At 30.9% G+C, this 144,179-nt stretch overlaps 3 protein-coding genes and 2 long non-coding RNA genes across 11 annotated transcripts in view; 3 read left to right on the top strand and 2 right to left on the bottom strand.

Annotated features, from left to right (window-relative positions):
• LOC106693633 (uncharacterized) overlaps window positions 1-953 on the top strand; it is a 1,273-nt gene extending 320 nt beyond the window's left edge. Inside the window, exons 1-4 of one of the 3 annotated variants that reach the window (XR_001345179.2) lie at window positions 1-237; window positions 318-424; window positions 503-632; window positions 704-953. The exon at window positions 1-237 is cut by the window's left edge and continues 311 nt beyond it. This is a non-coding gene — a long non-coding RNA (uncharacterized LOC106693633). The remainder of the gene's footprint in view (window positions 238-317; window positions 425-502; window positions 633-703) is intronic. The other 2 variants (XR_008403593.1, XR_008403594.1) reach the window with 2 other exon arrangements.
• Window positions 954-13,368: 12,415 nt separating this feature from the next.
• On the bottom strand, window positions 13,369-15,658 carry LOC128667473 (uncharacterized). Its single transcript, XR_008403446.1, has 3 exons — window positions 14,284-15,658; window positions 14,059-14,138; window positions 13,369-13,992 (listed from the first exon to the last, which is right to left on the bottom strand). It is a non-coding gene; the product is annotated as an uncharacterized LOC128667473 (long non-coding RNA).
• Window positions 15,659-33,954: 18,296 nt separating this feature from the next.
• Window positions 33,955-72,662, bottom strand: LOC103572704 (uncharacterized). 5 transcript variants are annotated; one of them, XM_053741723.1, is made up of 9 exons: window positions 72,587-72,662; window positions 72,287-72,457; window positions 36,045-36,522; window positions 35,625-35,941; window positions 35,243-35,543; window positions 34,820-35,167; window positions 34,632-34,747; window positions 34,257-34,557; window positions 33,955-34,184 (listed from the first exon to the last, which is right to left on the bottom strand). In XM_053741723.1, exons 3-9 carry the CDS (start codon window positions 36,435-36,437, stop codon window positions 34,119-34,121), a joined length of 1,842 nt encoding a protein of 613 aa, XP_053597698.1. In that variant the 5' UTR covers window positions 36,438-36,522; window positions 72,287-72,457; window positions 72,587-72,662; the 3' UTR covers window positions 33,955-34,118. The 5 variants fall into 5 exon arrangements, with proteins under 5 accessions (XP_053597698.1, XP_053597706.1, XP_008549657.1 ...); XM_053741731.1 differs by lacking the exons at window positions 72,287-72,457; window positions 72,587-72,662 and adding an exon at window positions 58,200-58,396; XM_008551435.2 differs by lacking the exons at window positions 72,287-72,457; window positions 72,587-72,662 and adding an exon at window positions 36,635-36,935.
• Window positions 37,356-43,696, top strand: LOC103572705 (cyclin-G-associated kinase). The gene is made up of 6 exons (XM_008551439.3): window positions 37,356-37,582; window positions 39,666-39,727; window positions 39,809-40,394; window positions 40,481-41,277; window positions 41,351-43,222; window positions 43,313-43,696. Exons 1-6 carry the CDS (start codon window positions 37,459-37,461, stop codon window positions 43,418-43,420), a joined length of 3,549 nt encoding a protein of 1,182 aa, XP_008549661.1. The 5' UTR covers window positions 37,356-37,458; the 3' UTR covers window positions 43,421-43,696.
• Window positions 45,207-140,016, top strand: LOC103572706 (uncharacterized). The gene is made up of 8 exons (XM_053741710.1): window positions 45,207-45,526; window positions 45,915-46,440; window positions 46,513-47,534; window positions 47,623-48,490; window positions 117,487-117,836; window positions 138,377-138,749; window positions 138,816-138,883; window positions 138,969-140,016. The coding sequence occupies exons 2-8, from the start codon at window positions 45,985-45,987 to the stop codon at window positions 139,906-139,908; spliced, it is 4,077 nt and encodes a 1,358-aa protein (XP_053597685.1). The 5' UTR covers window positions 45,207-45,526; window positions 45,915-45,984; the 3' UTR covers window positions 139,909-140,016.
• The last annotated feature ends 4,163 nt before the right edge of the window (window positions 140,017-144,179 follow it).

The raw sequence follows: 144,179 nt of genomic DNA, 5'->3' as shown, positions 1-144,179 counted from the left end.
TGTTATTAAAAGTAATAATTGTGATTTAAAAATTTCTGATCTGTAGCGTGCAGTGTTAAACGTGAAATATTAATTAAAAGTTGAATAAAATTAAGTGATTTCAATTAAAGAGTATATACAATCACAGACTTTAGGTTAAATGTGCATAAGTCTGAGGAAAAGTTCAATTGGAGCACTTGCTAGTACTCTAGCTAAGTATACTATTTACGGATACTACTGGTTATAAGATGTTATAAGGTAATGAATTTATTTATTAAAAATGTTAATAAAATGAATGAATAAAAAGTAAATTTTAATAAATATTATAAATTATACAGGTAGCTAGGACGAATTCTAGGACAAATTCACTAAGATGAAATTGAAGTTTTTGGTGGACTCTGGCTGAGGATACTATTTTTACAAAGACTGCTGGTTATAAAGTATTGTAAGTTAATAATTCCACTTACTAAAAATTAGATGAAATCAATTGAAAAAAAAAAAAATCAACAATTATTTATAACAGTACTAGTTATGGTGATTATTATCTGGGCAAATCTGCTCGAGGCTGATTGGATGTTAAATTGGAGCATTACGTTGGATCCCGGCTGAGGACTTTCTCTTCATTGCGAGTACTGGCCATTAATTTATGGATGGTAATAATTTCATTGATTTAAAAATTCGCTAAAGTTAATGAACAATTAATATTAATAAATTTATTATTTAGTACAGGCTACTTAAAAAATTTCCCAATGAAATTTTCACGGATTTAATGAAGAATTTAATTGGAATACTCCAAAAGACTCTGGCTCAGGATTTTGTTCGATTTTCTCTGTTGGTAATCGTACATTTCTCCATTATGATTTCATTTTCCAATATATTAATTAAACAAATTCTGTGAATTCGTATTAAAAAAAAAACAAATATAAATCAATTCGTACCTTTAGTAACAATGAAGACTTTGTCCCTTGTTAATAAAAAAAAAGTACATCAAAAATAAATATACTTATTACTTACTAATGTTAAAAAATTTTATTATTCTATATATGTATATATTTTAATTTATATAATTAACGAAGCAATTATTCTAGAGAGATTATGAATTTTTTTTTAAATTTTTGTGTTTATATTTAACTGTATTTAACTGGAAATGAAGTCAATGTATAGATAATATAAGAATACAACAATATATATATATATATATATATATATATATATATATATATGCATTTCATTTAATTTTTTTATTATATATGTATAGCAATTATCTTGACAGTCATTTTTTATTTAAGAAGTAACAATTACGATCGAGAATTTCAGTTGTTTTTAGTGTTCACTTCATTTATTCATTCGTCACCGGTTACCATCGCATCATCACTTGCCACTATGATCTCTCCAAACAAATGTAAGTTTTGTATTATATAATTATTATTCTTACTCGTTTCTATGATTGATTAATTATTTTTCTTTTAATTACTGGGACTTTTAATGAAGAATATGCAATGGTTCGTTCTCGTCTCCTGGAACATGGGACGGATTATAAGTTTAATCGTTTACGAGACGATGACCTTGGCATATGGGAGTAAGTAGTATAGTATTAAAATTATATTTCAATTAATCTAAAGCTAATTAATTATAAAATAATTTTTTTTTTATTACAGAATTATTTCTCAAGATCCAATTCTCGTAAACGGAAAAAAAGATGCTACGATGTGCCGGGACCGGTTCTTCGACATCATTGATGATTTTTTGGTATGTTTAAGTATTTTTAATTTAAGGTTGTGCTATTTTAATTAAGTAACGATGTTTAGTTTTGGTTACTGTGTGAAACATAGGCATAAACATAATTTTTATAAATATATATATATATATATTATTAATTATTCTAATTTTTATGTTTCAGGTTTATTTTAACATGTCAGACAGGCAACGAATGTCGGTGAACTTGCCTGCACATTACATGCTTTTTCAATATTATCTCACTCAATGTGATGCAGTTTTTTAGAAAAATTGGGCTGAGTAAAAATTAAAAGTGATCTCCAAAATGAAAATGAATAAAATTTTTTTGGATTCTTAACAAATTAATCATATTTGTCGTAATCTATTACATAATTTTTCCCAATATTATATGCTAAAATTCATTTCTATGTAAAAAAAAAAAAAAAAAAAAAAATTGATTAATAAAAATAAAAAAAAAAAAAAACAATGCGATCGAGTTTTTAAAGTTTTTTGAAAAAGTAGGGTATCAAGATGTTCTCAACGTTGGAGTAGCACCGTTTCTAATTGTACTTTTGAGGATGGCTTTTATTTCACAAATAATCAAAGTTATAAAAACGGAAGCTGTTTATATTTCGTCACATAACACATTACACATAACCATTAAGTTTATATTATGTTAATAAAATTATATTTAATACAAAAATTAAAATTTTTAAATATTCAGTATTTTGTCGAATAACCATCATTCGCAATAACTTCCTCCAAACGTCTAGGCATGGATCTCACTGTCTTTAATAAGTCAGGAATTTTGTAGCTTACGTTATCCCAGACCCCACGAACAAATTCATTCAGCATCGCCTTAGTCCTGATTGGTTCCACAGGTTGCCAATTCCTTGTCATCATAGCTATAAGAAGTGTAAACAAAAAAAATTTATATATCTTACAAGTTCAAAAAGAAACAAAAAATTAGAATTATGTCAATAGATTATTTATTTTAAATGTGAAGATAAAGTTTTACCCCACACATTCTCGATTGGGTTAAGATCTGGTGACTTAGAAGGATGTGGTATGAGGATGAAGTCAGGATTGGCCATAAACCAATCCTGAGCAAGGCGTGAGGTATGGATCGGACTATTATCTTGCAGGAAATATATGAAAGGATGGTCTTCCTCCGGATAAATATCACGGACGGCTGGTTCCATACACTCACTCAGTAATTCAACATATTCTTCACCATTGAAATTTCCCGACAAAGGTTGCAAAGCTATTAATCCTCGTCCAGACAAGCAACCCCAATGGTTGGACGTAACTCGACCAGACCAATAATCCGGGAGCACATAAGCTGGATTGAACCTCTCGTTTCGTGGTCGCCAAACGCGCAATCTGTTATCTGCACTCGTTGAAAAAGACTGAAAATGTCAAAAATTATTTTTTTTAGTTTAACTTTGAAAGAAATTTGACAAAAATATATTAGTAAAAAAGCTCTTGCTCGTTTGTGAGGAATGATATACCAAAAACAAGTATTATAATATCATTATATACCTTTTCATCTGTGAAAATGACATCTTCCCATTGTTCAGGCATCCAATTTCGATAATTTCTAGCATACTGCACGCGATTAATGCGATGGGCGTCTGTGAGCTCTGGCTTTTTAGCAGGACGAGCTGACATATTACCATACTTTTTAAAGCGACGATCGACTGATATTGGCGAAAGATTGGAGCCGCATAAATGAATGATTTGCTCGCATGATGAAAACGGGTTGTGTAATGACGTTTCCAGCAATAATAAATCTTCATCAACTGTAGTAAGTCGAGGACGATGATTCAATTTACGGTGGTCTAGCAATCCAGCTTCACCATGTTCTCGAAATTTCTTTTTCCATAAATAAACTGTTTTAATATTGCAATTGCATAATTCGGCAACAACATTTGCATGAACATTAGCCTGAAGTAAGCCGACGATTCGTCCCCTTGTGATCACTGATTTATTCGCAAAAATATCACCCATTACAGTCACTCAATGAACTGATTTAAAAGATGTAAAAATCAAAAACTTTTTTCAAAATACATTAATGAAACAAATAATAAAATTCTTGACAATGAGTAAGTGACAAGTCTCGGATAAACACAAGAGTATCACGATAGAAATCTCAATAATAAATAATTTCAACAAGAACAATAGACGATAGTGCATGGAAATAACAAATGAATAAGAAAGAGTTAAAAATACAATAATTATGCAGAATAGAGATGGTAATTTATCTCAAGCTTTTATTAAGGAAGTTAAAAATACACGAACAAGAATATTTATTTTTATGTACTTTTTTTCTTATTCACAAGAAACTACGTCCTCATTGTTACTATAGTTACAAACCGATTAATATTTTTTTTTTTAAATATGAATTCACAGAATTTGTTTTATTAATATATTAGAAAGTGGCATCATAATGAAGAAATGTTCGATGACCAACAGAGAAAATCAAATGAAATCCTGCTCTCTTAAAATGAATCTGTAAAAAGTTCTGCAAATCAGTGAATACTTGATTAAATCAGTAATATACTTGGGACTATTCATGCAGTGAATATTCACTGATTGGACTGCTTTTCACTGATTTATTTTAAGAGAGTGAGCCAGAGTCTTTTGGAGTATTCCAATTAAATTCTTCATTAAATCCGTGAAAATTTCATTGGGAAATTTTTTAAGTAGCCTGTACTAAATAATAAATTTATTAATATTAATTGTTCATTAACTTTAGCGAATTTTTAAATCAATGAAATTATTACCATCCATAAATTAATGGCCAGTACTCGCAATGAAGAGAAAGTCCTCAGCCGGGATCCAACGTAATGCTCCAATTTAACATCCAATCAGCCTCGAGCAGATTTGCCCAGATAATAATCACCATAACTAGTACTGTTATAAATAATTGTTGATTTTTTTTTTTTTTCAATTGATTTCATCTAATTTTTAGTAAGTGGAATTATTAACTTACAATACTTTATAACCAGCAGTCTTTGTAAAAATAGTATCCTCAGCCAGAGTCCACCAAAAACTTCAATTTCATCTTAGTGAATTTGTCCTAGAATTCGTCCTAGCTACCTGTATAATTTATAATATTTATTAAAATTTACTTTTTATTCATTCATTTTATTTACATTTTTAATAAATAAATTCATTACCTTATAACATCTTATAACCAGTAGTATCCGTAAATAGTATACTTAGCTAGAGTACTAGCAAGTGCTCCAATTGAACTTTTCCTCAGACTTATGCACATTTAACCTAAAGTCTGTGATTGTATATACTCTTCAATTGAAATCACTTAATTTTATTCAACTTTTAATTAATATTTCACGTTTAACACTGCACGCTACAGATCAGAAATTTTTAAATCACAATTATTACTTTTAATAACATTTTATTTATTTTAATTCATTAATTAAAGCTACACACTTTAATAAACAGTTCTTCACCAATCACAACATTGTTTTTTATATAAACAATTAAAAATTAATATTTATTTACTAATCCTTATGTTTGTTTACATATGTCATTGAACTATTAACCACTTTAAATACATTTCCTTTCACTTGGCCTAAGTTCACACTCTTCTATGCTCCCACTGTCGCCAACGGATATTTTTCGCCTTAACTATGGCAACATACAGAGTGGTTGCAACTCAAATTTCTGGCTCCTTGAAGTTGGCCCCTTTCAAATTTTTTTTTACACTTTTTTAGAATTTGATTATCATAAATCGTTTGTCCGTCGTTTGTCTTTGAATGTTCGTCATTAATAATTGTTTGTCCTAATTTTGTTTATTTATAAAAAATTAAATAAAAATTGATTGTTTAGTTAGCCCCCCCTATGCAAATTATAATTTTATTCTATCATATTTGGTTTATAATTATCTATAAACGTTTGTTCGATCATTAATTGCGTTTGTCCTATTATGAAAAACAATTTTTAACTATTATTTAGTCATTTTCATTTCTAAATTTTTCAATTAACAAAGGTATATACTGCGCATGCGCACGTTATATTTTCATCAAGTCGAATTTTCTCATCTGCTGATCGTCGCTCTCATAGAAATTTGTTTGCTTGCTTACCAACTTTTCGGAGTACGTGATTAGTCTTGGGCCTAATCGGTCACCACTGAGAGCGCTCAATTTAGTTCATAATCCAATGGCGAACTAGTTCGTTCTTTTAGTTCATTAGTTCTTTTGTTTAAATAATTTAATAAAAACAATAAATAGAAAAAAAAATATATTTATGATTAATGCTGGTTCTGTTTATTTATGGAACATAAAATTTTTTATTTAAATAAGAATGAAAAAATAAAAGAATTTATATTAATAATTAGTCAACAGCTAGTCTCGTTTCTAGTATAATGCGTAATTATATTACAATACTTAAAAAATGCTAATTATTACAATTAAAGTTGACATTTTTTTATAGCACATCAAATCTTTTACTTAAGTAAAAATGAAAAAATTCAATAATTTATATTAATCATTAGTCAACAGCTAGTCTCGTTGAGTAATGATCTAATATATAAAAATAGTCTCTCGCAATATCAAGGCGCGCACAGAAAAAGTAAATAACTCGGTTGGTCACATAGCGCCAGTGTCTAGTTAAACCGACGCTAAAAAAAATATAAAAAGAACTAAGAGCGAGATCATCGACGAACTAGTTCGCATAGTTCACCTAAAGGAGCGCTCTTCCGACCTAGGTCGTTCGCGAACTACCCAAGACTATACGTGATTGACAGAATAATCCATGGTTATTGTTGACAATACTTTCAACAATATTTTATGAAAAATTTAAATAACATTGTGCGAAACATTTTCACTTATTTCTTGGAAGGTAAATAGAAATTTGATAAAATTATTATAATTACTGGCACTACAATAAAAAATGTAATATTTATTTTTGTTTCTAGGCAATGGAGTATATTTTATCAAACTCCATTTTAGTAAAAATATTTTGTGATTTAATTCAGTATGGATCATACGTGATAAGAATGGAGTGTATTTGTTGTTACTTTCTGACAATGTATTTCCCAAATTTTTTACTCAAGATTCCGTGGTCATTTTTAATTCACTGTAAGTTAAAAAAAATTTTACTATTTGTTTCCAATTAAATAACGAATTTTCATCTTCAACGCTTTTATCAAGCACGTCTGTATATAACCTGTCGAGTACTTTCATTACACATTATGGATGATACTAATGAGACATAAGGAAAATTTATATTTTTTGATAAATCAATTATTAGAATAAGTATTTGTATTGAATTGTAGTGGTTTAAAAAAAAACTCATAAATAAGACTGTTCAAAACCGTAACCCACTTATTTTTAATTGATTTTATAAAATAATGGGCCGACAGATAAAATCACCGAAATGAGATGTTGGCCATTATTAATGTGACTAATGTCACATACTAAGCTGTAAATTTAAGAGTAAGATTAAAAGACTTGTCGATTTATTAAGTTCAATTTTTATTACAATTAGAATTTTCGTTTTAATTAAAGTAGAGTAGAGCTATTATTATTATATAATAAATTAAAAATTGTCTTGGACAGATTGGAGTAATAATTTAATTGTATACTTAGAATAAAGACATTTTTAGCATAACTATACAGTACTCCTTATGCATAACTAAAAACTAAAATAAATAATTAAAACATTATGATTGTGAAAATTTAAGAGACATCTATTTGTTTACTTATTTTTTTTTTTTTAGTGAATACTTTTAGTGCTAAAACCATGCAAAAAGCAGATAAAATAAGAGCTCTGTTAAAAAGCTAGTATACAGCTTGAAATATTTATCAAGCTGAATAGATGAGCAGGCGTATGACACCGGTATAGATACGATCGATTCGCGCCGCCACGTTTCGCATATATATATATATATGTGTTTGAACGTGTACTTGGCGCGAGACACGACCTTATATCCGGATCTTCCAAAGCTTTAATGAACTTATTTGAACATTAGTCAAGTAAATGTGCAGTTGTATCTTTTTTATTCATGAGTGCATAAAATTTTTTTTTTTATTCAATGATGATCCATTACTTTTTAATCAGTATTGACTCACATAACAATAAATTCAATCAATTTTTTTTTATTTCATACATTCATTTTATATACTCATTAAATTTATGTTTATAAATATTTTTTTGTATTACAGGTTATTAAATTTTCGACATAAGACATTTACATTTAATATAATGAATACTACGAGTGTATTTCTGTGCCGATTTAACTTAAGAATGAAAATATCCAATTTGATTATTTATAAAAATAATTATTTCGTTTTATTTATTTGTATGGTAAGTTTTATTACTGTTAAAATTTTATTGATATAAAATAAAAGATTGTAAATTAATCATAAGTCGATAAATTCATTTTCTATCGGAATTCTGTGCTTAACCAATTATTTATTGATGTCAATTTAAAATGTTAAAGTATAAATAATTTATAAATGATGTAAATCGTATAAAATATTAAATTGAAAAGTTTTTTAGTTTTTTTATTTACGATTTTGCTAGTATTTTTTAATAGACATACGTGTATATTTATACATATATACGTTTTTGTGTTAGATTGTATCAGTATTTCCAAACAAATGACGAACGACAATCATTACATTGTTATACGCTATTAAAAATTAATAATTTTATAATTTATATCTAAACAAATAATTCTTTTTCCAACTTAAATGCGTTATTTCTTCTAATAAATACATTATTTATTTATATTTTAAATAGTTGATTTAAAAACTATTGCTTGTTATAAATATGCTGTATAATCATTAATAAGTAAGTCATCTCAACCACACAAAAACTATCAAAAATTACTTATTTAATTATTAATACTTTTTTTCTTTTTTTTTTTTTAGAATATACTCAGCAGCAAATTTTAATAATGCCAGCGGTATCAGCAGTACCTGTCACTTTAGCAGTTCGTGTATTGAAAAAATACATAACACACTTTACTACAGACAAATTACCACAGCATTCCTCATCTGTATGGAAAAGCATTGCCAATGACATCGAAATCCAAGGATTGTGGACTGTTGATGCTGTACGAATTAATGTACGACAAGATCGAAGAAAAATTTCAACTCTCGCTCGAGAAGAATGCGGAATTTTCATCCATAATAAAGAAGGAATTTCTCATAAGCTGAATGATTCAACTCATGATCATGATGACGTTGACACCACGTATGATTTAGATGATAATGAAAAGGATGAAGATGGTGATATCAAGGATTTTGATTCTAACGAGTGTGACGATGATGATGAGCGTGAAAATTTCGATGTATTAATCACAAGAGAGCAATGGAATGAAATGAAACGTGATGAACCACTTATTTGTAATGGACGGAGATATCCTGGATTTAAACCTGGTGTATGGACCAATATTGTTTCATTTGCTTTTTGGGAGCAGTATCGCCTCAAATGTGCGTTTGTTTTTAAACGGGGTAAAATCCATGAAAGTGGCAGTAATTATGCAGTCATGACTGGACGTTGTAGAGATCGCACTTGTCGAAATCCTCTTTTCGGAATAATTAAAAATCCTCCTGGAGATGAAGGTCCTGTCTTCATAACCATGAAGTGTCGAGATACAAGATTTTCAAAGCACGCTGATGTCAAACGTCCTCTTAATGGTAAGAAACGGAATGGTGTTCAAGAAAGATTACTGCGCACAGGTGTATTGGCTTGACGAAAAGAAGAAGCCGAAAAAATTTTGAAACCAGGAGATACCGGATCACCGTTTTTATATGATTCGAGTACTCTACATCAAGCCAAAAAAGAAGCTTCGGACAAAGAACTTGGGATAAAACCTGATGATCGAAGAGATGTTATATTAACTATACGCAAGATGAACGAAGATCCATGCTTTGCGAATTCTATTTTAGCAATTGGTGATACCCCATTCTACTCATTTTATGCAACTCCAACTCAGTTCCACACTTATGCAGAATATCTGCGCATTTACCGGAAATATTCATCAATATGCATAGATGCGACTGGTGGTTTAGTGAAAAAATTGACTGACTCTCGAGATAAAAAAACTGGTTATATATTTTTGTATCAAGTCGTGATTAACTTTAAAGGCACTTCCATCTCAGTTTATCAGATGTTATCAGAAACCCATGATGCCAAGTTTATTTCTTTTTGGCTTTCAAGGTGGGTCCAGAAAGTTAATCCACCACGCGAAGCAGTCTCTGATGGATCTAAAGCACTTCTAAATGCAATGTCAGATTCATTCAATGGTAAATCTCTGAAGGAATATATTAATTTCTGTTTTGAAAATCTGATAGGTAATACAAATTTAGAACCGCGCACTTTCATACGCTTGGACACAGCACACTTTATTCATTCTGTCAGCAGATGGGAATGTTTTCAATCAGTGCTTCATAAAATTGTAAAATCTTTTTATCTCTATTGTACAGCACTTATGATTGATTGTAAACGATTATCTCAACTGGAAGGAATTTTTATCTTGACATTAATCGTATCTGGTACTGAGTTTGAAGATTCAATTATTTCTGTGTCTGATGACTGTATAATTACTCCAGTAGAAGCTAGAAATCAATTAGAAAAGTTCATTTCAATTTGTAATCCTGACTTGACAGTTATTGATTCTATTGAAATTGACACAGAAAAAACTATGATTTTCGATCAATCATCGTGTGGTGTCGATAAGAATGGATGGTCTTTAGCTCTCTTAGTATGGATTGATAATCTCTGTAAAAAAGCTAATACTATAATCTTCACTGGAAGCAAGCTTAACAGTTTTTATATGCCTAAACTATATGTTAGACTTGTTGAAATAATCAAAGAGTTTCCACTTTGGACAAATGTGTGCACACCTGATACGATGCCACGAGCAACGTCTAGTTATATAGAGGCTGATTTCAAAGATTTAAAAATGAATTTGAAAAAAAAAGTAAAATTACCTACAACAGAAATCAAATTTCTGAAATTACATATTGTTGATCTTTTAGGTGGTGTAAATATATTTCGTTCAAAATTGACAAAGTTCGTGGTCGATAATTGTTCTGAAGAAGAATTAAACAAACCAAAAGATGAAAATTTGTTTGAAAATTGGAAGGGGTTGGGAAAGGATGGAAGTTCAAACGATTACGACTGGATAGATGATTACGTGAACTCATCAATGGATAAAGATGATCAAAGTGATTCTGTAAGCCCGTTGAAAGACAAAGATGGCTTAAATTATTCTGTAAATCTCTCAGAGAGTCATATTGATCACAATTATAGTGCAAACTATTTGGAGGAAAAAAATGATGCAAACAAAATTATTAATATTAGTTCCACTATAACAAAAAATTATAACAGTCTAACTGCAATATCATCAAGGAATCGTCACGATGAAGATATTATCGCTGCCGCTCATACTGGAGATGATAATAATACTTTAATTACATTATTATCAAAGGATCTTCATGATCAAGATAGTATTATTACCTCCGATGCTGCTAAAGACGTTAATAATAATTTGAATATGTTATTATCAAAGAATCATCATGAACAAGACATTAGTATTGCTACCACTGATGCTGGGGATCCTAATGATGGTTTAAATATATTATTATCAAAAAGTTATCACCATCGAAATGATGTTATTAAATTGAGAAATCCTAATAATTTATCAAAAGTGATTGAGAATGACAATAAAAAAAATACTCCGGAATTATTAACTATGAAACAACATAGCGGGTCTTTATCAGCAGCTGTTGAAGCTATGGTTCAACAAAAATCCATTAATAAAGAAGTTGGTCTATATTTTCAAAATTTCCCTGAAATTAAACTACGAAATAATTTAGTGGACGTGAAAAAAACTAAAATTTTCTTACTAGGTAATGGTAACAAGAGTGGTCCAGTTGTATTTAATGGAAAAAAATGGACAGCACTTAATACTTGTCCTTTTGACACAATAATTCAATTGATATTTGTTGGCGCGTTAGATAGTACACGTTTTCATAAATATATCACAAATTTAGATATTCCTGTATTTAAATTTTTGAATGACTTTATGAAAAAAGGACCAACAAAAGAAATTTATCAACAACGCATGTCTATTTTACATCCTATTTATAATGTTTCTATTGTAGATAAAAAACAATTAGAAGAAAAAGACATGATGAAAATTAATGTTTCTCCCACTATTAATTGTTATGATAATATCAGCAAGTTGTGGCAAACTTTACTTAAAAATGCGCCAAGCGTCATCGAAACTTCATTTTGTTCAAATTCTTCGTGTCAAGTACACACTCAAGCTTTGCCAGTTCTTACTGTCAATCATAAAACGATTGATCGTTGTGGATTTATTGCTCTCGAAAAAGCTTTAAGTTTCTACAATAAAATCTTTAATGTTCAGTGTCGGTTTTGTAACAAAGCAAAAGCAACCCGTGTTACTGTTCCTAAAGAGTATTTATTTTTAGAATTAGATATACGTGGCAATATCAATGCATCAAGTGGCAAAAGATGTAAATTAAGTCAATTTCCTATTCATTTAAACTTAAAAATAACAGATAATAGGTCTGAAACTACTCTAAGTTACCGGTATACTTATTGCTTTTAACAATATTTAATTTTATGTCTACAATTATGACTAACTTTTGAAATACTGATTGATTTTTAGATTATCTGGAGTAGCAGCGTATCGAACTGGTCATTATTTTGCTTACTGTCGACGATTGTCGGGCAGTTGGCAAATTTACAATAATTCTTCAGCTAAACCAGAATCTGCAGCTCTCAGTACTGAAGTTGAACCCCACGGAGTTTATTATATTTTAGAATAATACAGCAATAATGAAAATACTATTAAATTTACGTCTTGTGAAATTATTATGTTAATTTTATTTTAATGTTACATTTCTTATAAATAATTATATATGAAGAAATCAAAAATATAATATTGAATACAGAATAATAAATGTTATTTCATATCATTTTATATCAATAATAAATAAATAAATTATTTATAGTATAAGCAAACTTCGAATGAAAATTCATTTCACGGACATGTAGCTATAACATGTACATAAAGCTGGAAATAATGTAAATTTTTTATTTCAATTAAAATATTTATAAAGACTATTTACTGAGATATGTACAATGCTACGATAAATATTCTATTAATGTTTTACTCTTTTTAATTAATAATTATTCATTTTTATACTATTGACGAACGCTCAAGAATTATTTATTGCATTGACTACAAATATGATGCCAATTCAATATTTATTTACATGATCCTGAAGTTTGGAGACAATTAACAATTTTCGATTTTTTTTTTTTTTTTCCAACAATTATATTTGAAGAAAAACCAAATTAAACATATGCACATGTAGAAAATTTTAAAAACTATAGAATTTTAAAAAAATCCAAAAATTATTAGACGCTGGCTAATTTCAGTGTCATTAATTTGTTGATAAAAAATTAAGAAAAAAAATGCCATCAATCATGAGATAATTTTAATAACTATATATATATATAGATTAAGATTAAGTTATAAAAATAAAATTGTCCACATGTGTAAATTATATACTGAAATAATTTTTTTTATTTTTACTATTGTTAATAATTAAAGATTAAAACAATCAATTTTGTATTTTAGATAATTTGCAGAATCCTGAATAGAATTATGTGTGAAAATCATTCATGTACATTAAAAATAATAAATTTAATCATCTCAATAAATAATAACAATGTTCCAAAAATCAAATGTATGTAAAATAAATATTCATATTCCCTATATTGAAGATATTTATATAGCAATACGTTTTTTCAATCAGACACAAAATAATAATTCAATAAAGTGAAAAATAATTTTTTTTTGAAGATAAATATTTATTTATCAATGATAGTGCTAATAACAATATTTATAATTCCTGTTCCTATTTAATCATACACTCGATAATCAACGAAGTAGAGGTTTTTGAAGGTAGAATGGAATCTAGTAAATAAGAATTTATAGAAGTTTACAACAACATATAATTAATGAAAATTTTTAATTTTCATTCATAACCTGTAATTTTTACTATTATAATATTATTCAAGATTTCACTCAAGAAAGATGCAACGTCATCAAAACAAGCACTTAGTTTAACATATTTATTATGATTAATTATTAATTAAATTTTATATAGCAACCTCTAAGTAACTCATTTCTTTTTTAATCACTTATTTTTACAGATTTGTATTTCGTGACACCGAAAATAGCTGACATCTGACGATTAAAAATTTTTATGTAGAAACAATCTGAATATTGTAAAAAATAATTACATCAAAAAATGCACACGAAATTAAAAAAAAAAATTTACTTACTTTTTCAAATTTTTATTTCATAAATTTAATTTTTAATTATTTTAATTTATATAAAAAAGTTTCCGAAGGCTTGCTCTCTTCTGTATTGTTTAAAAATAAAAAATTCACAATTAAAATATATATCAACAATAGCTAAAAAATGCGAAATTATCAAGTCAACAGAAATAAATTCATTTTTAAATTTCACAAAAATTATTTTTATTTTTACAGTCATGAACATGATACCTCATTAATAGATGAATAGACATTAATACATCTTTTTATATATGGACCCTATATCTATTTTAAATAAAGTAGATTTGTATATATATATATATATATATTTTTTTTTTTTTTTTTAAATTAAACGATTCTTGATTCTAGTGAAACTATTTCTTAACTAACCGCAGTAGCTATGAAATTATGACAATAGAGTTCTCTCGACTACGTATATTATTTTAACATATTAACCATATAATTAGACAAATGTCACTTGAATTTAAAAAAAAAAATATTAATTTCAATTTTATTTTCATTGCTGATAACATTAATATGTGTGCTAACAAAACTTATTACAAGAATGAAAGAAATAATCTTAACTTGATTAATCGTAATAGATTTGATTGAGAACAACGAAATTTTTTATTTACTTGTAATTCACAGTGAAGAGAAAAAGTATAATAGACACAACATTTCTTCTTAAATAAATCTTTTTTTTTTATTTTAATACTTTTAGCACCACCCTTTAAACCTTGCTTTTGTTTTGCGCTGTAATGGGTACATTACCAGATTTGATTATTTCATCAGAAATAAGTTTAGAAAATTGTTTTTCAACTAATGATTCAAATCCCATATCAGATCAAAAATTTTACTCCATCCCTAAAACATTTTCCGATCCATGAAGAATTGTTAATTTTTCATTTAAGCAAAACACTATAAACAGTTTTTCAATCATATTTTATTTCCAGTCGACTCCATTTTATAATAATAATAACAATTAATTGTCACTCGAAAATATTTCAAGTAAATAATACTTAAATGAGAAAAACATGCCACACAGTTTCAAGATGAGAAAATTTTCTTATGAAAATGCAATAATCTAAAAAAAAAAAATTTTCAATTCATTAAAAAAAAAAAAAAAAAGCATAACTTTGTCGGCCAAATCTATGGCAATAAACTATTAGATTCTTTTTCGATATGTTGATCATCAATGACAACATGAACTTTTTGTTGGGAAAAAATCGAAATAAGAAAGTACCAATTATTCTTACAAATATTTTGAATTACTCATTAAAAAACTGATTACCATATTTCTATGTTAATAGTTATTGTTAACAAATGGCGAATGCTAATTTCATTTGAAAATAAATAAAACAATAAGTAGTAGGTTATTTTTGACTTTCTAATACATAAGTGGGGTTATATTTTTGTAAATTTTATATAAGTATATTTAAATTATATTTATGAATATGGAACGTTGTTATTATTGAAATGATGTTTCAAGATTATACGGCATCACTTGAAAAACTACTTTATACTGTAATTATAGACAATAATTGATAAAAAATATATGAATATGACTTATTAGATATAATGAAAAAAAACCATAAAATTATAAACATTAAGGCGTACTTAGATGAAATTGTTTCATTTCTACAACGACAATTCATGCATCTGTGACTTTCATGAGATCTATAAATTATAATTACGGAGAAACTGCGAAATCCGAAAAAATACTTGGAGAAAAATTTTAATTGATGTATCATTTATAAAAAAAGTCTGTAACCCGATTGACACCGCAGGCTGTCCCTGGAATTTCTTGCTTTATCAGATTTGTAGAGTAATATTAATCTTATCGATTTTAATAAGTTCAATAAGCAATTGAAAGGATAATGAGACTAATATTTAGTTATAATTGCGGTATCGGTTCTAGCGATGTTTCCATAATATACTTAATCTTCATAACATAGTTCGGTGTAAAACGAAATTAATATTATCACGCTTACCATATGAGACTGTATTAAATCGAGTTGGTGCTGGACCAGGATGTAATTAATTAAATAGGGTAATAATTACGCGTGAACAATACTTCAAAAGACCTTAAATCCTTCTGAGCCTGAGACGGATTAACTTTTTTTGTCATTGCTTATTTTTTTTTTAAATTACCCGCCTTCATCATTAAATGCGCGCATGCGCAAGACAAGTGTTCCACACATATGAATATATAACTAATTAAAAACTACAAATTAACATAAAAACAGACAATTTAACAATAGGACAAACACAATTAATGATCGGACAAACGTTTATAGATAATTATAGACCAAATATGATAGAATAAAATTATAATTTGCATAGGGGGGGGGGGCTAACTAAACAATCAGTTATTATTTAATTTTTTATAAATAAACAAAATTAGGACAAATAATTATTAATGACGAACATTCAAGGACAAACGACGAACAAACGATTTATTACAATCAAAATCCAAAAAAGTGTCAAAAAAAAATTAGAAGGGGCTGACTTTGCTCAGCTCAAATTTCTTTTCCAGGCATTAAGGCCATTCTCCAAGGGTACCCCCCACTTTTTTCCAAAAAATGTGGTGCCGCCTGGTGGCCGGCAGCCGTACTAAAAAAGTACTAGAGCTGAAAAACTTTATAATTAAATTAAAATTATTTAGAATAAGCAGATGCAAAAAATATAAATTTTATAATGAATAAAAAAATTAAGATTACTTTTTTAAATCATTAGTTAGTTTAAGAAAAATTTAAAACCTGAAATTGGAAAATAATATTTTCATTGACCTTGAACTGTCAATATCATATTTATCTTATATGAGTAATTAAAAAATAATTTTAATATTTATCCAAAAAAGGCCGACGTACAAGTAATTTTAAAGACACGTAGAATATTAAGAAAATTACTTACAGTAATTATAAGTACCTAGTTGAACGTAGTTTCTTTAATAAATTTCAGCATAATATTTGCCATTTAGTAACTTTTTATTTTGACAGATGTAAACATCAGGTCTGTACTATTTTGTGGGCGCGTGCAGGGCGCTCAAATATAGTAGCGGGAAAAATTAAATTTTTTAAAAATTCATTTCTTTCAGAAATAGTAATAATAAAATTTTATTTTGCACGCTTCGAACGCGAAGCGGAGAGGTTGTGCTTTACAACGGACTTGTCAAGATCACGCGATTTTTTATTTATTGGTATCGATTAATTGAATTTTGTATCATTAAAAAAGTATTAAGAGAAGATATGTACCGTAGTTGTTTAATAATTGATTATTAATTTGATGAATCATAATCGATTTTAATATTAAATTTCGTTCGAAAGGAAGTATCTTATTGTGCCCGCAAAAATGAAATTTCCTTTTTAACGGTGGCTGAAATTTTCTTTAGTTGCTTTGAAAATCATTAAAAAAAATGATTTAGCGGATGTGGGACCTCGAAAACTTACACTCAGTAAATAAATAATAGGAGTTACTATCTAGCTATGGTAAAAATTTCTACCATCAGTCAGATAGTAGTAAATATTATCTACATGATTGTATATAAATCATGTAGATTGTAATATTCACCATATACTTATGATAATTGTTACAATCCTGTATGTTAACTAGAGTTAATTATTATATTATTTAAATAGTTATATTTATAATCCACATGGTAACAGTTACCATCAGAAATTATAATTGTTACCATCCTAATAGTAACTGTTACGAAATTTATTGCAGAAGTAAATATTATCACCCTGATAGTAAATATTACCATCCTGATAGTAACTGTTACTACAATTGGTAGGAAATAAAATTATCTACAAAAAAGATTCTATGACACTTTATGGTAAGTCCGATAGTTTCGCCAAAAAAGTAAAAAGATTTCGAAAATTACTCTTACTTGACTTCGAGAAAGTAATTTAAGCTTGAAGACAAATTCATAGTAAATTTTTAGGTCTTATTACTTTTCCGGCAAAACTAGCTGACTTCTCACAAAAAGTCATAGCCCTTTTTTAATCAGTAAATTTATTCCTGACAATGTATGACGCATAAAATTTTTCAAAACCCCGCATTGTTTTCTAGTTATTTTTATTTCAGAGTCAAGCCCTTAGAATTGATCAGAAAATTATTTTTTCAAGAGTTATAACTTATGAGCAGACCGATAGGTCGAACAGATTTATATACATTTTTTATAGAAATTCGACGTGCTATAAAAAAAGGCCCGTATTATTTTTTGATAAATCGACCAGTTCATAAGTATTATCAAGTTAAAGTTTAAAGTACGAAGAATTGAAATATTTTTGACTATTTTGGCGAAACTATGAGACTTGTCACGAAATACCGTATGACTTTTTTTTAGGCTATTTCATCTTCTATAAACTATCTTGTGAAAATTTTTCAAAATTCCGATGTTTTTCAGTTATTTTCTTATCTATGATTACTAAATCATTGTAAAAAAATCATGTACTTATTCAAGAGACAATCACAAATGTAAATTATTTACTTTCACCAAATAATATTTGTTGAATAACGGAAATATCTTTATACAAGTTCAGTCAAATAAGTCTCAACGAAAGTGAATAAGATCAATATTTGATCGTTTCTTGAATATAAGTACATACATTTTTTTCAATGATTTCATAATCATAGATTAAAGAGTTTAAGTAAAAAAAAAATCTACAATTTTGATTTTTACATTGTATATATAAATGTTGATGTGATAATGTTATACACATACATAATTATAAATAATTATATGTACCTCATATGTAATCATACGTTATTATATATATATATATATATATATATATATATATATATATAAGTTGGGCGAATTCATTCTCTCCAGGGTTACTAATTCTGATAGAAATGAATTTTAAAAAAATTTAATTTTTCCCGGTACTATATTTGAGTGCCCTGCACGCGCCCACAAAATAGTACAGACCTGATGTTTACATCTGTCAAAATAAAAAGTTACTAAATGGCAAATATAATGCTGAAATTTATTAGAGAAACTACGCTCAACTGGGTATTTATAATTACTGTAAATAATTTTTTGAATATTCTACGTGTCTTTAAAATTACTTGTACGTTGGCCTTTTTTGGATAAATATTATAATTATTTTTTAATTACTCATATAAAATAAATATGATATTGACAGTTCAAGGTCAATGAAAATATTATTTTCCAATTTCAGGTTTTAAATTTTTCTTAAACTAACTAATGATTTAAAAAAATAATCTTAATTTTTTTATTCATTATAAAATTTATATTTTTGCATCTGCTTATTCTAAATAATTTTAATTTAATTATAAAGTTTTTCAGCTGTAGTACTTTTTTAGTGCGGCTGCCGGCCACCAGGCGGCGCCATATTTTTTGGAAAAAAGTGGGGGGCACCCTTGGAGAATGGCCTTAATGATGGCGATTGTATATTACTGATTTTTATCGTTTTAAAAATATTCAAATAAATTATAAACCAAAATAATTTATTACATCATATAGAATAGACATTTACCAATTGAAAAATAATCAAATTAGTTCATTTTTCTTAAATTTAATATAAAAAAAAAAAGTTTTTCTATGACACTCAAAAGACCCAATACCGGAACGCTGAAATAGCCTTGTCCCAATACGGGAATTCGGTTGTCCTAATACCGAAACAGTAAATAAAATAAGTTATTTTTTGCATTTATTCATAGTGAAAATTTTAATGATTATTAAATAATATTAATGTAAAACGAGTATGAATGTAGCAGACAACAGAGTACTTTAAAATTATAAATAAATAAGATAAATAATTAAAGAAATAATATTTACACAAAAGCACTATTAATTTCAAAATTTTTTGAATTTGCATTTTTTTAAATTTTATATTATTAATTATTTACTCGATTTATTAATAATTTTAAATTTGTCTGATGTCTGCTATATCACACCCATAATGTAAAATGTATTTAAAATTTTAAAATGATTGAATATTCAATGAAAATAAATATTTTGAACTAAAGAATAGAAACAAAATAAATCATTTGAGGTTATACTAAAAAAATAATTAAAAAAAAAATAAATAAAAACAAAAATTAATTTTTTATGATTTAAATTAGAGTTTATCTATACTTAATCTATTTTTTATAACAATCATATATACTGCATTAAATATAAGGGCTCCAGTAATAATTAATATTGTACTTGATTTAGCCAGTCTATAAAACTCACCGTTAATGTCTATCGATAACATTAATATGATTGGCTGTTCCGGTACTGGGCACGGGTTCATTTTGGTGTACCAATAGACGAACAGTCAAATTAATATAATAATACTATTTTTTTTCATATTTTTAATATGTTTTCTTCAATTTTATGTGATTCAAGATGCATAAGGTAAATGTCCCAATACCGGAACGGGACCCAATACCGGAATGATTTGATAATCATTATATTATATTTCAACTCGTACGCGATGAAACTGAATAAAACTTTCTTTATTTGAAACCTTAATCTTTCAGTTAAAAAATAAGATATAAAATAGATTTTAGAAAATATTTAAAATATGAAAAAAAAAATGTTAATTAGAGCAATAGTCTCAGATTCATGACTTTTTCATATCTCTTAATGGTTTTGCTAAGAAATTAGTCAATGGTCTTAAGCTTATAGAAAATGGATAGAATTACTTTTCAATAATTTTTTTTTTGTATATGCATCTTGAATCACATAAAATTGAAGAAAACATATTAAAAATATGAAAAAAAATAGTATTATTATATTAATTTGACTGTTCGTCTATTGGTACACCAAAATGAACCCGTGCCCAGTACCGGAACAGCCAATCATATTAATGTTATCGATAGACATTAACGGTGAGTTTTATAGACTGGCTAAATCAAGTACAATATTAATTATTACTGGAGCCCTTATATTTAATGCAGTATATATGATTGTTATAAAAAATAGATTAAGTATAGATAAACTCTAATTTAAATCATAAAAAATTAATTTTTGTTTTTATTTATTTTTTTTTTAATTATTTTTTTAGTATAACCTCAAATGATTTATTTTGTTTCTATTCTTTAGTTCAAAATATTTATTTTCATTGAATATTCAATCATTTTAAAATTTTAAATACATTTTACATTATGGGTGTGATATAGCAGACATCAGACAAATTTAAAATTATTAATAAATCGAGTAAATAATTAATAATATAAAATTTAAAAAAATGCAAATTCAAAAAATTTTGAAATTAATAGTGCTTTTGTGTAAATATTATTTCTTTAATTATTTATCTTATTTATTTATAATTTTAAAGTACTCTGTTGTCTGTGTTACGTCCTGGTTGATGTTTTGGCGCTGGCGTGGTTGAGCGGTCGATTTGAATTGGACGTAATGAGAACTTACATATAATTATAAATAATTATTTAGTAGGGGTTGAACAGCCACCATTCGGTGGTTGAAATAAACTGGTTATTATTTTATATCTCAATCCGATTTATTCAATTGTAAAAGAATAATTTCAATAATGTGGAAATATACAATTGAATCAATTTATAAATTGTTAAAGTTCGTCTAACAATAACTTCGAAAGGGTGAGAAAGAAGTTGAGTATTTAATATTGAGCCTGACTGCTCTCTATGATTCTATATTTCAGACTCACTTCTCTAGATCGAGAAAAACTAGAGTAAGTCTCTTATCAGTACGAGGCGCTTGGGCATCAGGCCCGCGCATCGTTCGATATAGAGGGGTGGATCGTGATAAGCAATATTCTCGAATGATCCATTCTCCGTTCTCACGCTTTCTCCGTTTTTATTATTAACAAATGAGTCACTTATCTATGAACAAAAGTTATCTTAGAACAAAATAGATGTTTGTGCAGCTGCACGTCTCGAGGATTTACTCGAGGCGTCAGCGTTTATTTATACATAACAAATATTAAGAGAAAAATAACTTTATCAATATGTTTCAAATATTCTAAATAATATCATATTATTTTATATTATTATGTTATGCTATATTATTACATTATATTATATCCTATAATATAGAGTAACTTATTAATTATGCAACTTGCTAAATTATCAATATACATCTTAATTAATTAGTTAGGTCTCAGATCGGTCTCTTAATAATTAGTATTTAAAAATAGTCAGAGACATCTGACGAGCAGGCTGGGACGTAACACCTCCCCACCCGGTAGACAAGCGCCCCGCTTGTTCTGGGCCTTAGCTCTTGTTGTAAATGTAGTTTATTTTCTTTATTGTTTTATTTGTAACTCTATTTTACCCATCTTCGAGTTTAAGAAATCTAAGTACCGACCTGTGACCTATGACTCGACGCCTGCCTTTTTAGTGGCGACATTTAAAAAAATCCATTCTCTTTCTAATCCGTCTGTTTGTAAACCATGGTAAACATTTTTATGGTTTTATTTTAATGACGATGTTCTTCTTTTTCCTAATCTTATTTGTTTGACGATTGAGATAAATTATGCGTCACGTATGCCGCATCTGTGGCCAAAAAAAATTATGTAAAAATTTATATTTTTTTTTGTAAAAAAAAAAAAAATATTTTATATATTCATAAAATTATTTACCGTGTTTTTTTTTCTTTATTTAATTTAATTTTTTTTTCAAATTATTTAAAAGTAGACTATATGCGTATATAAAAAAAAGATTTTACGAATAGGACAAATTCATAAAATTTTCTTGTAAAATTATTAATATGTTCTTTTTCAAAAAAAAAACTTTTGATATAATGTTTGTAAGAAGTTTATGCTAAGGAGAAAAGAAATTCCAAAACCTCAAACTATTATTTGAATGTGATTTCTTTTCGGTCTTCTTGATGTAATTATTACTATGACTTTAATTTTCTTTTAACTGTTTTAAATATATTACTTTATCGTAGCTTATAAAAATTCCTTTATTTCTTTCTTCTTCTTTCTATTATTTAGTTAGTTTTTTTTTTTTTTTTTTTTTTTTTTTTTTTTTTGAGTTTTTAGTATTGTTTTCTGAATTTGTTTATTAATGTTAATAAGTATTATTATATTATTACAATGATGTATCTATATTATATCTAAATATTTGTATATATTTATTTCTTAGTATTACTTACGACTTTTCTGCCTTCATGTGCTAATTCTGTGTATTTGCATATAATTTTTTTGTTTTCCTGCATTTTGCATATTTTCTTGTTTATTTTTTTTTTTTTTTTTGCTTAAAATTCTATATACATTTGCATTAAAATTATCTATTAAATAATATATAAAGAAAAACTTAATCTACGAATTCTTAATTTTATATTAAAATTCTATTTGAGTCTATATATTGTTAAAAAAAAATTATTTTTTTTTGTCTTTTTTTTTATTTTTTTTTTTATTTTTAATTTTTTTGATGAAAGTTTATAGACTGGAAGCTTATTTTTTTTCTTAGCATTATTACTCAATTTCAATTCATAGCAGATAATATTGGTACTATCATTCTTATTAAAATTTCTGTATAGAAAGTAAATTCATTCATTAATTATAAAAGTTATTAACATGATTTTTTTTTTTTTTTTATATATATATATTGTGTGAGAAGGCAAAAAAAAAGAAAAGAGTAGAACAGGAAAGAAAGAAATATGAGAGGTACAGATTTCAATGTATCTACAAAAAGACGCATGTGTCTGGGAGGAAAAAAAAACTATTTATTTATAAGCAATTTTGGCTCTATCACAATGAATGATTTTTCTCTTTCCCGGTTTACATTCGATTTCTATATCATTTTTATCAGGAAATATTTCTGTAACTTTATACGGACCTAAATAATTATCATCAAATTTACCATCTCTCTGATTCTTTACTAAGAATATATTTTGGCCTATTTTGAAATTTACTGGATTAATTTTTTTATCATACCGTACTTTGGATCTTTGCTTTGAATTTTCTAAATTTTGTCTTGCTTCTTTCCGTGATTCTAATAATCTAGTTGCAAGTTCTTTAACAAAATCTGCGTATGTAGGAATCTCGTCTAGATAGGAAAATTCTGATGGTAATCGTGCTTCTTTACCAAAAACTAATTTATACGGCGTGAATTTCGTACCTTCATGTACACTTGTGTTGTAAGCAAAAGTGGCATGAGGCAACCATTTATCCCAATCATCGTGACTTGTAAAATGTTTAATATAATCAGTTAAAACTTGATGGCTTCTCTCGAGAGAACCATTTGATTGCGGATGAAAAGCTGTTGTCTTAATTTGTTTCATTTTAAAAATTTTGGCTACGCAACCCATTACTTTACCTATAAAAGCTTGACCTTGGTCTGTTAAAATTACTTTCGGGCAACCGTGTTTTAATATAAAATTCTCGACTAATGCTATCGCGATATCTTTGGCTGTCATGGACACTAAAGGTATTGCAAAACAGTATTTTGAAAGATCATCTTGCATCGTTAAAATATATGAATATCCGTTAGCTGAAGTTTTATTTGGTACTACTATATCTAATGCTAATTCATCCCATACTTCTGCGGATGTGTCTGTAATGACCATCGGCTGTTTTGTTTTTATTCTAACTAATTTCTTTTTCTGGCAACTAATACATTTCCTAACGAAATCTTCAACATGCTTTTTGATATTGTCCCAAAAATATTTTTGTCTAATTCTATTATAAGTTTTAGTTACTCCTTTATGTCCTGCTATTGAAGTTTCGTGATTTTCGGCTATTATTTTTTCTCTTTCCTCTACTGGAGGTATTATTACTTCATCTTTGCAAATAATTATTTTTAAATCGCTACCTTTGAAAATTTTAGCAATAATATTTTTAATTTTCGTCCAAATTGTTTTTGATAAATTGCTTCTACCCTGAGAAATACTAACTGATTTTATTTTTGATTTTTCCATATATAACTTTAAATTTTTGAAAGCTTTACAATAATCTTTTTCAGTTGGTGTATCTCGACTATCACTTTGAGTTACCAACGCGAGTACTTTCTTTTTAGATGTTCCCATTTTGATTACTTGACCTGTTTTATAATTAGTTAAAGGGCTCAATTTTAAATATCCTGACACTAAAAACTGTTTCCCAATTTCGCTTGGTACGGTACCATCGGCGTTAATGAAACATAAATAACAATTTTTCTGCATTTCTAAGTTATCTCTTGTTTCGTGTACGTTCTCGTTACTGTAGTCGTTTGAAGTATTTGAAATTATAGATATATTACCATCAGAGTCTATTTCCTCGTTAGATAAATTGTCGTTTGCTATTATGATCGCATTGTCGTTTGATTTGTTTTGATTTCTGTCCGAATTTAATTGTGTCGAATTTTGTCGTATGTCTATTTCATTATCAGATGAGTTTATCTGTTCGATTTGGTCAAAATTTTGGTCATTAAATGAATTTATTTGTTCTATCTGTTCGAAATTTTCGTCGTCAGCTGAATTTATCTGTTGATCGAAGTTCAGGTCGTTGAATGAATTTATTCGTTCAGGCGATTTTGAATTTCGATCAGCAGGTGAATTTAGTGTAGGGTTTTGTGATTCTCTACGTGATGCAGTTTGTTGTGAATTTTCTGGGCTTGTATTTTCGTTTATTATTGACAATCTATCATTAGTTCGTTTATTATTTAAATTTTGTTGACGTTTAATTGATTTTAGGGTAACCATTATGTCTGGTAATTTGGGTTGTGAATTTTTATTATTCGGCTTTTTTGTTTTATTTTTAAAATTTTTCGCAAGCTGTTGTATTTTATTCGGAATCTGTTTTTGTGTATGTGTATGTTCGTCGTAGTCTGTACAGCATGAACATGTTTTGAGTTTACGTTTTCTAGTCGATCTACGTAGTTCTGGTGTAATTTTATTAGTATGTGTTTGTTCTGCATCAGTACCGTGAGGTCTGTTCTTGTCTGCGTCTGTTAAATTTGGGTTTATTTTTGTAGTGTTTGTTTTTGTCTTTTCTGTATTTTTATTGGCTATATTTTTCTGTGTTATTGTGTTAGTTTTTATGGTTTTTGTTTCGTTGGGTGATTCTACTGTCATGGGTTCAATTACAAAAGAATTTTCTCCTATGTCGTTAGTTGACATGTTTATGTTGTTTTCTGGTTCATTATGAATTACCGCAGAGACGTCCATAATTTTTGGATAATCGCCTCCTTCGTCAGAAGACCAAGGAATTGCACCTCCCATGTCTTTTTTATTTACGGATTTGGGTGTGATAGGAGTTCTTGGAGTGATAGGGATTGTTTCGATAGGTGATTCAGTACTAATGTCGTTTGAATTTTCTGAATATATTTTTGAATAAGTCATTTCTGTCTCGTCAGTGTTTGATTCGTCATCAGAAGTTTCTGGAATAATTATTTTTTCAATTTTCTTACTTTGTTTATTTATTTTTCTACGTGAACGTATTGTAGGAGAGGGTGTAAACTCTGCCATTTTAGTTGTCCTTTTGATTTGAGAAGGATTAAATTTATTTTTATTAATTTTTACATTTTTCTTATCTGTCTGTATTTTTGGATTTGGGTGTGTAGATGTAGCTTGTGTTTGTACGTTGGGTGGTAATGACAATGGAGTTTTCGTGGTTTTACCACTTTCAACTTGCGGATTTGGGGATTGAGGTTTTGGTGTTAAATTACGTGAATTTTTATGTTTTGGAGAGTTTATAGAATTATTAGAAATATAAGACAAACCGAAATCTGTCATATCAGATTCGTCACTTAAATACGAAGGGTTGTCTTTAATGAGTTTTTTTCTCAGAGTTACAGCATCATACATGTCTCCTGATGACGACGATCCGTCAGAATAATCAGGAAGAGTTATTGATTTATCTGGTTCTGGATTTGACAAGACTTTGCATTTAGAATTTTTATTTAATTTTGCATTCTCTTTAGAATTACGTATGCGATTTGAATTTTCGTTAGAATTTAATTTATTTTTATTATTTTCATTTTGATTTTTAGAATTGAAGTTTTTATTTATTGAATTTGAATTTAGTTCTTGAGGATTATTTGTTTCCAAGTTTGTGAATATTTTATCATTTTTATTTTTACTTAAATCATTTTCGCTTAGTGATTCAGTGCTCGAAAATTTTTTATATGGATTATATCGTCTGACGTCAGATCTTTTCATTTTAAAATTTTTATTTTTACCGATATATCCGTTTTTATTATTTTTAACTAATCGCCGGTCGCTAGGGTAGCTAATCCTATTGCCGTCGCTAGTAGATTTGACGACTGGGTCCATAGTATTGTTACTGACTGGCCCAACCGCTTGAGTTTTTGGCTCAAGAATTTGACGTTTTTCGACCGAATCTTCTAGACCGACCGCTTGAGTATTTTGCTCAAGATTTTGAATTTTTAAATTTATTTTTCTAACTCCGTCGACTGAGTTAGTCGCAATTTTATTTTTATCGCGAATTATTTTCTTACTTGGAGTAATTTCCTCTGAACTTGAATTATTATTTTTGTTAAAATTTGTAGGTAATTTATTTTTATCGTTATTCGAGCTAATTGACTCTGAATTAGTTTTGTATTTAGGTTTCTTTTTAAAGACTTTACCATCGTCTGAAGGATCTGAAGTCCTCAACCTAGCGATTCCGGGTTTTCCAGGTCGCCATTTAATTTTAATTGGATAAACTTCGCGGTTTTCAATTATTGGGTTACGCGATAAAGCGTCCGCGTTTGTGTTTATTTTTCCCGCCTTATATAACACGGTATATTCGAACTCTTTAAGCCGTTCTCTCCATCTCATTACACGCGATGTTGGGTCATTCATATTATTTACCCACACCAGCGGTCTGTGATCGGTGACAAGAGTAAACTCTCTGCCATAGAGATGCGGTCTAAATATTTTCATACCAAATAAGGCTGCGACCATTTCTTTTTCGGTGGTCGAATAATTTTTTTCGTGTTTATTGAGCACACGAGAAGCTGCTGCAACAATTGTGTCTTCGCCAACTTTGCCTTGTGAGAGAATTGCTCCAACTGCATAGCCCGAAGCATCGGTCGTTAAAATAAATGGTTTCGAAAAATCTGGATACTGCAATATCGGAGCTGTACATAGTTTATCGCGCAAGGTTTCAAAAGCTATCTGATGTTCAGGCGCCCATGAAAATCTTGCGTTTTTGCTTGTAAGATCGGATAGGCACTTAGAGATTTTTGCGAAATCCTTGATAAATCGCCGATAGTAACCAGCAAGTCCAAGAAATTCTCTCACTTGTGTTGTGTTTTCAGGTGTTTTGAAACATTTGATCGCTTTAATTTTATCGGGATCAGGCTTGACACCGTCGGCAGATATAAGATGGCCTAAATAAATTACTTCTTTTTTTAGGAATTCACATTTATCGGCTTGTAGAGTTAAATTCGCACTTCGCAAACGTTCGGCTAATTTTTCGAATTTAGTGTTATGTTCTTCTAGAGAACGTGCGTAAATGACTATATCGTCTAAGTAAACAAAGAGATCTGCTCCTTGTAACCCGCGTAAAACTAAATCCATTAACCTTTGGAACGTTGCTGGAGCATTTTTAAGTCCAAATGGCATTCTATTAAATTGATAATGACCATGAGGAGTTGTAAATGCTGTTTTGTGCTTATCTTTAGGATCTACTTTTAATTGATGAAAACCCGATTTTAAATCAAATACTGAAAAATAAATCGCACCACCTAATTGATCAAGAATATCATTTATCAACGGTAGTGGATATGCATCTTTAACAGTCTTATCATTTAATTTACGATAATCTATAACTAAACGCCATCTTTTATTGCCTTTAGAATCAGCCTTTTTGGGTACGATCCATAAAGGGGAATTATATGGTGAGGTCGAAGGTTCAATAATATCCATTAACATTAGTTCTGTTATCTGTTTTTCTATTTCGTCTTTCTGTGCTGGAGGGTGTCTGTATTGTCGAGTATTTACGGGAACGTCATCGATAGTGAGTATAGTATGAGCCGCAGTGTCTGTAGCGCGCAGTGGTTCTCCTGGAATGTGGAATAGGTCAGCGTATTTCTCTACTAGAGAAACTATTGCTTTACGCTCTTCCTCATTCAGATGTTTTAAACGCAAGAGTTTTAACACTTTCTTGACACGATTTTCCCCGGCCGTGGTACTTTTATCGTAATTGTCTGTGTCGTCATGCGTCAAAGTAGTATCCTCGTCTTCGCTTGTCCCGAATGGGTACAGAGGAATTACGGGTACTTTTACTTTTACATCTTTGTCAAGAGTATTTATTGCGTACAAATAAGCGATTCCGTTATTATTACTCACTAAAGCTTCGCCCGCGTAAATACCGTTTTCAAATTCGATACGAGGTGTATAACCCTCTTTAAGTTTACTATCTACTCGAACAAACATTGCCGTTTTCGTTCGAGCTTTTAAAACGAAATATTCTCCTTCTGTTAATGATATTCGTAGATTATTTAAATGTTGAAATGTTACCGTATTGTCTACTAAATTTATTATTCCGCCGTGTTCTCGTAAAAATTCCATGCCAAGTATGCCCGTATAATCTAAAGGAAATTCGTCCGGTATTATATGAAAATAAGTGTCCTTATTAAAAATTTGTATTTTTATTCTACCCAAAGTGATAGCCTCGGAGACACCGTTTAATTTGTAACAATATGATTCGTCGATTAATTTTTTATATTTTACTTCCCCATATTTTATTAAATTTAAATTACATCCGGTGTCTACTAAAATTTTCCCATAGCTAGATATTATATCTTTGGATCTGAACATAATTGACGTAGGTTTATTATCAATTGACATGGCACCCACGGAATAAGTTTTTGTCGGTATTCTTAGTTTTTGTTTAAATTTTGGCGCTGAATTGCTACGTTTCCCATCGGAGCGCCGACTCGAGGGAACGCTTGGTCGTTTCCCGTACCTGTACTCGGTTTTGCATTTAAACCGTCGCGTTTTCCTTCATTATAAATTTTCTTACGACAATTGTTTACTGAATGACCGTTCATTTTACAGTAATCACATTGAAGAATATTTTTGTTCATACTTTGATTAGATTCAATATTCTTTCTTTGAATTAAAATTCTACATTCCTCAATATTATGATTGTTTCTTTTGCAAAAATTACAAAACTTATTTGGGTTGTTTCGATTTTGATTGTTAGCCTGTTCCGATTTTTCACGACTGTTTCTGTTATAATTTTTATTAAATTGCTGATAAGGATTCAAATTTCGAATTTGGTGATTATTTTGGTTAATTGTGTTGTGTGGGTTTGGGTCTTGGATTGCGAAACAATTTTTATTTGAATTATTATCGAATGGCTTGAAAAGTTTATTTATATTTTTCATTTGCTGTAATTTTTGTTCCGCTTTAATTGCTGCGGTAGCGGCTGTAGCAAGATCCGCAAATTCGTCATTGTGTAAAAATAAAGCAAGTCTTGGTTCTAAACCCGAAATAAATGCTTGTACCGCAGTTTCTTTAGCCAAAACTATTTTTTCATCTTTACTATTACCGCCTGTATCCGCGATTTCTGAGCAAGTGTCCTGTAAATGTTTATTCACTCTATGGTAAAAGTCCATTACGCGTTCACTCGATTTTTGCTCCAAGTCATTAAATTCTTTTAACCAAACTGAAACTTGTTTGCTTAATCTAAAATTTAAATTTAAAAATGCAATAAATTCGTCTATTGTTTTTACGTTTGACCCGCTTACTCTAATTAAAGGTTCGCCTTTACATTTGGATTTTAATATTCTAACGAGCGCGTCCTCGTTTATTTCTCTTAGGTATTCTTTCGCGTCTTTGCATGCCTGTATGAATGATTCTACTGGATAACTTATACCGTCAAAGTCTGGTATAGTTTTGAAAAATTCTTTGTAATCGAATTTGTTATTTGCACTTAAATTATTCGTTAAATTAAGATTGGGAGGTAATTGGTGTGAAGTACCCACGGGTGGATTTCTTTCAAAATGTGTTTTTAATTGTTGAGCAATAGCTGCTTGACAATTTTCTTCAAATTTATTTTTCATTTCAAGTTTTTCTGCTAGTAATTGTTCGATTTGAGCTTTTAACGCTAGTACTTCATTTTGGGTTTCCGTAAGGGAAACTTCCATTTGTTCAAGACTCATTATTGTTTATATAGATATTTCGAAAGACAGAAAAAAAAACTTTTAACAATATAATTGACTTACTACTTAGTTGTTTACAGGTTTGAATTTCAGATGAATCGGTAATTGTAGTCGATATAGAGATCTTCGTTGCCGTCGGAAGGTTGATGGAAACACGTTGAGCAGAATGTGTGATGACTGTAGATTTCTCAGCTGTAGTTGATATTGAACTGCGTCCGTCGGGTGTCGTGAATGATATTGGTAGTTTTATTTTATTTTAAATTTTAATTCTTCATTAACTTCACTCACTTGAATTTTATTATGAATTTTATTTTTAATTCACAAAATTTTATTTATTTTTTTTTCTTGATGTATATGATTTTTATAAATTTATATACTTTTTTTTGTTTATTATTTTATTTGAGAGCAGAAAAAAAAAAAAATTTAATTTCAGATCTTGAATAATAAAAATTCAATTTTCAATTTAAATGTTCGACGAGAAAAAAAAAATTTTGTTATTTTATCTTAATTATTTTTGAATTTTTTTTTTTTTTTTTAATTTCAATTACTTAAATTTTTATTATTATTTATTTCACTCACTTCAATTCTCACTTAACTTTTCACTTCTGTTTCACAATTTTACTTCTTTTTTTTTTTTTTTATTTAGGAAAAAAAAATTTCCGATGTCGACAAAAAAAAATTTGTAATATATTTTTTTTTGTGTTGCTCAATTTCACTTTGAGAACTTGATGTTAATTTTTGTAAAAAAAAATTTTCGGATTTTTGAGATTTTACCAGTGTATTCGGGGGCTGTTCGAATCCGTCGCTGCCACCAATTTTAATTATATAATAAGTTGTTACGTCCTGGTTGATGTTTTGGCGCTGGCGTGGTTGAGCGGTCGATTTGAATTGGACGTAATGAGAACTTACATATAATTATAAATAATTATTTAGTAGGGGTTGAACAGCCACCATTCGGTGGTTGAAATAAACTGGTTATTATTTTATATCTCAATCCGATTTATTCAATTGTAAAAGAATAATTTCAATAATGTGGAAATATACAATTGAATCAATTTATAAATTGTTAAAGTTCGTCTAACAATAACTTCGAAAGGGTGAGAAAGAAGTTGAGTATTTAATATTGAGCCTGACTGCTCTCTATGATTCTATATTTCAGACTCACTTCTCTAGATCGAGAAAAACTAGAGTAAGTCTCTTATCAATACGAGGCGCTTGGGCATCAGGCCCGCACATCGTTCGATATAGAGGGGTGGATCGTGATAAGCAATATTCTCGAATGATCCATTCTCCGTTCTCACGCTTTCTCCGTTTTTATTATTAACAAATGAGTCACTTATCTATGAACAAAAGTTATCTTAGAACAAAATAGATGTTTGTGCAGCTGCACGTCTCGAGGATTTACTCGAGGCGTCAGCGTTTATTTATACATAACAAATATTAAGAGAAAAATAACTTTATCAATATGTTTCAAATATTCTAAATAATATCATATTATTTTATATTATTATGTTATGCTATATTATTACATTATATTATATCCTATAATATAGAGTAACTTATTAATTATGCAACTTGCTAAATTATCAATATACATCTTAATTAATTAGTTAGGTCTCAGATCGGTCTCTTAATAATTAGTATTTAAAAATAGTCAGAGACATCTGACGAGCAGGCTGGGACGTAACATCTGCTACATTCATACTCGTTTTACATTAATATTATTTAATAATCATTAATATTTTCACTATGAATAAATGCAAAAAATAACTTATTTTATTTACTGTTTCGGTATTAGGACAACCGAATTCCCGTATTGGGACAAGGCTATTTCAGCGTTCCGGTATTGGGTCTTTTGGGTGTCATAGAAAAAATTTTTTTTTTTATATTAAATTTAAGATAAATGAACTAATTTGATTATTTTTCAATTGGTAAATGTCTATTCTATATGATGTAATAAATTATTTTGGTTTATAATTTATTTGAATATTTTTAAAACGATAAAAATCAGTCATATACCCTTCATCGTTCCGGTATTGGGACATTTACCTTATACAAAAAAATGATTATTGAAAAGTAATTCTATGCATTTTCTATAAGCTTAAGACCATTGACTGATTTCTTAGCAAAACCATTAAGAGACATGAAAAAGTCATGAATCCGAGACTAATGCTCTAATTAACATTTTTTTTTTCATATTTTAAATATTTTCTAAAATCTATTTTATAGATTATTTTTTAACTGAAAGATTAAGGTTTCAAATAAAGAAAGTTTTATTTAGTTTCATCGCGTACGAGTTGAAATATAATATAATGATTATTAAATCGTTCCGGTATTGGGTCTTGTTCCGGTATTGGGACATTTACCTTATAATAATAAAAATTCATGAATTTTCACATAAAATTTCATTGAATTTTTAACTTCATTATTTTCCGAGCATAATAGCTTTTTAGTACCTCAAAATGTCGAGATCTGTTCAAAACTCGGTTTTCGAAAGCCGGACCGAAACCAATAATTCCTTTTTTTTTTTTTTAAATTGTCAATTTTCTCAACGGAAAGTTAAAAAATACTCATGCTACATTTTAAAAGACTAAAAATATATTGCTTAACTTTTTGTTGGTGTTATATAGGTTTATGGCTTTAAAATATTACTTTTTAAATTTTAAAATAAATATATACATTTTTTTTTATAACTAAAAAATTACTCTTTTAAATTACAGAAAAATAAACACGAGTAATCTTTCCATTTAAAAAAAAGTCGTTTTTTCAAGAGTTATGTAGTTGTTTATTTAAACAATGTGGGATGTCGGCTAACTTCAAGGTCATAATAATTTCTTTTTAAATTGAAAGAAAAATTTTGATCGGATATTCAAGTTATTAATATTTAATATTTATTAAAGTTATAATTTTTAAACCCATTACATTAATAATAAAATAAAAATTTTACATTAATGATTTATTAAAGTATAATTTTTTGTATGTTTATAAAATAAATTATAATATAAGTAAGTATATCAAATGTGAATTAATTTTTATATTTTTACAAGACTGATGTCTTCGCTGTCTTCATCATCTGAACTATCTATAGCATAGCATAGCTGAAAAAATAATTAATAAAATTTAGGATTAATAAAATAATATTTAAAAATATTTATCTAGTTCTCACAAACCTCATCTAAATTTGGTCTTTTGAGTAAATCTTCTAAGCCAGCAACTCGTTCCAGATAATTTGGCTGATTACAAGCATCAAGTATAAAATCAAAACCACGTTTTCGATATTCATTAATTAATGGTATAGAACAAGCAGTACAAGATGGAAATCTGTGAGTAATCGTTAACCGCATCTCATAATTCCAAAGAGAACCACGAATAGTATGTGGAACTATACCTAATAAACCTTCACAAGACTCTCGTTCACTTGAACGATATTGACTTCGACTATCATCCATAAAAGCATTGGCACCAATACTGCTAGATTAAATAATATTTAAATATAGCAAAAAAGAAAAAAGTTGCCAGTAATTTTAATAATTATTAAATTTAACCCTTTGGAATGTTGAGTGACGGCGATCATTAGTTCAACAGCAAGACCAGCAGCAATTGATGATAGTCCTGGTCTACTTACTGTACATTGTTGGTCAAGGGTTCGATCGACTTGAGACTATAATCGTCATATTTATTAAATAAATTACATATCTTTGAACTACTTTATATAGTATGCAATAGAGCTTACATTTCCCGGCTGAGTTACATCATTGCAAAAATAACAACCAAGATCTTCGCCAGATGGACAATGCTGAGTTAAATCAGGAGAACCAGCTACTGTTATTTTTCGTATACCATGACGTTGTACAGTATAAGAATCAAAACCAAGTGCTGCGTTTATTGCCATTTTATCAAATACCGCACATAATAATGTTGGTAACCAACGCGCTTCACGTGAATCAAGCAATAAAAATATCACATCATGATTCTGGACTAATTTTTCTAACGTTTTTACCGCTGTCTGAGTGGATACCATAAGACTTTGTCCTACTACATGACCAGGCATTGGAATATGCATAATTACAGCTTCAACATTCTGATAATAAATATATAATTTTAAATATTTTTATTTGTCGTAAAAATATTTCATAATTAAAACATAAATGATTACAAATGTAGGAGATATTCGAAGAAGCGCATCTCTTGCTGCTTCAGCTTTCAATCGTTTATTGACAGCATCTTCATGAGTATAAAGACTTTGTCTAACGGTATTACTGTGAGATACTGTAGAGCTATCAACAAAAGTAATATTTCTGATTCCCCAACCGATTAATACTCTTGCAACTGAGCAACCTAATGTTCCAGCCCCTAGTAATAAACAACGGAGTTTAGAAATTTTTTCTAAGTTTAAATCAGGAACAAGTCGCCACTTCATAAGTTTGAGATTTAAATCAACTGCACGAGCAGCCATTCTATAATTAAATCGAAGGATTCCTAAATAATTTATAATATATATTTTGTCATAATAAAAATAAATTTGTTAAGTTATCTACCGATTTGGATCCAGTGATTCTGATAGATCAGCAATATTTGGTCCCATTTTACCGTTTACATTTGCTTCCCAACCTACTAGTCGTCCTTCAATCATTTCTTTCTTTTTAAAATCTTTATTGAAACTTTCTGTTGCTTTTATCGTAAAAATAACAGATGATTCTAAATTTTTGCCTCTAATTGATAAAATATTTATTGTTTCACTAAAAGCAAAGTCCGGGCAAGAATAAAATAATAAACATAAAAGATTTCTTAGTGGCCATCCCGGTTCTAAAGTATCACATGGATCATAAAAAGCAAAATACAATTTTTGATGAGCCTAAAAAAAATTTTCCATTATATTCCATTATATTTTCCAAAATGTTCCATTATAAAAATAAATAATTAAAACGACATTAATTTGTCATGTTTACGATACTTACGCAATTAGTTTCATTTGTTTTCTCTGTTTGTGAGTTGACGTAAGTGATTCCTTCAGATAAATTAATAATCTCCAAGTTATTATTACTTGATAATAATACAGAAAAAAAACATTTTAATTTTGAGTCTAGACTATTGAAGCTAATTCGCAGTTTATCAAAATCATTATTTGAAAATATTTCAATAGCTTTTTGATGTGGAGCTTCATAAAAAATTTCAGGTAAATTAAATAAAGTCGGATAAGCTGCCCAATAATGAAATCTGTGTTTTTTTAAATCAGCGTATGATAATAATAAAAATAAAGTAAGTCGCCATGGTTCTTTTATAGCTGTTCCATCAATTATTACATCTTTAAGATGTTTACCAAGTGAATCAATAAATTTATCAGGTTGCATTTGTCTAAATGCTTCAAAAGTATTAGTATTAATGAGTATTCCAGAACAAGCAACAGTTCCATTATGTGATGTTGTTTCAACGTTTCTATAAATTAATTAAATAAAATAATGATTATTTAATATAAATTTGAAAAAGAAATCAAAATAAATTTTAAATTATTTGTATAAAAATAACATAAAACATAAATCCACCTAACTCATTAAATGATGTACAATCAAGAATCATTGGACTTATTTTGTTTTCATATATTTTGTCAAAACTATAACCACTCCAGATAGATATCTCCGTTTTATCTTCTAATTTATATTTATCTAATTTCAATTCTGATAATTTTGCCCAAAAACTTGGATCAATAGCTGACCGTAATTTTGTAAATTTAACCATTTCTGATGTCATTGTATATTATTTTTATTACTTGTTATAAAAACTTGAAATATTTAATCATTCTATTTCAAATTGAATCACTTTAATATGATTTAAATACAATAATGCGACTAATTTTAAAATAATAAATATTGAAAATAATAAATATCTTCTCGATAATAAATAAACTTTCTCAATTATAACAATATACGACTATCAGCACATGTGTGCATACGTTGATATATAAATATTTTAATAATAATTTTTGAAAAAATTGAAAATATTTGCATACTTGTAAATAGTTGGTATGCACTTATTTTTAAATATTACAAGTTATTACTCGAATGTCAAATATTAAATTAAAAAAAAAATTGGCTAAATCATAATAAAGATAAATGAATAAGGCGAAGATTTATAATTCACTTTAAATCCGTTAGAGGATGTTACGGTACCATTTTTAACACATACATTAAATCATGTGTATCCTTACATATGTATATAGATAAGCAAGAGAAAAGAACAGTAAAGTAACACAAATGTTGAATGCCAATATTCTATACGTCAGAATTACAATATGGACGAACAGCATCGGCTTGATGATTTTCAATCGTAACATAATTATAAAAAACCTCTACTAACAAAATTAAACAAATAAATATGTCGGATTATTTACGATCAGCATTTGGATATTTAAATGGTGGGTCTGGTACTAATGAATATGTGGGACAAGTGCTGGAATTAAGTAATGTGAAATTACGAGTAAATAGATTAATTGCTGAGGGTAAGTATTTACAATCTACTTTTTAAATAATATTGATAGGGTAAGTGTGGGTATTACTGCGGATTTTTTTTGTTTTAATTATAAATAAACGATGACTGAGTTTTGTTGATTTAACAAAATTATTGCTAATAATTGAAACCTGAAACAAATTAACTGTACAGTAGTTTTACATGTACAATAAATTTTGGATTTGTTATTAATTAATTAAAATTGACAGGTTATAGAGGTTGAATATTATGGCATTTTTGTGAGTTCTTGTGTGAAAAGACGTGGAACGTAAAGGTCCTTTTTTCTGAAATAAATGACTCAATTTATATTATTATTGCCTACAGAAGTAAGATAACCTTTTTTTTTAATACCAAAAATTCAAGAAATATTGAATTTTGATTAATTAATATTATTTATTTACGGAAGCAGTAATTGGTACCAACAAACTGGGCATGTATGCATTACTGCGGTTTTCTCAATAACCCGCAGTCCGCAGTAATAGAAACGCCTCTAGTTACATGCGTTTGTACCCATTATTGCGGTAGTAAATTTTTTTATTTTAAACTATAAAAATAGTGCGTGTAACAAATCGTCTGTAAGTTGTGTTTTGATAAAAATTAATAATGCCTAAAGTTAATAATAAACAGAAGGTTAATAAAAAAATAAATCTAAAGTAATAAAAAAAAAAACAAGAGATATTTATAATAAAGCTGACGAAAAATTAGCTTTAGTTGAAGTTCACGGGGACCTGAAAGTTGCTGAAGTTTCTAGAAAATATAATATACCGAAATCAACGATAAGAGCAAGAAAAATTCACAAGATAGTGACAAACCACCTGGACCATTAACTGTACTTAGTTATGAAGAAGAAAATGAACTAGTTTAATGGATTTTTTACTATTGGAAACAAGATTTCCCAGTAGCAAAAATAAATTGGTTGAAAACTTAAAAATACAATGTGACAATGATAATAGGAAAACTCCATTCCCTGATAATAAACTAGGAAGGTTTTGGCTTGAAAGTTTGTTTAAACGTCATCCAAATTTTCCAAAAAGAATTTCTGAAAATTTATTTGTTACCCGGGCTAAGGTAACAGAGTATCCGATACGAGGATGGTTCACTAGTATTATTAACTACTTCACTGGGTTTTTTTACTGATAAAGACTACAAAAATCGATTCTACACGAATTTTTAATGGTGATTAAATTGGAGTTTCCACATGAGCCCAAAGCCGTCATCAGTAGATTGTACTGTGCGGTGTTTACTTGTCATATTTATTTTTATAAATTAATATAAATTTATTATTATATTAATAAATAATATTAAGTTATTAATAAATTTTATTAAGCTAATAATTATCTTTCAAACTTGTTTTTTTTCATTCTTTGTCTGATCCCGAAGTTTTTCGTAATTGATTTAGCCGCAGTAATAGGCATGTAGTAATAGGGGCAAGCCACTTTAGGTCCCGCAGTAATACATGCTTATAAACTTGTCATTAAAATGCTTATTATTTAAAGAAAATATTAGTTTATCTCATTGTTGATTTTGTTTTAAGTTAATAATAAGTACTACTTAGGTATAAAAAAAAATATTGATAACTTGGAATAAACCTCATTAAATTGTTTTTGAAGTAAGACCTACAAAAAAACCGCAGTAATACTTACACTTACCCTACTATATTAAAAAAAAAAAAAAAAAAAAAATTATTATACAAATTATCCTGGTCACTTAGTCATTTATAAATCAATAAGTTGTATTAATTATTAATGTCTCAATCATTATATTTATTATTTTTTTTTTCTAAATAGTCACTTGTAAATCAAACATTTTGATATATATATTTTTTTTTGTTTAAATTATTATTAGATTTTTTATTTGTTATCAATTTTTAAAAAGTAAATTGAGCAATTATGATTGGTGAATTTTTTCCTTTGTTCGTGCATAATGTAATGCTCTAAAAATTATTAAATGAAAGTTTTAGTCTATAGTTATAAATTTCTATTTCAACTATTTTTTTTTTTATTACTTTTGTATCATAAAATATATGCAAATAATAAATAATAATAAAAACAAATATATTTTTATTATCTAAACAGGTGGCTGGGCGTTAGTGTTTGCAGTAGAAGATATTGCTACAGGCAAAGAGTATGCATTAAAGGTAAATTAAAATGTTAAATGAATTAAAAAAAATTAAACACTATTTAATAATTCTAATTTCTTAAATTATTCAAATTCATAGAGACTGATAGCAGTAGATGAAGAAGCAAATAAAAGTATTATAAAAGAAATAGAAACATTAAAAAAATTATCTGGACATACTAATGTAATTCAATACTTATGTGCACAACGAGTTGAGCGGGAAGATAGACGTGGGTGCGAATATTTAATAGTAATGGAATTGTGCCCTGGTGGTAATCTTGCTGATGTACTCCGTGGTACATCAGCAAATTCTATGACTCTACCTCAGATATGCCGTGTGGCTTATCAAATAACTAGAGCAGTTCATCATATGCACACTCAACAGCCTCAACCAATAATACATTTCGACATAAAGTTAGAAAATTTTTTGTTTGGGAGTGATGGACTTATTAAATTATGTGATTTTGGTAGTTCTTCAACTCAGAAAATATTGCCAGACCCATCATGGAATGCTCAAAAACGTTCTATGCTAGAAGATCAAATGGCAAGATTTACAACACCTATGTATCGTTCTCCAGAAATGATGGATACCTGGAATAATGAACCTATTGGTCCACCAGTTGATTGTTGGGCATTAGGCTGTATTCTATATTCTTTAGTAACTCTTCGCCATCCTTTCCCTGAAGGTACTTTATTAATAATAAAATTTTATTGTATTATTTAAATATTCTTTTCAGTAAATAATATTTATTCTTTTTTTAAATCTTTTCAGGTAATAAATTAGCAATTATCAATGCAAAATACTTGGTACCAACGCCAAATCCTCGATATTCTTGTATGTATGATTTAATAAAAGGATGTCTTGAGCCATCTCCTATGAAACGCATGACAACGTCAATTTTATTAGAACGATTAGCAGCAATTGCTGAGTCAAATAATTTTGATCCTCGAGAACCAGCAGACATAGAAATAAAAGCCCCACCACCACCTCGACCAGCTCCGCCACCACCAGTAGCTCCAGTTCCTCCAAGACCATCTCCACCGATTGTATCAGCACCTCAACCAATATCTGCACCATCTAGACCTGTTCCAGTATATCATCCGCCTTCAAAAGTTCAAGGAGCGTACAGTGCAGGCCTTTTTAGTTCATTAAAAGGTGGTGCAGGCAGTATATTTCGTAACCTTAAAGATACATCTAGTAAAGTAATGCAAACGGTGCAACAAAGTATGGCTAGAACTGAATTGGATGCTAGTTACTTAACTTCACGTATACTAATTATGCCGTATCCAGCGGATGGTATAGAATCAGCGTATCGAGCTAATCATATTGAAGATGTGCGAGCATATTTACAATCTAGACATCCTTCACCAGCTAAAATTCAACTGTACAATCTTTCTCGTGGACGGCCAAATGCTTCTCGGCTTCCTGGTAAACACATCGACTGCACATTTGCTTACTCTTCACCGGACTCTAATGCTCCACTTTTATCTGCTCTCTATCAAATTTGTCAGGATATTTATAGATACTTAGATGCTGATTTTAATCATATAGTGGTCTTGTATTGTGTTGTAAGTTTATGTTTTATTTGTTATAAATTAATAATTGAATTACAATTAAACTTTTGTTAATAATTTATTTTAGGATGGCTGTAGAGCGAGTGCAACAGTCGCTTGTGCTTTACTTCTTTACGCTGGTGTTTTATCTAGACCTGAGGAAACAATAACGTTTTTTACTACTCGAAGATGTCAACCACCTCAGTTACAACCATCTGAAATGCGGTCAATAAATTATATGAGTATTTTACATTCTGGAGTTTATCCACATACAAGACCTTTAGCATTACGATCTCTAATATTACAACCCGTCCCGTTATTTACTCGAGCTAAAGATGGATGTCGACCTTATGTAGAAATTTATAGCAATGGTGCTTTTGTATTTTCCACAAAAAAACTAGAATATGAAGAAATGAAGTTATTTGACATGATGGAAGGAAAAGTTTGCTTAATTATTGGTGATGCTACTGTTCGTGGTGACGTTACTATTGTTGTATTTCATGCTAGACAACAGCTTGGAAGAGTTATTGGAATTAAAATAGCTTCATTACATTTCCACACTGGTTTTATTTCACTTAATGAAAGTATAATAAATTTCGATAAAAAAGATTTAGATGATACTCCTGAAGTTGGAGGACAATTTAGAGTCATGTTAAATATTATGGTTGGCGAAGAAAATTTAAAACCTTCGAGAATACCGGCACCATGGGAAGTTGAAGTATCACGTGATGAAGATCTTAGACCTGATCCATTATTTAGTTCAACTTTAGAGATGGAAGAGACATTAGAAAATTTTAGGACTACATATAAAAGTAAAACACCACCAAGACGACCATCTCCACTAATAATGAAACGTGAGCTATCAGATGAAAATACTTCGGAACAAGAAATACCGTTACATCAAGTAGAAGATGATGATGATGATAATGAGGAAAAAGAAGGAAAAGAAAAACAAGAACAAGAAGAAAGTAAAATTGTTGAACCTCAATGTGACGATAATTTAATAGAAGCAGTTCTTTTAGATTTTGGAGGGTCATCATTGGGTGAACTTGACCAAAATCTTCCTTCTTTAGGGCTTAATCCAAAATTAAATATATTTACAAGTGGTTCATCACAAATCCAAAATGATATATTTGGTAATTTTACTGCATTCGATAATTCAGCGACAAATGAAAATACACAAGGAATTAATAAATCAGCGTCAAGTAATGTCTTTAAGAATAGCGGTGGTAGTAATTCATCAAATGAGAATTATTCGGCTGAAAAAGGTGGTAGTGATTTTTCGTTTGATCCTTTTGGTGGTAATAGTTCAAATGATCTCTTAGGTAATTGGGGAAATACTGTAAAAACTTCTGGCCTAAAAACTCCAAATGAAGATAATTTTCCACGTAATTCAAGTGTACCAAATTTTGGAGCGCAAAATAAAGATCCATTTGCTAATTTGGCTGGTTCTTTAGGTGCAGGTCTTAATGCTAGTTGGAATGGTACACCACGTGATTCAAATACTCCACAATCGACAAGTCCAGCAACAGTTGGTACACCAGTTCATTCTAGTCCACATATGCAAAATAAAGCTAGTATGTTTAGTGACAATAGTAATTTAGATTCATCAGTTTATAATAATAAACCAGCTACTAAATCTGGTGATGCATTTGAAGATCTTCTTGGTAGTCAAGGATATAATTTCTTTAGTTCACGAAAGGCTGATAAAGACAGTCCAAAGACTATCAATGAAATGCGTAAAGTTGAAGCAGCTAAAACAATGGATCCAGATAGATTAAAAGTATCTGAGTGGTCTGAGGGTAAAAAAGGAAATATTAGAGGTCTTTTGTGTTCATTACATACTGTTTTGTGGCCAGAAGCTGATAGGTGGCAACGATATGAAATGCATCAACTCGTTTCAGCTGCAGATGTAAAGAAAGCTTATCGAAAAGCTTGTTTAGCAGTTCATCCAGACAAGGTAATTATTGTTAAAAGATATTATTTTTTATTGTTTCTGTCATTTTATTATAAATTAAATTTCAATTTATTTCTTGATTTACTATTCCAGCAAGCGGGAACTGCCAATGAAAATATTGCAAAGCTCATATTTATGGAATTAAATAATGCTTGGAGTGCATTTGAAAATGATGCATCTCAGCAAAACTTGTTTAGTTAATTATAATAATTAAATGTTGATAATAGTTTAACAAAAAAAAAAAAAAAAACTAAAATATTTTTGATCAATATATTTTTTTTGTTATTTGTCTGATGAGTAAAAGACTCATTTGCCGACTTTGCGCACTTGTTGTAATGTTATTTTTAATTAATAAGATAAAAATTTATTACATTCCAATAACAATATTATTATTAGTTGTAATTGTGGTATCTATCTAAATTATATCGTAGATATTTTAAGTGGTACCCGTCTACATAAAAATTTATGTAATTTAGTTTGACGCAAAAAAAAAAAAAAAAAAAAAAAAAAATTATCTCATTGTCTTAAAAAAATAAATAATAATATTAATTATAATTACTTTATGTCAATATATGTATATAATGAAATGTAAATTGAATAGATTCCCGAATATATGAAAATATTTTCTGGATTATAAGAATTTGAATTTTTTATTTAATTCTATCCATTTAATTGATAATTATTTTAGGTTGTTTTATACATTAAATTTTTAACTTCCCGCTAAGAAAATTGAAAATTTTCAAAGATTCGGGGTTATTGGTTTCGGTCCGATTTTCGAAAACCGAGTTTTCATCAGATGTCAACATTTTGAGGTCCTAAGAAACAAGTCTGACCATTTTCAGGATGATGTCTGACTGTCTGTATGTATATATATGTGTGTGTGTGTGTAAATATGTATGTGTGTAAACTTGTTGTTGTAAATTTTTTTTTTTTTAGTTTTTTTAAAATTTCTTAGAAATGATTCCATCAGAACTCAACAAAATGTGTCGATTGTCGTCTTACCATCAAAATCGATTAATTCGTTCGAGAGATATCACGGGAGAAAGAAATGCTACAAAACGGTTTTTTCTAAATATCTTCGAAACGGTTGACTCGATCAATTTCAAATTTTAAACAGCCTTAGACCTCAATAAAACACGTCGATTGCCACATTGAACATTACAATTGATTTATTAGATCAAAAGATATCGGAAAGTTAAAAAAGCAACATTTTATGTAATTTTTCCCAAGTAAATCACAATATAATGTACTAAAATATATTTAAATATATTTAAAGATATTTCATGTATTAATGCTCTGATATGTATCAGAATTCATTTAAATCCTTACTTCGATAGCTTACATTGATTTTTTCCTAAATACACTTTTTTTTTTTTTTTATTGAACATAATTGTGAATAAATGTTTAAAAAACGCTCATTTCTTAATTATCTTCGGTTTTAAAATTTCAAACTTCAAACTTAAACTCTTTTGAGCTTGAAAAACTTATAAGAAAAAGAAGCAATGGTTTTTTCGAGTTCGAAAACAGCGGGAAGTTTTGGGGCCGGCCCGCAGGGCTAACCGTTGCCCAGATTTTTTTTATAGTAATGCCCAATTATAAAAATAAAAAGTAGAAAAAATAACGATAATATTTTTAAAAAAATTAAAAGAAATTCGATTTTATTGATTAAAAAAAATATTCTGAAGTACTGTTGAGGTCATGTCAAGGACGAAAAATACAAGTGTTGTACTCTCAGCCCCTCCCGCAAAACTAATTTGATTGTGTTTTTTTTTCTTAGTAAAAAAAAAAAAGTATATGACGGTTAATTTAAAAAATTTTGAATATATATTAAAAGACAGTTTTTATTTTCAACAATTATTACGTAATTGGTTTTCATTACAAAAAAGAACTTAACTTTCTGGTAATTGTGAAAAAAAGTGATTGTTATTTGTTGATATAAACCGCCACTGGCCACTAGATCAAAAGTATTTCTATGACGTTGGAAGACTCAACCACGCACGCGTAGGTTCTATCTAAGGGTTGAACCGCTCAGATATCTGTGTCGCGGGATACAGCAGGCAAGGGTTAAAATTCAAAGGGAGGGGCTGCCCAAAAATGGCTGACACGCACGACACAGAGGGTCCGAAGGAGGACGAGTAACACTTAGAATCTTTTTACCTTCCATCGTACTGACCAATTGACATTGTTTAACTTTAATTGAACGATGTTTAGCTAATCGATAGTTATTATGTTTAAATTAAAGAGTTATCTGCATGGAATTCTTAGACCACCTTCGGTCACTGTAGTTTTAATCACCTGTGTTAAAAGGTAATTTTTACTTTTTGTATTTTATCATTACTATTGTAGTAAAATTGGAGTATCAAATATAGATTTTTCAATTACTTTATTTATTTTTTATCCAACTTGTTTTTAAATATTGTTTTTTGTTTCAATGTATACGAGGTCGAGATTTTTTTTTATCTTGACAATGTGATAGTCATGAAAACACCCGAGAGAATTTGAAAGCAGAAGTGAACTCTAATTATAAATTTATGTACACATACCTAGTTTTGAAATTTTGTTTACTTACAAGTGTATTTACTAAATAGCTTATTAATTACTTAAATGATAATGTTAAGAATAAGTTTATAAAAATGTATATACATTTTTTTTCTATGTATAAAGTTTATTTTAATTTTTGTTGTTTGTTCTTTAGATTAAAAGTCAATCAAGATAATGTAGCACCAAAAAAGTAAATCAATTGACAAGTTAAGGAGACTGAGAAAATGCGTGGTGTCTCATTGAGGCTGCTATTACTTTTATTATGGTTAATAAGTCTCCGTTTACCAAATTGTTTAGGAAATACTAACAAAACAGAAAGAGCTACTAAAAGTCGACTAAGATCATCGCAGCCTCCTTGGCGCTTAGTGACATGTCTATCCCATTCTCAGCCTCCAACGAGAACGGATGTCCAACAAGCATGGGAACAAGCAAGACTAGAGTCTATTTACAGCGAGTTGGAGATGTCTTATATAGAAGGACGTATGACATCAATAACAGACCCACAGTCATATCCGTTAGCTCTTATTAATAAATTTTGTACAGTTATTGAAAATAGTAAAGTGATATTAAGTTTTGTGATTGGTGGTGGTTCAGCAGCAAGATTTTTGATAACAGCTGCTGCTTCACTTAATATTCCATCACTCTGGTTACCAATGACGCACCGAGATTTTCTAAGACAAGTGAATAATTTAATTTGTTATTAAGTTTTACTTGACGTTATTTGTAATTATTAATAATAATGATATTTATAGGGTAAACGTGGACGTTTTGAAACGCGTCTTGGTTCTGGTTCTGAACAAATAGGTGCAGCAGCTATTGCTTTAATGGATAAAGCACACTGGCATGCATTTACACTTTTTATTGATACATCATTACTACCAATTCATCACTTTGTACCTAAAAATCATGACAAATTACTGCCACGAAAAATAATTTATCTGCCGACTAGTGAAAAGAGTCTTAAATTAAGACTGAGAAAAGTATCTGATGAAGGTGGAAGTGGTAGTGTTATTGTCTTGGCTTGTGATTTAAATGGAGCTAAAAAAATTCTTATTATTGCAAATAAATATCAAATGCTCAATGGTAGATTTTTATGGTTGTGGCTAGATCTAAAAGCAGAATTACGACCAAATGAACCAAGTTTAATTAGTTCTCATATTATGTACAGTTCTGCTTTAACATCAGTAAAAATAGAAAATAATAATCCATCAATTACTACAAGAATGACAAGACACACTGGTGGTTTTTTTTTTAATGATAAAACTCATTTACCTTCACTGTCTAATTTAGCAAATGACATTCATAATCTTCAAGAATACCGATGGCAGCATGAAAAGCCAATAAAAAAACGTGAAGATAAAACATTTGTCTTTGATGATGATGAAGAGGCGCGTATAAGTGATAAAAATCTTAATTCAAAGACTTTTATGCCCGTCGGTATGCTTGCTCTTAGGCCATCGAGTATGAGAATAGCCGGTGGTGATGCTATACTATCACGAATGTTAAGAGAAACATCTCAAGCACTAGATAATACTTTTTTGGAACATAAATCGTCGTTAAATCGCTTGAGGGATACACAGATAAAAGATTACTTTTTTCCCACATGTTTTTTTACAACTGATAATTCATCAATTCCAGAAATAAAAGAAAATGTTTTTAAAAGCTTGACGAAGAAATTGAGAGAATCAATGCGTCAGATATCTCACGATAAAGCTGAATTTCAATTATTAAATTTACAGGCCGTGCAATTTCCGGGTAATAAAACTCAATTGAGGTAAATTGCCTTTTATTATATTATTATTCTTAATAGTTTAAATTATTTAGTGAGAATGTTTTTTTAAAATTATATGTTAATATTGTAGGTGGACTAAAGTTGGTTCCGTGAGAGGTGGTAAAGACGTTAGACTAGATACAATAACTTGGCCAGGTGGTGGAATAGTACCAGCTTACATGGAACAAAGTGGTGAAAAAATAGGAATGCCATGGTATCAAATTGTAACTGCAGTAGCACCACCATTTATTATGGTTACAAATCTGCAACAACAATTATGTTTGAGAGGGCTACCATGTCGAAAAGGAGAGACAATAAAATGTTGTTATGGTTTTACAATAGACTTATTGTCATTGATTGCCAGAGAACTGAATTTTCGTTTTGATTTGTATGTTGCACCTGATGGTCTGTTTGGAAGAAAAAATGGTCTTAATGGAACTTGGAATGGTGTGATTGGAGAATTATTACATGGTCGAGCTCAACTAGCTTTTGCACCAATAAGTGTGTCAGCAAGACGAGCAGAAGTTATTGACTTTACTATACCTTATTATTTCAGTGGCGTTAGCTTTTTGGCTGCTCCAAAAACAAATTCCCATATTTCACTATTGGCATTTCTTTTGCCTTTCAGTACTAATCTATGGATTGCAATATTTACGTCACTCAATATAACTGCAGTTGTAGTAGCACTTTTTGAATGGCATAGTCCATTTGGATTGAATCCTTGGGGCCGACAGCGTAATAAAAATTTTTCAATGGCCTCAGCACTTTGGGTAATGTGGGGATTACTTTGTGGACATCTTGTAGCTTTTAAAGCACCCAAGTCATGGCCTAATAAAGTTCTTATAAATGTATGGGGTGGATTTTCTGTAATATTCGTAGCCTCTTATACTGCTAACATTGCTGCTCTTATCGCCGGCCTTTTTTTCCATTCATCAGTCAGTAACTATCATGATCGTAGTGTAAGTATTGTTTTATTACGTACATTTTTATATTTTAATTTTGTTTTATATAAAGATGGTACAATTCTGATTAGTTGTAAACTCTTATGAAGTTAAATTATTGTTTTATAAGATCGAAATTAATAATCAATGGTAGCGTGCTATGATGATACTCCTAGTAATATATAATATAATGTGGATGTATATATCTATATATACATTAGGGTGGCCCAAAAAAACCGACTATTTTTTTTTATTCAATCTTGCATGAAAATTTGTTGGCTTACGATGTTTTCAGAAGTCTCTCCAAAAATCAGCTCGATAAAAAATTTTCAAGAGGTCGCTCACGAATTTTAAAAATATCAAAAACGATCGAAATTTGAATTTTTTATTTCAAAATTTTTTTTTTCTGGTGGCAGCATTAGTTTATAGAAAAAAAAATAGTCGGTATTTTTGGGTCACCCTAATATATATATTAGAGTGTTTCAAAAAATCGACTTTTTTTTTTTCTCGAAGAACATTGAAAAATCAACTGAGTATCTCTAGACAAAGACCCTGTTAAAATATGAGACCTTAATATTAATACTTAAAGGTGGCGATTCACGATTTTCTATTTTCCATTTAAATAACATGGGAAAAAAAATTTTAAGTTTGGCTTATTGAACAGATAAGTTCAGGACATATTTTTGTCGAAAATTAAATGCTCTACAAAAAAAGTCTTTTATCATTTTTTGATAAATCCATCCGATCAAAAGTTATCCGAGCTTGAAGTCAAGTTAGAGTGAATTTCAAGATCATTTTATTTTTCCGGCGAAACTATCGAACTTATCATAAAATGTCATAGAATCTTTTTGTAGACAATTTTATTTACTACAAATTAGTATCGATTAATTTATTTCGAATTCTGCATTGTTTTCTAGTTATTTCCATTTTAATGTCAAGCTCATAAAAAAATAGTGTTTTGACCGATTTTAAGAACTTGGCATTAAAATGGAAATAACTAGAAAACAATGCAGAATTCGAAAAAAATCAATCAATACTAATTTGTAGGAAATAAAATTGTCTATAAAAAAGATTCGATGACATTTTATGATAAGTTCGATAGTTTCGCCGGAAAAATAAAATGATCTTGAAATTTACTCTAACTTGACTTCGAGCTCGGATAACTTTTGATCGGATGGATTTATCAAAAAATGATAAAAGACTTTTTTTGTAGAGCATTTAATTCTCAACAAAAATATGTCCTGAACTTATCTGTTCAATAATAATTAATGTAACAGGACTGTTAGGTCTACCTCCGTTTGACGGGAGGCCGATACCACGCCCTTTTGGGTATACTCGCGCTGCGTAATCGCCTATCCACTACCGTAATATTATAAAAGCGAAATATGAGCATAAGCTCACATTAGCTTACCCATTAGGCATGCAATGCAAGTGGGTGCCTCACCAACAGCCACCACGAGATCGTCCTCACTTGGACCCAAACACTCCTCCCATCTCAGGAAATAGAGAGACTCTGGTCGAAGTGGAATGGGTGGAATGGGAAGCTTGGAATGGGTCCCCCATGGTACCAATTCCATGGATTGGTTGACATGCTGCAGATTATTACCGAGTGATTATCACTATATGCTAGTGATAGTATTGTGTACGGGCTATTACCCTTGGAATTTTAAGACGTTCAAAAGGGGGTCGGCTTCGCCCACGCAGAGGTACCTATTAGCTTCCTGCAACCACGGAGTTTCCGCATGTTACAGGTGCAAGACATGCGGGCACCGCTAACGGTTGGAGTACTGGTCCCACAACCCGCGGAGAGGGTGGTACTTGCTAGTTTTGACGTCCCCTAGAGGGCGCCAAAACCACTTCTGGGAACTTATCTGTTTAATAAGCCATCGCCGAAGTATTAAATTCCAAACTTAAAATTTTTTTTTTCCCATGTTATTTGAATGGAAAATAGAAAATCGTGAATCGCCACCTTTAAATATTAATATTAAGGTCTCATATTTAAACAGGGTCTTTGTCTAGAGATACTCTGTCGATTTTTCAATGTTCTTCGAGAAAAAAAAAGTCGTTTTTTTCAAACACTCTAATATATATATATATATATATATATATATATATATATATATATATATATATTAGGGTGATTCATTTCCGCAAAAGTTTTTTTTTTTAGTGCTCATGCAAAATCTCAATCTACATCGATAAAAAACAATTCTCACCAAAGATGAGCTCTTAATTCCAATGCTAAGTACTTACTATTTCGATTTGATTTTTTCCCATTTAAAATACACGTAAATTAAATTACTTTTTTTTTTTAACTTTCTAATACTCAGCTGCGTTTCATGATATCAACGCGGTTTTGGTCGCAAATTGTAGGGTATTTGGTGTTCTTCAAAAGTGCCCATAGTTACTTAGCTGTTATTTCAGCGGTTTCACTTGTGTCCGTTGCGGAACTCTTTTTTCCTATGAAATTGACCTTTATTGGCTTGCAGAACGTAAACCAATGAAAGTACACTAAAAATGCTATTGGAAATTTTATAGGAAATTTTTTTCCTTTCAAAAAAAATCCTATGAGTCAAGTCGCTAAACTCCATAGTTTCCGAGTTATAATCTTTTTAATAATTTAAAAAATATAATATAAAAAAAAAAAAAAAAACAATTACAATTGATATTTTATTTTTCAAATTATTAGAATAATTATAACTCGGAAGCTATGGACTTTAGCGACTTGACTCATAGGATTTTTTTTGAAAGGAAAAAAATTTCCTATAAAATTTCCTATAGCATTTTTAGTGTACTTTCATTGGTTTACGTTCTGCAAGCCAATAAAGGTCAATTTCATAGGAAAAAAGAGTTCCGCAACGGACACAAGTGAAACCGCTGAAATAACAGCTAAGTAACTATGGGCACTTTTGAAGAACACCAAATACCCTACAATTTGCGACCAAAACCGCGTTGATATCATGAAACGCGGCTGAGTATTAGAAAGTTAAAAAAAAAAGTAATTTAATTTACGTGTATTTTAAATGGGAAAAAATCAAATTGAAATAGTAAGTACTTAGCATTGGAATTAAGAGCTCATCTTTGGTGAGAATTGTTTTTTATCGATGTAGATTGAGATTTTGCATGAGCACTAAAAAAAAAAACTTTTGCGGAAATGAATCACCCTAATATATATATATATATATATATATTTACGTAATAAAACCGACTTTTGAGGACACGATTGCGTCTACAATTCTTATCCGATCTTAATGAAACTTTCTACACTTATTTTATGTGTAATTACCACGGTTAAGTTCGAAGATGGGCTGAATCGGTCTATTAGGTTAGAAGTTATGGCTGTTTGAAATTTTATCGATTTTTCGAAAAAATCAGTTTTTAATCACTTTTAAAGTCCGTATAACTTTAAAACTAAAACTCATAGATAATTTCTGTACAAAGTATTTTAAAGCTTGACTAATAAGCTTTAATTTGTGACCTTAAACTTTATATTTAGACAATTTCTTCCAATAATTTTATAGCCTTGAAAATTTTAATGGAATCAAAAAATGTTGAAAATATGGTTTTCATTCCACATAACTTATGCTTGTCCCATTAAAATCCAGTTTCGTCAGTTGTATTTTATTGTGCACAAAATAACCTGTAGATTTCACTGCTATTTTATATTTTAAAAGTATTTCTTTTATTATTTATGATGTATCAAATGTACCTCCAATCCTGATGATTATCACTGGTCTTGTCATTACGATAGCACCCACACTTCTTATCGGATCTTAATAAAATTTTTCACACTTAGTCTATAGGCGATTACCTTGATCAAGTTCAAAGATGGGCTGAATCGTTAAAATAGTTTTGAAATTATGGCTGTTTGAAATTTTCATGATTTTTCGTAAAAATCAGTTTTTAATCACTACTAAAGCTTATATAACTTCAAAACTAATATTCATAGACAATTTCCGTAAAAAGTATCTGAAAGCTCATCTAATAATCTTTAATTTATAACCTTAAGCTTTATGTTTTGACTAGTTCTTCCAATAATTTGATAGCCTTGAAAATTTTAATGGAATCAAAAAATGTTGAAAATATGGTTTTCATACCACATAACTTATGCATTCCCCATTATAAAACAATTTTGTTACGTGTTTTTTTTGTGAACAAAATATCCTGTAAATTTTACAGCTATTTCATATTTTAAAAGTATTTCTCTTATTATTTATGATGTTCCAATCGTACCTGTACGTTCTGTAATTATAACTGGTCTTGCCATTGTAACAGCGATTACAATTATGATCTTATACTAATTAAATTTTCAATACTTTATTTATGTGAAGGTTAGTTTGGTACATTACCTATATAATGTTATGTCAAATCAACTATCTGAAGTTCTCTATCGAAAATAATCGTTGTTCTTCTTTACCCTCACTTTTAGAAAATGAGTTTAATTTATGTCATCACTATACACTAACATATATCACAAGATATGTATGTATAAAACTAACTTTTATATCGATTAATTGAAAAATCTACCTTCCATTTCGGCTATCGAATGGCCTTTTTTTCTCTTTTTTTTTTTTTTTTTAAATTCGAACATAACATATAAAATGTGTATTTATGAAGATATTTTAAAAAAACTTTTTTTAAATCTGATGAATTGAGCGTTTTAAGAATTGCAAATTTTGAAAATAACATTTTTTTAAGTATATAGAAACTGTAACAAGTATTAATAATTGATATGTTAAGAGTTACGAATTTGTCTATATTTAAGAAAAAACGTTATTTTTAACATTTATTATCCTTAATATGACCAATTGATAAGATCTAAAAAAGTTTTTTTTAAATGACTTCATAAATACACGTTTTATAAAAAAAATAAACATAACGTTTTTTATTAAGAATTCCATTTTTTTTTAAATTAGTTCTATAGTTTTTTCCTCTAATCTGCATATTTCATGAGATATTTAGAAAAAAACCGCGATTCTATCGAAAAATGAACTTTGATCGTCCTTCGGCACGTGTTCTTTTTGCTTAAAACGAAAAAACTAAATTCCTCACGTATTTTTTCAATCAAAAGAAGCTTTTTATGGGGTGCCTGAGAAAATTTAATGTTTAACGACCACCCTAATATATATATATAACCTCAAAAATTAAAAGATATATTTATATTTATATTTAAAATTTCTTTAGACTGCAAATGATAAATCAGTTATATAAATTATTTTATTTAATCAAAATTATTTATTAATCATTTATTTATCAATGATAAAATTTTCAAACGTGCGTCAGAACGATACGGTTTAGGTCTTAGAGCTATATACCGTATTGTTGTCAGAACGATACAGTAGACTCGGGAAAAAATCATCAGACCTGATCATGCATGATCATGTGTTAATCTCATGCATGATCATGCATGAACATTTGCCAGCCATCAGCATGCGTGATCATACTTGGTCAGGCATGATTCTACTTTCTCATCCCGTGAAAAATGAATCAAACATGGCCATGCATGGCCTATATGGCTCATATATGGCCATACATGGAGCATATATGACCATAGATGGAGCATGTGTGGCCATATACAGTCATACTAAACCATGTATGGCCATAAATGGACTTGTATGGTTCATATATGGCCATGCATGACTGTATTAAAAAAGTTGGTATGACCATGTATGGCTATATATGCTTCATATATGAGCCATATATGGCCATGCATGGCCATGTATGATTCATTTCTCACGGCCGCCTCGAATGCTCATCCTGTGAAAAATGAATCATACATGGCCATGCATGGTCGTGTATGGCTCATGTATGGTCATACGTGGGCATATAAACTTTTTTAATACAGTCATGCATGGTCATATAGTCATACAAAGCCATCTATGGCCATACATGGCCTCGTATGGTTCATATATGGCCATGCATGACTGTATTAAAAAAGTTGGCATGTTCATGTATAGCCATATATGGCCATGCATGGCTATGAATGATTAATTTTTTATGGGTAAATATATAAGAATTCGAGCTGACTATTACAATTACTTATAAACAGGATGTTGTAGTGTTAAAAAAATAGGAAAATTTTTTGATATCACTAACAGCATATTGATGATTATATTTTGCTTTTTCGAAACTGATTATATTCTTTGAACCTTACGTAGCACAACTAAACTTTGTTGTAATTGTCGGTCGCATAGCCTAGTCATCAAAGCGTCGGTCTCTCGTACGGAAGGTCCCGGGTTCGAATCCTACTAAAGCGGGTGTGGTCATTAATAAGTCTAGCGTTTTTTCTCTGAATTAAAAATTTCTATTTTGATTAGGAACCAATTATTCGTATATCTAATAATCTCTGCGCCGCCAAAATAATTGAAAAAAAAAAAAAAAAAAATTTTTTTTAATCAAGTTAAAATTTCTATACATAGTCATATCAAGCTATGTATGGCCATGTATAGTCATATATGGCCATGTCTGGCCAATTTTCATACATTGCCATGCATAGAGCATTCATACATGGCCATGTATGATTCATTTTTCACGGAATGTATGATCACGCATGCTCATGGCTGGCGAATATATGGGCATGGTCATGCTTGAGCAAGCATAATCATGTTTGATCAAGCATGATCAGGCCTGCTCGAACACAATCCCTAGCATTATTTAAAAAATAAATAAAAATAACGATAATTCAACTTGGAATTAACTTATTTTGCTAGTATTGTCGTATAGTTAATTTTTACTGGCTAAAAAGTAATATTGAAATTTTACCCGTGATGGGTCTCGAATCCACGACCGTCGTGTTATAAAGCACGTCCACTGCCCATTAGGCTGACCTGTCGTTCAGTTTACGAAGATTTTTAACACCTTTTAAAAACTCAGGGTTGTAAAAAATAAAATATTATCGAAATTTAATTTAGATTTGGTCGTTAGATTTTTTTTAATAATGCATGAAAAGAACTCTGGTTATAAATTACAAGCAAATTGAACACTTCAATTAATCTTAATTATTAATTGAAAAAAGAAAAATGCAATTGTATTGATTATCATTATCAATTTCGCAAAAATTCTTCAATTAATTTAAAAAAAAATTAAATTAAATCTGTTTTAATTATTTTTTGGAAAAAAATATTAATTTTAATTATTAACTGAATCAATAATTATAAATTAAATTTATTTTAATTATCGATAAAAAAAAACATGATTCATATATGATCATGCCTGATTCATGCTCGATCAAATACGGTCTTGAATATTGATTTTTTCCCGGGGATCGTTGCAGTAACAATCTACTAGACAACTATTGCATATTGTTACTGTAACTATACAGTATACTTCTCAGAACAATATTTTTTTCTCCGTGTAGCTTAGAATCTCTAGCTTCAGTGCATTTTTATCGAAATTTTTTGAGAGCTCCGGTTATTGCGTAAACATGAGAAATACCGCGAGACCAAATATTCCTATGTTTTTTTTTTCCGAAGAATCCACGGACCGTGGAAAAATTTTTATTAACTAAACTAATGTATAGGTCGTTTAGCAAAATTATTCAGCTTCAGTTTTTTTTTTAACCTCGTAGGACAATTTGTCGCCGAGATGTCATTCTTCAGACAAAAAATGATCCATTTGGCATTGATGATCGATATTTCAGGTACCAATGATCGCATAGTAAATTTGAATTTAATAGATAATTCTGAAATAAGTTCCCTACCAGGGACATTATACACGGTGGGCGCGATCTAGTGGTGAGCACCGAACTACTCCCGCTGCTGCCTAGCACTATAACTTTTTAAATCAAAAATCATTAGGCTTAAATATATATTTATCAACCTCGAACAAGCATATATATTTATTCTCAATGAATATATTTTTTTGTGCATAAGTAATATTTATTAGAGTTAGTATAATGATATGTTGCTTTAATATTTGGGTTTGTTGGCACTACAAAATAATTTAGTTGTCTATCAAATAAATATTTTCTTAACTTTACCAAATGATTTTATTATCGTAGCAAAAGAAATATTAGCGTCAACCAAATAGAGTCTATTAAATCATTTGTTAAAAATGACAAAATAGATTATGTTGACGTAATAAAATTTAGTTGTCCCAATTGAATATTAGTTTAACAGAATTTAACAAAACCAATTTAATTGTCCGAAGAGAAATTTTTTCTCAGTATAACCAACGCAAAAATGAAAAAAACACTGAGAAAAAATTTCTCTTTGATCTATCTAACCGTTTCTTGGGGGTGATTGATCAAAGTTTTGCAATACAATTAAAGGAACAAGATTTGTTCCTTTAATTGTGTAATTATAATCAAAATGAAAAAATAATTATTTTTTTTACTTTTCATTCATTTTTGCGTTGGTTACTTAGTATCCCAATCGGCATCAATGTCAAAAAGATGACATAATGTTATTCAAAAAATGTTACCTTTAAGAGCTCAGAGAAATGTTATCATTTTGATAACTTTAGTTGAGGTCACTTAAAAGAAATCTGAAAGTTAGCAAAATGATAACTATTTATGGATGTCTCTAGAACATCGAAAAAATAACTCTCTTACGAGACTATTATAACCTCAACTTTCGTCAGCTAATGTCATTGTAACCTATAAGTACCAATGATTATAAACATTATTTATTGATTCTGCTCTTAAGTATATAACGTTCTCCTCTATTTTACGCGTTCCACGGCGGAGTGTGGTTGGCGCTCAATAGCCGTTATGGCTCTCCGTTGGTGAAAACTAACTGAAAAATAAAATAATAACCAAAAATCCCACCTGGGGATATCCCGAATCTCCCTGGACACACAGCTCTGCTCAGGCTGGGTTAGATATCCTAGTTGGGCGCCAGTTCGTGTGCCCCACGAACAAAATTAACTCAAAATAAATACAACGGAGAAAAATGAAAATGAAAATGAAATAAATGACAGGGTAACAGTTTCAGATTTTAGGAAAAGGAAAGCAAGAAAAAGATAGCAGTATTGTAAATAAATAAAATTTAAATAACTACCGGGTTGATGACCAGTTGTTTCAAATATATTTTAAATTATAAAGTAAGTAATGATATCACATAACCAAATAAACATTATCAAAAATAAAATAATAATAGTTCACTTACAAAAATAACACGGTATGCGTATACAAATTAAGAAAATGATAATACTGAATAAACAATAAATATATTATCCACAAAATCGTTTATCGCATGTAAATAATACTATCACTCGTCCGTGATATTCAAAAACTACTACTATAATCTTAAGATAATCTTCAAATATTTTAAGTAAATATTTCGTACAATTAGACCACTGGTGAATGCTATACACTATTCACAAAATAATAATCGCAAAATAATAATATAATAATAATACGTAGAATTAGTAATAATTACGTAAAATAATATCTAGAAACTCTTGTATTGCTCACGCGTGATAATAAAAATAATAACGCAGAAAATAATAATTATAGCAGCAATAATTTACGTTAATACGAAGTGACAATGAAAAATAACCAAATATTTATTACAATCAATATTTGGTGATGATAAAATAATACTGAATACTTTTACTGATTGTATTCGCATTTACTGAGTATAATAGTCACGCATTCCATCATATGCTTATGACAAATTATTAATACTCAGAATTCACTATCTCTCTTACTTTTATGCTATAGACAAATGATCACCAACTTGGGAACCAAATTACATGCCAATGTATTAGCCAAAAAAGTACTTACAGTTCACGTATTATTCAACTCCCTTGGTTGCACGCTAATACGGTAAATGTATTTTCCTTTATGCGGTTTACCAAAATACTCAAATAGTGCCAATGGGTTTATATTATCTACTCAAAATACCAAATGGCGACAAATTTATAATTATCTTAATGTAACAGAGCACACACGCTACTCTTACAGAGACTTTCCCACGTCTGACCATGGCAGCAGGTGAATCTCATGCCGGCACCTAGGCCGACGCCATTTTGTCGTATATCTCACTTTGACCCATGGAGATCTACCACTGTCGCATGTTATTTCTTTACAGTACCACCAACGTACTATATAACTTTGGCCGTGTAATTTATCAAGTTCCCGACGCTAAACGACCAGTTGCCTCGTTCATAATTACTTATTAATATGATTTAAAGATAAATCAATCAATGATTTATTCCCCAAAGTAGTAGATTTATTTATTATAAATAAATTTACTGATGCCAACTATTGCGTTGACGCGCATGCGCCAACCAATCAAAATAATCATAAGCACATAATTGAAATGCGCAACTATTTCTCCCAGCGCTATAAAAATCCAAATATATGCTCACATTAATCAGTGAAATCTCCTGATTCAAATACAATTTATACCTAACAAATCAATAAGGTATTATTAATGCCATAATTAAAACAAAATCTTATAAATAAACAAAATAATCATATTAACAATCGGATGAGACGGGTGAGCAGCGTGTGCTGCTCTCTGTTGCTCACTGACCTGATGCGAGACTGCCGCGATATTTAAATATCGTGACAAGTAATTACATATAATTAGTTATTATAAATACAATAGCAAAATGTCGAAAAGAAAAAAATTGTTTAAATATATGTAAAGGTCAAAAAAATGAACGAATACGTTGTTTTTTTAAATAAATTACATAATTTTGAAAATTTATCTAGTGGTGAAAGTGAAACAGTAGAAAATAATTCATGGTTTGTGAGTAATAATTTATCTTGTAATGAATCGGATGATGTTGATAATGAAAGAAATATTAATACAGACAATAATATTGATAGCGAAAAACTTAATGAAAATGAAATAAGTAATTACAGTTCTGCCAGTGAAACTAGTAGCAATTCTGACTCACGTACATTAGCGATCTGTAATCAATTAAAAAAAAATGCTTTGGTAGCTATCAATGAAACAAGTTTATCATTGAAACTAACTCAGTGGGTGACTGATTTTAATATATCACGTGAAGCCGCGAATAAACTCCTAAAAATATTAAAAACATCGAATCAAAAAGAAATCACTAATCTACCTCTTGATTCTCGGACCTCACTTGGTACACCGGAAACACCGATAGCAACTCGTGAAGTTGCTCCTCGTCAATATTTTCATTACGAGTTCAAAAATGCCTTGACTGATCAATTGAGAATTATTGATTATTATACTCTACCGGACTTGATTGTCATTAATATTAATATCGATAGGCTGCCGATTGCTAAAAGTTCGACGAGTCAACTTTATCCCATTGTTGCGCAAATTCATCCCAGAGTCATTATGATCTCCGTAAACTGATTTCTTTACGATCTCTAACAAATGTTATCTTTCTGACGTCTAACCGATGAGCTCTTAAAGATATCCTCAGATGGCGCGTAAGAGGCTCTCCTGATATCTTTCTGTTATCTTCGGGATAACTATTTCGGATGTCAGATCAGAAAAATGTTATCTTTAAGAGCTCTGTATGTCATCTTTCTGCCGGACGGGTAAATGTGAGAGAAAGAAAGAAAAAACAAAAAATTTCCCAAAAATGTCAAAAAAAGTAAACGAAAACAAAAAAATTGAAACTTGTTTTTTGTGGTTGCAATTTTTTTTTTTGACGTTTTTTGGAAATTTTTTTCTCTTTCCCTCACATTTATTGAGTAACCAACGCAAAAATGAAAGAAAAGTAAAATAAAAAAAAATAATTATTTCATTTTGATTATGATTACACAATTAAAGGAACAAAACTTGTTCCTTTAATTGTTTAGCAAAACTTTGATCGATCACCCCCAAGAAAGGGTTAGATAGATCAATTTGAAAATTTACAGGGTTATTGGGGGTACCTTAAGCTAAAAAAGTCCCTGGCAATGTCACGATTGGAGATCGTGATGGGCGTAGGTCCGAGATTCGTATAAAATGTAGTGAATGAAAGGGTACTTACATTGATCAAGGACAGATCCAATGACTTGGGATCACGTGACCAAATGCTCAGTTTATTCTATTCTATATTTGAATCGCGCCTACACAATATTGTTGAAGATAATATTGATAATAATCCAAAAACGATTTCCAATTGATGATGTGACTTATTAAATTTCACAATCAAACGGCGTGAAATCGATTGAGAATCACTCTCCACCGCTAGTGATTCTCTTTGGCATTTCCCTGCCATTTACAGTCGGATGCGCATGATCGGGCATTTTTACTATGCTTATGATACCAGCAATAGCCGAATCTTGAACTTTCCGAGGACGATGGTGTCGGGATGCTCTGGATCGTGTATGTGGAAGTTGCTCCTGAGTAAGCATTTCGCTAACCTCGGCAGTCAACAGTGCAAGTTGGTTACGCAAAGCAGCGATTTCCTCTGCGGTGGATGCGTATATTTTGAAATATAAAATATAAAAATAATATTTTAAATAATAACAATATCACCTGCACTGAAAATAATTTTATTTTAATTTTTTTACGAATCCAGCGATGACTCGCCACTCAGGAATATTCGGCTAGCTAGCTGGCTTCATCCTTGAAACTATTTTCGATGACATAGCTACCGGAATATTTCACATGACACTGCAAGAAGTAAACAATTTTATTTACAGCGCGCAAAACTTTTATCACAATTCGATTCGCACTGAAGATCCCTCGAACACTGATGCGGTATAACGTCCATAAGATGCCCAGCAATGCACTTAAAACAAATTCACACAACAATAACTGTAAATAAAAATTACAGGCTCGCCGATTAATCGACAACGCGACAAGATATTTGCGGCAAAAATTATGCGAGAACTCACGAAATTTTATAAACTGTGTAACGCACGTCTTCGACGCTTCCGTTAAAAAGAGATCACGTCAAGGTCACCACTTTGGCGACGATACTTTAGGTTTAGATTGCAATAATTACTGCCTAAGTCGCCGACTACCAAAGAGTAAAACGCTGTGAGTGATAATGAGAAGAGGAGAGATGAAAAAATGTATTTGTGGGGTGAGGGGCGTTTCGTCTAAGTATACGATAGCTGAGACTCCTTAGTTAGGTGTGTCTATTGTATACCCCACCTAAGATGCCGTGTTGGAAGTTACATGTTGGAAATGTTATATATTGAAGCAGGCATAGGGATGAGGTATTGCGAGAGGCGCATGTTGTGAATGCCATCTCAAGGAGTGAAGCCGAACCACCATATTTATATATATATATATACACTACTGGAAAAAATTAAAGGATCAAAAAAAATTCCAAATTTTTGGGTGATTTTCAACAGGCCGTAACTTCGAGAAAAATGGTCGTACAAGGAAGAAAAAAAAGGAAATTGTAGCTCCAAGTGTCTACTTTTTGGATTAGAACTTTAAAAATTTGTAGCGTCAGCGCTTTTTGAGTAATCTTAGAAAAACCAGCGACAAACAAATTTTCAAATTTTTTTTTACTTTTTTTTATTGGTCTACGGGCGTGGGAAAATGTTTTTTCGCTTAACCACTCTAAGGATCGGATACCTTCATTATTCAGCTTTAATTTCGTTTCTTATAGACCTTGATACGTCCACTTGTCGCCGAGATATCGGTCTTCATATGGAAAAGGATCCTTTTGTCTTTGATTATCGATATCTCAGCAACCAATGATTGTACAGAAAGTTAATGGTGTGTTTCAAAAACTTAAATCAATTCCTTTGAATGATTAGCCATTTTTTTTTTTTTCGAAAAAAAATTTTTTCCCTTCGTCACATGAACTTGAAAATGCAACAAAAAAAGGGCTTTTGCTGGTTTTTTGGAAAATCAAGCGCTAGATCGAAAATATTGTGAAAATCAATAATGTTGAGTGTGCATTTGACAGCTCAATATGCCCACAAAAACCCTACAAAGAGCCAAATTAATCCAACCAGCCGTTTTTTTGTTTCACTCGATCGAATTTTCGAAAAAAATGAAGGATCACGTTTTTTGCTCTGAAAACCTTATAATCTTTAACAAAATGAGAAAAAAAAAATTTTTCAAGTGTTACGTTTTGGGAAATTACCTAAAATTAATTAAAAATCAAAATAATTTTTAATTATTTAATTTTATCCGGGTTTGGCCTCGTTAGAGTGTCTATAGAGCCCTGGTGGGCCGTGGTCGTCGATTATTTTATTAATTATTAATTTTATTTGATTTTCGCGATTTTAAAATATGTTCGCGATCTGGTCTCCATATTATTTATGAGGATGCAGGATTTGAGGAATTCTGGACAGCCGGTGGCAGTGTCCAGGACTGGATAAATTATTGGGCAGCCGGTATCAGCGCCCAATATTTAATTGATGATTTTTGGATTATTGGGCTGCCGGTAGCAGCGCCCAAAATAACCATGGAGTCGTAGGATATTGGGCTGCCTAATGGCAGCCCAAAATAAGGTTGGATTAATTTAAAATTAATTGTAATTTATTAAGGCTAGAGAGCAGAGGTTCGAGCTCCATGAGCTCTCTCGAAGGACTGACTATTTCTTCATTATAAAAATATAATAAAGCCAACAGAGTTGACAAAATGTTGACGCTGCATCTCAGGTTCCCTGTGAGAGAATCGTCGTAGCCCGGGTCTCATGCATCGTCATCTGTTTTGCCTACCCGCGAGCCACGGCGACTCTCTTATCATAACCGATTTCCGTTTCATTGTATAAAATTATTTAATTAAAAATAATTAATTTAATTTAATCAATAAAATATTACGGGAACGTAACACCTCCCGACTTAAGCAAGTTGCAGCGTTTTAAATGAATAACGCTACGACTGAAAATGAAATTCATGACTCGATATAATCCAAATAGCAGGTGTTATTGACTCTATATAAGCTAAAATTGAATGTATGAATGAATCTATATAAACTAAAAATAAATGTTTCAATGACTCTATATAAACCCAAAAATTAAAATTTATTTTGAATATACTAAAGAAGTTCTTAGCAGTAAAATTTTAACCTAAACCTGAGACACAACATTTATAATGTTACTTAAACTTAGTAATATGAAATTAAACGTTAGTATCTAGTAATTTAATTACCTCCCGACTCGGTCGTTTGGTATTATTGGAATGATTAATTCTAAATATAATTTGTACAGATATACTTCCGCTTTGCGGTAATTTATAAATTACCTAAGAAGTAACTGCTCAAGTCGAAATTCGTAATAAAAAATGAGGTAGCTACCTCCCGACTTAAGTCAGTTACTATTTTTAATTTAAAATATAGTATAAATTTTAACTAATTTAAAGAAAAAATTTTCATTTAACTGATTTAATTCGGCGGTCAATATAATAACTGTGATTGATTGGATCGGCTGACTATTATCCTAATCTTCATTCCTTGAGATCGAAGCCCTGATTCCTCGTTGACTCGGCGACGACCTTGAAGGTGTTGATTAACGTAGTTGAACTCGACATTCCAACTGTTTCTGCTAAACAGTGGAAGTCTTCAAAATTAATAAAAATAAATAACTCGACGTGTATAAATTTGATATTTATACACGTGAGTAAACCGATTGTAGGTGACTTGACATCATACGTAGAGCTGGAAGCACCATTGCTGATTATTTTGGAAAATTCATTTTTCACACCACGATGTTCTTCCGTCAGGCTCTGATGGTGATATTCAAAATCTGCCCAATCAACCCAATTACACCACGAGATTAAATCATTTTTATGAAGGCGTACACAAAGTTCGATTAATAATTTAATAAAAATAAAATTCATATAATACATTAACATTAAATAATCTTTCGATTTCTTTATATTTAATAAGATCAAAAATAAATCGTTAATGTCCAATCCCTTTCGATCCAAATTAGCGCCTATTTTCAAGTATATAATATTCTTATTGTCAGATTTAATCTCCGATAATTTATATTTATCCGGAGGTTCTTTCAATTTTATCTTAAATACATCTTTCTTAAATGCAGTCAAGTTGAAACAAAATCGTAAACAATTTTTCATCATTATTGAAAGGTCAAACATACCTTTAATATAAAACATAATGTAAAATATATTTCTTATAAAGTCTGAGCCTGATAACGTAGAACCACTAGATTTATTCATTCCTTTATTACAATAATACTTATAAAGATTTTGTTGCCTTTTATTTTGTGGATTATTTCCTTTTGAAACAATCCACGCTGGCGAATAAATTTTTGAGCCCAATGATTGACCGTAATTATTTTTTTCTTTATTCTCCACTGAGCAGTAAGGTAGTTCTTTTTTCAGATTCACGAACTCAACGCGGTCATTTTTATCCATATGCTCGATCTCGAAGACTCCACTGGCTCGGATCGGCATAATTTCATTTTCCGTGGTTGCGAGAACAATAAGCTCGCCAACCCGGCTATTTGAATTTTCGGCTCTCAATAAACCTTGAGCAGTCCGAACAATACAAGCTCCTGACGTAGCCAATACAGGCAGCTCCCTTTCGACATACGCGTGATTCGAATCATTACTATTTAAACAATTAAAATCAATCATTGGCTTCAAATCACATGAAATTCTATTTTAATTATTTTTAAATGGAACGTTTTCAGGCACAAATGTATTTGAGTTTAATTCTGTCTTATGGACAGTATTGACTCTACTAGATCCATTTGATCTATTGAAAATTCCGGAATGAGTTTTTGAATTTGAATTCTTCCGAAATTCACTTATCGCAGCCTCGTTTAAAAGACGGGCGTTTAGTTTTGTAGATTCCGATTCTACTACCGGTAAAGTTCTACATTGGCTCGATTCTTGTTCCCGAAACGCAAGTAATCGAGCGCGTAAACGATTTTGTTTCTCCATTACTGTTTGGAGTTCCGTCTCCGATATCGGAACATTTAATTGATAGTTCATTGCGAATATTTACTACATATTCCAATGTAAATTATTATATGCATACTTATTTATGCACATTTCTGAGATATTTTATAACAAGGTGTTGTCGTGAGTCATTACCGGAAACATTTCGCTATTTAATAATTTTCTATTAAAAATCGGTGGTCGGCAAATATTTCAATTATGCTAAAAAAAATTACTTGAGATCAGCTTTGAGATCTGATCGTGATATAACGTCTACGTCTTGGTTTCACAAAATACCGGGGCATACTCTTCGTTAAATCAGCGACGAGAATCTCAACTGATCCCAAAAGAAACTAAAGTGATTACTAAAGAAACAATAATTAAAATATTTACCCAAAATATCCACGCAGTATTTTCCGCATAATAATAAAATAATTTTTATCATGTAATATATTCAAATATACTCGCGAAAACACCTTTACAGTTCCGTAGCAACAATTTTAACTATATTTTTAAATATAAAAATAATTAATTCATAGAGATTAATTTAAATAAAATAATACAATTCTCAAAGCATAATCGTTAGTTAAAATTATAATGTTCTTTGTAATTCGTCCAGCGGTCATTTAGTAATTAATAAGTTCAATATAATGAACAACTGTTTCTACACACTACTCGCGAGAAATTCTTGAAAGTCCGTAGCAACATTTTTAGTTTACAAATCCGTAGTTTTGAATTATTTTCAATTATAATATTTATTATAGTGATTTGTCTAGCGGTCAAATAGCTATCTTCCAACGGCAATCAGTCACCAACGTGTAAATTAAAACGTATTGTTAATAAGAATAATCTTACTTTTGGTGAGTTTGTACATTGGTCCATTGGTCTAGCTTGTCCAAATGAAAATTTAACAGCATCACGGCAGGTTAGACCTTTAAACAGTTAGTCGATGATTGTGATGTTACACTAAGGCAACAAACTCTTAATGTTGCTGATAGTCGAGCAGTTAAATATTATATATCTTCCCTGTGAGAGAATCGTCGTAGCCCGGGTCTCATGCATCGTCATCTGTTTTGCCTACCCGCGAGCCACGGCGACTCTCTTATCATAACCGATTTCCGTTTCATTGTATAAAATTATTTAATTAAAAATAATTAATTTAATTTAATCAATAAAATATTACGGGAACGTAACATCGAGCTTCGTCCATATTTTCATTCTCAACAGAACTCAAATTTTCAAGAAATAAAAAAATTTCAAAAAAAAAAAAAAAATATTTTTTTGAAATTTTTTTTTTTGAACAACTTTAAGAAACTTAAGAGACCAACGCCTAACCATTTTTAGCACGTTTCCTTCGCTGCATTTCGTGGTCTCTTAAATTTCTCAAAGTCGTTAAAAAAAAAAATTTTTTTTTTTTTTATGAAATTTTTTTATTTTTTGAAAATTTGAGCACTGTTTGAAACGAAAATGTGGACGAAGCTCGAAAAAAATTTTTTTTTTCATTTGTTAAAGATTATGAGCTTTTCAGAGCAAAAAACGTGATCCTTTAATTTTTTCAAAAGTTCGATCGAGTGAAACAAAAAAACGGCTGGTTGGATTAATTTGGCTCTTTGTAGGGTTTTTGTGGGCATATTGAGCTGTCAAATGCACACTCAACATTATTGATTTTCACAATATTTTCGATCTAGCGCTTGATTTTCCAAAAAACCAGCAAAAGCCCTTTTTTTTGTTGCATTTTCAAGTTCATGTGACGAAAGGAAAAAATTTTTTTTTCGAAAAAAAAAAAATGGCTAATCATTCAAAGGAATTGATTTAAGTTTTTGAAACACACCATTAACTTTCGGTACAATCATTGGTTGCTGAGATATCGATAATCAAAGACAAAAGGATCCTTTTTCATTTGAAAACCGATATCTCAGCGACAAGTGGACGTATCAAGGTTTGTAAAAAATGAAATTAAAGCTGAATAATGAAGGTATCTGATCCTTAGAGTGGTTAAGCGAAAAAACATTTTCCCACGCCCGTAGACCAAAAAAAAAAAGTAAAAAAAATTTGAAAATTTGTTTGTCGCTGGTTCTTCTAAGATTACCTAAAAACCGTTGACGCTAAAAATTTTTAAAGTTCTAATCCAAAAAGTAGACACTTGGAGCTACAATTTCCTTTTTTTTCTTCTTTGTACGCCCATTTCTCTCGAAGTTACGGCCTGTTGAAAATCACCCAAAAATTTGGAATTTTTTTTTAATCCTTTAATTTTTTCCAGTAGTGTATATATATATAAATATATATAAATTTTTATATATATATATGGGACATTCCACGCCAAATCGACCACTTTTGACCCCGACCCCTTCAAATTTGGTTGAAAATTTTTTCTCTTTTTACCCGATCAAAAATGTTTCTTATAATTTTTTCAAATTTTTTCACTCAACTAAACAAAATTTTTTTGAAAAAAATGGCTTTTTTCTATTTTAAATAACTAACTTTTTCAAAATTCAACTGATTGAGACGGTTTTTTTTTCAAATTTTTTTTTTTTAAATTTACTTTTTGAAAAAAAATTATTGCAACCTATCTTCATTGATTTTCTGTAGATATTTGGAAAAAATAAAAAATTTTTCAAAGCGTTGTTTTTTCTATTTATATTTTTTCTTTCCAATTGAAAAAAGAAAATTTCTATAATTAACCTTATTTCTCATAACATCATGCTTTGAATTTTTTAGAGTGCTCAGAGAACTTTTAAATTTGGAACAAAAAAGTAAAGACAATAAATTTAAATGGTAATCATCGAAAAAATTTGAATTTTGTTCGAAAAATCAAGTTTAAAAGTTTGGTCCATTTTTTGGCAGATGCTGGCAATTCAAAAAAATATTCTTTTAACCGTAAAACAATAAGTGTAGAAGGAATTTTTTTGAATTGCTAGCATTTGTCCAAAAATGGACCTATGGAAAACTTTTTCGTTTTTTTCACTTTCTTCGTTTTTGAATGTAGTTTTCAGAAAAAAGTCATTCAGAAAGTCTTTCTATCTTTAATCTTGATTTTTCGGACAAAATTCAAACTATCTCGATGATTACCATTCAAATTTATTGTTTTTATTTTTTTTTTTCCAAATTTAAAAGTTCTCTGAACACTCTCAAAAATTTTAAGCATGATGTTCTGAGAAATAAGGCTAGCTATAAAAAATTTTTTTTCAATTGGAAAGAAAAAATATAAATAGAAAAAACACGACTCTGAAAAAATTTGAGGATTGCAGAAAATGTCAAAGTTTTATATAAAAAAAAAAAAATCAAAAATAAAAAATGGTAAACATCGAGAAATTTTTGATTTTTTCCAAATATCTACAGAAAAACAATGAAAATAGGTTGCAATAATTTTTTTTCATAAAGTAACTTTAAATACAAAGATTTTGTAAAAAAAAAAAAAAACGTCTCAATCAGTTGAATTTTGAAAAAGTTAGTTATTTAAAATAAAATAAGCCATTTTTAAAAAAAAAATTTTTTTTGGTTGGGTGAAAAAATTTGAAAAAATTATGAGAAACGTTTTTGATCTGATAGAAAAAGAGAAAAAATTTTCAGCCAAATCTAAAAGGGTCGGGGTCAAAAGTGGTCGATTTAGCGTGGAATGCCTCATGTCTATATATGTATTTTTTTTTAAACACCTTAATGTATATATATATATATATATATATATATATATACATGGGGCATTCCAGGCCAAATCGAACGGTTTTACGAATTTTAATTTTTAATTTCCGTTATTTTTTGATATTTTTTAGTACTCATCAAAAAACTCATCGTCCTGAATTTTGAGTTTTTTGTTATCATTGGTTCAAAAGATATGAAATTTTCAAAAAAACCGCTCTTTCCATGGTTTTTCGCTCATAACTTCTTGAAAAATATTTTAAATAAAAAAATTCAAAGAATAAAAAAGTCTCGATATTCCATGCACTTTTAGAAAAAATGCAAATAATTTTTCAGAAAAATTTTTCTGCGTTATTTATGATTTTTAAAACTTTTAAGTCGTTTTCTGAAAATCATGCATGTTTTGATTTTCCTAAAAATTCATGTCAACAAACTACTGTCTATTTCACATCTTTTCAGGTGGTTCCGGTCGTGGGACCTCCGTGGTTACTATTTTTTTTCGATTATTAAAAATTGAAAAAATTTTTTTTCGCTATAAATTATTGTCAGTACCGAGTTTTGATACTGTACACTTATTTTTCTTACATATTAGAAATTGATTTAGATATTTTTTTGTTCTTAGTAGGGATTTAAAAGCAGTAAGCAAAAGTTAATACTATTTATGTGCAGTTATAATAAATGGTTTGATTTATTGAGAATCAACTATTTCGGAGCAAAAGAAACATTAGATTTGCTGTATAATTCAGCTAAGACCATTACAGGAGCTCTAAAGGATTATATAATTATTCGATAAAGCGACGGAGCTATATTAACTAAGGAGTACTCTAGTTCATAAAACAATCGTTAATGTAAAATTTTGAACAGAACACGGAAATAATTAAAAACGTTTATAATACAGTTTCGTCGATTTTGCGAATAATCATATGATATTGTTGAGCTTTTTAATGGTCTTAGCTGAATCATATTCGCGCTGAGTGAAGCCATAGTAGGGGAAATCAAATTGACTGAAGCGTTTGCAGTGGTTACTTTCGGAGTTACGGGAGGCTATGATTACTGAAATTGTAAGCAAGCACACGTGAAAGTATTTATTTTGTTATTATTTAATTATTTATTTTTTATTTTGATTTTTTCCTTAGTATCATATTTTGACTTTGATATGAATTTCAAACAACTTAACCTAAATGCTTACTGCAATCTTTTTTATTTTTTGTCATTATACTTACTTATTGATGGTCCGTTTAGCTAAAAAACAAAACTGCAATTACTATAAAACTGTCACATATTTTTTACAACTTTTTTTTTTACTATTATTTATAATATTTATTTATTTTTATGTTTTTTGCTATTGTCATACGTATAAAAACATACTCTGACAGCCTCCCGTAGTTCATATTTTGTCTGGCGCTGCAGTCACACTCATAGCGAATAGCAAATCTAATGTTTCTTTTGTTTCAAAATAGTTGCTTCTCAATAAATCAAACCATTTATTATAACTGCACATAAATAGTATTTACTTTTGCTTACTGCTTTTAAATCCCTACTAAGAACAAATAAATATCTAAATCGATTTCTAATATGTAAGAAAAATAAGTGTGGAGTATCAAAACTCGGTACTGACAATAATTTATAGCGAAAAAAAATTTTTTCAATTTTTAATAATCGAAAAAAAATAGTAACCACGGAGGTCCCACGATCGGAACCACCTGAAAAGATGTGGAATAGACAGTAGTTTGTTGACATAAATTTTTAGGAAAACCAAAATATGCATGATTTTCAGAAAACGACTTTAAAGTTTTAAAAATCAAAAATAACGTAGAAAAATTTTTCTGAAAAATTATTTGTATTTTTTCTAAAAGTGCATGGAATATCGAGACTTTTTTATTTTTTGAATTTTTTTATTTAAAATATTTTTTAAGAAGTTATGAGCAAAAAACCATGGAAAGAGCGGTTTTTTTTTTAAAATTTCATATCTTTTGAACCAATGATAAAAAAAAAACTCAAAATTCAGGAGGATGAGTTTTTTGATGAGTACTAAAAAATATCAAAAAATAACGGAAATTAAAAATTAAAATTCTTAAAACCGTCCGATTTGGCGTGGAATGCCCCATATGTATATATATATATATATATATATATATATATATATATATATATATATATATATTAGGGTGTTTCAAAAAGAAAAAAACACTGTTTTTTTCTATGGGATCCAAAAATAGAAAGTATAACTGAAAATAAAAATTTTGGTACCAATCCGGGCTCTTAATAATGATATTAAGGTTTTCTTCAATCCATTTTTCTATTTTCCATTTAAATAACACGTGAAAATAAATTTTTTTTTTTTTACAATTTTCTAGCTCACAAACTGATCAACGGATTTTTATGCACAATAAATGTTTTTGTAGGAAATTGAACGCTCTACAAAAAAAGTCTCCTATCATTTTTTGATTGTGATGGTGGACCCGTTTGTGCGGACCAAGTTTTGTTTTGTTTCTACTCTTATTACTAGTGACTTATACTACTATGATTTTCTTATTACTATTTGACTAATTACTATTGTGATTTTCTTTTTGACTATTATTAATTACTGATTTTTACTTATGATTATGATTTATAACTAGTATTACTATTATTATTATTACTTAAACTATGGTATTCTACTTACTACTTGTACTTAAAAAAAAAATATATATCTCTTATTAACTATGACTAGATAACTACGTTACTTAATTACTACTTGTTTATTGTAATCTACTTAAATATTGGTATTATAACTATTACTTACTTACTATTATTTCTATTAATATACTTAAACTATTGCTATAACTATAGTGGATTTATTTACTATGGCTGTGTCATATTATTACTAAGATTTTGTGTGATATTACATTGGTACGAGTGTATAGAATGGTAATATGAATACGCGCCGAGTGAAAATATTCTAAGTCCCGAGCCAGTAAATTTAAAGGAGAAGGAAAAAAATGTGAAAAATTCCATATGAATCTTTTAAAAGATTCAAGAGATTGAAAGGAATATAAAATAAGACAAAATATGAAAAATAATGTGAGAGAGTTTAATTTAACTTAGTATTTTAATCGCGTATTCTTTCATTCTCTTTCCGTTCGCTCGCGAGTACGTAAGCCGTAAGGCTAACTTCTCCGTATTAGATGTTTACTCAAAGTCTTAAACACATTCTTTTTCCTTTCAAACCATTTTTATATTTCGTTAAATTATATTTTTTTCAATTCTCACTGATATTAAAACACAAAACTTAGTAGAAATTCAATCTCTTGAATAATATTTCATCGTTTTTCTGCTTCCTTTGATTTTTGACGGTTGGACTTAGAATATTTTCTCGATCGCTACGCTTTAGAAAGCAACGCTAGAGGGCGATTGAAAATTTTCCGGCTTCCTGTCTAGAATAATTTTATAAATACCTTCACAACAATTACACTCTTCAATCCATCCTCGTCGTGGTTGCTCGTTCTGGGTACGTCCTGGTCTTGTATCCGTAATGGTCTTTATCCGTTCAGTCTCGTCTTTATCTCGTTCTTTCGCCTATCTCTCTCTATCTCTCGTCTCCACAATAAGCTCGTTCTCTCCTTCACCTGTTATTCAGATGCAATAAGTAAATTGGCAAAGAAATACCGCCGACCTGCCTGGTATTTATTATAATTTTGAATTTTCTTATCGCTTGGTTCCACAGTAAAAACCAAGTCACAATTAAATAATTTTACCTGATATCAATTACGGTGTCTAAATGTCGGCGTCTATGCTGTTGACTTTCTACCTTCTACTCGACTCTCAACTCGATCCTCTTGGTCCGGTCGTTCCGGTCACTAATGTCGTTTCTCGTTCCAGTCCCCGTTTATAATTGCTCGCTCCCCACATGACTTCGGGCGTTTTTGGACTTCTGACACTCCTACTTAATTCTAATTGGGGGATTGATGGTCGAGCATTTGAAATTTCCACTTCCGGACGACTAGTCGCAACCTACCCGGAATAACCCTGGGTGGTGAGGTCACGTGATCGATCGTGTGTATACTAGATCTTATTTTGACTTAACTTGTACGCGGTAAATTCAAATTTATCTCCTTACAAACAGACGATAAACTGGGAGACATGACCCATTACCTATCACAATACAACTTTGTAATAAAATACAATCCAGATAGATACAATACAGAAGCGGAATGTTTAAGCAGAAATCCTGTGTATGAAAGCCACGAAAATAAAGAAGATAATTTGAGAACAGTAAATGTTATAAAAATTGAGGAAATATTAGATGTCCAGAACAAAACTTCAAACATAAAAAACAAACATAGTTTTATTAGAGAAAGTGGTATGTATTACAAGCGGAGCAACAAGAAAAACAAACTTATTTTATCCGAAGAATACAGTAAGATATTAATAAAAAAGCTGGATGAGCATTTCTGTCTCATAGGAATAAATCAGATCGAGTCAAAAATAAGAACCTTCTACACAGCACCAAATCGTCTTGATAAAATAAAGTTGATTTGCCGTCAATGTGAAGTTTGTATAAAAAATAAAACCCAATTAAATAGAAAGTACGGACTCATGTCACAATTAGGACCGGCTGACAAACCCTTCCAAATAATTTCCATAGACACAATAGGAGGATTTGGTAGCAACAGGTCTTCAAAAAAGTATCTACACTTATTAATGGATCATTTCACACGTTATGCCTATATTTCATACTCAAAGACACAACTGGCTAAGGACTTTATAAAACTGGTAGACCAAGTGTTAAAAAATAATAAAGTTGAGATATTGCTTTCAGATCAATATCCAGCACTGAAATCAAAAGAATTTAAAAAATACTTAAAGGATCACTCTGTTGATCTAATTTTTACAGCAGTGGATGCTCCTTTTTCTAATGGTCATAATGAAAAGTTGAACCAGACGCTGGTGAATAGGATTAGATGTGCTTTGAATAGCAAAAAAAGAATGGCTTGGACAACTGTGGCAATAGATTGTGTGAAAGCCTACAACTCAACAAACCATACAGTGACAGGTTATTCGCCTATATCTGTTAAGTGGAGAAAAAACTGATTTACTACTAATGGACCTAAAAAGAAAACAAATAGAGCCTGGAGAACTGGAAAAAGACCGACAAACAGCATTTCTCAGATCAAAAAAATTACATGAATTGAACAAGGCCATTTTTAACAAAAATAGAATAGATTACAAGTTTCAAGAAGGTGATATGGCTTACATAATGGACTGTAATAAGATTAACAGGTCTAAGATGGATGTTATTAGAATTGCTCCTTTTCCAAAAGAAGAAATGATGTTAGATTCGCTATGCAGAATCAACACTGGAAAGAATAAAAAGTCCTTGGGATTTTACCGTGTAACAAAGCTCGTTCCCCGATATGATTACTCAAATTAACCCCAGTTAATTTTCACTTTTAAGGGGGAGGGGGGAGGAGATGTAAGCTTTGTATACAGTACGTTGTGTACGTAGCCTAATATAATAAATGTGGATACCACCTAAAAGAATGCCCTTGCGGTATTAAAAACATTCTAGATACACTCTAGAAGTACTCTGGTAACACGATGCAACCATACGGGCTTTAGAGTATTTTCAGAACGGTTTTGTGCCCTTTTCTGAAAGTGAACCCGGAGTGTTTTCAGAAAGTATCCAGAGTGGATATATAATGACATTGTTATGCATTCACATTGAATACAAACTGACACCAGAGTGTTTCTAGAATGTTTCCAGAGTGGGATCAGAGTGAATACGTACTCAAACCAGAGGGTATTCAGAGTAAATGAATACTGAAAAAAAAAAATTTACCGAAATATGATATTTTTAGAATATTGAACAGAATTTATTGAATACAAAAATCAATTTTTTACATTACCTAAAATGTATTTTATGTTCCTGGATTGTAAAAACAATTTTTTCAAGAAAACAAAAATATTTGGCATTATTGTCACAATTTAATATATCATCTACTACATGACCATCGAAACAGGCACTTGTCATTCTGTCAAATAACAGAGAAGTACCCTTGTCAGAATTGTTTTCAAGTATAGAATATAAGAACTCTGAAATACTTATCTAACCAGGAACAGGATAATAATAGATTGGGCGCGTTCTAGTGGTGAACACTAAACTACTTCCACTGCTACTTAACACCGGTGACTTTCTACTCCTCCACATATATCTTCTCCCAGCAAATTTTTCTCTTAAGTCTTTCACATTAAAATCCGGGTCAAAAAATTAGATCTGTTTTAAAATAAATTCAAATATTTCTTCTTTAATTTAAGTTTATAAATCGTATTTTTTTTGTATACGAATTTAATCTATTTTTGCCCGTACTATTCTCTATCCAGGCCAATATCAGACTTATTTTTGTATGATACTTAGTCTGTTTTTAATCGCTTTTAGATCAAAAACAGGACTTTTAACAAATATAAATAATAATAATATAGATTCATAAAATTTATTTTAATTTTCTTGATATTTAAAACATGCGCTTCCGTAAGAAGATGTCACAAGAATTTTGATGATTTCTAATACCACAATATTTTCGATTTTATTCAGTAAAAAAGGAAAATTTTTTGACATTTTAAGAATTATTTTAATACTTTTGTTCAATACTATAAATATTCAGTCAATAAGACAACTAAAACATAAAGCTGTCAAAACTTTCATTAACTGTCGACATATTTAAACAAAAGACACTAAATAAATTGTAAACAAAACATGATCGACTTTGTAACTTAATATATTTTTTTATAAATATTGACCATAAATAAAAATATTACAAGTCCATGATATAATCTAGTTTAGTCCTTGCAAATTTTCAGAACTAAAATTTTTTAAAGTTCAAGAATTAATCTAGTTTTGTCTGCCGGTAACGGAATTGTTTTTTCCCTCGTGGTTTTGAATCAGCCTGGAAACACCCTGAGAGTGGAAACACGGTAGAATCGTGGTGGATCCAGGATGGTTACAGGGTGGGTTTGTGCCATTTTATCAGAGTGTATACACGGTGTTTCCACGATGGTTACACGGTGTACTCAACGTGATTCCACGGTGTATTTACCGAGATTTCACGGTGTATCCGCGGTGATGATGTGGTGTACGTGGAATCACGGTGGGTACACCGCGTAACCACCGTGGAATCATGGTGATAACATGATAAAAAAACCCACCGTGTAACTGCCGTGGATCCACCGTGATTCCACCGTGTTTCCAGGGTGATTTAAAACCGCGAGGATTAAAACAGCAGATCAAAAACAGCTTAAAATTTTTATAAAAGATCAAAAACAGATCCAATAATTAATTAATTAATTAATAATTAATTTTTACTTGTTGAAAGTTTACATAAAAACCCAGATTATTTCTAAACTAAAAACTCCGGATTTTTTTTACTTCTTGTAGCTATTCTAGAAAGGATTTTTTACTTCTTTATTAACAATCTAAAGCATTGAAAAATAAAAAACGTGAATAAAGCAATCAAGAAAATTTATTTTTTTGATTATTTTGTTTCCTTTATTGCTAAAAGCTACAGAACAATAATTTTAAAAAAATTTTAACTTGCATTGTTTAAATAATTGTTATAAACAAATACATTGTTAATAAGATTTATTAAATTTTTTTTTTTGAAAAAATGGTTAATGTAAATAACGATTGTTAAGAAAAAAATCGTTTCTAAAATAATTTTTTTTATTGCTTAAAAGCGAATTTGCTAATTAACAATTTTTTTGTATTTATTACAAAGTAATTATAAAAATTACTTCTATTCATAATTCATTAAGCAATTGAGTTAGAGCTTCGATCTGAAGCTCAATTCGTTGAATGAATAATGGAGAATAAAGCAGACTTGAAGTGTTGTAGTCGTATCTTCAATAAGTTATTTTAATAACAATGAAGAAGAACGAAAAGATAGCGACAAGTCCAAGTGTACAGTAATTTTAAAAATTACATAAAAAATAAGAAAAAATTTTTCTACAAAAAAAAAAAAAACGCACGGTTGTTTTTAGTATTTAAAAAAAAATATTGCGTCAAAATTTATTTGTTTATAACAAATTGTTTGCTTAAGAAACAAATAATAAATGAATGAAAAAAATTTTTTTTTCTAACATAAGAGATCACGATAAATGATGATTAAAAAAAAAATTATGGTTCCTTAATATTAATATTGAGTAAAAAAAAAAATTGTTGATTAGTAAATGTACTGCTTAGCAACAAAAAAAAATTTTTTTAAAGAACGATTTTTTTTCTTAAAAATCGTTATTTCCATTAAGCGTTCTTTTCTCAAAAAAAAATTTTATTAAATCTTATTAAAAATGCATTTGTTTATAACAATTATTTAAACAATGCAAGTAAAATTTTTTGTTAAATTATTGTTACGTAGCTTTAAGTAATAAAAAAATATATATTTACTAAAAAGTTTGTTCATATATTTTTTTTGTGACACTTAGTGTTGGCTTGGATGGTAGTATATTAGTATTGTCACGAGCTTTTTTAGCTTCCGTATCAGCTTTTTCGTTTCCATTTATACCTCGGTGTGAGGGTATCCAGGCGAAATTAATTTGTGTATGTCTACTCTGATACAAGTATAAGGAAGCATGTATTTGTTGAATTATAGGATCCATTGTATAGTGGTCTTCTATGGCTTGAATAACTGATATTGAATCACTATATATTACTATCTCAAGTACTGGTGGTTTATTCAGTAATTTTTCTAGCAAGTCCAGTATGGCATAGGCTTCACAGGAAAATATGCTTTATTATCTTTTTTAGATCCGTCTGTATAGTACTCGTGGTGGTTCTGGTAGTTTTCCCGTATCTCAAGGAAGAGAGACTAAAAAAAAATAAGGACCAGTTCGTGAGTATATTTAGTTTTTCCTATCGAGGCATGGGATTTAGTTTACGCTCGAATACCTGAGGTAAGTTGCAGCAAATGCTACCAAGATAGTCAGTCAGCCTGATTCTGAGTGGCTTTGGGAGATTCGGATGGTCCTTGTACTCAGTTCCTAAGTGTTGGTTACATGTGAGACATTCTGGGTTAGTGGAGGCCAGTTTAGCAGCGTGAATGATGGCTAGTTCAGCTCTTCCGTCCTTCAGTGACAGCTCGTTGGCGAGGTGGAGAATGCTGGTGATGGGGCTTGTTCTAAAGGCTCCTGTAGCGGTTCTCAGAGCGTTCGTTTGTACTGGGTCCAGTAGTTTCAGGTTCGACATGCTGGCCGATTCATAAACGATGGCTCCGTAATCTAGTTTAGATCTAATAAGTGCTTTGTAGGTGTTACAAAGCATTTGTGAGTTGGCACCCCCTTTGGTGGATGCTAAGGCCTTTATTATGTTCTGTTCAACGAGTAGCCTGCCGGTTATATAGTTTTATATTGAAGAGAATTCGTAAGTTAAATTGAACTGGTGGCCTTGAAAAAGGCCGGTTTGGTCTTGAGAAAGACCTTTTGAGAGTTTCTTGGTGTACTGGAAACGACTGTGAGAGAGTTCGATGCAGGTCCTTAAAACAACCGTTGGTTGTAGCAGAGTAGTATTACGAAAGGACCCGGAGGTCTAGTTGACTAGCTCTGACAAGAGCTAAGCCAACTGGAGCCCTGAGAAGAGCTAGTTGAACGTTTAAGATTGAAAGTTTCTTACGAGACCCTGAGGTCTAATTGACTAGCACTGAAAAGAGCTAGCACAACTTAAGAGAGAGTTCTAAAAAGAACTATTATTGATGAGAAGTAGCTGGAGAATATTCAAGCCTTGCTCGCTTGAATATTTGCTGGTTAATTAACGCTGATAGCCTTGCTCGCTATCTGTAGAGTATTCTTTACAGTTGGACTGATTAAGAATGAATGCGCTGCCGCTCGTTTTTTCGTTTTTCGTTTTATAATTCTCTTTATTTCTTCAGTTACAATGTTTGGTTACATTTATTTTTGATTTTAATATTTGTTCCTATCTATTAAGATTTTAACAAATGTTTATAAATTAATTATATGTCATGAGGTCATAGGGATTCATTTATTTATTTATGTGGAGAAAATTTGAAAAAAACCACTTTGATCAATTTTTATAACTTACTAACTAACTTACAGCTAAGTATTTACAATTATTTACAGTTTATTTACAGTTGTTGTTACAGTCTTGTAGTAGCAAACTATGTGGTAATTTATATTTTATCCTAAACGGAGCGTTATTTTCGTTATACAAACCAACATTACTGAGTGTGCTTAAGTGTTTGGTGCGCTGAGTATAAAATAATTTAGGGTGTTCGTAGATGTCTTGTCTTTTTTCGTTAATTTCTAGTTGCTGTCTTATTTTTTCGTTTGAGGTGAAGCTATCTTGACAACTAATCATTCTCAAGGTTTTGTTCTCTATTGTCGCTATTTTATTTATACTTGTTTTACAAGTATTGCTTGATATCGGCACCGCATACAGTAATATTGGTTTGATCATACTTTTGTAGAGAGTGAGTTTATTTTTAGTACTTAGTTTCCTTTTTTATATAATAATTAATATAGGATTCCTTTAATATGATTAGCTTTAATACAGGTTTTTTGTACATGTTTACTAAAAGTAAGTTTATGATCTAGATTTACTCCGAGATACTTTGCTTCTTTACTTGGTGATATTTGTTCTCCATTAATTATTAAAAATAAATCTTTTTCACTTTTTTTAAGCTTAATCTTATTACTAAATATAACTAGTTCAGTCTTAGAAGCATTAATTTTTATTTTCCATTTTTTATAATATTCAGCTAATTGATCGAGTCTTTTTTGTATATGGTTTAGTGCTAATTTTTTATTTAAAGAAGCGACGTAGATAGCTATATCATCAGCAAACAGGGCAATATTTGTTTTTCGGTCATTAGGTAAGTCGTTTATGTAATATAAAAATAAAACAGGCCCGAGGATCGATCCTTGCGGAACGCCTGCTACTATCTGTTGTTTTTTGGATGTGACGTTCTCTATTAATACATGAAAGTTCCTGTCTGTGAGATAACTTTCTATTATTTTTAATAATGTAGGTTGGGAGATTGAGTTTATATAGTTTTAGTATAAGGCCACGATGCCAGACGGTATCGAACGCTTTTTCAATATCTAATAATGCCATTGCAGTAGATGTTTTAATGTTAAAATTATTTGAGATAAAGTTGGTGATGCGGGAAAGTTGGTGTACTGTACTGCATTGTTTACGGAATCTGAATTGTTCATCTATAAGGTTTTGATTGTCATTTTCATGTTTTTTTGGTGACACGCGTTAATATCCCGTGACAAAATATCCCCGCGACAAAATATCTCCAGACAAAATATCTCAGGATAAAATATCTTCATGACACAATATATATATTGACAAAATATCCCTATCGTTGAATAATTAATGAAGAAATGTGTGAAAAAAAGGGCACAATTTTATTGCAAGCGGGTGCATTCAGATGTTTTTGTATTTACACACACACAAAATGTCTGAAAAAAAGGGCAAATACTATTATACTCATTTGTATTAACATATTTTTGTAATTACACACATCCGAAACCTGTAAAAAAACATCTGGGCATCGGTTGGCCCTGAGGGCCGGCCCCGTAACTTCCCGCTGTTTTTGAACTCTAAGATCTCGAAAACATTAGTATAAATACTCTTCGAGCTCGAAAATACCTTTGTTTCCCTTTTTTTATGAGCGTTTCAAGCTCAAAACGGTTGCGTATTATATTAAAATTGAAAAATTTGGAATCCAAAATAATTAATAAATAAGCGTTTTTTACATATTTATTCACAATTATGTTCAATAATTAGCTCAAAAATAAGTTTACGTGATTTATTATATCTATATCGTGTAAGTATATCGCGGTACGAGCGAACATGATGATTTTTAAGAAGTCACTTCCAATGACTTACATAAAAAAGAACATATTAGTTTTGAGTTATGTTGTTCAGTAATTATGATGTTATTCAATGAAAGAAGCAGATACAGATTCGACGTTTGTTATTCCGTCAACGATATCTCTCGAACGGATTATGTGATTAGAATGTTCTTAGCAGCAATCAAATGATTTTATTGAGTTCTAGAGTTGAATAGATTTTGGAATTGATCGATTTGATAGTTTCCGAAATATTCACGAAAAACGAGAAAACAATTTTTTTGTTTCCGTATTTCTTAAATATCTCAGAGTCTATTTGACTAAATGATCTAAAATTTTCTAAAAATCTAAGTTCAGAAGAAATCTTTCGAATGCCGAAAGAACCATCGAAATCGGTTCATTCATTAAAAAGATATGAGAGGTTTACATCTACACACACACACACACACACACACACACACACACACACACACACACACACACACACACACACACACACACACACACACACACAACAATATAGACATCGCTCCGAAAATGTCTAAATAGCATCCTCGTACCTTCAAACGTCAACATATGATGAAAACCCGATTTTTGAAAATCGGGGTGAAACCAATAACTTTCCGAATTTTTTTGAAAATCGTCGATTTTCTTAGCGGGAAGTTAAAAAGGCACAATACCATATTCTAAACCTGTATTATTTTTTTCAAATTATTTGAAGACATATTCATATTTTAAATTTAAATTAGGCCGCGGTAAATCTATTTACACTTGTGCGCCACTAAGTGTTGTATCATAAAGCTATTTTCTGATCAGTCTAAATTTGTAGGGGTAATAGATAGATAAAAGTTTTTTAATAGCCACTTTAGGTTAAAATTTACGGTAATTTGATGTTGGAATTACCTAAAATTTGCTGCCCGAATTTGACAGCAAAATTTGAAAATAACTATTTGCGGTTAATTTTCCGTTAATTGAAAGGTAATTTTTTACAAAAAAAAAGTCAGTAGTGTTCATTCTTACTATTTCAGAAGGTAAGCAAATTTATAAATAGAATTGTCTACAATTTGACGGTAAAATAATACTTAACAATTTTTCAAGTCGAATTAACAAGAAATTGATATACTTATTTCTTTCTTATTATCTTGCATTGATTTTATTGAAAATTTTGGAGTCAACGTAAATATTCGTAGATATTTTGTCAACATATATTTTGTCATGAAGATATTTTATCGCGGGGATATTTTGTCACGGGGATAATATATCGGGGGATATTTTGTCGCGGGGATATTGTGTCGGGGGATATTTGGTCGTGGATATTTTGTCGGGGATATTTTGTCCGGGGATATTAACGCAGGTAACCATTTGTTTTTACCTGGTTTTTGAAAAGCTAAAACATTGGCATTTTTTCATTAGGTAGGGAAATATGGCAATGCTAGACAACTGTTAAATATGTGTGTTATTTGTACTATTGCTTTTTTTGGGAGATTCTTTAGGATTATATTCTGGATGCCGTCTGGCCCCGGGGCCTTTCTTGGTCTTGTTTTCTTGATAATTTTTAATATTTCAGTCGGGGATGTTAGCTGTATCGTCTTTGGGTTAAGTTGGACTTGTTTGAGATGGTTGTGTATTCTGTTTGCTTCAGACTCAGTTTCTATGTCTCCATCATTTTCTGTCAAGTGATGTACTTTTTCGAATTGTTCCGCAAGTACATTTGCTTTATCTATATCGGAAAAGACTAGGCCTAATGGACCATGCAATATCGGTATGCTATTATTATTTTTTCTAGTGAATGATTTAGCTGTTTGCCACAATGAATTATTAGCTACTTTTAATTTTTCAAGCTTACGGTCCCAGCATTTGTTATTATGTTCTATAATTGCATTTTTTATTTGATGGGATTGATTGTTACGTTCCAGCTTGTATATTTGATAGCTAGTTCTCTGATAAAGTCGTCGAGCTTTATTTCTATTTTTGATCAGTCGTATTATATTTTAAGGTAGTGGCCGGTGATTATAAACTATTTTATAACGTAAACCGTTTTTCTTTTCACGACGGAGACGTGAAACAAACCCGGATTCGTATGTGGTCACCCAAGTGTATTAAAAAAATTATAAATAACAATAATAATTATTACTAAAAATAATAAATAATTATAAACAAACTAAAGGTGTGCCTGGACCAGCTCCTCAAGCTGGGTTAGTGCACGAGGGCGCCAATCCGTTTTTACAAAACGGACAAAACTAATAACGATCAGGGGAGAGATCACGGGACAAAATCTTGAGCGAGAATGTATGCACCAAGCGGAATGACAACCAAACAAATATATAATGAATAAAAATAATAATAAGGAATAATTATTACTAAATATATCCAGGAAACAAACAAATAAATATTGGCTATCACTGGGTTCCTTTTAAAAGTTATTCAATTCAAAATATATTTAAATAAACTCAACGAATGGTTACAATAATAATCAATTCAATTCAAATAATATTATTAAATTCTCCACTGGGGAAACCAAATTACAAATTACAAACTTTTATTCAATATAATTAGTATACTTAATTCTTTATAATAAAATTGTATTATATAATAATAATAATCTTTTCTTATTTTAAATTATTTACTTTGGGGAGAGAAAGACACGGGTACTCCCTATATGTGGCAACACTGGGTTGCATACCATTAAATTAGAAAATAAATTTTACCCAGAAAAATAATATTAAATATTCAACTATACTTTTAGAATAACATATGAAATACTATTGTAAGACAAGGAGCCACACTTGCTATCCTTGTCTAATCCTTCAAGGAATTCGCTCGACGCGTCTACGTACATGGAACGTACGCCGAACGAATTCAATTTATTATAATAATATAACTCAGTGTCAATTTTCTATGAAATAAATACCGCGATCAACTCTACTGAAGGACCAGCGATAGCCGATGCAACAAATGATAACACAATTGACTTACCGGCGTTGAAAAAATTGCTTCTGGATCTATTCAATCAAACGATATTTAAACTATACTATTGACTCAATATAATAAAAAACTAATTATTCAAATTAAACAAACTTTAACTATATAATTATTTCATTAAGGCAACTGGGCCAGAACAATCTACTCAGAAAAAGATCACGGACAACAACACGTCCTACCTTCACAAAATCCCGGTCCTCTCTGATTATTTCTCGTTGATTTTTCCGACGGAGGGGTATCACTCACGTGTTATTCCCTCTCATGACCTCGGACCCGAAATTATAAATTAAAATAAAATATATAAAATTGTCACACGACCTGAGTTATATCATAATAATAAATCGAATAATATTTCTTATCAATAAACATAAACATAATCGTTACTATCTCTTTCAAATAATAAAATAATAATTAGTTTAGTGCACCACGTGGCTGGATAAAAATATTGATTTTTATCCCCACTATATCGACACTCTCCCTTCGGTCGATATTTTCATCTATAATATACGCGCACGCGTGCTACTAACTGAAATAAAAATATCGATTAAGTACATAAATTCAAAATAATTATCAAAACATATATATTAACATAATAAACAATAATATCAATAAATCCATAATTAAATCATACTAAAATAATCGATCAAAATAATATAAATATTTGAATAATAATAAATTATAATAAATAAATGCGCTTAATTTGAGCTAGGAGGTGTTGTCAAATTCACGGCGAGATGGAAAAGCGCGCGCAGCGATTCACGTTTGAATCGCTACGTGATAACTTCTACTTTTGATATTAATGTTGTAATAGAGTCATTAATTAGTTTGGTCAAGTTTTCAATATTATCGTCGATACTATCTGTAGTTTTGAGTTTAGAGTCAATAAATTTTTTCCAGTCTGCGTCTTTGTACTTTAAAATAAATTTTTTGTCCTGATCTAAATCGTGTCTGTAATGTATATCTATAAGTACTGGGAGGTGGTCCGAGACTAGGGCGTTTATTGTTTCTATTGTACATATATAATATGTTATTAGGAATATTTTTCAGAAGTGCTATATCTACGGTGCTGGGTTATCCACCGTTGTCTGGATACAAGGTGTAGGTGTTGGGTGCTTTAATTGTATAATTTTGTTTATTTATATATTCGTAAAGTAGGTTACCATTAAAGTTTTTGGTTTTACAGTACCAGGATGTATGTTTTGAATTTAGGCCTTCTGCTACTATCACTGCGTATGCGGAATTCATGAGTACTTCTAGATCTTTCTCGTCAATTTTATTGAGTTTATTGTTAATCGTTGGCCGTATATATGCAGACTATATTTTTATGTTATTATTGAGTTTGATGTCTATAGATTCTATGCTATTGTGTTTAGGTATTTCGAGTTCACTATATTTAATCGATTTTTTCAATAATGATTGCGAGACCACCCCCGGTTGAGTCAAGTCTGTCATGTCTTATCAGTTGATAACCCGGCATGCTATTTAGTTTAGATTTGTTTAAGTTAGTTTCATTGACTAGCATTACGTCTATGTCATGTTCTATGATAAAATTTTCAAGTTCTGTTTGTTGATGATATAGACCGTTTACGTTCCAGTGCCCTAATTTAGTATTAAGACGTGGATTAACCATGGCAACCTATCGCAATTGACAATTTAACGAATGCCTCACATTGGGCATCACGACTTTTACATTCTTTTAGCGATTGAACTAATGTCCTTACATGTTTAATTATGCTACTAACATCACAGAGTGAGCCTAATGATTTTAGTTCTGCTAGAAGAGCAGTTATTTCTCCTACATTTTCATGTTTTTTAGTATTATTAATAACTTGATTGTATGGTATTGTATTATGATTTCCCGTTTTTGATGTTGATTCTTGATGTACCTGTAGCGATGATGTAGGTTCGAGATTCGGGAAGTCGTCCTTTGTGTTAGGCGGCACCTGCGTACCTTTCTGAAGTTGCTTTGGTCTTGTATTTTGATTTTTTCGTCGTTATACAGACAGCAGATATGATTGGTAAAATTCACAGCCCGTGAAGCTTGCAGGATGATCTTTTTTGCAGTTGATGCAAGTAGGTGTCTCTTATTTGGTTTTTGGACAGTCTTTAGTTTTATGAAAATCGGCGCATTTCATACATCGAGATGGTTTGAAGCAATGCCCGGCTCCGTAGCCAAACTCCTGACACTTGTAGCATTGTGTAATTTTTCTTGTGTTTAAATATCTTTCTATTTTGACTATACATGAGCATAGTTTTTTAATTTTATATACTGCTGCATGATCTGTGTCGTTGACAACTGACAGGAAACAGAATGGGTAATCAGTTGGATTTCCACTTTTTGTTTTCATAGCTGCAAGTTTCGTTGGTTGGATGCCTTGATCTTGGAGATCTTTGGTTAGATCTTCAACAGATACTCTTGGAAGCCCCTTGATTACGAACTTCTTGTTTCTTTCATTTTTTGTGGCATGCATATGGAACGGTATACTTTGTAGTGCCAGATGTTTCATGATTTGTAGATGCGATGCTCCGTTTGAGCTGTGTACAGTAATCGCCTCTTTGGAGTATTTTAGGCTTATGTCTTTGTCTATTTTCTTAAGACAATTGGTCATTGCTGTGACTTCTTCGAATGTCTTATTGATGGTTCTTATGACGTCCGGTGTTGGTTTATACTTTGCCGTTATTTCAGATTCCATTTCTTCTTCACTGCTTTCGGTATAGCTTTTGTCTTCATCGCATTGATCTTTGGGTTTTCTTGACTTGTCTTGCGTATTCGCGTAGTCAAGATTTTGTTTCTTATTATCTTGTGTCGTATTGCCAGCACTGTTTTCGGCTTTACGCTTTCTCTTGTGCTTTGTCTTCTACATATTGGGAGGCTCTTGGCAGAGGTCCCTTGAGGTATTTTTGTTTTTGGTTTTAACTTTCAGTTTTACTGTTTCGCACTTTCTTACTTTGTTATGTGTTCTCACTATAGGTCTGTTCGCTTCGAGAGCTGGCAGCCGAATCCCCAATCTGTCTCTGCGCTGTCGCTCTCAGATCTCCTTGTTTTATACCCGCGGCGTCGAGTTCTAAAATGTTTTCAACGGAGTGGGAGGAGTCGGTATCTGCGCTCGAATAAAATGACTGGCTTTCGGAGAGAAGGGGAAAAGTTAAGAGCTGGCCAATGAGAAGTCTTGGTTGAGATTGGAGGGGGTAGAGTCTACATCTATTGGTCTTTGGTATGCTGAGAGCGAGCGGTCTGTCTCCATGGTCCGCGCGAAGTTAATGAGGCGCGGTATCTTTCCATGGTCCGCCTAAAGTTGATGGCTTACTTTTGAACATATTCGTTCTCATTTGGTAATCAGCCTTGAGAATTTTAATATGGGATAGCCAAGAGAGTTTGGTAACCCAAGTTAGTCCTAGTATCTTCAACTGATCTGTTCTGGTTATGGGCTGAGAGTTTAGATAGAGCTGCCAGGTTTCAGTTGGCCGTTTTTTTGTGAATAAAATATACTGTGACTTTGATGAGGAGAATTTGAAACCAGTGCTTAGTGTCCATAGGTAGAGTTTGTTTAGAGTCTCTTGTAGTAGTTTCGTAGTCGTTTTCAGGTTTTTTCCAGCACACAGGATGGTGAGGTCATCCGCGAAGAGGAGAGCTTTCAGAGGCGCATCAATGACAGTAAATATACTGTTAATTGCTATCAGCAACAACAGGACACCTAAGACAGATCCCTGTAGTACTCCATTTTCAGTCTCAATTATATCTGAGAGAGTATTATTGAATCTCACTTTGAATTTTCTTTTATGCAGGAAGCTTGTTATAAATCCCAGAATGTTACCGTTGAGTCCATTTTCTTTTAGGATACTGATAATTTTATCTGGAGATACCATTTCGAAGGCTTTTTCTAGGTCAAGTAAAGCTGCCAATACATGGTAATTGTTGGCTAATGCATCGCAAATGTATGTCTCCAAGTGCACAAGATAGTCGGTGGTGAACCTGTCGTGCCAGAATCCAAATTACCTATTATCTATCTAATTTTCATAATCCATCTTCCATCTCAGTCTTTTGCTATTCATTTTCTCCACTATTTTACACGAGTTACATGTGAGCGAAATCGGCCTGTGGTAGCTCGCTTGTGTTTTGTCCTTGTTGGCCTTGGCTATGGGTATGACAGAGAGGCAACTGCCTCTCTCCATGCTTCAGGGAATAACTGATTGATTCAGATGTGATTGTATATTTCTAGGAGGAGTTTAAGAGCTCGCTCAGGTAAATGTTTCATCAGCGCATTGTGGATGTTGTCAAGCCCCGGGCTGGTGTCCCCACAATTGGCTAGCACAGTTTTGAGCTCTTCGAGTCTGAACGGTCTGTTTATGGTGTCAATGTTTTGATTTCGATGATATTTATTGTCTTCTTTTATTTGTGTCTTGATGTTAAGAAAGTTTTCCGGGTAGTTATTATCACTAGAGTTTTGGGCAAAGGAGTTGGCCAGGTGGTCAGCTATCTGCTTGTGGTCAGTTAATGGTGAACCATCTGATGTCTCTACAAAAGAAGTTGTATTGGAGGCGTTATTTTTCATAGAGTTAATTTCTTTCTACGATAGTGTTTGGGGTGTGAAGGTTAATTGAGCTCACAAATGTTTGCCAGGAATTTTGCTGGCTTTCCTTAGTGGTTCTTCTAGTTTGGGCTCTTTTTTTATTGTATTCAACTTTATTCTCAACTGTTGGGTGATTTCGTATTTTCTGTGTGCTGCTTTAGCCTCTCTGATGTCCTTTTCGCATTTCTTGTTCCACCAGGGCACTAGTTTTTTCGGTAATTTACCATTGGTTTGATGAATAGAATTATTTGAGGCCAGAAGGAGTATGCTTGTGAAATTCTTTATTATTTCATCTATATTTGTATTTGAAGGATCTATTGTTAGCTTCATCCTAGATAGCTCACTATTTATTGTATTCCTGTAATTATACCAGTCAGCTTCTTTTAATTTCCAGCGGATTGGTATATTGTGTGGGGGTCTTATTGGGCCATGTAAGTTACAGAATATTGGGTAGTGGTCACTGTCGTGAAGATTGTTTAGCACCCGCCACTCTGTCTAAGGAGTTATGGTAGCTGATACGAATGATAGGTCGATGGCACTTTTTTTAGCTGTTGCAGTTGTAAAGTGAGTTGGTTGACCGCTATTTAAAAATACCATGTTTTCATCTTCTGATATCCAACTCTCGATAATTTCACCCCTCTTATTGGTACTTTTAGAGCCCCATAGGAGATTGTGGCTATTAAATTCCCCCATTATTATGTACGACTTTGGTAGTTGCTGCCTGAGGTTAATTAGTTCAGCTTTTGATATGCTTGTCGAGTTTGGGATGTATATATTGCAAATCGTAATTTTTTTAGGCATTTTGATGGTGATAGCAACAGCTTCGAGATTTGTATGTAATTCCAACTTATGGGCATTCAATGTTGGCTTGCAGTAGATAACTACAGCCCCACTGGCATGGGCCGCGTGTGTTCTGTTTTTAAAGAGTGAGTTGTATCTCCTTGTTGATCCACAGTGGTTGTTTTTAAAGTTTGACTCCTGGAGATGAAGTATATCAGGCGTAGTGTTTGATATTAGGAGTTGTAGTCTTTCTTTTCTGGCATAGAATCCATTGATATTCCATTGTAAGATTAGCATTCTGATTATGGATACATTTAGTTGTATTATTGATGCTTATTCCTATGTTTGATGCTCAAGTTACAGCGAATGACAAGGCTATGGTATGCATGGATTATCTTTAATTTATGACGTCAGGCTTTGTTACAGGTGTGCTGGTGCTGGTATTGGGCTTTCGAGCTTCAAGTCTTGATTTCTGAAATTCTAAGTAGCTGTCAAAGGCAAAAATGATGCGCGTAGTTCGATTTTTAAGACTTTGACTAGTTCAGTGGGTTTCAAGCTCTTCAAGCATTTCCCTGAAACTTTTTATATTGCTTGTATACTCAAGAGCTAGTTGGGCTGGGTAACGATTAGCGTAAGCTTTTTCATAGAAGTCCTGGAGCTGTAATAGGTTGAGGGGGTAACTGTCTCTTTTTTCCTTTATTATTTTGTCAATTCACGTTCAGTCCTGATCAGTTGCTTTTTGTGATCTGGCCTTTATCTTTTTTTTTGGGGTTTTTGTCAAGTGGCTTTCCTGGCTACTGGAAAAGCCTTCATTAGAATAGTCCATATCAGATGACATTAGGATCTCCATTATTTTCCGCAGTTACTTCATAGTCAGTGGCAGAAAGAGGTCTTTTACTAGGTGGATTCGTAATCAGACTAGCAGGGCTTATAAATTTACCTTGCTTTTGGCTAACTGCAGCTTTAACATGAGTCAATAATTATCTGTAGTGGAATGTTGATAAGTTGGTATTGTTTGTTAAGTGGTATTGTTTGAGGGGTAGTTTTTTGCAATGTGACCTTCATCTTTGCAAATAAAACGGAATAGGGAATCGGTAGAGACAAATATGCGGTAAGTTGTGTCTTCATATAAAATCGGTATCGATTCTGGAAGCTTAAGTTTGTCTTTGGGTGCTATGTAAGCTTGTCTTCTAAAGCTCAATATATGGTTAAAAGTTGGATTTTGAAGTCCTGCTCTCAAGAACGTGATGGCTGATGTCAGTTCGATTCTCGATTTACTTAGTAACTTCTTCTTCAATGACCTGGTGCGGTATAATTGGACATACGTTTGACTATACAACTCTGATATTTTTTGAAATTAGGCGCCTGATCTGGAGTATGCAGTTGTTAACTTTTATTTTTGGATGCTTTTCAATAAGATTCTCTGCTGTTTGCTTACTAGATAGATAACGAGAGTTTTCTTTTCTTTGTAAATTTAATATTGCACGAATCATGATATTAATTTCTGAAATATATTGTCAACTAACTACCAATACCAATGCTGCTGAAAGAAAAATGAAATCAATATAAAATTAAATAAGCAGTTTTTTGTGTTCATATTCTCACATGTTTCTATTAATTACATTTAATATTTATGCGTATACGTTTGTATATATACATATAAGGCTATTGAAGATAATTAATAGAAACATATGAGAATATAAACAGAAAACACTGTATTTTTAATTTTATATTAATTACATTTTTTTCAACAGAATTGGTATTGGTAATTAGTTGACAATATATTTTAAAAATTAATTTCACGATTCGTACAATATTAAATTTACAAAGTACAGAAAAATCTCATTAAAATTATTATGTTAGTATTGAAATTTTAAAAAGAGTCTGCATAAATTTTTTAGATTAATAATATAATTTTTATAAAAGTTAATTTAAAAAGTTATTTTTAAAAAATTTAATTTAAACAATTGATTTTTGTTACCCGAGAAAAAATGTTTATATATAATCATACATAATTATATATAACTATATATGATCATATATAATTATATATAATCTTGTATATATATCCATATAGAATTATATATAATTATATATGATTATATATGATCATACATAATACAATATTTAAACGGAGAAAGTCATATGTAGCTCCATATATATTATATATGACTATATACAATACTATTCCGAGAAATTTTTTTCATATAGAATCATATGTAATTATATATAATCTTATATATATATATATATATATCCATATATAATTGTATACAATCATTAGGGTGTTTAAAAAAAAATAATTTTTTTTTTCATGGTATTCAAAAATTAGAAGTACCCAGTTTTTCAATCGGTTGAATTTCATATAATTTTGTAAAATTATTCAATGTTTCCCAAAATTTTATATAAGTTTTTTTAAATTTCACATCACAACAGAAAATCAAAAAATTTGAACAAACTTAATAAAATTTTATATAATTATCATCGAGGCCGACAAAAATAAAATTTCATATAAGTTCATGGAGTTTTTTTAAATTGTGTAAAAATCCGTCACGAAAACTTATGAACTCGGTCTTTACCGGCATTTCACTCTAAATACATCAATTAAGCACATGACTTGAACTCTCGTGATGTGGACCAGTGATCAACGTTCAGGGCTACCAGCCAAAAGGAGCCGTGTTCGAACCCAGCAGATATTCCAGGATTTTTTCATCGTTTACTGCTATCAATTCTTTTTTCTGAATTTGTAATGCGTTCGCGCGGTAATAACCAAATCAAAAATTTGGTATTTAATTTTTTTTTTTTTTTCAAAAATGTTTTTTAATTATATATAACTTGATTATATATAATCGAGTTATATATAATTATACATAATTTTATATGATTATATATAAAAATTTTTTCTCGGGTAGTTATAAGTTTTTGTTTAAGATTTCGAAACAGTTGGGATGCATAATCCAGCGTGACATTATGCCCCAACATTTGTTTAACACATTATTTTATTAAACTTGTCATCCGATTATGGATGTCATTCGATGTTTTGGGAAAAATATTGACCGCCGGGTAGGGGAAAAATCAATACCTAGGCTATATTCCCAACGTCAATTCTATGATTTTAAATAATTATTATTCAACTTATTGGATAAAATAAAAACATGCATCTAGTATGAATAAATAGTTCATACACTTAAACAATTATTGATGTATCATTCAGGTGTCGCGAAATTATCTTTATAGTTTATATTTTTTATTTAAAACTAGGCCCAGGGCTAGTAAAGATAATGATAATAATAAATAAGGGCAACGGCGCGCCACGTGGGCGACGACCAACAGTTGGAGGAGAGAGGAATTAGATTAGAAAGATACGGGCAGTTATTGTGTGCGGATGTGCCCTCTGAGTAAAATTGTGCGTCATTGCGTTTTTATTATTTTCTGCTAAAGATTACAGTTATAGTTCACCGGGTGAATTAACTTATATTTTTTTCAACATATTATTTTGGTTGTCTGGAGATTAATTTTGAGTAAGTACTTTGGATTCATTTCGCCGTGTATATTTTCTACGTGATAACCTCCTCCGGTAGTTGCTGGCCGCCGCGGAGGATATAATTACTTTGTTTATAATTATGAACTGAATGATACACGACATATGTATAAATAATTATTGTTAATTATCGTTGGATAGTTTTTTTTATATAGTTGGAAATATCCAGGTATTTTATATATATATATATATATAAATCTTATAAAACGTAGTTAAACGCTGCCGGTAGACATATATATATATACCTATATATCTATAGCGCGCATACAGTACTTAAGTAAATTTCTCACTCAAGTACTGACATCATCACATGGGGAGCCAGAGACGTCGTTTCCCGGAATGTAGATTGAAGGGTAATTTACATGAAAGCAAAGCAGCAGACGTATACCGTGATCAAAAAATGATTATTCAAATAGATTTAATGTAAAATTGAATTAATTACAAACTTTGGTCTATAGAAAACGTTATACGTTAGAAAAAATCACAACGATGAAAAATTCGATCGAAGGAAAATTTTTCGAAAAAATAATGAACAGAAAAGTACTCTACCTACAGGACACAGCGGGTTATCATTGTTATAGATCACAGTCGATAATATAAATTGCAGGTCAAAAAGAGAGAGAGCGCACTATTCAATTTAAAAATTTAATTTTTGTTATGAAGTTATGTAGATAGGATAGTAAAAAATAATAGAATAATAGATATTATTAATCAAATTACAACTTATATTAAGCTATTTTTTAATATTTAAATCTGAATTCTCTTTTTTAATATTATAATTGAAAATATTTATTATTTTTAATAAATAATTATGAAATTGTTACGTTCCCATAATATTTTATTGATTAAATTAAATTAATTATTTTTAATTAAATAATTTTATACAATGGAACGGAAATCAGTTATGATAAGAGAGTCGCCGTGGCTCGCGGGTAGTCAAAACAGCCCGGGAAAAAATGATCAGACCTGATCATGTCTGTTCATAGCTGTTCATGTATGTTCATGGCTGTTCATGTCTACTCATAGATATAAAATTTTGTTGACCAAGAATCTATCACATATAAGATTTTTATTACTTAAAATTCATACGAAATGTACTTTTCAACTAAATCGCTTAGGTCAGCGGGTAGCATTTTAAACTTTCGAGCGCAAGGTCCTCGGTTCAAACCCTGCGCACGCCCGAATTTTTTATTTGTTTTTAATTTTTATAGCAATAATTATATATAATATAATATAGGTATACATAATTATATATAATTATATAGGGTCATTTTTTATATATAATTTTTTTTTCCCGGATGGGCACGAACAGACATGAACATACCTGATCAGACCTGAAAATGCCTGATCAGACCTGAAAATGCCTGATCAGGCCTGGCCAGGCATGGTCATTTTTCATGTCTGATCAAGCCTGAAGACTCATGCCTGTTCATGTCTGATCATTTTTTCCCGGGAGATGACGATGCATGAGACCCGGGCTACAACGATTCTCTCACAGGGAACCTGAGATGCAGCGTCAACATTTTGTCAACTCTGTTGGCTTTATTATATTTTTATAATGACGAAATAGCCAGTCTTACGAGAGAACTCATGGAGCTCAAACCTCTGCTCTCCAGCCATAATTAATAAATTATAATTAATCCTAAATTAATTTAACCTTATTGTGGGGTGCCAATTGGCACCCCAATATTTTCACCTACACCATGGCCTATCCATATCCCTATTAATACCCAGGGGCGAGCGCTTATCAGCTGTTTCACCCTGTCCTATAACCCTGAGCGCTCAACAGCAGTTCGGGTTTCCCTCAAATTTCCTGCCGATTTTCCATCCATTCACCTGCTGCTATAATAAAAATTAGGTAGAGTACTTTTCTGTTCATTATTTTTTCGAAAAATTTTCCGTCGATCGAATTTTTCATCGTTGTGATTTTTTCTAACGTATAACGTTTTCTATAGACCAAAGTTTGTAATTAATTCAATTTCACATTAAATCTATTTGAATAGTCATTTTTTGATCACAGTATACGTCTGCTGCTTTCCTTTCATGTAAATTACCCTTTAATCTACATTCCGAGAAGGGACGTCTCTGGCTCCCATCATTTGGATGAAAAATTCCCAAAGTATAAAAATTATTTTGGTCTTCACTCAAACGATTTGTAAGAATATTGAGCATTATTATTTATATTCATTATTATTTAAAATAATTAAGTAATTTTATTTTTTTTTTCATTTTGATTAATTTATTTACCCCAGCGGTCAAAATTATTATTGAAATTAAATTATTATTGAAAATTCCGTATCTTTCTCTCTCTCACGATGCTGAGAGATAAAATAAGAAATAAAAATATTGTTATTATTTATTAATTTGGGAAGATTCCAACTGGAATAATTAATTCTTTTATTTAATATTAAGATTAATAGTATTAACTAAATTAAATTATATTAGTGTATATTAAATTGAGTATAAATAATTTTTCTAGTTATATTATTATTTTTCGAGTTGAGTATGAATACTGTGTTTTGATGCTGCGATAATTATCTGATAAATATATTTTCAGTGGTAAAAGTGTATAACTGTTTAAATTATATTTTGGCAATCACCAGGTATTATTGTTATTAATTTAAATAAAACTAAAGATTGTGAAAGATTATTATTTTTTTTACTATTGTTTATAAAATTAAATATTCGGAAACCAACAGCTGTCGGGGAAAATTTAATATTTATTTTTCTCTGGATCTTTTTCCACTGTTTCATTTTATTTTTCCTGCTCTCATTTATTATTTGTATGTAATTATCTATTGTTTATTTACAATTTTTCTATTATTTATTTGATTTCTATTGTGTCACTCGAGTGTTTTCCGCTTCGCCACAATTCGCTTGCTCGGAGTTTCCCTCGTAAATTCCCCCTGAACAATTTTTGTCCGTTTTGGATAAACGGTCTGGCGTCTACATGCACTAACCCAGCCTGAGGAGCTGGTCCAGGCACGACAACAATTAATTATTACTTATATTAGGTGTACAAAAAAGTTCTACCCGTTTTTTGTCAAAAAAAAATATATTTAAAAATTTTAAATAAAATACAAATTTTAATCAAAATAACCACCATCAGCATCTACTACCCTTTGCCAACGCTCAGGCAACTGATGGATCCCACGGCGATAAAAGGCTTGATCTTTTGTCGAAATGAAATCATCTATTGTTTTTTGCATTTCGTTTTCATTTTGTAAGTGTTTGTCAGCCAAGTAATTTTGCAATGAACGGAATAGGTGAAAATCACACGGTGCAAGGTCTGGTGAATACGCCGGGTGCGGTAAAACTTCCCACTGTAAATCATTTATAGAGTGGTGGACGATTGAACTTCTATGAGGCCTGGCGTTATCATGCTGCAGTATCACTGGTCGAGGTTTTTGTCCCGCAAATCGTCTTTTACTGTTGATTTCATCTGCTAATTTTTTTAATTGACAACTGTAGCGTTCTCCAGTAACGGTTTCTCCTGGTTTGAGTAACTCATAATATAGCACGCCCCACTCATCCCACCAAATACAAAGCAATATTTTTTTCCCAAAAACATTACGTTTTGGTGTTGATGTCGTTGGTTGTCCTGGGTCTACCCAATGTTTTCGACGTTTAGGATTCTCATAGTAAACCCACTTTTCGTCCCCTGTTACAAGTTTCCACAAAAAACTTTTTTTTTTATGTCGTGAAAGCAACGACAGGCAGGTGTCAACTCGTCTCTCTCGTTGTTCTGGAGTTAATTCATGAGGTACCCATTTTCCTTCTTTTTGAATCTTACCTAAAGCATGTAATCTTTCAGAAATAGCTTGTTGAGTAACGTTTAACTTTTTCGCAAGTTCTTGTTGTGTTTGTGCAGAATCTTGATTCAGTAATTCTTCCAATTTCTCGTCACTGATTGTTGAAGGTCTTCCAGAGCGTGGTTTATCATTTAAATTAAAATCTCCGTTTGTGAATTTCCGAAACCATCTTCGACAAGTACTGTCATCAATAACACTGTCACCATAAGTTGCACAGATTATTCTTTGAGCTTCAGCAGCACTTTTTCCTTGATGAAATTCATATAAAAGACAATGGCGGATATGCTCATTACTTACTTCCATTTTTAACTTAATAAAAAAATATATATATCGAAGATTAATGTATTAAAAGTTTGATGAATTTAAAGAGTACAAACAGCTGTGCATGTACATATACGTATTCATAGCTAACCTATAAATAGCTGTTAGATAACTCCATCTTTGAAAAACGGGTAGAACTTTTTTGTACACCTAATAATTTAACAATTATTTGAATTTATCATTTTATTATAATTTGATTTTATCATTCGTTAATATTTATTATTATTTATTGATCACGCGTGGGCGACCGCATACGCTATATTGGACTGTTCCGCGTTTCCGTCGAGGAATTTCAGCACGGTATACGTTATATGCTTAATACGAAATGTATTATGTACAGCTTGGATCACTAATGCCTGGTCTTTGGATCTAATCTAAAAGATATTTTAATGTCCAGGCATTAATGCTCCTAGCTGTACAAGAAAGAAATTTTTGTCCGAAGAATTGAAATTTTATTATACTTCAATACAATTAGTAGCAACACTTATAACGTATAATATTGTATGATTATACGGTTTTAAGTTTAGTTAGCTAGCATAATAAAAATTCACGGATTTTTACATAAAATTTCATGGAATTTTTGCCTTCATTTTTCTTCGTGTAGAAGCATCTATAACAGATGCTGCAAGTGGAATCGAATCGATCGGATGAGTTATCTTCGAGCTATAGCTGCAGCAATATTTAAAACATTAATTTTCGAGAACCGACCAGCGGCTAATCTTTAGATAGCTACAATTCTTAGAAACTATTTGAGATGCACTTGAATTTTCAGTATGTTATTTTTGAAGCTGTAGACTATCAAAATATGCAGAAAAAAAATCGATTTTTTCAAAATTTTACACTACTGGTCCATCTTAATGCTCTTACTTTCGTTTTAAAAGGAGATTTGAGATGATTCATGGTGATTGGATGTTTCAAATACCTCCAAATACTTTTCAATCGCTGAATAATACTTTGGTTTCTGCTTCATTGAAAGATTTGACACAATTTGGAGTGGTTCAATTCTTTAAATGCCTTTGAATACATTTTAATCGCGAAATAATAGTCTAATTTCTGTTTCATTTAGAGAATCGAAACAGTTGAAAGCGATTCAATTTTTTCAATATTTTCCAATCTCTTTTAATCACTGAATAATACACGTAGAAGACTAGTTTCGAAAATATGTTAATATTTCATATATTTCAGTAAGAAATACTGATACAAATCTGTAAGTACATTACTTTTACTACTAATTACTTAATGGTCAGTAAAAATTACCAAACAGTAATAAATACTATATGCTTATTTGAAAAATTGCTATATTATTACTTTTATTACTAATTCATTTGTATTCTATATTAACCGAATAGCAAATTTTATAAAGATTTTAAATTTTGAACAATGAAAACATACTTTTTACTCAATAAATCCTCGAAGATGGATTCAACAGTAGAATTACTTGCCCGAAAAAAAATGATCAGACCTGACCATGCCGGTTCATGCATGATAAGGCCTGAAATTAGACATGATCAGGCCTGCTCATACCTGTCCATGTCTAAAGCGTTAGATACACTCAGGCCTGATCATGCCTGTTCATGTCTGTTCATGGCTGTTCATGTCTGAAGCGTTAAATACGCTCAAGGCTGATCATACCTGTCCATGTCTGGTCATGTATGTTCATGGCTGTTCATGTCTGCTCATAGATATAAAATTTTGTTGACTGAGAATCTATCACATATAAGATTTTTATTACTTGAAGTTCATACGAAAATTACTTTTCAACTAAATCTCTTAGCTCAGTGGGTAGCGAGTTAAACTTTCGAGCGCAAGGTTCACAGTTCAAATCCTACACTCGTCCGATTTTTTTTAAAATTTTTATAGCAATAATTATATATAATATAATATAGTTATACATAATTATATAGGGCCATTTTTTATATATAATTTTTTTTCCTGGATGGACATGAACAGACATGAACATACCTGATCAGACCTGAACTTGCCTGATCATGCCTGATCAGGCATGACCATTTTTCATGTCTGATCAGGCCTGAAGACTGAGGCCTGTTCATGTCTGATCAGGTCTGATCATTTTTTCCCGGGATGGTTTAACAATTTTAATTCCTTGATTCAATAATATACCGATCAAACGAACTTACCTGTATGTGAAGTTTGATCGTTATTATATGAGAATGTCGCTCGAGATGATTACAAGTGCAGAGCCATCTGCTATCGGTTCAATCCACACAGTTTAGAGTATTTTTTAATTTTTAGTATCCGCGTCACTCGTTCTCTCCTTCCCTCTCTACTCAGCACCATCTTCATTCTTTTAGAGTTTAGTATAAGCAAGAAATCGTTTTTTTTTTTTTTTGGGCGAAAATGGGTTAAAAAGGGTGGGGTGTAATCCTCTCAAACGACATTCTCATATAATAACGATCGAACTTCACATACAGGTAAGTTCGTTTGATCGGTATATTATATTTTGAATGTCGCTCTTCGAAATTACAAGTGCAGCTGTTCAAAGATAGGAGAAAAAACAAAAGATTAAAAATTTCTTATATTTCTACTCGTTATTTAATTTTTTCCTTTTATTGAGAATTAAAATCCTTTCAATAAGTCAACTTTTATCTTTATATATTTATATTTACCCTTATTCTAGGTTTTCCTTTTTGTAAGTATTGCTTTCGCATATGTTTTATGATCTGTAACGATTGGGTGATTATAAAATTTCGCAAACATCATTGACTTAGTCGTCTAGCCTGCTGTTCGTTTTATAGTCTCCAAATCTACGCCTTTTGACCATGCTGCCGACGTGGAAGCATGTTTAATGCCGTATGCTGAAAAAACTTCCGTATTTATGCCAGCCTCGTCAAGATCTTTATGAATCCAACGACTTAGTGTTTGTACTGAAACTTTTTTGAAAGGTTTTCTAGTAGCTATAAATAAACTTTCTTCTTTTCCCTTTAATTTTTTGGTTGCTTTGATGTGAGCAATTAAGGTAGTAGCTACGTTCAATCTCTTATCTTCATGTAGATATGGTAACGTTAAAACAGGTTGTGCTGCCCCTAAACGTGTAGGTTTCAAACGGACTGGGATCTTAATTTTGATGTCATCTTTAGATATATCTATATTCGTTATCTCTATGTTTGTTATAGTCTGTAGCCTCTGACCTGTTGATAAAGCGAGCAGTAAGATCGTTCTCTTCGTTAGCATATCTAACCCTTATTTACTGGTAGGTCTTAGTTCCGTTCTAAACTTTATATTTTTTCCGTGTCCCATATTTCCTCATACTTGGGTTTCGGTGGTTTGAGGTTAAACATGTCTTTCAAGAAATGTCTGATCATTGAATTCTCTTTTATTTCTTTCCTGTATAGCATGTTGATTGCAGACCTGGCACAATTCAGTGTGCTATATGAAGCTTTCTCACTGAAATTCGCTGTAAGAAACTGTAGAACTATCTCCTCAGACACGGAGAAAACATCGTATTCATTTTTGTTACATTATGTCCCCCATTCTTTAAGATATAAATTATATTGCTTTAATGTCGATTCACCCGTGAAAAAATGATCAGACCTGATCAGACATGAACAGGCATGAGTCTTCAGGCCTGATCAGACATGAAAAATAGTCATGCCTGATCAGGCATGATCAGACACGTTCAGGTCTGATCAGGTATGTTCATGTCTGTTCATACCCATCCGGGAAAATAATTATATATAAAAAATGGACCTATATAATTATATATAATTATGTGCAACTATATTATATTATATATAATTATTGCTATAAAAATTAAACAAAAAATAAAAAATTCGAGCGTGTGCAGGATTTGAATCGTGGACCTTGCGCTCGAAAGTTTAAAACGCTACCCGCTGACCTAAGCGATTTAGTTGAAAAGTACATTTCGTATGAATTTTAAGTAATAAAAATCTTATATGTGATAGATTCTTGGTCAACAAAATTTTATATCTATGAACAGACATGAACAGCCATGAACATACATGAACAGGCATGATCAGGCCTGAATGTATTGAACGCTTCAGACATGAACAGGTATGGACAGGTATGATCAGGCCTAATCATGTCTGATTTCAGGCCTGATAATACGTGAATAGGCATGATCAGGTCTGATCATTTTTTCCCGGGCAGCAATTGATACTAATCGGACCTCGGCTGTCTGCTGTGAAATACTTTTCCTCATGTAGCTCTCCAGGATAAGCGTGCTGCCACCAGGGAAAGCTTGTTCTTCAATGGATATTGCAGCGTCCTACATGGAGAACATAGGAGAGTGTTAGATGGTTTAAATTCAATAATATCTTTTTTAATCATTGATTGAAAGAGCGGGTACCAAGGCTGGGTGGGTCGACAAGGCACTACTAAAATACCACATGCTCGATCAATCTTGATCTTTTGAAGAGTGCGTAAAATTAAAGAGAACGGGGGAAAAGCATAAAACTTCCATGATGACCAATTTATCGTGAACGCATCAACTACATACGAGTCTGGGTTTTTTTGCCAGGAGCTATATGTTTTGCAGTTAGAATTAATCCTCGATGCAAATAGGTTTATGTCTGGATGATTCAATTTTTTAACTATCTGCTGATATGCTTTTTCTGACAATTTCCATTCTATATCCACGTTATTTATTCTTGATTCGCGGTCAGCTTCTGTATTCTTTCCAGATGAAATATATGACGCGAAAATCCAAAGATGTCTGGCTTCACACCATTGCCATAACTGTTTCGCAATGATATGGAGCTTAGGTAGGTGGGTACTTCCGTATCTGTTAACGTACGAGACCGCAGTCGTATTATCAATACGTAAAAGTATTTCACAATCTCTTAGATCTGTCGCGGAGATACTGAGACTGCCCATAGACCCCCGACCGATTCTTCTCGACATGCTGCTCCCCATCCCGTGAGAGAGGCATCCGAAAATATTTCAATCCTAAATTTCTGTCTACGTACGGGATTTGCACCTCTATCTAGTATCTTTCTGCACCATTCTAAATCTTCCTCTACATATTGAGGAATTTCCATAACCTGATCAAAATCCCTGTTGTTTTCGCTCTCTCTAATTCTTTGGAGTAGAGAGGACCATACGCGATGGCCGGACAAGCGGCGATAAGTGAGCCAATTAGCTTAGTTAGATTCCTAATCTTACATTTGTTCTTTATTATCAACTCTACACTTTTACGTAATGATGTTCTCTTTTCTTTTGTTAGTTCTAGTCTATATTTCTTTGAATCAATGATGAAGCCTAAATGTTTACGACTTTGTGCCGGCACTATCATACTTTTGTTAAAATTAATTATAAAGCCTAATTTCTTCAAACATTCGATTGTTTGTCTTATGTTATTTAAGCAAGGTCTGAAATAATTTTCAATGCAGAGAATATAATCTAGGTATTTGGACGAGATGAGTACTCTTTTTCGTAGCCAGCCAATTACTGGCTTCATAATCTTTGTAAATACGAAAGAGGCCGTTGATAGTCCGAAAGGGAGACATGTGAATTCATAAATTCTTCGTTGGAAAATAAACTTTAAATATTTTCAATATTTTTTGTGTATAGGAATGAGAAAGTACGCATTTTTCATGTCTATTGTGCCCATAAACAAGTTCACGTCAATTAGTCTTTGGGCTGTTCTTATGTCTTCTAATTTAAAGTGTTGTTGCTCTATAAATTCGTTAAGACATTTTAGATTTAATATAAATCGTTATGTTCCATCAGGCTTTGGAACTAAAAAGAAACTAGAGATAAATTGGTCATCACAAGCTGAGCCTTGCTTAACTGCACCTATGCGATTTAGTTTTTTGATTGCTAGCTCAATCTCTCTGATCTTATCTTGAGATCGCTTGGGTTCAGTTGGTACAAAACTTTATACCACTGGAGATCTAAAAGGGATCTTATACCCCTAAATACATTCAAGTATAAATGGATTCCTTGAAAATTTTTTCCATTCGTGTAAAAAATTTGTTTAATTCCCTGCTCTTACCTCTATCGTCTCGTGTTCGAACTCGGATAGTAGTTCGGGTGCTTCCGAGCCTGCTGACGTCCCTGGTTGCGATTGGAAGAGCTCTGATTCGACGTTGTGCGGAAGCTCGATGTTCTCGGTGCTGTCCGAAAAGAGAGTTTCAATGATGTTATAGTCTTTTCGGCCCCCTGTGTCTGCTTTTATCGACGCACAGGTGGGCCTTTCTAGTTTAAAGATCTAGTTACGGGTTTGACATTTGTTGTCCTTGTTTTTAAATCCTCACCGACCTTAGTTATCGCTTTTGATGATCTAATTTTTTCTGATAGCTTGTCTCGATACAGAAAAGTGTCGGGTACTGACTCTTCTAAAGTGGATCTACACTCTTTACTTACTGTAGGAGTAATATATGCTCTTCTTGCTTGCGCAAACTTATAATGTAGTTGCGCGACCATCTTTAATGAGTCGCTCATCCTTCCAATCAAGTCGTATTTATCAACATCTTTATTTTTTGTTAACAGAGTATTGATTGCAGATGACATAGCAACACTTGCTGAACCAGCGATGTTTTGATTTGTTACAAAGTGCTTGTCTCTTATAGTAGTAGCTTCAGGAGAAGAAGATATTACTTCTTGATTGAGTTTTGGCGCTTCAACATTACAACCTTCAACTGTGCGAGGATATTTTTTCATAAAATTATCCTCTAACTCTTTTGCATGGTCTTTTGTTAACCAATTATTAATTACTTTACTTAATTCAGGTTGTAGTTTTAACGTATCAACCCCTACAGCCATAAGTGCTTCTTCCTCTAGCTCCTGGTCTTCATCTTTCTGGGTTAACTCCTTCATTTGCTGACCTTCCATTGATTCTGTTCTTTTACCATCGCTCGTGACTCCTGGCTTGTTATTTTCTTTATTCCCCTTTCCCTGGTCAGTGCCTAGAAAGTGTGATATATGTATATATATATGTACATATCTACATATAAATATTATTACATACGCTTGGATCTGTTGCTATCCTCTGTACATGTATGCAAAGTATATATACATATCTACATACATTACATAAAATACATAAATATACATATAAATCTATAAGTACATGTATATACATGTCTATCTGTATGATTACTTATATCAGATGGGGTGGCTGTCCTATGGATACGTTCTACCAGCTGATGAGTACGACCTACTAGGTCTTGATCGTCTCATATATTATTTTCTTGTTCATAATTTTCAACATCTTTCTTCTATAGCGTTCTTTCTATTTCTTCGTTAGAGTGACTTCTTTTCTTTAATTTACCCATTTCCCTTGATTTATTTCTTTTTAATTTTCAAGAAATACTTCTAACTGATGTGAATCTTACGACACACAGAAAAACAATGAAGATGGCGGTGAGTAGAGAGGGAAAGAGAGGACGAGTGACGCGGATACTAAAAATTTTAAAATGCTCTAAACTGTGTGGGTTGAACCGATAGCAGATGGCTTTGCAGTTGTAATCTCGAAGAGCGACATTCGAAATATAATAGTATATTACACACTTAAGGCACTAAAGTAAGAAATGTCTCAGATCACACGTAATTGTTGGCCGAGGCGAAGCCGACGTCAACAAACATGTGATCTGAGGCTCTCTTATTTACTTCCCAAGGTGTATATACTATTTTTCTCCTCGACGGAAGCGGTAAGCGGCAACTTCTTTTTGCACAGCGCGACAAAAGTTGCCGCTTTCCGCCTCCGTCGAGGAGAAAAATAGTATACACACCTTGGGAAGTAAATAAGAAAGCATTGGCTAACAATTACATGTGATCTGAGACATGTTTTACTTTACTTCCCTAGGTGTGTAATATACTATTCTCACTCTAATATATTTATTACTTACCCTAGCGGTTTTGGTGTCACCGTGGGAACTCGGAAAAAACTCGATAGAAACTCGGTGTTTCAAGGGAGTTTCGATAGTGTTTTCGCGGTAGAAACATGGCGTGTCGTGTGCAATAACGACACGGAGTTTTGTCCTCGTTTTTGAAGAGTTTCGCCAGTTTTCTTGATGTTTTCTTGGAGTTTCGTCGGTGTTATCGCGGAATTTTCTTAGTGTTTTATCGGAGTTCTTTGGGTGTTTCCTTGTAGTTTAGTCGAAGTTTCCACAGATTCTAGCGCCTTTATCGCCACCATAGAAATTTGAAAAAAACTCGAGTGAAACTGGCTGTAACGTGGAAGTTTCAACGGTGTTTTCATGGCAGTAACGCGGTATTTTTGTGTACAGTTACTACATGGAGTTTTGTCGGTGTTCTTTTGGAATTTCATCAGTGTTTGCGCGCAGTCGTGTTTAGGCTTGCTCGGAATTTTTATGGTAGTTTTTCATGGTTTTTGCGTAGTATATTGAGGATTTCTTCGTCGTTTTGGTCGTGGTAACTTGGCGTTTGTGTAGCATACTTATGGCATTTTGAAATAAAAAACTTGAACATTTACACCATCGGTGGTGTGAACGTTCTAATCAACACAGTCTAACAGTTAACACCGTGCTTCGTGTGACTTTCACACCGGCAGTGTTGAAAATTTTAACACCAAATCATTCACACCACAACGTGGACTTAAAATTTTTTATATTGTTTAGATGTAATTAACAATCTCAAAGTTTTAGATTATACGTTAGAATATTAAAATGAAAATTATGATTATAAAATCAAACTAATACGTTGAAAAATTTACTAAATTAACATAAATATATAGTAGAGATTAATATTAATAAATTAAATAAATCAATATCATTTAATTTAAAAAATTCATATAAATTTATTTAAGAAATAATATTTAATAAATTAATATAATCAAATTATAAGTTTAAATTTAATTAATTACTTTTATTATAACATTTAAAATTTTTAATAAAGGTAAACACTTTAAACCATTTGAGTAGTTTAAAATTTCAATTACAGTTACTATTCACTTATAGCTACAATTTAATATTATCACTTATTAATTATCATCATTAATTAATTCACATTATAAAATAAATAATTCATAAAAAATGTAATATTAGTTTTGATCGCCCACAATTGAATTTTCACGATAGTATCAAGTCTTTTATACATTTCTAAATATTAATTTTCACAAAATTCTTATTTATCGATCTACTTTTTAATCACGATAATAAACTATTTATTACACCACTAATTTAGCATTGTGATTATATATAAACAAATTCATGTAAAATTATTTGTATTATATAGTTATTATTGTGTTTAATTACACAACACTTTACTAAGCAAATTTTTATCATGAATTTGAGGTTATTTAGTATATTATGTATATGTAAATATATACCTTGACAAAGACAGTACATAGGTGTATGCAATGTTTAATCAGGATATCACTTCTAAGTCATCGATTATTCTTTTGTAACGGGGTAAAATTTAATTTATCATCAAGGAAAATCGTGGTTTCCCACGGCTGGTCAGTTACCCGAGCCGAAATTCCAAATAAGTACCCGTTAGAGGTTTTCGACTTGTCGCCGGGTGCGCTAATTGAAGAAGCTCGGACTTCTATCCCAAAATTAATTAAGTGGGGAGGCCATTTTCCGGAAGTTGCCGAAAATGGCCGAGCTGAAAATATATAACCACAGGACAGCAGCAAAATCAAAAAGGAGTCGGTCGAGCCGACAAGCTTAACGGTCGTCCGTCTGCCGTGAGCCTTATCCAGAAGACCGGAAACCAAGGAAAGACCAAGGGAAGCTAGGTAGACGCCAAGGGTATCATGCGGCGAATAAGTGCAAAGTTTAGTGTTAATATCGGAGTGCTGTGCGTAAATTAATTCTCGGCAGGTAAGCCAGAATTATTAAATTAATTAACATCGAGAATAAAGTTATCAGAAGTGTTAACAACTTTGCGTCTTCAATAGAGCTAATTCTCGGCGGGGGAAGCCAGAATTGATTGTAAAGAAATAAAATAATAATTAACCACGTGTTTGGTCAAATAATTCTCGGCAGCGAAGCCAGAATTTATTAATCATTAATTATAAATTAAGGAAAATTTTCTCGGCAGGAAGCCAGAAATCAGAATCGTTATTAAGTCGTTGCTATATGATAATGTAGTCGATATTAATTAATAAGAAAATTATAGTAGCTAGTAAGACTGAAAATTTAATTCCGTAATCAAGTGCTGTGAAAAAGTGATAAGAAATTTTAAGAATTAAATATTTAACTTTGAGTAAACCATTGATGTCAGTAAATTAATAAAATTGTTAAAAGAAATCAAAATTGAATGCGAAGAAAGAAAGACACGAATCAGAGAGAGATAGACTGAGACGCGCGAAGTAGAGAAGGATAGCGTCAGTTACTCGAGTCAGAAAATCTATCATTTGATGGAAATTTTTACTGGGAAATTTTTGTGAATTAAAGTAAATGGATATATAAAAGAGAAAATTAAAAATAACTAAAAATAAAATTTTAGGGGGAAATTTTTGAGAAAAAATTAAAGCGTGTGTGTGATTTAAGTCCAGTGGACAGTAAATTGATTAAATAAAACGTGTGTGTGTGTGCGATATAAAATGATTCCAGGGGAATTTTTAATTAATTATTTTGAAATAATTAGATCCAGGGGATCTGGCAAGTTGCCGACTTTGTTTTAATATAGATCCAGGGGATCAGGCCGGTGGCCATTATAAATAAAGTCCAGGGACTGATTTTATTAAGATCCAGGGGATCAGGCAGGTTGCCAAAATTGTATAAGTCCAGGGAACTCAATTTTAAATAGATCCAGGGGATCACGCCAGTGGCCAATTAAATATTTTAATTCATAAAGTCCAGGGGACTAATTAATCACTGTAATAAAGTCCGGTGGATTCCGTTAGTTAATAAAATAATTATAAGTGAAGTAAAACCCGGTGGGTAAAAGTCTTTTGTGATAAATAAAATTGTTAATTATATTGATTAAAATATTGTGTGATAAATTTAATTCCTCATCCTTCCTCACTCTTGTAAAATTCAACGACCCTGAATTTTCTAAAATTAACATCTCCGGTTCTGGAAGGCCGAGTCTTATCTTCCAGTGGCGCCCTTATTAAGATCAATTAATTAAGGGGCCAAATTTAGCAAGGTTGGAAATTACCCTGTTACTGTTTAATCGAATGAATTATTGAAGATAAACCATTATGATTAATAATTTGATTAAAAAATAGATTTACTTGTAATTTCAGAGATATGCATTTTATAATTAGTACTTTATTCTTATTTAAAATAAATTTTTAATTAAAACAAAAAATATCATTTACTTTAAAACAACGTTTTTCATAATCAAATTTTAGTACACACTACATTATATACTTAATACCGTTGGAAAGCTGCGAATCTATTAAAAAAATTCCGAGAATATATCGACAGTACACCCTCAAAACTCCGCAAAAACTCCAACAAAACTCCTTGTCGAAGCCGTTAAAAGTCTAACGATACACCGACGAAACTCTGTAAAAACCCTAGCAAAACTCCGAAGAAACACCGACCAAATTCGAAGAAAACACGAGAGAAACCTTGTCTCGTAACTACACAAAAAACGCCGCCCTTCTACCATCAAAACACCGTCGTAACTCCGTCGATACACTGTGGAAGCACTGTAAAGGAGTTAACACCGTAGAAACTCTGTGTTTTCACCATGTTTCTACAGTGTTGTCAATACCGCTAGGGTTTAATCAAAAAACATAAATATTCTGTATAATAAAATAATATTGTTATATAAAGTAATGCGATCTTTTGAATTAATAAAAAGTAATAACTTGAACTAAACTTCAAACCATGAGTACTGCGGTTTTCATAAGACAAGTTTTCTCTTGCCCATCTAACAATGTTTTTCAATTCTTGAGCAAGTCTGCTCTCAAGATTGATAGGTGTTAGTGTCTTTTTCTACGTTTGTGTCTTGCTGCAAATACTTGTGTGACCAGATTTAAATTGCAAGCCTAGTGCAAGCTTTAGACAAGAAATTCATGCCACTTTATAACTCTATTTTGAAGGAAGACTATAGTTGAAAATAGTTGCGCATGGCTTGCTCAAGATCTGCTCAAGGCTCAAAATTGACTTTGACCCTTCAGCAAATCTTGAGTAAGCTTTGCGTAAGTACCTACTGTAGTTTACTGGAGTAAGAAATTGATCAAACACGTTTTCACTGCATCGGGTTCAAGATATTTTTAATATTCTTGCGTACGGTACCATGAGCAAGACACACACAAATCTTGAAATAGGTTCCGTGATACACAATTTTGCGAAAAACACATACGTAGAAAAAGACACGAGCAGCTAGGAGTCTTGCTCAAGATACTTACTTCATAATCTTGCTCGAACACGTGTTATTAGGGTGGATTTACGCAGAGGTTCTCCCACTATTTTTTTAGTACTCTATCCTTGTCTTAAAATTATTTCAGAAATTTTATTATAATTGTAAGTTTAGCAAATATTTGGGCACATATGCATTTTATTCATTATAAATTCAGCTATCTTAGAAATATCCGAGCGGAATTTTATCTGTACTTTTTTAATTTAATTAATTTTATAAACGGTCGAAACAGTAAAATTTTTCAGGATTATGAACAAAAAAAAATTTTTTTTTAATAGATTAACTTTTTTTTAAAAAACTGCACTGATTGAATTTAAAACTTTACAAACCATAAAAAGAGCATCATTTCATTTGAAATTTAAATAATATATTGTAACGTATCTTTTTAACTTAATACTTAGATAACTCGATTAAACGTACGAAAAATTTACACGTAACTTCTACTAAATAAATTTCCTCAAATACTCAAACTCAAAATACACAAATCGGGCTACGTTACACTTCGCCCACCGATCACTCCTCTCATTTTCTCCAGATCCTGACGGGCGCCAGCCGACTTTTATTTCCCCGGTATCGGCAACCGGTCTAAACGTACACGTAAATTAAAATCTATTATCTAAATCCTTCGGAGATGAGAGAAATGAACGGCGGTAGCGGCATGTCCTGGTGCGCTCAGTATGCTAGGTTGTGGAGAGAGAGTCGCGGTTCTTTTACGCGGAAGAAGCCGATTAATTAAAATTAAATTAAACAAAACAAAGTAAAGAAAAACTACATAAAATATCGCAAAGAGGACGCGAGAGTGACGCGAAGGTCCCAATCGGCTCGCGGTCGAGTACTCTCGGTCCCTCAGACAAATAAATACCTGGGTATGACATCGGGAACCTCTCGTGGACGACGAATCACAACACTTAACACAATTCTAGATAATACTAAAATTAAAATAAATAATGCGGTAACTCAAGACGGCAAAATCACGACAAACGGCTCCAAAACTCAACATAGAGAGCCACAAGCTCCAAACGGCATCAGCCAAGGGTGTGGTCAAGGCCTATCTTTTCGGCTCTCCGACTCACAACCACTCGCTTCAAGACCCAAAACTCGACTACTGGGTCGACTCGTACTCGAGCGACTCCAAAGTCCAACTCCCGGACGCCATGGTCAGTTCTCAACTCCCGTGCTCTCGTCTCCTACTCCATTCATGTCTCCTCTCTACTACTCCCAGTCACTCTCACATTCTCGCCTGTCCATCCATTCTTCCCCCACCGCATACAAGCCGCGGACTCGTGGGTCTTCCCGCGGTATCACTCCCCGTGATATCCGGAGTTAGCGAATCTTTGGCTTCCTCGAGCATCGCAAACGAGGCCTGCCATTCCCAAATAAACGCAAACGTACCCCAGCTAACTCCGGGTACCAACTCGCAGGGGCGGCGACATCTCAGTCGCTCCTCCGTGATCACCACGTCAACCCCGAGAGCTAAGCCTAGGCCTAGTCGTCATCATTGGTCGGGAGGCACGGTATCTTGGCCACTATCCGCAACACAGCTAGACATCCCTCGTTGAATCCACGCTCAACCACACAGACACTCCAACACAGACAACATAACGTACCCATACTCGTACTCTCCACACACTTACTTCACCGCACACGTAGTCCATACTCTCTACTCACTATTCCCTACACTCAACTCAACACACGTACTAACTCTATCACTCTCTAACACACAGACTCACGCTTACTCCCCCTCTAACTCCATCTCCTCGACAATGTAACGTCACAATATATATATATATATATATATATATATATATATATATATATATATATATATATAAGTATCGAATTCATTCAAACTTTTAGTGTTAAAAAAATAATTTTTTTTTTTAAGCTTAGTCTTGAGTAATAAATAGTACTGAATAGCTTTAAATAAAAGAATAAATGTGTGTACCCAAATGCGTGTGGTGGCCGAGCAGGCTAAAGCACAGGACTTGAACTACTCTTCTATTAGTTGTGATGGGTCTGCAGTTCAAGTCCATCATACTTCGGAAAAAATAAACATTTCTTCTTTATCGAAGTTAAAAAGTTAGGAATAACGTAAATTCCTTGGTTCGACTAATTTTTATTGTGTATTTATAATTTTAAATCGCTTCAAATACTTTCTAATCATGAAGCCAAATTCAAAAGTATTAAAGTTTTATGATTTTGAATCACTTCAAATACGTTATAATCTCAGGGGTGATTTAAAAGTATTCGAATTTCGAAATTTTGAATCGTTTCAAATACTTTTCACGGAAAAAAAATTCTCGAAATTTTTATGATCTTTTTATCGTATTTTTTATTGTATAAAATTGTAACGCTGGACCAGGCTCTCCAAATAATAGTTTTTACTATATACTATCGTATATTCTATTTAATAAATATTCTTAACATATTAATATATTAACATAAAATATTAATAAATAATACTAACAACAGTATGATGACCAATACTATAGAGCAAATTATACAAGTCTGGTTCATAAAGTTAACAATACGAGTATCGTAAAATTGAACAGTCGATAATGTAAAAATTCCGCCCCTACGAACGAAAAACAGGAGGTTGCTGACTGATGCAGTCAGTGAGAAAATAGAGAATAAAAAGAATTGAAGGAAGATTGTTGAGGACACGTTACGTCATTCCATCATCTTAGGATTTCACGTCATGTCTCTTGACCAGATTGTCAAATGAGTACAATGCTGGTCATTAATTCCTTTAGGGTAGTATAGCATCGGGAATAAAAACATCTCGAAAAATGAACATATGTATACTTTTTTTATGCAAATGAAAAAATACAAAAAAAAATAAATTGTAAAAATAAAATGCAATATTTAAAAATTTATGTATATTAATAAAATGTAAAATTATAAATATAGATTGTAAAATAAGTAAATGAAAAAAAGTCCCTATAAAAAAAATCTCTAGATTTATAAATTACTAAAAGAAATATGGTCAATATTTAAAAATTTGTAAATAATTCTTACGTCCATATGAAAATATTTATATTTAAAAAAAAAGTTAATAAAAAAAAATTGCTATAAAAAAAAAATATTTTGATCGTAAAGCACACTCTAATGCTTCGCATCATGAGTCGTGCAAAAAATTGCTACAAAGAAACAATTGCATAACTAAACATGTACTTAAAAAAAATATGTAAAAATAAACAACTCTACAAATAAAATATCTATAAAAAATCGCCTGGTTTTGAACATCTCTATAAATAATCACATATACAATTAAATATCTGGAGAAAGTATAACCTCTAAAAATGACAGTAGTGTCACCACGTGCTCATAATAATGAATAAGTTTATGCTGTAATATGGGTCATTCCATGTCAAATCGACCAATGGTTGGAATCGACCCCTTTTGGTTGGGCGAATTTTGGTCCGAAGTTTCCTATTACCATATAACGCAATTCTGCCGGAGGAAAAAAATTTGAAAATTTTTCTTCAAAAGTTATGCAAAATTCAAAATTTAGCGATTTTTCCAGTTCTTCAACTTTATAATGTCAATATCTCGAAAACTACGATGGTGACAATAACGATCCAAAGCTTTTTTTGAAAGGGATATTTGAGGCTACGAAAAAAAAATATTCCAATAAAAAATTTTGAAAAATGACAAATTTGTCGAATTTTGAATTCTCTAAATTTGTCAAAAATGACGATCGACATAAAATTTTTGGGTCAATTTTTTTTGTATAACACCTTGTACTTATTTCAAAAGATTCTGAAATTTTCAGAACTGTGTTTTTTGTTTTTGCATAAATATTAATTTTTGAATTTTGAAAAAAAAAAAAAATTTTTTTTTTTCTTGATCATTTTGTTAAGTAAAGTTTAGCAATTACGTAATTGAGTAAGTTTCAGCACTAAAAATTTGACTTATTGACAGAATAATGTGAAAAATACAGTCATTGACGATTATATTCTTATTTATTTGATATCTATTGATTGTATTTTTTGCTTATTATAAAATATGAATTTTTGAATTTTATTAAATAACTTTTTTTTTTTCTATTTTTTAGTTAAGTTGAGAAATCAATCAATTTTGTCAATTTCAGCAGTAATAATTTTGCTTATTGACATAATAATGTGGAAAAAGACCATTACTGATGGGTATATTCTAATTTATTTGATATCTATCAAATAAATAAGAATATAACTGCCAATGATGGTCTTTTTCACATTATTATAACAGTAAGTGAAATCGTTACTGCTGAAATTGACTCAATTACGTGATTTGTGAACTTTACTTAATAAAATGATCGAGAAAAAAAAAATTTTTTTTTTTTTTTTAAATTCAAAAATTAATATTTATGCAAAAACAAAAAACACAGTTCTGAAAATTTCAGAATCTTTTGAAATAAGTACAAGGTGTTATACAAAAAAAAATTGAGTCAAAAATTTTATGTCGATCGTCATTTTTGATGAATTTCAATAATTCAAAATTTGACAAATTTGTCATTTTTCAAAATTTTTTTTAAAAATATTTTTCTTTTCATAGCCTCAAGTATCCTTTTCAAAAAAAATTTTGGATCGTTATTGTAATTATCATAGTTTTCGAGATATTGAAAGAATAAAGTTGAAAAACTGAAAAAATCTCGAAATTTTGAATTTTGCATAACTTTTGAAGAAAAATTTTCAAATTTTTTTCCTTGGGCAAAATTGCGTTATATGGTAATAGGAAAATTCTGACCAAAATTCGTCCAAATCTAAAGGGGTCGATCCCAACCATTCGTCGATTTTACATGGAATGACCCATATGTAAGTATTTGAAATATAAGTACTGATGACAAAAAAGATAGATTTTATTTAAGGAAGCAATAAAATAATGATCATTTATTTTATAATTTGTAATTTTTTAACTTCCCGCTAAGAAAGTCGACGATTTTCGAAAAATTCGGGAAGTTATTGTTTTCACCCCGATTTGCGAAAATCGAAATTTTATTACATGTCGACGTTTTGAGGTGTTTTAAGGTCCTAGGAAGCTATTCTGACTATTTTCAAAATGATGTCCTTGTCTGTATGTATGTGTGTGTCCTCTCAAACGAATCATCTGATTAAGATGGCTAAAGCGGCAATCGACGTGTTTTATTGAGTTCTAGAGCTGATTAGATTTTGAAGTCGATCGCATAAGTTGTTTCCGAGAAATCAATAAAAAACTAAAAAAAATAGTATATTACACATCTAGGGAAGTAAAGTAAGAAATGTCTCAGATCACATGTAATTGTTGAACGAGGCGAAGCCGACTTCAACAAACATGTGATCTGAGGCTTTCTTATATACTTCCCGTGGTGTGTATACTATTTTTCGCGTCGACGGAGACGGAAAACGGCAACTTCGTTTTGCACAGCGGGACAAAAGTTGACGCTTTCCGCCCAGAGGCGAGAAAAAATATTTGATAGTTTATGGTAAAACGAGTCGGATCTAGAATTACGATACTTGTATTGTAAATTTTTATAGAATTATATGTCCGTGTATGAGATGTTGTTATGAGGTATAACTTTTTTAGCACTGAACCAAACGATTTGATCCAAGTTGCGTTCAAAAGCGAACCATTTATTTGAATGATGTATCCAAGGTCATTATAAATCGAAATTCAATAGATTTTTTGAATTTATTAATGATATTTATGTTCGATGTATATTTGGCACGAGACTCGACCACGTCTCTTGAATTTTTCTATAAGCACTTAGAAAAAAAAATCGGTCTGTGAGTTGACCCTGCGGGCCAGCCCCAAAAATTCTTGCTGTTTACGAGCTCAAGGAGCTTAAAAAATTGTTGTGAATACATTTTCGAGCTCTTCGAGCTCAAAAATACTATTGTTTGCTTTTGTTTTCGAAAAAAAACGTTTTTTACCATTTTTTCTCCAACGATATATCTCGAATAAACTAACCGATTGAGACGGTTAAGGTGGGAATCGACGCGTTTTATTGAGTTCTACAGCTGATCAGACTTTAAAATTAATTTATGTAGTCGTTTTTGAGAAATTCCGAAAATACTAAAAAAAAAATTTTTTTTTAATTCTTTCAACAACGGTTTCTCTTGAACGAATTAACCGATTTTGATGGTTGAGGTGGCATTCGATGCGGCTTATGAAGCTTCAGAGCCCAGTCGATTTAGGAATCAATCCATCGAGCACATTACAAGTTATTGAAAAAAAACATTTTTGAAAAAAGTTGATTTTTGGAATATCTCTGAACAAGCTCTACTGATCAATCTTAATTTTTTCAGCTTTTAGATATTGACAACCCGCGTCGAATGACACATGATAAAATCGGTTCATCTATTCAAAAGTTATAGATATTTACATACGTACGTACGTACAAACATACTATGACAGAGAGACTAATCTTGCCAAGTCTGGTCGCATCTAGTATTATAGTCGAATATTAGGGCGCCACTGGAAGATGGACTCGGCCTTCCAGAACCGGATGTTGGAGGATTTTATTTTAATTAATTTAAATTAATTTGTTACTCAGGGTCGTTCGTAATATTTTGTGAGTGAGAAGAGGAATCGTAGAGTAGGCTGAAATAATGTTAATTCAAATTTTATTTAATTTAAGCACCTTGCTTTATTTCATTACCTTTTGACAATAATTATTTCCTTATGACAAACTAAATTCCTCGTCCCCTGGACGGTTACTTATGGCAAACTAAATTCCTCGTCCCCTGGACGGTTACTACACCCACACACCCACACACCCACTTAATTTATCTCAATTTAAAAACATCCCCTGGATGTATAATTATTTAAAATAAACTTAACATGTCCACCGGACCTAAATCACAGACACAGTTTTCTTTACTTAATATTTATTGACTCTACTTTACTTTATTTAATTCATGACTTCATTTCTTTTACTCAATTACTAAACTCGACATAAAAATTTCACCAATAAAATTTCCAGTATAAAAATTTCACAACTATTTGATTCTTATTTATTTTCCCTGATTTATTTAATTCATTTATTAATTTTCACTGTCTTATTTAATTCAATTATATTTATTAATTAATTAATTTTGGTTTTATTTTAATTATTAATTAATTAATTTTCCACTGATAATTTTCCCATTAATATCCAATTCCAAAATTTATATATAATTAATTTACTCCAAATTTCTGATAATTATTTTTACTCAACTTAATTTACTGACAAAATAATCCATTCTTAAGCTTTAATCGAGACAAATTTATCGTAATTTTCTAGCGTCTTACTTTTGATTTTATAATTTAAATTAGAATTATTTTAACATTATTTTATAATTATTTTATGACTAACTTTTCGACTAGAATTACGTCTTAAATTGACTAGAACATTCGGCCGGTGAATTGGCGTCGCAAGGCCTTAATTTACGATCTTATACGCGGACAATTATTGTCTAGAGCGGCCGACAGGCCTGAATACTTTTATTAAGTTATTGAATTTAATTGAATTTAATTATCAAATAATTTACGCGGAAAAATTTATTTTATTCCAGCCGAGAGGCCTCGAATGGAATAAATTTCGAGTTATGACAGAACGACGAGTACACGGCAAAGATTTTACAGAAATTTCGAGACGCGTGGTTGAACTAGCCGACGGGACTTGTGCTACCAAACTGATTCACGTAACCAGCAGAAAGATATTATGTAAATTAATTATAACGAATTCGGCCCTCTAATAATTAAATCAGAGGCCTTAATTAATTATAATTTTTACCTTGAGATAACTCCAAAAGATGAGTTGTGGTTGTACCCGGTCGTCTACTTCTTGAGCCTTTTCTCACGGCTTACAAATCTCCCCGTACTCTCTCTCGTCTCTCAGCTCGTAAGTTTATTTTATCAAAATCTGTCAAGGAACAGTACGCATTAATATTTTGTTAAATTATTAACTATTGTAATTATCAGCCTAAAGGCCTAATAATTTATTAACAAATTAAATATTAATTAATCAATCGCCTCGTTCCACGTGAAGCGTGAACGGACATATATATTTACCTTGATGATGTTCAATTTGCGTCCGGTGTTCTCGCCGTCTGGACAACTCTCTCCTTCTTTCTCGTTCCGCAGTCCATTATATCATTTCACTCCCGTTCACTATTCCGGAAACCTATTCCCACTTTCTTAGACTAAGGAAATGACGAACGGACGGGCCTTAGTGATACATGCGACACCCGGTGACTAGTCGCAATACTACTCGTAACTTACGAGGTCATCGGCCGGTCATTGGCGGGAACGAAATTCAAATTCAAATTAATTTAATTATTCATGTTTATTAAATTTACCCTGTTACAATACACTCGGGCATCATCTTAAAATTAGTCAAAATAGCTACCTAGAACCTCAAAACGTCAAGATCTTTTAGAGATTCGATTTTCGAAAATCGGACCGAAACCAATAACTTCCCGAACTTTTGAACATTCGCAATTTTCTTAGCGGGAAGTTAAAAATGTTGTTCTGAAATGATGCACCCTAATATACATGTATATATTTTTTTTTAACAGTTACTATTACAAAAAGTCGGTGCACCACGAGCGTCCGTTGCAGAATATTATGTTCAAAAAGCTAGCCCAGGATTATGGACACATATGGCACGGTTCTCGCTCTCTGATGTTGCTGAAGGTGTTGAGAGATTACTTAATGGCAGCCTCGATATATTAATAGCGGATACTCCAATATTGGATTATTATCGTGCAACCGATGATGGCTGTAGACTGAGTAAGATTGGTGAAACAATTAATGAGGATACTTATGCAGTGGCTTTGACTAAAGGTCACCCTCTTCAAGAAAGTATTTCAAAGGTCATTGCAAACTATACAGCTAACGGTATGCTAGATATTTTACAAGAAAAATGGTGAGAAAAATTATTTTCCCTTATATCCCAGGTAGGAAAAAATAACAAGCGCAGGCTTGATCCAAGTTAACGCTGTCTGGTTAAATTATGAGGTGGTGGCCTCGGGCCATCCTAGCAGCTAATCCTGACAACCAAGCCTGGGTCTAGCGTTGGGAAAAAAAATTACCAAGCCTCACCCAAGGCAATATTTAAAATAATATTAAAAATTGAAAAATAGAATAATTCGAATAATAATGCCGACCCGAGTCAAAATTAAAAAAGTAATTTGAGCCTCAATAGCCTCAGGTCTTTTGATGTTAGACTTACCATTGAATATAATCTGTTATTCAAGTTCTCAATACCCTAAAAGAGAGCATGATGTAGTAAATTACTTTTTAAAAAAATTTTTCAACCTTCCAAGGCCTACTATACTTTCAATTTGTAACTTTGAATGAGCTCAATTCTGTAGTATGATATCATTGTTACTATAATAGCTGTGTTGTAAGTAGATAAAAATATTTCCAACTGGACGTGCGGCAGCGATTATGCTTCAGATTCGTTAGGTATTGGTTTTGAATTCTGTTGCCAGCAGATTATTTCTCAGCAGTTTTTTTCTTAAAATTTTCCATTTTTCAGTACATTATTCGTATTTATTGTTATTATAAAATAATTAATTATTAAGTATATATTAATGAGTCAAATACTCTAATGATTCAATTCGAATTTCAAATCACTTAGTACTATTCTTCTCGAATACTACTCACATAACTTTAATTATTATTATTAATAATTTAGATTTCATCATTTTTAATTTTACAATAAAACAGTTTTTACTAAGAACCCCCTTCAGTCTCAATCTAGCCCCATCGGAACAGCTATCTATGGCCCCCACTCAAGCACAGAACATTCTAGAAGCCGGCTCTCGGGTATAAAAAAGGAGACTGACATCGAAAGCGTATTCAATATTCGCCAGTCTAACTGTTTATAAGCTCCGTTCTATAGAATGAAATCTTTGGACAACACACAAGTTTATCAAATCTAATTCTACTGCTAAAATATCCTAGCACGCGAGGCCTTGTTATTTCTCATCATAATTAAATTAATCAGCTCTTTTTAGGGTTATTTCACTCAGCGTAGTCTTTTTCAAGTCCACGTAAGCTCTTTTTAAGAATTCTTTTTAAAAATGGTTCTTCCCGAGTAGAATCCTGGCTAATGAAGATGAGTTTAGAGCCAGTGACTAGCTCAGCGTTACTAGCTAGCAGATTTAGTTAATAACGAGCTCACCGATGGCTAATTTTTTTTTCAAGAATATTTTAAGCTCACCAACATCTCGTGAGTGAACAATATTTATTATTTACAGATGGCGCTGTATGCAAATGAAATCTTGACTCGTCATTACCTCACAGCTGGCTCAAAATAATTGGTTATAGATGGCACTGTTTTAGAATAAAAAATTGCTCACTATAAGCTAATAGCTGGCCATTATCTATTATTTACAGGTGGAGCTGTACAAGAATGAAATCTTGACTCATTATTATATCATAGTTGGCTCGGAATAATTGTTTATCGGTGGCGTTGTTTTCAAGTCAGAAGACGACTCACTACAATCTGATAGTTGGCCATTATTTATTATATACAGATGGCACTGTTTTGAAATAAAACGCTGGCCTATCATTACCTCACAGCTGGTTCAAAATAATTATTTATAGATAGCGCAGTTTTGAATTCAAAAAACGACTCACTGTAAACTCATTGCTGCCACTATTTATTATTTACGAATGGTGCTATATAAAAAGAATATGCTAACTCGTTATTGATTCTTAACCCTAGACTGGTCAACGTATGAGGGTGACGCCGCACTTGATTCTATTATTTTTATTACAATTACATTTTTTACTAAAACGGTTTGAAAAAATTTAACTTTGTTCTTTAAATATTTTAGAATATTTAAAAATTTTTTTTGAGCATGTTTAAAAACATAAAGTTGCTGTAAAAAAAATTAAAAAAAAAAAAGTGACGGATTTGCGGGACTGTTTTCATCACTTGACCCGAGTCGTAAGTAGATTTTCACTCGCGGCATTGCCGTCTTTGGTGTATGTCCCCTCTTTCCTACTTCTCATGTTCATGCGCAGACTGTTACCGGCTGTTATTGTGTTTGAAAGGTTATGTAGAGGCAAATAGTTACTTTTATTAATAAACATTTTTAAAAGCTCGGCGACTAAGAAAATAATTTTTTAATTTGTTTCTTAATTTAATTTATAATAAATTTATTAAATTATTCTTTTCTATCCACTATTAAAATATTTATATCTACTGCCGAAGGCATTAACCTATGTTTACGTGATATTGTTATTTATAAAAAAAATAGTTGAGTTTTTTTTTAAGTTAAATAAAATTAAATACTAGCAAAATTTAATTGAAAAATTAGTTTGTTAGATTTGTTTAAATAACTGATTGTTTTAAACAGAGTTTAAAATTAACAAAAATAAAGTTGAAAATTTTTTTTTATGCTCGAATTTTTTACGATATTCCCGCCGGAAATAATACACCAATAGTTAAGAGCCAGAGCGATCAGAAAACGTCGCACTCTCAAAAGCATTGCGGCGATTCCTTCATCACTTGACCAAAGTCGTTAGGTCGCATTTTTTGACCAGTCTAGGGTTAACCGAATAATATTTTTTGTTCAATATAACCAATTTATAATCAGCTTAATGAGCATCAACTATACGAAAACAATAGATCAACCTAACCTTAAATAAGTATAGACAGTGCAGCATAAAAATATAATTGTAACTCATGAGTATCTTGTGGTTGTCTAACAAAAATTAGTTACAGATAGAGCTGTACAAAAAAAAATTTCACCTAATCAGTATTTTATAGTTATCTCGTCGCTAATAGTTACAGATGATGCTAGATAAAATTGTAACTGTGACTCATCAGTATCTCATGGTTATCACGTCGCTAATATTTACAGATGGCGCTACATAATAACGTAACTTTAACTCATTAGCATATCATGGTTATCTCGTCACTAATACTTACAGGTGGAGTTATATAAAAAATATAATTGTAACTCATCAGCATCTCATGGTTGTCCAGCCGCGATTAGCTACAGATGTTGCCACATAAAAATATAAATGTAACTCACCAGTATTTAATAGATATCCAGTAATTATCAGTTATAGATGGAGCTACTTAAAAAATAAATTTCACATCACCAATATCTTATAGTTGTCTAGTCACTATTAGTTACAGATAGCACGACATCAAACATATACGGATCATCGAATAGTTGTAGAGTCTAACCAGCTGTAGCAGCCCAGTGGATATCACGCGAGACTTGTAATCCCATGGATCCAGGTTGAACTCCCGTTGCCGCCTAACTGGACATCACGGTTAATTCAAGAATAGGCCCACAAAAAAAATCTAAATATGAATTGTAAACTGACAAACGTACAAGTAAAGCCAGTGTAAAATAAAAAAAAATTGTTTTTTTTTTTTTTTTTTTTTTTTTTTTTTTTTTCAAAATTGACGAGTCATCATGAACTCATATTTTTTAGCTAACCACTGGCTACTTTTCATATCTTGTCATTAGCTCAAATTTTCTAGCCAGCAATTCGATATTTATAATTGCACTTTCACTGACTCATTGTTATAACCTAGCTATTGGATATAAGTTCGAATCTTTCCTCTAGCTTGTTCTGATCAGTCAGCCATCGGCTAAGATGGCGTTACATAGTGAGGTTACGGCTGGTTAACTATAAATTTTAATTCTACTCGGGTTTACAGGAATATCTAAATTCTCAAGCACAACTCAAAACTCTTCTTAAACGGTCCTTCTCAGGACCATAACGGTCTTTTTCAAGATTAAAAATGATTTATGACGATTTAAAACGATTGAAAATTCCAATCGTTTTTTATCCTCTTTAATCATCAATTGACGATTCATGATGATTTAGAACGATTGAAACATTTTCAATCGTCATTGATTATATTTTCTAATCAGGGATAAAATAATAATCGCTCGACCGTTGAACTCGAACACAAAACCTGACTAATGATTATCTGACACACAACAATAAATAATAATTTTAATTAATAATAATGATAATTAATTAATTAATTAATAATTTTTCTGAGGAAATAAAATTAAAAAATTTTGATGATAGTTGTGTGTCAGATAATCATTAACAGTAAATCCTGAGCATCCTATTATTTTAAGACATTTTTCTTAAAAATAAACTGAAATAAGAAATTTAAAAAATCTAAGAAAAATAGATCCTATCGTTGTCCCATTATGAGCATAGCTGGAAAAGTTGTAGAATAGGTGACAGTTTGCTGTGAAAAATTATGAAGAAAATCGATCAGTACGTGTTTTTTGTAAATCGACAATTTATAGTTAAAAGTTGAAATTTCAATAGAAGCGTGGTTAAATAGTAGTTTATCTATCGATATTTGAAATTTACTACATTTAGTGCCTATAAATGGCAGGTTATAAATCCGCGTTTATTTATTTGGTAGGATTGTTTTCAATATTTGTTGAAAATTAGAGAGAAGTCGGTAAGTGGACGAATTAAAATGATGATAAATTTTGTCACAAGATGGCTCGTTAAGTTCCTTCAATATTTTTGGTCGTTTGCTATCGCACATGTAACCAACAAATATTTTTTGATCCGATGATGACGTCACTATTAGAACGATTAGGTATCTTTTTTACCCGCTGTATCTTATCTAATATTTTTAGCTGTCGGCTATAAGCGCTAAATGCCGTAGATTTCAAGTGTCTATCACAAAAATTTTTTTTTCGATATTTTTTATCGAAAAGATATCTGAAAACAAACATTTTTTGATTCTTTGAAAATTTTGTTTAAGAACGGTTTTCAGATAATTTTGTCCCAGCTTTTCTCTGAAATAAAAGCTCTAAACGCAAAATAAAGACACAGATCCGATGCTTTACTCTATGAACTAGCGAAGTGCACTTGAATTTTTTGATAACTTCCATTTGTTTACGAGAAAAGCTTGGACAAAGTTCCTATTTAATGTACAAGTGCAACAGAGATAGTACCGTTTATCCAGTTGAGTGCGAATAGAGAAACAAATGAAAATGCGTCTTACATCACTTTTCGCCAAGTTACAGGTATTTGAAAGAAAAATCTCTTCCTTTTTCAAAATTCGATCTTTCGAAAACGATTGGAGGAAAAAATTTGAAAAAAATTATGAAGGCCTCTTTCAACCTATGCTAAAAGATAAAAAAGTTTCAAAAAAAATTCGAGGGTTCAAAAGCTTAATGGTCTGATTTGGCGTGGAACGCCTCATAGATAGCCCCACTGGGAATCGAACCCAGACCATAACGGTATCGCGGTGAGTGTTCAATCAGTTGAGCTATCCGGCACTATACTAATTCCGTTCACTTTGATCTATAAGTTATTGAGCCACACCGGCCATCGTACGGTAATACGTCAATTTAATGTAGTGGAAACCTAAACATGCAAATCTTCTCAATAAGACAATTTATAGATAAATTGAGAAAAATATAGATAGCCTGAACTGGGAATCGAGCCCAGATCATGTCGGTATCGTGCCGAGTGCTCTACCAGTTGAGCTATCCGGCACTATACTATATTCTGTTCAATTTGATCAATAACTTATTGAGCCACACCGTCCATCATATGGTAATACACTAATTTTATAAAGTGGAAACCAGTGCTCTACCAGTTGAACTATCCGGCACGATACTAAACTCATATTCATTCACCTTTCAAACCTTTTTTGGACTTTCACAAATAATTCAAGACCAAAATTACCCAAATTGGTTCAGCCGTTCGGGAGTTTTAGCGAGACTAATGAACAGCAATTGATTTTTATTTATATAGATAGATAGATTTATTTAATTTTTTATCATTTTTATTATTTATTTATATTTATTTGTATTTATATAATTCATTTTTTTCTTACGTTATTTCAATATTACATACTTTACTTATATCATTCTGTTGCGTACTTATAACTACATTTGAATTAAAATGTAGTTGCACTTCCGGCAGATAGAGACAGCACTTACTGGGGCCTAGTGTCTGTAATATTTAAACTTGATCATGCGCAGTGCAGTGCATGCGCATTAACGGTTTCCTGCCTCGTGTCGAGAAGACGGCCGCCATTATGTTTTGCTATATACAATCAAGTGGTATCACCTGTTATTATTAATTGTATCCTTTTGCGCTTATCTCGAGGAAATAAATTAAAATATCAAATAAAATAAATAAAGAAATCATCGAGCTCTAAAATTATATAATTCACACATTATAACTCATCGAAATAATAAATCAAGAACTCAAAAAAATCCAAATGATCAACGACCACGTTTTTAAAGAGGTTACTCCAACGGAAACAACTAGAGGTGCTTTATTGTTAATCATTAAATTAGTTGAAGTGCTCATATAATTAAAAGGCTCAATTTAATAATTATTTTGATTATTCCAATGCTCAATTAGTTATTTTCAATATTATTCTCGCTCGGTAGCCTCTGCAATCATGCTACCTCGTGTTCACAAACAATTTTAAATCAGTGTCATTTATTTATAAACTCATTGCAATCAATTAAACTCAGTGCTCAATTTTCTAGAGATTTATAGTAGTCCCGGCGAAAAAGTCGTCCTAAAATAAATAGTGGGGGTATAGGAAATATGTGCTAACTAATGGTAGTGGGAGGACGAATTTTTCGCTGGGACTACTATAATGTACTCAAATATTTACGCGTCTGGTGCTCATAAAATAATCGCTAAGTGTTCAATGACTAACTTTGCTCGGTAACCTCTGATTTCATGCTATTTATTATTATTACATCCTTTCAATCAACTCAGTGTTCACATAGACTCAATATAATTATTTCAATTAATTACTCGAGCTCAATTAAATAATTTACATTCAATTTATCACGTAATCATGAGCTCAAACATTCATCAGTAATAATTAATTAAATCAACGATTTAATTGTGTAACCCAGTGATATTATGTGCTGTGATAAATAAAAATATTGTTATATTTTTAAATATGCATATTTTTCGAACATCCCAATCACCAACCAGTCCTGGCATGTACTTTTTTATGACTTGGATTTTTCAGTTTTGGTTCGAGTACAAAAATTATTATAAACAAAGTATGAGTATTTTTTTAACTTTTATGGCGTGATCTTGTTGAGTATATATGTAAGAAGGGCTTCACGAAGCGAAAAATTTTTACGACAATTATTTAAACATTTTTCTTCATATACAATGAAGACGTAAATTTGAGAAAATTTCGTTAGTTAACAATCGTTTAACTAGTTGAAAAATTAACTTTAAGTAGAATTTCCAACGGGAATGAATTATTTAAAGTGTTCAGAAAACACCATAATTTTTTCAAATTAAAAAAAAACATTTTTAGCACCTTAAATAAATCAATCAATGTATCGTACTCGCTTTTGACGCCGCGCACGCAACCTCAAAATGTCGCGCGTAGACCCATTTTCAGCGTTAAATTAAAATTATAGGTAATGAAGATAGAGTTCCGGGAGATATGGGTTTTTTATTGAAAATTTTCTCCTCTTTAAGAATATTTTTTTTTTTTATATTTCTTAAATATTAGTAGTCTATGAAATATTGACAAAAAACGAGAAACCTTGTTTTTTCATCTTTAATTGCTTATAATTTTTGCAATTTTTTACGTGCTAATACACACTTTTGGCACATTTTTCTAGGCGTCATTCCGGATCCAATGAGCCATCACACCTAATTTTAAGAGCAGTATCTCTATTTTGGACCATTTTCAACTTGTTGACTAGACTATCGGTGACTACGTCAAAGCTATTGCTCAAAAAAATCTCAACGACCAACATTCGTTTTATCTCCAGAATAGCAAAAAAATCGTACATGCGCATATTTAGCAAGCAAAGCGATAGCATATGAGCTCATCGGAAAACATAAAATAATTAACATCGGATCAAACGTGCTCAATGTCCGTGCACTGGTAACCCGTAGTAAGAGTATCATCTTATCAAATGTTCCGCCAATAATCCCCCATAGCTATTTACAAGATGTCTTTGACAGACTTAAAATAAGAACAATGTCGGCTTTCTTTTTTCTTAGAATTGGCTTAAATGAACCAGGCTACTCACATTTTATGAGCTTTCGCCGACAAATATTTATAAACCTAGATGACATCACCCAATTTCCTAAGATCATTCAAATTCCATTTGAAGATACAATCTATAATATTTACTCATCGTCTGACTTACTCGTTTGCTATACTTGCCATAAAGAAGGTCACATAGCTAAAGTCTGTCCAGGTAATCCTCTAATATATAATACGGAAATCTCCCGAACTCCAGAGGAAAATACCCGCATGAGTAATCCATCTAAAGCCAAAACTACACAGCCATCAACTGAAACCAACTTACTCACTATCGTATCTATCAAAACTTTACCAACAATGCCACCTCCTAAATTCACTCCTCCCTTCCCTGTGATAAAAGATTCAACGAAACGTTCACTCCATCAATCAACATCAACAAAATCACCTGTACGATCCATTACCACCATTAAAACCAAACTAACAGGTTCGGGAATCGGAAACACGGACTCAAAGGCCACAATCAAAACCAAAAAAGCAAAAACTGAACGAGATCACATCCCTTCAGTACAATTTGACATTCCGACACCTATAAAAGAAGAACTTTTTAAAAATACCTACAAATATCCATATGACTTTGATTAGCTAAAGAATCTATTTGATAAATCGGTTGGGAAAAACACGATAAGAGAAGTCATCCATGAATGTAAAATTGACCCTAATCAAATCGAAATCATGCTCACAAAGTTATACCAATTCCTACCTACTAGAGGTTTAAACATTTGATTCACCAAACTACGAAACAAAGTCATTGAAGAATTAGAACTCGACCCAGTGGAATGATGAAATCTATTCATATCAGAAAGCGAATTCTCTGATGGTGGGCAGCTTGACATGGAATTAAATTAATAACCAGCATTCACAACTCTCCCTCAACCTATACTTCCCCAATAACTTATCCATATTCATCCTTTTATCTCCTCATACTATTGACCTATTTAACAATAAATATGAAACTCCTCCAACGGAACTTCAACAGTATATCTGCAAGATACGAATACTTGAAAATACTTACTGAAAAATACACTTCTGATATTATTTGTTTACAAGAAAGAAATTTTAAGGCAAATAATCTCATAAACCTATCTAGATATAAATGCTATTTTAAAAATGGAATTAACTCAACACACGACAGTGGAGGTGTCGTCACTTACATACATAACTTTATCCCATCTAGCCATAAAACTATAACTACTGAACTAGAAGTTGTCACTGCGTCAGTCATCTTATCTCAGAAAATTGATATATGCAACATATACATCCCAAACAGTTACGTATTATGTACCGATGAACTGAATGCCATCTTCCAACAAATACATCAGCCCTGCATCATCATCAGAGATTTCAATAGCCACAACCCGATACGGGGATCGAACAAATTCGATCCAATTAGAGGCAAAATTATTGAAGACTAGATTGACCAATCTGACTGGAACATTCTGAACAATGGAGCGTCAACTCACATATGCCTAGCCACAGGAACAGGAAATGTGATTGACTTGTCTTTATCGAGCCCTCACCTAATACATATCATGTCGTGGTAAGTAGATGACAACCCGCACGATAGCGATCACTTCCCCATTTATTTAAACCTGGAAGAACCAAATACAAACCTTCATGAGCCTCATATTCCTAAGTGGATAATACAAAAAGCGCAGTGGGCTGAATTCACTAAAATTTCAGAGTAAAAGATAAAATCACTTCCTCCAGTAAATCCTGATCTCCCAATCGACCAACTTATAGATGAATTAGTCACAGCAATTAGAAATTCTGCTGATCTTACTATTCCGAAGACAGTTGTGAATCCAAAAAAACAGCCGCACGAATGGTGCACCGATGAAGCCAAAAAATCAAACAAAGATAAGAAAAAAGCATTTAAACAGTACCGGAAAAATAAAGATAGGATCGATCTGTTAATAGAGTATAAAAATCGGTCTGTCGGTTGACCCTGCGGGCCAGCCCAAAAACTTCCCGCCCATTTCGAGCTCCTTGAGCTCAAAAAATTGTTGTGGATACATTTTCGAGCTCTTCGAGCTCGGAAATACTTTTGTATGTCTTTGTTTTCGAAAAATAACGTTTTTTACCATTTTTTCTACAACTATATCTCTCGAACGAATAAACTGATTGAGACGTTTCAGGTGGCAATCGACGCGTTTTATTGAGTTCTACAACTGAACAGATTTTAAAATTGATTTATCGAGTCGTTTTTGAGAAATTTCCAAAATACTAAAAAAGTTTTTTTTTTAATTCTTTCGTTCGTGGTTTCTCTTGAACGATTGCACCGATTTTGATGATTGAGGTGGCATTCGACGCGGCTTACAAAGTTTTACAGCTGATCAGATTTTGGAATCAATCCATCGAGCAAATTAAAAGTTATTCAAAAAAAATATTTTTGAAAAATTTGGATTTTTGAAATATCTCCGAACGTACTTTACCGATTAAGCTCAAATTTTTAGTGTTTATAGTTCATAACAAGCCGCGTCGAATGACACCTCGACGATCAAAATCGGTTCATTCGTTCAAAAGTTACAGAATATTTACATACGTACGTACGTACAAATATACATAACTCGGATATCATCTTGAATTTAGTCAGAATAGGTTCCTAGAACCTTAAAACGTTGTCATCTGTTGGAATTTCGATATTCGCAAATCAGGGTGAAAACAGTAACTTCCCGAAATTTTTGAAAATCATTGATTTTCTTAGCAGGAAGTTAAAAAATATCGAGCAATCGAAAAAAAAAAAATTTTGAACTTCTAGAAGAACCTCCTGACAAAAATTCGTGTCTATACTAAACCCCCAAACACCGATTTGATAAGGAAGAAAATAAGTAAAATAAATGGTAACAAACAAAGCAAGAACATCACGACATTTCAGAATGAAAAGGACATTCCCATTAACTCTGATTCCGGAAAAGCTGAAATCCTAGCCGATACTTTTGCATTCAACTCCAACGATGAAAACTTCTTAACTAATTTCCTTTCGAAATAAGAAGACACAACCAAGAGTAAACACCAATCGAATAAGTACAATAAAACAGAAACAACAGACCAGAAGCTGACACCTAATCAAGATCTTGATGGTATTAATCAACTAAACATGGTATTTACAATGGATGAGCTCACCAAGTATTAACAACAAGTAAAAATTCTAGTCCTGGCCCTGATGGTATACCAGTAATACTTCTTAAACACCTATCAGAAAATAGTCTTAAATACACTGGTCACAAAAATTAAGGGATATAAAAAAAATTCTAAATTTTTGGGTGATTTTCAATATGCTGTAACTCCGTGAAAATGGTCTTCTAGTAAAAACAAACTAAGTAAATTGTAGCATCAAATTCCTAGATTTTGAATCTGGGCTTATAAATTTTTTTATCATGTACGGTTCCGGAGTAATCCTAAGAAAACCGACGAAAAAAAAAAATTCCCAAATTTTCGCTCATCTTCCAACAAGTCTATGAGCTTCAATAATTTTTTTTTTTTAAATTTGACCTCATGAATCTTTTAGGAAATTTTCTCTATGATAATTTGGTGCCAAGTTATCATTGCACCATTGATCAAAGCAAAAAAGTCCATTTTGGATTTGATAATCAGTAACTCCGAACATATTGGTTGTACAGAGAATGGGTTCTGAAAACTGAAAAAATTTCTCTATAAGGCAGAATTAGTGGCTTTGGATGAAAAATTTTTTTTTGAATCGATGATGTTTATTTAAAAATAGGAAAAAGTTCGCATATCTAAGGATATTTGGAAATCTTGGTATAACGGATGAACAAAAGCATACCGTCGGTTTCTATTCAACCTCAAAGTGTCCTGAAAAAACTGAAAATTTTAAAGCGCTGCAGCTTTTCTTTCTTAGTGTTCTGAAGCTTTAAATTCATCGATTTTTCCAATTCTTTAATCAAAAACAGTAATTATTGAAAAAAATTGAATAAGAAAATTTTTCCACAATTTTTTTTTTTTTTTTTTTTTCGAGAAAATTGATTTAAAAAAATTTTTTTTTTCGATAGTTTGCTTTCTTATCATCTTGAAAATTGATTTTATGAACATCAAAATCATTTCGAAGATGATAAGGGAGCAAAATATCGGAAAAAAAAATTTTTTTTTAATCAATTTTCTTCAAAAAGAAAAATTAAAAAAAAACCTGTCAGTAATCGCTATATCTTTCGATCAAGAAAAAGCATATGAGATGGTTTATAAGCCGCAAATAATCGAGATATTATCAGGAGAACTAAAGTTTCGCGGACACATCATTGAATACATTATACACTTCCTAAAAAATTGACTCATACAAGTAAGAGTAAACAACGCTATATTCAAGCCGAGGGAAATACATAATGGATTACCTCAAGGATCCGTAATCAGTGTCTTACTATTTCTATTAGCCATCAATGAAATAACCAAATGTATCACAAATCCCACCCACGCTCTTCTATTTGCTGATGATCTAACTATCTGTTGTTCCGGTAAGAAGATCACAAATATTTGCAGCATACTCAAAAAATCTCCAGATAAACTAGGCGAATGGTGTAATGAGTCTGGATTCAAATTTTCAGAAACCAAATCTGAATGTATGATATTCTCATGAAAAAAATACATTGACAATCACCAAATCAAAGTATACTTAAACAACAAACTGCTACGGCTGGTACTCCACCTAAAAATTCTGGGCATCTACTTTGATAAAAGACTAACCTGGAATGAAGACATATCAATCTTAAAAAATAAATGCTACCAACGTATGAACCATTAAAAATCAATGGCATAAAAAAAATGGGGAGCTGAAACCCAGATACTCTTAAACACCTATAAAGCAACCATAGGATCTTTCCTAGACTATGGATCAACTTTATATCAATTTGCACCTAACAACCAATTAAGTAAAATTGATTCAATCCGAACGACATGCCTTAGAATAGCCCTTGGAGCATTCAGAACGAGCTCTAGAGACAGCATACTAGCAGAAGCCGGGGAAGTGCTCTTAGAACTTAGAAGGATGCAACTTGCGCCGAACTTTGCTCCATCGGCACTGAATATAGTCCTAGAGATTCATCATAGCCAACCATCAAAACAAAACAGCCAAGAGGAAAGACCGGCCAAACCCAAATCCATCGGAAAATTCATCAAAAATCATATTAAAAATTCGGAACTTCAAGAGGTCAAACTGTATAGCCCCCATCTCCCCCCAATCCCACCCTGGTCCCAGATACCTGACTGCTTCAACCTGTTCATCCTCAATCTAACCGAGGGAAAAGCTAATACCGACTCCAGCACACATAAAAGTCTATTCACTGAATTAGTTAGTCAATACCTGATGCAAACAAAGATATACACCGATGAATCCGTTTGCAACGGCCTAAGGGGATGTGCTATTATTAGTAACAACGAGTCGTTTAAATTTCGACTCCCACCGTTCTACTCAATTTTTTCATGCGAATCCAATTTTTAACCAATGAAGAAACACCTATTAGAATTGAAAATAGACAAATTAATCTGATGCCTAAATATAAATATGTACTTTAGTTATTAAAATATAATTGTGTAGTCACTAAAAGCCTGAGTAGTAGAAAAAAAATGTGACGTACATTGCAAATTTAAAAATACGACTTTTCAAAATTGATGCTAATGAAAGTATAGTCCACAATTACGATGGTAACATCGAAAATTTGAGTGGAATTTTTTTTCCGTGTACTAGGCCGGACTGCTAACCACTGTTCTGACTTAGGTGATTTGTAATTTATCTTGTTGAACTGATAACTTACCCATAGTGTTACGATCAATTGATTATATACGGTAATAAATTATAATTCAATTAATGAATAAATATGAAAGAAAAATTTTGAGAAAGGAAAAAATTTCTTTTTCTATAATGTAGATTTATGAGTTTGATGTTATTTGAAAATTTTCTTTTCAATTAAAATATTTTTCGGCTTAAAAGTAATAATTTTTTTTTTTTAATTTTTTGTAATTCAAATTCTAGATGTGATTTACGAACGAAACATAGTATATTCATTTGGTGTACAATATAGAATACCTTGAATGTCTTACAAAAAATAAAAGTTTTTTTTAATTTAACACTACAATAACAACACCCTGTCTAAAAATATTGATTGAAAAGAATTAAAAATGATGAAATTCGAATTCTTTTCAATAATTTTAATTCTTCTGTTTGTATATACAGATTAGGGTGGCCCAAAAAACCGACTATTTTTTTACTTCGAGTCCCTTATGAAAATTTGTTAGCTTACGATGTTTGAAGAAGCCTCTTCAAAAATCAGCTCGATAAAAAATTTTCAAGAGGTCACTCACGAATTTTTAAAATATCAAAAATGATTGAAATTCGGATTTTTTACTTATAAATTTTTTCTTTCTCGTGGCAGCAATAGTTTATACTTGTACAATCATGTCTATGCTGAAAATTTCAGCCCAAAATTCAAATATTCAAACGGCGCTCAAGAATTTTGAATATTAACTGATAATATGTGACTAATACTTTGAATTAATTTTGGTATTTTTTTAAAACTCAATCATTGTCATTTGACTAAAATATAACTTTTGCATAACCAAAAATATACAGGGCAGTCTTAAACAATAAAATTTGGTAAGTTTTGTATAATCCCTGATTAAAAACTCCGATTGAATCTGATTGAAACTCAATCAGAATGCTATCAGATTCAATCGGAAACGAATTTTCAATCAGTCGATTAAAAAAAATATTTTTTATTTTCTGATTGAATCTGATTGAAATATTTCAATCAGATTCAATCGGAAAATAATAATTTTTTAAAAATTATTTTCCGATTGAATCTGATTGAAACTGAACAAGAAAAATTCAATCAGTTTCAATCAGATTCAATCGAAAAATAATAATTTTTTTAAAATTATTTTCCGATTGAAACCGATTAACATTGATTGAAAAGATTCAATCAGATTCAATCGGAAAATAATAATTTATTTCTCGATTTTATCCCAATTGATCAATTTTTTATTTCTCCGTAAAGAATGTTCTAATTGATTTTAAACTATCTTCCTAATAAGCTAGATATATAGCTAAAGTCCATAGTAAAAATGAAACGAGGCACTGGCCAGCGTCTCGCTAGCGTCGCTAAAATCAATGCTAACGGTAGATGACAAACGAGGCGGCCCTCGTTTATTTTTAATAGGGGTGTGCGTATTATCTATGAGATACAAGTAGTTTAACATTAGACAGTATCGAAATTCTAAGCTTAATATAGTATAAATCCTTTTTACTGCAGAATGTTCTACTGATTGTATCTTATAAACAGTGCACTTTAGCAATATCACCCTAATTAGAAAATCTCATAGATTCTCATACATTCCCATAGAGATTATAGGAGAATAAATAAGTTCTATGAGAAGTCCTATATGGTTAAGTATAGGGCCTTATACATACAGCTATAAGAATCTCTCGGATTTTTTTAGTAGGGAAGTATAATAAACAATTCCGTAGAGGACGAAATTTTCTAAAAGATGAGTACTATGCATCTTTTTCGCACGATGAGCCGTTTTTTTTTTCACTTTTAACAAAATTATATGAAACAAGTGAAAAATAGACTTTTGGAGTAGATAGAATCGACATAGATCGAGTTAGAGCAATTTGTTTCATAGACTTTCAAATTCAACAAATTCTCTGCAAATTAAAACTGGTTTCAAAACGGTAGCTTGAAATTTGGCTAAAGTATAGCAATTAAAAAAAAATGTTATTCAATTAACGTACTTTTTAAATGGAAAAATTTGATACTCGAGAGAAAGTACTTTAAATTAAATTTAAGAGCTGAAATTTTCAGGGAATTTATTTCTCAATATAACAGCAAACAACAAAATTTTTTTGTGTCGGCTAGAAAAAAAAAATTCGTTTCAACCGAAGCGGATTCAATTAGAAAATAATAATTCATTTATCGATTATTTTCCGATTAAATCCGACAGAAAATTTTCAATCAGATTTAATCAGATTCAATCAGAAAATAATAATTCATTTATCGAATATTTTCTGCTTAAATTTGATAGACAATTTTCAATCAGTTTTAATCGGAAAATAACAATTAGATAGTATTGATAATTATTAAAATTTGGGCAGATATGAATTTTGTTTATCATTAATTCAGCAATTTTTAAAATATCCGAGTATAGAATTTTATCTGTCTTTCCAATTTAATCAATTTTATAAAAAGTTAAAACAAGCATTTTTCAGGATTATACAAAAACTTTTTTTAAAAAACTGTATTGATTGAGTTTAAAACTATCACGAAAATAAAAGGAAACATCAATGAAAAATTATATATATATTAAGTTGGTTAAAAAAAAAAATTTATTTTTTTTTGGTATCCAAAAATTGAAAGTCTACCTAAAAATAAAAATTTCGGTACCAATTCAAGCTCTTAATAATAATACTACGGTTTGCGTCAATCAATTTTTCTATTTTCTATTTAAATAACACGGGAAAAAAAGTTTTTATTTTTTAGAATTTTCTAACTTACAAGCCAATCAACGAATTATTATGCACGATAGATATTTTTGTAGGATATCGAATGCTCTACAACAAAAGTCTCATCATTTTTTGATAAATCTAACTGTTCAAAAGTTATTTGAGCTTAAAGTCAAATTTATAGAAAATTTTGAAATCTTCTTACTTTTCCGGCGAAACTATCAGTTTTATCAGAAAATTTCATAGAAACTTTTTTGTAGGTAATTTTATTTCTCAAAAATTATTATGAATAAAGTTTTTTAAAATTTCGTTTTTTTTTCTAGTTATTTTCTTTTCAATGTCAAGCTTTTTAAAAAATTGTTTTCTGATTGATTTTTTATAAATTCTAAAATATATTATTGTATTTTAACTTATATTTTTTAAATAAATTTTTTTCATGGGGGTGTTTAACGCAAGGATTTTCGTATGCTCCAACTAATAGAAAAAAAAGTTGCTTGAACCAAGAGAAAAATTTCTTAGGAAAAAAGATATATACGGAGGAGAGGAAATTCACCAGTCCTAGGCAATAGCAGTGGGAGTAGTTCGGTGCTCACCACTAGATAGCGCCTACCACTTGTGAAGTGTCCCTGGTAAAGAACGTAGTTCAGACGTATTATATTCCAGACTTCGAAGCAATTCTGACACGAGCACTCCTTTGTTCTTTGACAGAGTGACAAGTGCCATTTTTGGTGGTAATATAGTATATCCTATAATATTTCATGACATAAAATCTAATTGTTAATATAGATTCAAAGTAGATTTTAATATATTTGATTTTTTGTTTTTTTACCATTTAATAATATATAAAATTATTTTTTCCCGGGAATCGGTAATTTTTGATTAATTTACAATCGAAACCTTCCGGAAATATCTGATCAAATCCGATTAAAACTGATTGAAAGTCAATTAGAAATTTCCGATTGACTTTTAATCAGTTTCAATCGGATTCAATCGGAAACTTCCGAATGATTCCGATTAAAACTGATTAAAAGTCAATCGGAAATTTCTGATTAACTTTCAATCGGAATCATTCGGAAGTTTCCGATTGAATCCGATTGAAACTGATTGAATGTCAATCAGAAATTTCCGATTAAATCTGATAGGACGTTTTCAATCAGTTTCAATCGGAGTTTTTAATCAGGGAAGCGAAAGAACTTAAAAATTAAATTAAAAAATAAAAAAATACGTAAATAACTTATTATGTCTATTTCTCGGGTTATATTTTCATTAATTGTGATGCAAATTGATGGTAAAAAAAATCGAGAAGCTTTAGTATTAATATTCAAGGATCGCTCGAAAACATTCAAAAGACAGCACTCGGAAACATTCAAAATTCTTGAGCGACGTTTAAATGTATAAATTTTGGGCTGAAATTTCTAGCTTAGTCATGATTTCACAAATATAAACTATTGCTGTTACAAGAAAGAAAATTCGATCGTAAAGCCCTCTCTGATGCTTCGCATCATGAGTCGTGCAAAAATTTGAAATGAAAAATTCAAATTTCGCTCATTTTTGATATTTTCAAAATTCGTGAGCGACCTCTTGAAAATTTTATATCAAGCTGATTTTTGGAGAGGCTTCTTAAAACATCGTAAACCAACAAATTTTCATAAGAGATTCGAAAAAAAAATAGTCGGGTTTTTTGGGCCACCCTAATATAGATATACAGTTTGCATGGAGTGACCGCTTCTCAATTCTTTTCAATCAGTATTTTTAACCAGGGCAATGAAACCTATTATAATTATTCTAATGAAATACAATAATAATATAAAAACCGGTTAATAAATATTATTATTTTATTTTAAAAATTGAAATAAATCATCTGATACACAACATTAAAAAAAATATTTAATTTTACACAAAAAATAAAAGCCGTTTTTTGTCAAAATTATTATTTTGGGAGTGATGATAGGTGCCTTCCTGTTAGAAATAAATTGCTTGTTTTTTATCCGATATAGATAAAATTAAAGAATGCAAAGTTATGTAGAAAAAAACAAAAATGTTCCGAAATTTTTTTTTTTCTTAATTTTTCGGAAGTCGTGCCCCGAATTTTGTTTTCTCTTTTAAATTATGAAAAAATTATAATGAATTTGTTCTGGAAAAAAAAAAAAAACAAAAACAACTTGTCCTCGGTGCTCAAAAGATACAAAAAACAATAAGTGACTTAGGAGCCGGGGACTTCGTGCCGTATTTTCCCCTACATAAAATTTAGGTAAGGTGGGTTTTTTCTGGCTATGTAGAAATGTAGCGTTTAACATTATTTTAAACTTTATTTATAAATATTTAAGTATATTTTTTCATGTACTTTCGACCTTTCTATGGTGATTTATAGTCATAAACCGACCTTGTACCGTGCTTATATTTCTATTTTTTGCATTGTTGACTAAGATTAGAAAAACCCTTGGATTTTTTCTGACTTAAAATGCGTGTCTTTTTTAATCCCCAATAAAACAATTTAGATATTTCTACTTCGAACTTTCTTAATTTTAAATAACATTTTGAGGACATCTGTTACTTCTTCTATTCTACGAATATTTTCGTACAATCTTTAAGATCCTCCTTCATACTCCCATAATAGTACATGATCAATACTTTTTACTTAAACAAAATCAACCACACTTTTTCTGCCCTTTCCTATTTTAACTAAGCACACTGAGAATTTCTGTTGAAAAACTTAAGTGAAAAATCGAGACACTTCGAACTGAGAACTGGAAATCGCCGGTCTTCGACTATCCATTTTGATCTATACCCACCAATCTATCTATCTCTATCTATATATCAATAATGAGTATATCAATTAGTTAAATCTATTAATGTGTGTCAATAAGTTCAATGTAACAATTTATATTTATATAATTCAAATAAGTGTGTTTTTTATCAAGTTAAAATATAATAGTAATTATTGAGTGAAATTCAAAATCAATTTATTTACAAATACCCTCACTCCATTAATTTGTAGTTCGGGAAATAAAACAAGAAACATGAGTAATCCAATTATTTTTTCATTATTGCATTGTTCGATTTTGTTACGTAATATACCAATTCAAAATTTCTTTCTATATTTACAACACTTGCAATTCTATTAGGTAATGGTCCAATAGAATTGTAACTGATTTGAAAAAAAAAAATGTTCAACATGGAACAATAACTAATCTTTTGTTTTTTTTTTTTTTTTTTTTTCAATCATTACAATTTTTTGTGAAAATAGACGAAAATTTACTTTACGTACATGAGACTCCATGATTCCAGTTTGGTATTACTACAAAACCAAGCTTCGGCCAGAATTGGTTACCATTAGTAGGACAATATAGTGACTTTTTTAAGTGCTAGAAACTAACTGTATAATGATATTCCAAATATACATGAGTTTACTAGTATTTATTCAAATATTTTCATACTAACATACTCAGACACTTCATATCTATGGAAATATAAATAATCCTATTAAGTTTAAGTTTTATTTCTACTTTAATTTAAAGTATTTCAGAAAAGTCAATAGACCCAAATTAACTATCGAATTATAGTCATGTGTAAACACAAAATCATGATAAAACTATCCACGTCTATTTATTACATTGTATTGGTTCTTGTCAAGACATTGCAAAATTTTCGTTGGTCTCAGTCTCGATATTGCAATCTATAATATCGTCTTGGTAAGTGAAGACGAGATTTAGACAAGATCAATATAATCTCGATCTTAAATTCAGCCCTAGTTACCAAGGCTTGGTTCTAGCTTAGTTGTACAATAAGGCCAAGCTTTAGTCATGTTTGGCTATCGAGGCTTGACAGATTAAAAAAGGACCAACGCTGGCCCAATTGTGCTGGCGGTTCCTACCTGGGATACAATAAATAAAAAATAAAATGTATAGTCATATTTCAAAATGGATATAACTTTGATTATTGTTAGGTATGGAGGCCTACCATGTATAGCTGGACAAGAAGGAAGAGATGCAGTTTTTGGTTCAGGTTCGGGAGGCCACCCTCGACCTCTTGGTGTTAGATCTGTGGCTGGAGTTTTTTGTTTATTAGGTTTGGGTATTGCTGTGGGTGGAATTATACTTGTAGGAGAATATTTATTTTTTAAATACACTCTACCAAGTTTACGGCACAGACCTAAAACTTCTATTTGGCGAAATCGAAACGTTATGTTTTTCTCACAGAAACTTTATAGGTTTATAAATTGCGTTGAACTTGTATCACCTCGCCACGCTGCAAGAGAATTGGTCCACACAGTAAAGCAAGGCCATATTACATCGTTATTTCAAAAAAGTGTTAAGAGGGTAAGTATAATGTATTTACAGAACTAGTAATGATATTATTTTATCTACAAGGATTCATTATTGCAGAAAGAACACGAGCGTCGCCGACGTAAGAGCCGAGGACAATTTTTTGAGATGATACAGGAAATTCGTCGGTAAGTTTTAAAATTTTATTTATTATTTCTTAAAATAAAGTTGGTAAATCATCAACGGATCTTAATAACTATTAAGTGCCTCTAGAGTACAACAAGAGGTAAAAGAAGACGCTAATACAAAAGAAGTGGAAGCTAATCGAATTTCCAAAAAGGATGAAAAATATCCTAAAGAAAAAGAACGCAATCGGAGTAAAAGCCCATTAATGTCTTTGAGTCCAAAGAGGCCAGAGAAAAGTAGAAGCTCAATTAATTTATCTAGTTCCCGACTTGGTTTGTCGCCAATCAATTTAGAAACGTCAATGAAACCCCGTGAATTTACATTGAGCAGCACAAATCTCAGAGCTCGAAGTCCACTGGAAACGGTTGGACGAAGACTGAGCCACGGTGATGATGGTTCTCCTCCACCTCGTCTTAGTACAGCTAATTTTGGTGGAAGCGTAACTCTCAGGCCATCACCACCCGTTAAGTCTGATTCAATTAGTGGGGGAGTACCTACTCCAAAGTATTCACACAGTCCCGCTAAACGAGGTCAGTCTTTTCCAGTTTTTGCAACTCTAAAACGACCCCCTCCACCACCAACAACAGCACATCCATCAAGTTATCACGCACTGTCAAAGAGTCCTCTTTTGTCACCTAACAACGAGCTTACTGCTGCAATTGGGCGTAAGCTATCAAGAGAATGGGGATCAGGATCAATTGATCTAAGCTGGTCCTCAGAAGCAATCGGGTCGTTTTCTACATATAACCCTAGTAAAGAGAGTACATTTAGTGTTGAAAGGCCAGCACGTAAGAAAAATCAAGAAGATCTTTTAACATTGAATAAAAAGCCTATGAGACGTGCGCGTAGTCATGAAAATCGCGATTCAAGTGGCAAATCAATAAATGATTCACCATCACCAAGATTGATGGCACAACCCTCAGTAGGGGGTAAGTCAGTAAGTGAACGTACAAAAAAACAACTTGAGTCAGAGCTCAAAGCTATTTTGACCGCTAGAGCACATCACCGGGATTTACATCCTCCTTGATAGGTCAACAATATTTAGGAGTGGCTTCACTCAAAAGCGACAAGTTCTTTATATCGCTGCCTCTGAGGGGCTTTCATTGATTTAAGCAATATGAGATTTTTAGGTCAATTTAATACGATCTGGCAGTTTATCCAAATACAAAATACTTTGTTATATATATATATATATATATATATATATATATATATATATATATATATATATATATATATATATACCTCAATCTTATACCAACGTACCGTAGATGCGTTTGAAGAGAAGAGATACATAACTTCATAATGACGTAGATAGCCTTATTTAAAGAGTCAACAAAGTATAAAGGAAACTTATGATAAATCAAAAGGCTTTCCAATTCGTTAATATCTTGTTATATAATTATTAATAAAGAATGTATTAATTAATTAATTGATTAATGACAAAGAAAAAGTGCTATAAACGTTTTTCGTAGAATGTGTTTTAAGAAAAAAAAAGTAGAAAAGAATTAATAAAAATAAAAAAAAAGTAAAAAAAATTAAGTTACGTAGAACGTTATAAGATACTTTCTTGTTAAATGCAATTTTAACTCTACAATAACTGTTTCTCTACACAAGTCTCTTTTATGTAATAATGTAGTTTTAAACATTACATTCAAAAAATGTGCCAAATAGTTTTATTCCATTTTATAATATACATTTATCATTCATTATCATCAGTATTAAAATAAATATTAAGTTATTAGAGCTAAAGAATAATTTAGTTAAAATATTAAAATAATCAATACTTATAAATATTAAATACAAATAACGAAAGTTTTAAGGTTCACTTGTCTCTTAAATCGGACCGCACACTGCCATCAGTTTTAAGGTAATTTGGACTAATATTATCAATATAGCGACTTGATATTGTTGGCTGAACAGCGTAAAAAGACCGCTACTAGAAAACATGTATTCTTAAATCTCTGCGTCATGGCGAGAATTTATTAATTAATACATGTTTTCATATAGAGATCATTAAAATAATCAAGAAAAAAAAATTCCCATTAAATAAATTAATACCCTGATTAAACAACTGAATTCAACCGAATTCAAAATTTTAATTCTATTATATTCTGTCGAATTCTGCAAAACAGAATTCAACTGAATTGAAAATTTGAATTTTAATTAAACAGTATAAAACCGATTTAAAAATTTCAAATCCGTTTTAATTCAGTTTAATTCGGATTCAGAACCAGAAATTAGAGAATTATTTTCGAATTAATTTGAATTAAAACGAATAGAATTATTTAAATTCGTTTTAATTTGGACAAATTCTGGGTTTCCTGCCGAATTAGACAGAATTAATTTTTGAGTTAGGTACCGGATTAATAGAATTTATCTGAACTAAATAGAATTAAAAATTTAATTCTGTTTAATTCGATCGAATTCAGTTGTTTAATCAGGGTAATTAAATTGTGCACCTTATGATTTACCCTGTCAAAAAAAGCAATTTGAAACGATTTACAATGTTAAATGCTCATAAGAAGGGCGGTTCAAAAGTATTCAAAAGCATTTAAAAGTATTTAAAAATTTTTTTCTGATCATTTCAAATCGTTTCTTCTAATAAGGGTAAACAATATTATTTAAACAAAAAAAAAAAAAAATAATTAATAAATAAGTATCGTTACACTTAGAAATTGGAAGAATGAGTTAGAAATAAGTGTTAGAAATCATTTAAATTAATCCAGATATTACTAAGTCGATTTCTGCTGAATCAATCAGAGTAAATAGTATTGTTGTGCTGGACTTAATTAGATTCAAATGGTAAATAAATAATAGGTCGATAAATATTACTTGACTCCTATATCTTATCTATAAATAATTTTGTAGTGGTGATTAAATATCTTATTTAATCCCAAATGTATTTTACCGATTAGAACATTTACCTATTAAAATATGTATGCCTGGGACTGAATAATATAATCTAAATATTAATTTGGAATAACTCATAAGCGAGGCCTTAGTAGTAGTCGTATCCGCCCGATTTTCCGTAGATAATTATTGTTATTGAATACTTTATCTACACAGTCACTATTAAAATGTTATAAATTGCTTTATTTCATAGTTTATCAATTATTAGATAATGATATTGATATTTATTCTCAAAAATTTCGAATGAAAATTTAAGATTTGTGCATATATTTAGTCTTTCAGATATTCAATCAGTTTCATTGATCGATGTATTAAATAAACTAACAAATTTTACTTGTTGTATTTAAAAAAAAGTAATAGTTTAAGAATAATTAAACAGGAACTTAATTATAAATATAATTTTAGGTTGTTACTTGAAAAAAAAAAAATTAATAACAACAATCAATCATTCGTATGTAAAATGCATATATACATTTTCATAAAAGTCTGTAAATTCAAATAAAGTGAATAAAAAAATAAAAAAAATAATGAAAACTATTCATATATATGTACATAGAAATAAATAAATACATAGCTGGTTCAAATAATGTTATTTTATCTAAATTTTATAATCGGTTTAAGAAAATAGGAGAGATAAAAATTTTTTACAAATATTGACACAATTTAACAGTGATTGAAACACTAATATTAATGGGCCGAGCCTAAAAAATCAAAGATAGACGTATTTAATATGAAATATAAATTTAACAAATAATAGATTTATTAATTCCTTGTGCCTGAGATGGTCAATCTGTGATTTGACCACGTGGTTGTTTCTCATTTCTTGACAAAAAAAAAAAGAAAAAAAAAAAAAGAGTTTAATTGATTATTTAAAATGATAAGCTAACTCATGAATAATTTCATTGATTTTTCGTTTAGGAATGACTCGACAGTCGTTCATGATAAATCTTTTGATCTTGTATATTAAGTATTACAAACGAAATTAATAATAACTATTATAAGTATAATATTAATTGATAAGTATAATATTTACTCATCAAGTCATACCGTAATATCATCGCAAGTTGGATAATCGAAGATCAATAATCCTGGCAATCTTTTTTTGTACGCCAACAAGAACAGCAGAATAAGTTAAATCTGTATATACCCGATAAAAAAAGATTTTGTGTAATTATATGAAATTATATATGGGTCCATATATAAGCAGATCTGAAAATTGGCCAGATCTGATCATATATAATCATATATGATTAGATATAATCATGCATGAACGAATATAGTCATTTTTAAAAGCTCATTGAAAATATCTGAAAATTATTATTTAAGTAATTAAATTAGAATTTATTGTCTTCATTAATAGAAATATTGGTTAAATTTAAATTGGAAAAAAAAAAATTACTATCGGTTAACTATTTTTGTACTAAGGGGTCACCCATCCAATTATTGATCCACGTCGATGCTGCTTAACTTTGGTAATCGCTGGATGGTAGTCTGATCCTCTAGTCTGTTATGAACTTACAATAAAGAAAAGTTTGTAGCATAACTTAACTCAAATAATCAAATTGATACATCCTACTTAAATAATGCACCTAATGATGAATTTAGTTTTGTACATAAATTACGATAGAATTCGAAAAAAGGAAAATTTTCATTTTTCACGCCTCCGCGCAGCCCTACCGGTGTCGATTTTAGAAAAAATTTACATCATCGATTTTCTCAGTTCATCAGTAATTTTTATTTTGCTATGAAAACGGTTGCTATGATAACAGTTGCCACGTCATCTTGTAATTGCCAATCAGAGAAGCGCATTTGGTAGCTAGCCAATGAAAAGAGAGGATTCGGTAAATTGCTAAAAAGTAATCAGAATAGGAGTTACATAAAATCCGTTGTTAGTGAGTGTCTACGTTGAGAAAGGATTATGTATGCCAAATTTCAAGTCAATAGGACCTATAGTTTCGGAGATCTCGTGAAGAGTGAGTGAGTGAGTGAGTCAGTCAGTCAGTCAGTGGTATTTCGCTTATCTATAGATATAGATTAGCTACGACCCGCCCGCTTCGCTGGGCATTTTGGTATGTTAGATGATTCTATATTTTTGTTTGATTATGGATGTCAATATCCCAGTATTAACTGTACAAACATCCGTAAATATACTTATTCTCTCGCACTTTTCTATGTAAAAAAAAATTGTAAGTGTTCAAAGAAGTAGGAGTAAGTTTTCTATAAACAATTTTTAATTATATCGTTGTTAATTTTCGTAACTAATATTCACTTCAAATATCAATATTGATGGTCTTATTATTGTGTCAGCGCAAATCACTAAAGAGGATGATTATTATAAAAAAAAGTTCAACTCCATTTCTTTTCTCGTACCGTAGGTACTCTTCG

This window comes from Microplitis demolitor, chromosome 1 (assembly GCF_026212275.2).
Source record: "Microplitis demolitor isolate Queensland-Clemson2020A chromosome 1, iyMicDemo2.1a, whole genome shotgun sequence".
NCBI lineage: Eukaryota > Metazoa > Arthropoda > Insecta > Hymenoptera > Braconidae > Microplitis > Microplitis demolitor.
The sequence above is the reverse complement of the archived record's forward strand: the minus strand, read 5'-3'. Positions and strand labels throughout refer to the sequence as shown.

Bases quoted from the DNA above. Each gene is read 5' to 3' on its own strand.
- LOC103572704 (XM_008551435.2), bottom strand. From the start codon at position 36,834: ATGACATCAGAAATGGTTAAATTTACAAAATTACGGTCAGCTATTGAT. The intron at 36,523-36,634 runs GTTAGGTGGATT...ATTAATTTATAG, and splicing joins GATTGTACATCATTTAATGA to AAACGTTGAAACAACATCAC. The intron at 35,168-35,242 runs GTAATCATTTAT...ATTTATTATCAG, and splicing joins TTCGAATATCTCCTACATTT to AATGTTGAAGCTGTAATTAT.
- LOC103572705 (XM_008551439.3), top strand. From the start codon at position 37,459: ATGTCGGATTATTTACGATCAGCATTTGGATATTTAAATGGTGGGTCT. The intron at 37,583-39,665 runs GTAAGTATTTAC...TTATCTAAACAG, and splicing joins AAATAGATTAATTGCTGAGG to GTGGCTGGGCGTTAGTGTTT. The intron at 40,395-40,480 runs GTACTTTATTAA...AAATCTTTTCAG, and splicing joins TCGCCATCCTTTCCCTGAAG to GTAATAAATTAGCAATTATC.
- LOC103572706 (XM_053741710.1), top strand. From the start codon at position 45,985: ATGCGTGGTGTCTCATTGAGGCTGCTATTACTTTTATTATGGTTAATA. The intron at 47,535-47,622 runs GTAAATTGCCTT...TTAATATTGTAG, and splicing joins GGTAATAAAACTCAATTGAG to GTGGACTAAAGTTGGTTCCG. The intron at 138,750-138,815 runs GTAAGTATAATG...TCATTATTGCAG, and splicing joins TTCAAAAAAGTGTTAAGAGG to AAAGAACACGAGCGTCGCCG.